The following is a 140,497-nucleotide window of genomic DNA, read 5'->3' as shown; positions in this document are numbered from 1 at the left end:
GTTTCCAATGAGAACAAAAGAAACCGGTCGTCACTGTATCGATCACATTAGATATGTAGAGGAGACTTGGGTAACCAAAGACAAAAGCCAAACGTAGACGTAAGTGCAAACAACTGTACCGACGTCTTTCTCAATCTCAAAATTGCTTGAACGATTTGATTCTTTGATTTGAACCAGTCCATGCAGTGAGTATATCAGTGAGATTTGAACAACCAATCATGCAAGGCGCTCCTCACTTCCGCCCGCTTCGTTCACCATTACACTGTATTACGAGTCATGAACTGGCAACGATCGTACGAATGCATTTTCCCCTTTTTCGCTTTGTGTCAAAATTATTATGAAAAGAATCATCGTTTGTTGTGTGTTGTGTAGACTGTCACTGTGGATCCTGGGAGAGATACCTTTCATTCGCCTTTAGCTTTGGCTGAGGCATTGCGTTCGCTTGTTATTGCTTTACGTGGTGGCCACCACGGCTTATGAGCCCAGTGTTCCGCAATGCAATGATTCACACGTGGCGTTCCATGACAAACCTGCACTGCTAGGATGGGGAAACGCGATAGTCGAGTTGTAAGTAAAGATTGTAACGACTAAGCATGCTGTACTCGGCAATGTATGTCTGTAAATCCAACCTTGTCTGCTACACTCTACTGTACAAGATAGTTTACTGACGAAACAGTAAAACTGCTGTTCGTGTTGGCTATTCTCGTTGTATTGAAATTGTAGACGACACCACTACTCGACAGCTGAGCAACACACTACTACCAAGTACATTCAGATAGCGCTATAGCCATTGCAGGCTACACGCATGGGTATAGGCATGCATGTGTACATCACTACACCCCACCCCCTTCAATGAGAAGAAAAGCGAATCCGAAGAAGAGAAGGAAAAGAAGAAACAATTGAATATGAACACTCGGAGCAACGGCCAACGTTCAGGATTAGGGCCTTGGTGAGCCCTGGTCACCAGGCATTTTCCCGGGAAGTGCCTTGGGATGCTTCTTGGCCAGGGTGTCCCTCGTGTGCTATTCCCATGACTGAGTGATGCAGTGCGTTGAGTATTAGCACACTGGTGCCGGCGACAGCAACACGCCATGTATTGCTGTGAGCTGATTGCTGACGGAATACTGTAAAACCGGGAATTTTCGGTGGTGTATTATTTTCGGTATTTCCCCAAAATCAACGGTTCTGTAGCGCGAAAATTTCGGTAAATCAGTTTTCCAGATCCCGAAATGCGTTTTGCACGCTATGTGGCATAGCATGGTCGAGTTTATTAAGGTCGCGTTTTATTTTAGGTGAAAATTACTTGTACCGAGGTTGGACTCGGATGGAGTCCTTTCTTCTTTACTATAAAAGTATAAATGTACCGAGGTTACCGAAAATAAATTTCCGTCGAAATACTGTAATTTCACAAATTTTCGGTGTACTTTTATTTTCGGTACTTTCGGTGCGTCTGTTTCATACCTAAAATTTCAATACACCCAACAAACACTAACACACATAATCCAATAGGGAACTGCTTCTCTGTACCGAAAATTTCTGTTCACCTAACCTAGCCTGTTGCCCTCATACCGAAAATATTGAGCACCGAAAATTTCTGAAATAAGAGTATTCCGGTTTTACAGTAGTGTATGACTGCCCGAAAACTGGTTGATGAGTTTCGGATTCACTATTGATGATGATGATCCTGAATGGCTTGAGATTTGTAGTTTTTCTGTCCCTGATAATCTCTATTTTCTGATCATTATGCCATTGTGCAGGGATTTATTAATCCCCTGGCTGCAGCTCGCTCCAAGGTGCCAGCGCCGTCCACAAAAACCTCAACGGAGGATTACTTCAAGCGGCCTAGAATCTCATTGTGAGTTCAAGCATGTGCTGGTTGCCAATGTTTTAAATATTGGCGTGGACTCCCATACGTGAATCCCAGCAGGAGATTGCCAGACCCAGCGAGTTCCATTTGTGTCCCTCCAATTCAGCAGGCAGTACACCCAAACGTGAAAAAGTCACAACTTGCAGTGAAGATTTACTGATTCCAGTGGTGAAAGTCCCAGATTGATCGGAGCAACTGTGCTAATTTTGACTAAATCGTTTGACAAGGTGATGTGTCATAAACTCATAAATTGCCCAGATCTGTGACTTCAATGAGATATACTTTGGACTAAGAATTGAATTAGCGGTCTTCTAGCTTTCCACTGTCACCGCATTCACTACTGTTTGATGTAGCAAATTCCAATGCAAAGGGACACTAACATTTGTTTGTACCCAGAACTTCCGATGGCATGGGTTGTCATGTGTGTGTGTGTGTGCATGTGTGTATGTGTGTGTGTGTCTGTCTGTCTCAGTCTGTCTGTCTCATTCAGATCTTGCCCGCTATCGTTGCTATAAGAAAAAATCTGTGGATGCACATCCAGTGCATTGGCAGATTTGCGTGCTTCTCTTGCGACGGGCATATGCATGGTACATACATGGTGTGTGTGTGTGTGTGTGTGCACGCGCGCATGTGACATCATCACTTTGAAGCCCTATGCAGGGTTCTAGCCAGGTCAATATAGTAGGGGGGCGGGCATGGGAAAAAGTTACCCCATGACCCATTTTTTCCATTGTCCAAAATTGTCTTGCCATGCAAAATGTAACATCCTCACAAATGTGCCTTTATGAACCCTCTAGTAGTGACTATCGACTATATTTTCGTTGAATGGCGTGAAAAAACACAAAAATCGGAAAATGAGTAGGGGGGCAGCACTTTTTCACAGGGGGGCGCTGCGCCCCCTACCCCCCTTTGGCTAGAACCCTGCTATGGGTTTTGTGTTTATCATTTGCTTGTTGGTACAGGGACGATGCCATGGACAAGATCAGGTCGGACAAGAACACGTTGGCCCAGTGGGAGGAGAAGATGAACGAGGTAAGCTCATGGACACGTAACCTGGCATATCACAGTGTAGTGGGCGAGTTGCATGGCAACGGCGTGCGTCACCAAAATACCTGGTCAAGCGCTTTTAAAAAGCATTTTGCGACGTGTGTTGGTCACTGTGTGAGTGCACCCTATAGTGTAATCAGCTCAACGCCGACATTGCTTGTGCGAGTATAAACATTCTGCCGCTCTTTTGTTCCGCTGCGGATGCACAGGGGTTCCGCAAGTCACTGGAGAAAGACCGTGGTAAGCGCTTGGCTGACTCTCAAGCCAAGGCGTCGCAGAAGGCAGCGGCACGCGCCAAGGCTGACGTGCTGGAGAAGGCCATGGGCATGCTGAGGCACGGCGACGGTGGCAAGGTTCCTACCGACATGACCAAAGAGAAAACCCTTGGCAAGGATAAGGTAATTAGATCAACTGGGGCTGCTTGGTCGGTCAGTGATCTTTATTTGTATTACATCGTCTCCGGACAGCTAGCTGTTCCACGTTGTTCCTTTAGTTAGGTCTCGTCAGCAGAGCTCAGAGTTACTGGCCCAACCGGTCACAATGACATCTAAACAACAAGTTTTTGAATTTGAATATTGCAATTACTTGTAGTTTGCATTGCATACCTAATCTCTGGTCCTGGATGAATTGGGTGCTTTCAAGAGACGTTTGCCGTAGTATTTTTTTGGTGCTTTGCCGATCTACTTAGAAACAGTGCAGCCACCCATTTCGTTCTACCGGTTTGTACACACTTTGTACACACTTCATCATTGTGTACCCGGTCCATAAAATATATGCAAGGTGTTGTCAGCATGGTAGTAAGGCCGTAGTTAGTTAGCGGGGTACTACGGCCATTGGAGGCTGCCTTGTGCACTTGCACGGTGACTGTGTGCTAAAGCCCATCCCGGCCTGGCTGTATATTGTGTCCTGTGCAGGTGCCCGCTACGACAATCATCAAGACAGTCAAGTCCACCAAGCCCACGGTGCCAGTCGCTCCTGTAATTGAAATGATGTCCAAGGGCAAGCTGCCCACCACGACCATTGTGCAGGCTGTGAAACCGTCCGCCAAGCCTGCTTCGTCCGGCACTAGTCTTGCCAATCTGGACAGTAAGGTTCTCATCCGGCGCTGTCTTGTTAGCTAGCATTAGTAGCCTGTACTGTAGGAACTATCCGTTGTTTTCAGCTGTGCATGCCGCCTCTCCCTCATGACCAGCCTTCACAATAACTACGAAGAACAGCAGGCGGTGTACCTCACTGCAGCCTCAGTCATAGGTACATGCGTGCGCTAAAGCAAGGAAAAGCTGTCGGGCAGTACGGTAACTTTTGACACGTCAAAACAACTCCCGCTCTGCAGACACTCATGGTGCATGTACACCGTTCAATGTTCAGTTGCATTGCTCAAGGGTGCTGTGTAGTTATCTTCTTTGGTGTAGTGTTGGTTGTGGCGGAGCGTTTCGAAATACACTCAGTTCAGATCCAATCTACAGTGTCTATGTTGGCTAACCCCATTTCTCCCATGTGGTACTTTCCAGAGCGTACCCTCAAGAAGGCTTTGAAGAAGGCCACCTCAGCAGTGACATCTGCTGGTCCGACCAATTCTTCTACAGCTGATGCTTTGGCGTCATTCGAGAAAGAGCTGAAGAGGCGGCGGAAGGAAAAGAGGAAAGCTGTGAGTAAAACTCCTGTAGCCTTGTCTTATGGTGCACTATGCTGACAACGTATCACAATCTTACTCCAGCATCCTGGACAGCCAATGTAACAGAGCTGATATTTTATGCAATGATGTCTGTATTGATGTAGGCTGCAATGGTCAAGTTTTCAGTAAGCCATCTGCTCATGAAACGCGCATGCACACACACACACACACACACACACACACACACACACACACACACACACACACACACACACACACATATACATACATACATACATACATACATACATACATACACTTCACCTGCTCATGGAACTCATGTCTTCTTTTCCTCTATTCTCTGCCTGTGCAGCGGAGACACAAAAAGAAGTCCTCCAAGCGCAAGCACAGTTCCCCTGGGGTGAGTACATGTACATGCACATGCATGTGTTGTTTACAGCCTCGAGTAGCCGAGAGTAGGGTCAGGATAAAGTGCCAGGGTAGCTGAGACTACTGTAAAGAAGCGCTGCATATGCATCTACCCAGGCCACTGGGGTATGTGGTAGAATACGGGAATGCATGCTACAAAGCACAATCATGATTATACAGAGGATAGAAACGGACACGAGCTTGGTAGAACATGTAATGTTGAGTCGTGCCGAGGTCGGGCCATCTTCAACAAGGAGGTAAACCCCAGGTTACAAACGTACCCCGTTTGAAGAGTGTGTTCCATCTCCGCTACTATCATGTGTGTGTGTGTAGCTAGCCGTGCAATTGTACTTCAAAGTGTACTTCGTATATAACAAATTGTACTCCCCGGCCTTCCGAACCCCTTTACAGTTTCTCTTCTATTCAGATGTTGACAAGTTTCCCGTTTCTTTTTGTCTGCTGTTGGTCTTGTGTTGTGTGTATATGTGGTCCGGTGTACACTGACCTGTCTTATTCCCGGTCAAGTCTGCCTCCTCGTCGTCGTCTTCTGTCGACACCGATAGTGAGGAAGAGAATGAAGAGGCGGACAGTGACACCAGCGGCAGCAACGACAGCGGCAGTGACGTTAGTATCAACACCAATCTGCTTCTTGTTCTTGTGCTCAACTTGCATGCACCTGATGCTGGTTTAGAACGCTCACACAGCTGGTTTTCTGAACTTTAATGATAGAACGACCAGGAAAAAGCTAAACCGGTTTAACCCCCTATTTTTATGGGTTTAACCATCACCGCAACAGCTTTCTATTTTGCAGAATGACCATGCTATGTTGATGGGAAGTGCAAAATCAACATTCCAAGACGTTGTGACTTGACAGTCAATGCAGAAAAATAGATTGGGATATATTATTTTGTGGGCTTGATAGAACCTGTGCGGACGCATTCACATCTTCTAGTAAGTGTGAACAAACCGAAATGTACAATAAGTGTTGATGATACATTGTAGATGTCATTGGCAGTCTAGATAAATTCGTAGCTTTATACAGAATCTGTGCACTCATTGAACACAGTACAATTTACAGGTATAACTTTTTAATGAAATAAGTTGTGCATCCCTTCACTGAATTAATAGAGAGGAAGATGCACGTTGTTTCCGATGTGACGTGCAATTTCACGTCAAATTTGGCGTTAACTCCAAATTTCGACGTGAGCTGCAGGTCACTCGCGTTGTTTTCGACGCGCGAGCTGAACTTTCGCACCACGTCGGAAATAACGTGCATCTTAACCTCTCTAATAGGCACACTTGTGCCATGAGACTGTTACAGGTGCTGAAAAAGATTTCTACAACAGAGAGAGTTGTACCTGGGCAGTGAGAGCACACATGCCAACGAGCATTGCAAGTCATCACTCACCAATACTATTGTGAAGATGCCACAAGTAACATGTAGTACCACGTCGACTTCGGACCAGAATGGGCAAAGAACGAGTTGTTTGTGGTCGATTAGCAGTCACGGCAGAAGAAGAATGCCAACTTCGCCTGGCATCAGTATCGGGTGACTTGATTGTGATAGTATGTGATCCTGTTAATTAACGCTGTGTGGTGAGCATGAAGAAAGAGTCGGGCGTCTGCTTCCTCGTGATTGCAAGCCAGATCATTGATAGGGAGGGTAGCTGTAGTGGCAGCATCAGACATGATCCTGATACACAAGCTGCCGGAGGTGATGACTAGCTCTCTGTGGCTTGGTATCTTCTTCATCAGGTCAGCCGTTTGCCACTGCTTGAAGAGAAACTCAAGCAACTCTTCCTTGTTGGCGATTCGTTGATGTCGTCCTCTTGTGGATGCGCCATTCTGCCAGCAGAATGTTCGCAGTTTCCTGTCGAGTCGACGTCAGAATCCAGGGAGAGGTCAAAGCACGGCACTCTAAAGGCTTGATTTGGGGTTACTGTTCCGTATTTGTAACTTTGGTTCGGGTAACAATACTCAAATAAAGGCATACTTCATAGCTTTAAAATGTGCATCCGTCAAGGGTGCATGCTGTGGAGGCGAGATGGCTGGGAACGACAGCAGTAAACTAACCAAAAGTTGACGGAAGATCAGTAACCTTCATGGATCTCAGGTCTGCCATGGCATTAAGGATCAGGGCTCCACCAGCATCTGGATTCTGGGATGAGCAATCTGCGTGCATTTGCAGCGTGGTTGGCATACTTCAGAGCAGGCAATAATGCTACATGATGGGTGATGGGTCTCGCTACTGGACACACCTTCAACCGGTTCTACGACCTCGTCGGGTCCATCTGCGGGCTGGTGGCGCCCAATGTATTGCAGCCCCATCCACCTGGTACTTACTGTTGATCAGCAGCTTGGCTAGCTGCCCAACCAGCTCTCTGTGAGGCATGTCGCTGGATGATGCCCTGAAATGGTACAGAGATAGGGAGGATGGAGAGCCAAGGATAAATTTATGGAAAAGAAAAGGGACCAAGGAACTACAAGTTACGCTATAATGTCCACTATGAGCTGATTGTTTAGTAACTGGTGGTGTAAGTGGACATTATAGCGTAGCTTGTAGTTCCTTGGTCCCTTTTCTTTTCTATAGATAGGGAGGAATTCATATTCACTATTCCTAGCATGGTAGCGAGCACTCTAATTTCAGAAATTTTCGGTGCTCAGTATTTTCGGTATGAGGGCAAAAGGCCAGGTAAGGTGGACAGAAATTTTAGGTACAGGGAAGCAGTTCCCTATTGGATTATGTGTGTTAGTGTTTGTTCGGTGTATTTAGATTTTAGGTATGAAACAGATGCACCGAAAGTACCGAAAATTTGTGAAATTACAGTACCCGGTGCCAGCATGTGTGTGTGTGTGTGTGTGTGTGTGTGTGTGTGTGTGTGTGTGTGTGTGTGTGTGTGTGTGTGTGTGTGTGTGTGTGTGTGTGTGTGGCCCAGACAAGCTCAAGTGCGAGACCACCCTTACCTCTAGTGGTTATGAATGTCGATTGCTGGTGCGCCATCGCAGTGCATTTAGACGGCTTGCTGCCAATTGTCGTGGAAACCATTCTTTGAATCCTTTAATATTGCACCATAGCAAGTGATTAGTTATGGTTTACGATGAAAGTTGCCCACTGGAGATCGAGAAGATCCGTGACATGCAGATTTTCAAAAATCTCGCACGACTGATCGATTTAGACAGCTTTCCAATCGGTTACATGTATATACATATTACCTGGTTGTTCTATCATTTTAAAATGCTCTTTGTGATATTGGATACTACATTAGTGAAGAGTCCTAGTTTCCTGGCCCGGTCTGTGTGTTTGCTGCAGAACATCCCATGATTACTTGTACATTAATCCTTTGCAATGCATGCACACACACTATTTTTTTCCCTTTGCCAGACGTAATCCCTGTTTGTGCTCTTTTCTTCATCTGACGGCCTTCTTTTCTTTTCTTTTCGTGTCCCTAATTTCTGCTGTCACAGTCTGGTCGTCGCGGTCGGCGGAAGAGGAAACGCCGCCACCGTTCCCATAGCCCTGATTCTGACGCAGACAGCAGTGACGATTCAGAATCACCAGATGATCGGCACAAAGTGAGTTATAAACTTATAATGTGTTCCATGTGGTATACACATTGTGTTCATTGGTTCTATTCAGACTATTGACCACCAGCTGCAAACATCATGTGGCTGTGTAGTGTGTAGTGCTTCTGGTAGGGCTATGCTAGCACTACAATGTATCTCCTGGTGAAACTCTCACCAGATGCTGGGACATGTATGCTTGGCGTTTGTACCTTTGTGTGGACTTTCTTTGAAACATTTGTGTCTACCAATCTCTCTCTCTCTCTATCTATCTCTCTCCCTCCCTCTCTCTCTCTCTCTCTCTCTCTCTCTCTCTCTCTCTCTCTCTCTCTCTCTCTCTCTCTCTCTCTCTCTCTCTCTCTCTCTCTCTCTCTCTCTGTCTCCCTCTCTCTCTCTCTCTCTCTCTCTCTCTCTCTCTCTCTCTCTCTCTCTCTCTCTCTCTCTCTCTCTCTCTCTCTCTCTCTCTCTCTCTCTCCATACTGTTTGCAGCACAAGCATGCAAAGCGCAAGCGCAAGCACCGCCATCGATCAAGAGCCTCTGACTCGGAGGCATCAGACGACTCAGACTCAGAGGTACGCTCTCCTGCATGTGACCCAGGCTGGACCTTGTGCTGCTGTGACATGCATCATGTGCATTGTATGTACTACACCTGACCTTGTTTGTGAGCTAGGAAAGAGAGCTTATAGGCGCTGGGCTTGTGGGTGATCGGGGACACTCAGTTCGGTCGAGTCACTTCCAGCTGCTTTAGAGTTCATGCACCCTGTTGCTTGTGCCGTAATATTGTCCAACGTTTTTGTTGTTGCTGCTGCTGTTGTTGCTGTAGACACATCGTCATCATCACAAGCGCAAAAAGCACAAGAAGAAGCACCGCAGGCGGGCACCATCCACTGACAGTGACCACTCGTCGGACACCAGTAAAGGGCACGCATCAGATGATAATGATGGTGATGATGATGATAACGCGGAGGAAGTATGGACAGAGATGTCCTCTATCCAGCCGCCAGAGACAGCAGCGGATGGTGATGAGCAGACGGTATCTTCAAAGCACCACCGTAAGCACCGCAGTAAGCGGAAACACAAGCCACGCACTTAGCAACGGCTGTGCTATGGTACCAAGTAGAGAGTGCAGATGGTTGGTAGCCTGTGACTATGCTCTTATCACAGTTGGCGTGTGTGTGTGTCTGTGTGTGTCTGTGTGTGTGTGTGTCTGTGTGTGTCTGTGTCTGTGTGTGCGTGTGTGCGCACGCGCGCGCTATGCGTTGCTGTGGGTTTTTTCTCTTGAGTCCCTTTTGGAGTTTTCATAAAACACATACGTGCATCCAATCAAGACCAGTAAGTTTCATCATGCTTGCCTCCATCAGTGCCTTTAACACTCATACTCTTTATCACAGCACAAGCAGAGAGTGTACGACTGTTTGTAAAGGCATTACCACGGCCACCTCTCCAGCATAAAATGGTATTTCCTTTATGTCTGTACATGTACATGAATGTACTAGTACCAGTACCAGTACCCAGCATAGTACCCAGCATAAGCATGTTCTAAGTTAGTCATTGATTTTGTTGAATGTAAGTGCCAGTAACTGGCCCATATCCCATGCTCATCTCTCCATTCGTTCTGCAGTTATTGTGTTTGCAATGGCAATCATACCAGTTGTTGGCTTCCTAACTGTTAGTTGGCAAGTGCGCTGCTTTAGCGGGCATGCGCCCACTCAGAGCACTGCAGTACTGCCGAGCGCCGAAGAACGGCCAGCCTAGAGTTTCACCAAGCCCAGGCATACCAATGTATACACGCCGTGACTCTACTGTGCATAGACTGTAGTACATGAAAGCAACAACGGTCCAGGCTGACCCCCACCCCGTTCTTCGGTGACCGACAGTACTGTATGACACATAAACAGTGCAGTAACTGTTGATACCTGCTACCAAGAGTAGATAAACAAGAGTGTGCAACTCCGCGATGGGTTGGCCCACGGCGGAATTTTTCGTTGACGTAATCTTTTCGACGACGCACACGCTGCGAGTCGTTTCGGAAAGTTTTCCCTCGTGCTCTTGGCCGGCTTTACACTACAAGGTCGGTGCCCAGCACGTGCGCTCACACTGCTCTGCAGCAAAATGCGCGTTCTTCTGAAAAAGGTGACGTCAACAAAAAATTCCGCCATGGGCGGGGGTATCTGCAGATTATGCAGGAGAGATCCGGAGTTGCACACTTTTGTTTATCTACTCTTGCTGCTACATGTACAGTCAATGCATGTACAGTAAAACCTGTCAAGGCGACCACTCGGATAAGGCGACCACCTGTCCTGGAAGACCACCGAAACCAGGACCAAGGGATGCTATTTCCAGTCTAATGACCCTGGGTAAGGAGACCACCTGGTAACAGAGACCACGTGTTCAAGGTCCCTTGAGTGGCCGGCTTTGACAGGTTTCACTGTAGTTATTGCATGAGTGCATGCATTCACATGCATTTCATCCACCGTGTCCACTGTATACATATAGAACTGAAAAGCAATTTTTTTGCTTTTCTGTTCTACAGTGGACATGGTGGATGAAAGTGAAGTCCGACCTCGTGATCACAACAGCAGCCCCGGAGCAGTACCGCAATACCGTACAGTGGACTTGACTCTGCTTTATTCACGAGGCCGGTTTTCACTTGCCAAAGGGCAACACTGTAGTAAGGGGACGATCCAGGTCACACCTAGCTGCAACGCACATTGTGGATTTTCTGCTGTTAGCTGTGCACTCCCTCCCTCCCTCTCCTAACGTGCCGTAAGCATTTGCAGACATTTCAAGTCTAGAAAAGACAAAACAACTCATCCGGGTCAGGTTGCTTGGGTGCCTGAAGATTGCCCTCGGAATACAAATGCAGCGACCTCATTCTGAGTGTTTTTTTGCGACTTTTGTCTTCCAATCACGGCAAGCGCCCGCCCACTGACCCGAGTCAGGTGTACTCACATAATCAATAAACTTCCTCTCCAAATATGGAAAGTTGTAGGCATGCGGGTTGGTGCCTGCGATTTCGCACAAAACAGGTCAAGTATGTGGAACTATGACGTGTTTACATGTTCAAGAGTCAAGACAGCAGGCAATAATTGCTACAGTGCACGTGCGCTAGTAATGAATACTCGTTCAATCTAATCATTAGGATGTCGGAAAAGTTATCTGGTTTGTTAGCAGTTTCAAATAGCTATTTTGCCGATGACTAGCAAGAACAAACGAACTACAGTGTAGTCTAGTAGTGTAGTACCTGTAAGTACAAATTCGAAGTACAAAGCTGCCTGTGCTGCATCCTGGAACGGTACCTGTGTTGCGGCAGAGCAATATACATGTAGATCTAAAAAAAAGAAAAGACTAAAAGATAACAAAAGTTCCCGGATTCTGTACCAGTGCTAGATGAAGACCAAGAGCAAAGACTTTAGTGTGGCTGGGTTACCATTGTTGCAATGTGCTGGTGTTCTCCGGTGTACGTTTGTGTGTGTGTGTATGTCTGTGTACGTGTGTTTTGCCGTGTGTGTGAGTGTGCCTGTGTCTGTGTGTGTGTACAGTGTGTGAGTGTGTCTGAGTCTGTGTGCGTGTGTGTATGGTGTGTGAGTGTGTCTGTGTGCGTGTGTGTATGGTGTGAGTGTGTGTCTGTCTGTGTGTGTGTGTGTGTGTGTGTGTGTGTGTGTGTGTGTGTGTGTGTGTGTCTGTGTCTGTGTCTGTGTCTGTGTGTGTGTGTCTGTGTGTGCATGTGCGAGTGTGTGTGTGTGTGTGTGTGTGTGTGTGTGTGTGTGTGTGTGTGTGTGTGTGTGTGTGTGTGTGTGTGTGTGTGTGTGTGTGTGTGTGTGATGACATGCCATGTCCAGACTCCACATTAACTTAGAATGAAAACACTGTCCTGCAACAGAGAGCATACCAAGGATGTGCTCATAATGCACAAACTACTCAGTCATCACCATGCATGCAGGCGAGAGTTCCGTTATCAGACAAGACTCTGGTTGCTGTCCTGGCGCTTCTTCATGCCTTTGCTGTTGCTGGTGCCGCGTACCAGGTTGCCAAAGAAGCGGGAAGCACCACTGCCTGATTTGCGACCGGTCAGTGACGAGCTGGAAAGAGAAAGATGCGACGACTGAACTAGGTTGCTGTCGCTAGTGGATGGTGGCTGATGGTCGCGGCTCGGCGACACTGGTGTCGATACGGTCGTCTGGGAATAGGAACACTTCGGGCCGCTGCGATCTCCCGGATCCCGTGCCTTCAGAGCGTTGAATGTGTGCGGTGTATTATGCTGTGTATCGGGTGTATGCACGTCAAGACCCTGTACATGGGGTAGGGGCAGAGAAAGCAGGGGCAGGGGAGGCACCAACAGCATGGTGTCAAAGGAATAACGTCAACTTGCTTGCATTGCAAAACAACAAAGTTATGACAGCGGCCTACACAGGGTATGGAATCATCTGCAGACTGGGATCCCTGGGACAGCAGAAGGCATGGGCAGGTTATCTACATTTTAAGGCTGCACGAAAAGATCCAAAACGGTTGAACGGTGTGCATGTGACTTCACCAATAAACTGGTTGGATTGCTATGTGGCAGAGTGCTTACACAATGTCTGCAAAGAACTGTCTTCACTCGCCAGTACCATAATATTTTGCAAGTTCTCATGTTCAGCCTCCAAAGCACTTCCTCCTGTGTGTATTATGACAAGATCACTGCACTTGCATCATATCACTCACAGCTGCCTGATCGTAAGACATTTGGCGACGGTGCTTCTGGCTGAACATGGTCGGTGTAGTGCTGGCTATGTTAGCACTACCCAATTCGGCAGTGGTGCTGGTGGTGGTGGTGCTTGTGCGATTCGGGTGTAATTGGTGATGTTGCTGGTGGTGGGGTGGTGGTGACGCAGCTGCTGGTGGCCCAGTTGTCGAAGTTTGCGGTGGTTTGGCCAACTCCGGAGGGCTGGTCACTAGACGGCCGCGCAGGAACTGCTCTTCTTGGATGCTGCCGTCGTTGTTCCATGCCTTGGAGCCACGGCGTAGTGGGGACAAATGATCACTGAGCTCCTCACCCGTACCTCCCTGTGCACAGTCAGCATAGTCGATCAAAAACAAACAGTATTGCTGCCGTAGTGTATGCATACGTACATGTACCATGCTGCATTCCACCACTCACAACTAGGATGTTTGGTCAGCCTGCATTCAGTACCATGTACTGCATTTGTATACACAGGATGCAGTGTGCCATGCCCCCAGTGGACCTGCAGGATGCCTGGATCGTATCCAAGCCAGTTGTGGCACGGGCATGGCAATATCAGTAAAAGTTTACTCACTACACTACCACCGTGATGTAGCCTAACTTACATACCTGTCCGGATGCATCGTCCGAGCCACTACGACCATGAGCCATGGCAGACGAACCTACGGAGTTACTTCGTGGCTGGCCATCCGGCCCAAGCACTCCCGACTTGCGGCACAGCTTTTCCTTGCGACCAGTCAGTGGTAGGGAACCTGATCAGAGTTGGACACAAACACACACACACACACACACACACACACACACACACACACACACACACACACACACACACACACACCAGAGCATAGATTGAATTCTTGGCAAATATCAACTTCACCTCTTGGAGTTCAGAAATTTCATAGGACTTACATGTACAGCTGTAGTTGCATAATAATGTAGCTTGCAGCATGCATAATAATGTAGCTTGCAGCATGCGTGGACATTGCTTGTCACACAGTGACAGTGACTTTATTCATGTATTGTGACACTGTTCACTTTCTTTAGTGATTGTCAGCATTTCTCGTTGGCAACACACAACATACCTGCACTGGTCTGCGGGGTGAGGCCTCGGTGGTGAGGGTGGTGGCGCTGCGAGTGCAAGTATTGTCCATCACGGCTGCTGCTGCTGCCCGGTGAGGCATTCGCCGAAGTCTGCCCTTGACCTAGCAATGCCCTTATGTTCAGTGGTGAATAGCCAGGCATTGGTGAGCCGGCGGGGGAAGGCCGATTGCCACGCAAGCTGCTGCCGCCGCTGCTATCCAGGCTACACACAACGGACATGGACACGGAGAGAGCCGCGCCCGTGCGGCGCTGTACTCCGCCGAACGGCCGCTCCATGGCCAGTGGCGACTCTGGCCTCGACGCGCTGCGCAGCTCCACGCACGACGCGGCCCGCGGCGGAAGAGGCGACGAGTTCCTGCTGCCACCCATGGGGGTACTGGTCTGCGGCGAGTTGGACGACGACGCCAGCGATGTGCGGCTCAGCCCCAACTCTTCTTTAACGGCGTCGGACTTCTGGTTGAACATGGCAATCAGGTCATCACCCATCAGTGAGTTGGACTGTAGGTCATTCATGAAGGCTGACTCACCAAAGCTAGAGCTGTACTCTATTGGCCTGTGTAGATTGGAAACAGCCGCACTATGCGCAAGAGGAGTAAGTGACGCCGATGACGACGGTGTCAGGTCCCCCTTACCAATAGTACGCACTGGGCTACCGCCAGTCACACGGGGTGTTGTTGGAGAAGAAACCCGCAGTCTATGGTTACTAGTGGTGGTGGAGCATGGTGGTGACATAGGCGGAGAATCAACCTCTTCTTCACCCGACTCTGCTACTGACTACACACACACACACACACACACACACACACACACACACACACACACACACACACACACACACAACCAGAACAATTACATGCAAACACAATACAATAATTGACTACTGAAACATGACATAAAATCTACGTAAGAATCCAAAGTCAACGTATGCCCTTATGTTAGGTCATCAAAATGTGTCCGAGCTGGACAACAGTGTCTCACCACTGGCCGCAGTGAAACACTTATCAACACGAGCACAACACGAGCACAGTGAGCACAGTTTTACAAAGTAGCCCAATCCATTCTATTCTCCGGTTGAGCCGGGAATTTATAGAGAGCCCCATCCTGCGAGAACATGTGCTTGTGCAGCATCTCAGCATTTGCAGAGAGCATCGCCAATGCTGATGCTTTGTTGTTTGCTATGCTCTCTTGCACACCACCGCCAGCAGCCTTAGGACTATAGAGGTCATACGATTACATCATCAGTTGAGATTCTTTGGCAAAGTCGCCGCACAGCAATCCACTAGCGACTCACTTTATAGCGCCCATACCGGTAAGCGGTTCCGCTGTATAATTAGTGCCCATAAGCGGTTCCGGAACTCCGCTGACTCATCATTGTGACTTCTTTCGCATAACCTCTATTGTCTCGTGATGATCGCCCGACCCCCCCCCCCCCCCTGCATTAGTTTAATAGGACTGACCTGGTCAAGATTTAGCCGCACCGGCGGGGATCCAAAAACGGAATCTACTTCGACAGAACTGCCGGATATCGCCGGTGGAGATAGGCATATTGACTTGTCGTTCTCCTCCCCTGTGTTGCTACCGCCACTGCTTGTGGAAGCCGACAGACTGTCGTTCATGTTTGAACGGTCCACATCCGCATGCAGGTCTGTGTAGGCTCCATCCTCGGGAAAGAACGGCACCGCTTCGGCTCCGCCGGGAGTGGTCATGAAGCAGAGCTGACGCAGGTCCCTCAAGTCCGCGTCCATCTTCTTCAGCCTCCTCAGGAATATCTCGTCTTCTTCCCGCATTGCTTTCTAGACCAGTGCATCAGACGAAGGAAATCATACAAGAGCATGAGAAGAATAGACAAAATAACTAAATATAAGTAAGAATGGGGTGAGATAACTATGGTAACAAACTAACAATAGTAAAGATTGGGGACAGGTACCCATGACAACAATAGTAAGAAAGGGGCAGGTAACAATGGCAGTGTCTTCTTGACATGATTTCGTACCCTTGTACCAACCACTAGTAATCATATACATGTACGGAGGAGGAGGAGGAGGAGGAGGAGGGGCTGGGGTACAAAATTCATCCCGGCAGCCTGAGGAGTGGTTCATCTTGTTCTTCTGATTCAGCTACCGGTAGGCTGCGAAACAGATAACCACCAATAGACCCGCGCCTGGTGGTGAGATGTTGTTGTTGTTTCAAATCTTTATTCTCACGATAGCCAGTGGCCAATAAGAGATAATAGTGTAAGAAAGGAGAAAGAGTGAGGAAGAATTGGGTGGGCAGGGCCTAGGGGTTAATGACTACTTAAGTGTACGGGCAGGGTTGTTGTTTCAAATCTTTATTCTCACGATAGCCAGTGGCCAATAAGAGTTGTTGTTGTTGTTGATGTTGTTGTTGTTGTTGTTGTTGTTGTTGTTGTTGTTGCTGTCGTCGTCGTCGTTGTTGTTGCTGTTGTTTCAAATCTCTATTCTCATGATGGCCTGTGGCCAATAAGAGTTGTTGTTGTTGCCGTTGTTGTTGTTGTTGTTGTTGTTGTTGTTGTTGTTGTTGTTGTTGTTGTTGTTGTTGTTGTTGTTATTGTTGTTGCTGTCAACAGACCTAGACCCTAGAGTATGGTACACACTACTCCTCAGGGTACAGCGGCACAGTCCGGCAGGAATTGAGTTGCTACTCCACCCAGTGTGGACAGATTGTTTACTCTAGTTACTTTATACAGATTCACTGCTGAATGTGTGTGTTTCAGTGAAGTGCAGTCTGGCCCTGCATGCATGAGCCCATCAATTGATCATCTGGCCGCTGAACTGTAAGCTCACTCCTCTCCCATATGATTTAGGCCAACTTTTACAGAACTGACCAGTTCCGCACGGAGCAACTTCAGCTCGAGTGCTGTTCTCTCGTCCACACCGTCATCTTGAATGTGTGCTTGCCGCAAACTACCGCCCTTTCTCACTGAACCTGCAAGTGCAGCAGCGATCATAAGCAGCAACAACCGAGAAATATTACACAACTTCCTCCCGGCCGTACAAACAATTGCAGAATGCATGCGGTATCAGATACAATTCAAAGTACACAGTTGTGTCTAACTGTACCAGTAGACATGTTTTGGCATTTATCAATGCTCGTGACACTGTTTCTGCACCAGAAACATATCGTGGATAGGGATCCTACAACATATCGTGACATTTGGATATTCGAACTCATGGTCGTTGCATCATGTGACCGCGCATTCACTTTGTTTGTCCGTTGACATTATGAAAAAGATAAAGGGGAGCTACGCCTTTCTGCCAGGGTACATTCACCAGCCAAACATTAGTCGGCCAGCGTATAGTGAAACTTAGTGAGATGTGGCCAAGAGAGCAGCTGATCGTCAGGTTGTGCTTTGAATTTTCAAATGACTGCAGTAGGGTTGGGGGAGGGGGGGGGGGGGGGGGGGAGAGACTGCACACCGTGACTCAGTCGTAGGACACCATATAACACTACTAAGTCCTGTTTTGAAGTACTAGTATGTGCTGCTGCTGCTGCAGTCTACAATTGAAGTAGATCTATCATCTACATAGTACTGCATTGATCTATCCATGCACATCATGATGATAATGATAAGTACATAATACTGTTATTACCATGATCACTAGCCAGTGTAAACACAACTGACAAACTGGCCATGGTGCCGCCAGCCAGTGGAGAATATCCCGCGGCCGCACCGCACTAAACTGCGAGCCGGAGTTGTTGAGTTGTTCAGCCGTCTCTAACTCCTGCTGATCTGCTTAGTCGGTTCGCAATTAGCGGAAGGAGGAAGAGTGTAGCCTAGCGACCAGTACTGCTACTTACTAGCGCAGGCTGCAGTATCGAAGTGATGCAGATTTGGCTATACTGAAACTGCACACTGTCATGGTATGCCCCACAAGACTGCCGCACATAGCTGACTCACATAGCTGGCTCACCAATAGTAATACACAGGCATAGCTACTCAATCTCATCCTGGAGCAGCTTCATGCCTGCACCTGCCACTGTTCTCTCACTGTGTCACTTACTGTTCTTTGCTTTTGCTAGGTAACAAACTCGTGAACAACAGACAGTTCTGTGGCTCTTCGTCTTCTTCTTACAACCAGTGGCGGTGCAGTGCAGTCACTGCTCATGAGGGGGCATGGCAGCCCCGCACTACAAAACTCATAAGCCTCACTGGCGTAGACCTCCGCTCCGCGCCTGCTTGCATACAGTGTCAATGTCATGGCTCAGTTTCAGTCAGTGGCCGAGTTTTCAGTTCCGCTGTCATCTGTGAGTGTGAGTCTACGAAGAAGACCCGGAAAGGTTCTGGCAAGTGTGGTACTCCGTGGTAGGTGGCAGCAGCAGCGGGCTTCCGCGCTGTACAGGCTACAGCGCAACACAACATCGTAGTGTAGCCGCAATCGGCATGGACTTCCATTCTTGCCAGCCTCAAAAAAACACGAGAGTGACAGACCTTTTCACTCGAGTACTGTGCGGCCCACGGTAGACGGCCATCACCGAAATAACATACAAGTGACGACCATACAGACGAGCCTGATCTGGCGACATCGCCAACAGCGAGAGAGTCACGGTTTCCATTCACACCATCTCCGGCCTGCAGCTCTTACTCGTCGGTATTTTCAGCCCCGTCATCGGTGTGGTGTGACGGGCATAATTAATGGGGCCGCCTTAGCTCCTGTTCTCCTTCTCTTTCGCTCACGCTTCGCCACCCAGAGGGAAACGCCTAAACAAGCGAGCGTAGATCTACGCTAGCGCTGGACAACCCGCTATGTCCTTTGAAGTCTTGATTAGGAAACAAGACCGGACCGGATTCGAGAAAGTCTCCGATGAGCCTGCCGAAGATGCAGCTAAAATCTCGAAGATACATACTGGTAGTAGCGCCTGCTGCCCGTGTCCACCATGGTCCATGGGCCATATGGGGCAATGTTACTACATGTAACGGGCACACGAGCGAGCTGTTGTGTGCGCAGAGCAGGGCCAGCATATAGCCGTATCTTCTCCAGAGCAAGAATGCACAAAACAGCAACGGCTGCTCGGCGGGGGTGCATTTTACACTCCTGCATCATACTGTAGAAGACCTTCCAGACAGGTCCCGTCTGGGTTTGGTAAACGTTACGGCACTTTCCGTAGCGCCAGCAATCAATTATTTTATGGTACTACAGCATGCAACACATCAAGGTGCAGGAATGGCTGGTTGCAGAGATCACACATGCACACGCTCGCACTGAGACTTGCATAGTATTCACTACGATAATCACGCTATGGTAGAACTAATAAAAGTATAACGACAGGCAGCAAGATTCACCGACCTTTCGTGCGCTGCCCACCATCAGATACGACGGACACGGAGAACGAAGTGGGACGGAATATGGAAGTGGCCATACTGATGAAGCAGCAAAGACTAAGTGCCCCCCTCGCCGAGCGCAAGCACTTGAAACAGACCGGCTTGCAAATCGGCAGCACGCTCTGACGCAAAGTCACACTTCGGTGCTGCTTGTCTGATGTCTGCAAACGTGACGGCAGCAACACACACACACGCACACACACCACGCACACGACTGGACTCAAACTCAAAGTGGGACTGGACTGGAAGTGAAACAGACCACGTCTTCTTCCTGCCCAAAGGCAAAGCTGTGCTGATACCCAAAATGCAAACGCGCAAATCCAGAAAGCCTCCCAAACTGCACAAGACGTCTTCGCAAGATAAGATGCATGCAAGGGTATACAAAACGGGGTTGGTCTTTCTCCTGGCAAGGCAGGCTTGTAGTTGTAGCGAGCGTGATCGCTCGTCATCTGAGCAAGGCTCGGCTATCTAGTATCCTTCTCCCGGCTCACACTCGTTCACTGTTTCCGATTAGATCGTCGAGTTTACTATCCGACGTCGGTGTACTGGGACTGGGCCCATGACAATGTCAAAATAATCTGCTGCAGGCAATGCGCATGTAGATTTACTAGTGCAAGTGATCATGGTGGTGCTGTACCCGTCATACGTAGTCAGTAGTAAGTACTAGTAAGTAGTATGCCTTGTCCTGGCAGTCTGTAGTGTTATTGATACATGTAATGATTATGTTACATGTACATAGTGTAGTGTACGTGTAGACTACTACATGTAGTAGATCTACTAGTACTAGTAGATCTACTAGTAGTACTAGTCGGGATCGGGCCTATCTTTATACTATCTAGTTCAGCGAACTGGTAGACTGGCGATTATTTCCGGTTTTATCGGCTGGGCCATGGGGTCCCCTTCACCGAAGATGATGATGATTCGACGAAGCAGCAGTAGTAATACATGACTAGTACTAGTACTAGTAGTAGTAGTAGTAGTAGTAGTAGGCAGGGAGTCGTGAAAGCCCACGACTACTCATGTACTGACCGTGCGCGCGCATACTTATAAAGCGGGCCGGAAAGCCCCCTTTTTTGCAGTTTGGCTAGAACAGTAGAAGTGTTTCTTTGACTGGCTTCTTCTCCTGCTTTCGGCCTGAGTCATGTAACACAAGTAAAGTAACAGTTACATAATATACACAACAGTAACTGAGTTAGTAGTTTCGGGCCCTAAGTTACTCAGACTGACTCGGTGAGTACTACAGTGCAGACTGCGAGTCATGTACGATACCCATGCATATACCAGTCAATAAATGCACCGGTACAGAGTAATCAGGGAGTCGTAAACTAAATAAAAAGCCCGGATCGGAGTCATAGTCCGACACACATAGTCAATATAGGTACTAGTACAGACTCAGTACAGGGGCACATGTCCATGCAGGTGGAGCAAACACATACCGGCGCTACTAGTCAGTACTAGTAGTAGGCTATAGCGATACCCAGGTCCCTATGCCTAGGCTGTGGTGATAAGCTTTGTAGTACAGGGTAGCCTACTGGCACTGCGATCAGGAACATTCACGAGCCACATGCAAATGCATCACAGCAGACTGTGAGTGACAACAGACAGTTACTTTGTAGAGGAACTGGACAGCATCATGGACCCAAGAGAATGATAGAGCTTACTTAGAGGATCTCACTTTAAATCCAAAGTGGCACTTTAAAAAAAGTCTTTAATCCAACACAGTTCACTTGACCATACCCTAAGGCTAAGACTTTGAAAGGGGCGGCGTCCTCCCCCCCCCCCCCCCCCCCCCACACACACCCATCACGGTAAGAAACCATAACCATTGCTACTGCACACAACACACTTTAAATGAAATGACCCCTTTCTAAAATGTCGGCAATCTTTGAAGGCTAAACACAATACAAGCGGCATGCCCGGCAATGCAAGAAGAAAAAAAAACTCAACACTAATGTTGGCTGAACCTACAGTCCAACTGCTCGCCTAGCATCATTAACTGCAGTACCAGTTGAACCATAATGAAAAGCACGGCAATGTTCAAGGTCACATAACTCAGTCTGAAGATTGAAAGCGAGTGAAGTGCAAAGGCGGCTTAGCACGGCAATGTTCAAGGTAGCATAACTCAGTCTGAAGATTTAACGCCAGTGAAGTGCAAAGGCGGCTTCAGCCCACTTTCGCACAACACATCTCAGATGATTTCGACCTGTCGGAATACACTCCACATGCTCACGAAGATGTAGAATGTGCTGCCACTCATGGTCATTCCGGAAATAGTCCTCCGCTCGTCAGTTCGCTGCACATGCAGCTCCAAACTGCCGGCGTCGTAATCGAGCGTGAAGGTGAGAATGTCGCCGTCCTGCCATGGCTGGGTGCCTGTGTCCCGCCGCCGGCCACCACGCTGGCAGAACGAGCTACCACTACAGTGCCAGCCTGTGCCCGGATCTATAAGACGTCCGCCGGGAACGAGAGCAACCCCGGTGCACATGCCGCCGTCGATCAGCTGCTCTCCGCTCACTTTCAACGACCACGTATGCACGCCTGCCGTGTATCCGACCGTTCCATACACCAAGCCCTTTCCGTCGGCACTGGTTTCACGCGAGACAATGGAGTTGTTGCATCCGGATACGTGCATGTCCGCAGTGCAGTGGCTGAGGTCAAATCGGAGAGCTGCCTGCACTAGGACCGGAAAGGACCTGCTGCGATCGCCGAGTCTCACCTCCAACGTGTGCTCGCCTATCTCCTCGGCCTTCACACGCGCACACAGTATGATGCTCGAGGAATGAGAAGCCGGTGTGCCAATAGTGGACAGGTCAGCAGCGGTCCGTGCACCTGCCGTTGACACAAGCGCTACTTGCATGCAGCGCTGATAGGCACCAGCGAGCACAGCGTTGGTCTTGCACGGCACGGTCAACATCACATCGTGACTGTAACCTAGAGTAATCATGTCGGGTATGCTTACAGTTATCTGGTCCATGTCCACCCCAGGGTCTTCGAAGACTACCATAAAACAGTCCATACGAGCCTCTACGGCTGCCATCACGTCCATCAATATGACTGCCCTGACAGTGGGGCGACGCACAGCTCCGCGCAATTCCGTCTCTTTCTCGATGTCGGACTTGCACGCATCCAACTTCCTTTGAACTATTGGACCTAAGCGCATGACATCTGCATCGCTGCACTGGGGTCCACAAAGATATTGCCCAAGCTCCACCGCCATGCTCTGCTTTTCTTCAATCTGCATCAGATGCCGCGATTTCTCCTCCAATGGCCGTTGCTGCCGCCACCTTGCCGCATCAACGTCATCAAGCACACCTGCCTCAATCTTGCTAATTAGTTTCTTCAGCTTTCCAAACGTGTCCGTAACATGCTGCGAAGCTTCCATGGCTTCATTGTTTACTTTCAGTATTTCGTCCGAGGTGTTAGCCTTCAGGGTGTCTACACGAGCCTTGACAGAGTGGCTGCTTGCTGACATATCTGCCTGCTGCTGTGCTGAGCCATTGCCTGCTGGTCCTGGGTCTCGCCTACCCGCTGGCACATCACTCTGCAGCGCCAGCCTCTGATTGTCTGCCATTTCGGACAGGGAGACCACGCAGTGCTGCTGGTGTCCTTTCACAAGGCACTGCTTGCACACCGGCACATGGCACGTACTGCAGGCGTGCGATAACTCTTGCTTGCCGTGCAGTGGACACCGTCGCACAGCTCTTACCAGCGTAGCAGCAGTGCCACCACCGTCGTCCTGGCTAGTGGTGCGGGCCAAGGCGGACAATGGCTTCACGTCATGATCGCGGAACACTCGTATCTTGCCGTGCTCCGCAGCATGCTCCATGCAGAGGCGAGCACCACTGCAATCAAGGCACGCATGCGTAGCAGGGTTTTGTCTCATGCCACCACCCTCACAGAAGTCACATCCTTCGACTCCTGCACCGCTACTACACCTGTCGAACGGCGGCACAGTGCTACTGCTGCCAGCAGCACCGCTCTCATCACCTCCAGGTAATTCTGCTTGGCTAAGCAACTGACTTGGGACTAGCTGTTTTCGGAGTTCCACCGCTGGAAGTCGCTGCTCAGTCAATTCCGTGCAAACGGAGCATTCAATGCACCCCTCCGGTGTAAGGTTCTCTAACAAGCAACTCACGCAAATAACGTGAAGGCAGTGCAGAAATCGACCATCCTCGGGCTCTCCGATTTCACAGAACACACAACTCTTCGCGCTACGTCGACCGAAGTGCGCATCAGCCATACTAGCGTTCTCTGCTTCCGCCTGTCTGTGTGCGCAATCTAACTGTGGCAAAGGAAACTACTCATAGTAACTGTTGTTTCTGCTACCTCCCTAAATAATTAGGGGGACACGACATGATGCAGATGACAGCGATTACAAAATGAAAATGTTGTTCCTTGGGCCATACAAACTGGCGCGCGATTGTCATCACACGACGTCGACATGTCGACAGCTACAGGAAGGAGGAAGTCTCAATTATTAATTTTATTAATTTTTTGTTACATCATGGTCGCCATGACCACTACTAATACTATACTGCGGCACTTGCACCAAAACTGGCAAAACGCAAAACTACAAAGTACAATGTCATGTACATAAAAAACGGCTGTTACATGTTGCACAGACCTTCATAATTGCAGTGAGTCAACGGATTTTCTAATGGGCGCTAAGTAGGCAGCGTCAGTCGCTGGTGCAAGTGCAGCGCTGTGCCGCGAGTTTCCGACTTCGCCAGAGCATCTCACCTGCGAGCTAAACCAAACGCCCACACGTCCACGTACGGCAAGAGCACGAGAACTGCTAAATGCACGACGGTCACACGGATATGTGGGCATGGTGGTGGAATTGTACACTAGTAACAGAACACGAATTGTGAACTGTATTTGAAGTTTTAAAAAAATAACTTTCTACATGTACACACGTTTTCCCCGCGAGGCAATCTCTGTGTACGTTCCCGGGTTTGGTTTGCAGTTTCATCACCTGTTTTTGTTAGTACTCCCTGGTTTCAATAGCTAAACACACACAAGAACAAGCAACCTGTCACACTGAACACACACCAGTAGAGCACACTAGCAGTAGTGGAGTATTATCTAGCGACATTCCATTCATGTGTCCGGTCTTACACGCACAAGTGCTAAGTATTAAATAGTGACATACCAACGCGTGTTTCAACGCGGTCTGTTGATGTTGGCTGGGGAGAGAAAAGCCGGGGGGGGGGGGGGGGGGGGGAGATCAAATCACATGTGATACTGAAAATAGAATAAGATACGCATACCGGTATGCTGTGCAGCGACTGCATTGTGGACTGTTTCCCATCAGCAAAAGCAGGATGACAACGAGACATTGTGCACAGCTTGGACAAACGTCAACACAATGTGACATGGATACGCATCGGCTGAAGACAAATTGGTCTCTGAGAATGCTGTGCTGAGCGCATTGCGGCCCAGATGAAAGGCATAAAGGAGCAGTACTTCGTCCCACTCCTAGCGTTTAAAAAGTAGGTCTCATCTGATCGAGGTCATCAGCCTTCCATGTAGAGTCATAACAGTGAGTGACACAGAAAAGACAGCATGGTCTATGTGTACGTGTACATGTAGCTCACAACAGGCTGTAACGTGCCATAAGTTAGTTTCCCTTTCAGCAATACACGCTGACACCTGCTCCGCTGTGTTAGGAGAGAACGGTTGGCTGACAGCTGCCTGGTGGCGGGCTCTCAATGACGTCCTTGCTTTGGATCAGACGCAGCTCCAGCTGCGCTGCGCTGGGCTCGCTGCCATGTGATTGCTCTGCGAGGAAAAACATTGAAATGATCACCATCAGCAAAAAAAACAGCAAGTATTGGGAGCAACTGTAGGAGCAGCAAAGAACTAAGAGCTGTTTACATATCAGAAAGGAACATCCCTAGGCTAGTATAGACAATGTATGCCTCTGTTTGGCACAGGTTTCTTTGGTTTAAAAGACAGAAGCTACGGTGCAACACCGGAACTGAGGCATTCTTCTTGCCCAATGCAGCTAAAAAGGTTAGTGAATCGCTAAAATGCATGTTGAACTGGTACGTGATGGTTGGTTTTGAAGCACAATGACAGCATGGGTGACTGCAAATTTAGTATCGACAGTAGGCAGAACAATAGTCTGCTCTCGTTAGATTCTTGACTTGATCCAGAATGTGCGCAAATATGACATCACTGACATGATATGAGTGGCATAACACATGCTCTTCTGATCAGGGAAGTCCACGCCCAAGCAGACTGCCTACACTGTAATGTAGACTGTATGCAGAAATTGGTGAGTACCTGTACTACCTGCAGTACATTGTTGTGGTCATGTCCGGTGCTCCTCCTATGCGACGGGTAGGATTGGTTACTGGTCCACCCCGCACCAATCTCCAGCCCACACTAATGCCCCCCCCCCCCCCTCTTCCCAGCCCATACTCATGCCCCCCCCCCCCCCACACACACAGACACATGCCTATCATGACTTACCACGGGCATGGGCCAGTGTTCGCGACAGGATCGTCTGCATAGTGCTGAGGGTCTTCTGGCATGCTGACGGTAAGGCCTCGCCACGGTGTAGCCATGCCATTGTCAGTGCAGTGAACAAATCACCAGTTCCAACAAACGTAGCTGGTAGTAGGGGAATGGTCATTTCGATTTTATCGCCTGAACACGGAAGGATATATCATATAGAACAATGGGGGGAAACCACCGGTCGATCAGAGAGAAAGGTCACAACGTTTTGCAAAGTACATTCCGCGTCACACTGTGAGCTGCACGGAATTACATGTTGGATGGCATTGTACTGGATGGGTGTCATGCAGCATTATTTTCAAGATACGGGAGTGGAGGCTGAAGACACACGAAAGACAGGTCTTGAAGGATGATGAGCACCAGCTGTTCCAATAGTTAACACCGTTCAATACAGGTATTAGCCTACTATTATGTACTTGCAGGAAATACAATGCACTCCCCGACTGTATGCATGTGACATACCTCCCTTGGTGCTGCCCAGCAAAAGCAGCGAGTCATCTTTGCCGCTCAGATTAGAGCTGGTGATGATGACAACCTTGCAGCCCCGGCTGTGCAGTACGCTGATGGCCCTCAGCGCATCATCCTTAGTGGTGATAGTGACACCAGTCAGGAGTCTGAACATACACACACACACACACACACACACACACACACACACACACACACACACATACACACAGATGTACACATGCATGCACGTGTGTGTTGGTTCACATACGGCAAACAATTAGCACTGGACAGTCACTCTGGCAAGGCAGCCATGAAGTGGTCATGTACGGGGAAGGAACACATCGCAGTGGGAGCAATGTAACTAGGTTAGGCCTGTTTTGGTAATCCACTGAATTAAAAAAAAATAGAGACAAGAACTAGTTCAAAAAGAATCAATGTAGAACAAAATAACACCACTGACCAACACCACTGCCACCATTACCATCAACAACATTAACACTGCACTCACACCTACAACTTACTCTGCTTCAAATTGGTTAGGTGTGATCACATCTGCATACTGGATCAGCTGATCACGATAGATGGGCAGCAGGGTTTCTGGTACGTACTGCAGAAACCAGTCACACGTCATTGCAAAGCCACACACTGTCACAACGTGTGCAGGTGGAGGGTTGAAAGTAGAAATATGGGTAATAAGAAGATACAGCTTCTGCATTGTGTCTCAGGATCGAGCTTGATAAACTCGAACAGGCACAACAAGACTGTATAAGTACAGTAGTGCATGTACGTTCAAGCAGACACGCACGCACACACACACACACCCACACCCACACACACACACACACACACACACACACACACACACACCATACTTGCGCCCATCACGGATGTGTATGTATCTGGCACTGGCTGCAAGCAATGTAGCAATGTAGGCAGCCAAAATGCAAGAAAGCAAATCGTGTTGTATGGAAAAGTTGTACAGACAAAACAAGATAGACACACTTACAAATTTGCCATTATCACCCATCACTGGATCACAAACTGGATAAAAAGAGCACAAAACAGCAGCAACAAGACAGCAAAGGCACAAGAGATTTGCAGACTGAACGAGTAATTACTTTCCAATTCTCTCATCGCCGCACGGCCTTGCATTGAGAAACAGATGATCATTGATCACTGAGCAGCTTACCGAAAGTCAGGTCTGGATTAGACTCCTTGAGTTCCTTCACTGTCCTGCATACACTTTGCAAGAAACTTTCCGATCCCACATACCCTACATACGAACAGGAAAGAGATGTAGAGAAACAAATACTTATATATGGACTTGCACACACCATTTATCAGGAAGTCTAAGTCCCCAACCTCCCAGGACACTATGATCATGGACCAGAAAGCTACAGCAACTCACCAGTGAGAATGTGTGTGTATTCATGTGTCAGTCCATTCGTGGCTAGTCCGTTGACTAGCGTATCGAAGTCGGATGACTGCAGTACTTGACCAGCAAAATGTGCATAGCCTGAACAGTAGAAGAGAGCAACAAGAACCAGCAGGACAACAGAGTGCAACGGTCACGAATGTCTTGCAGCATGTAACAGGGACCAAGAAATTCGACGTGAAGTCGGTTTGGAATTTTGGTGCGCTGATCCATCTTTGGTCAGATCGAGCAGTGCTGCTGATATGTACCATTACTGTTCCTTTCCGGTAGATGGCTACGGCCGAGAGTCTTTTCGGCCCTACCTTGACGCTTTGGCAGCCCAAATAAGGAGCCCTGACTGCATCAAGCAGGTAAATTTTGATCGTATCCGGGGACATTGCGTAGTAACTCTGGATAAGGAAGAGTGTCTCCAAAGGCTGCTGTCGGAGGGCTTGACCGTCAGGAACATTGCTGTGCAGATACGTCCCTTTTATGGTGATGATGTTGTCCGGCTACATGTAATTGGGTGCCCCTTTGTCCTCGAGGATGCCACTTTGGTCACCATGCTAGAACCATTTATGAAAATTGTCCGTGGACCATCACAGCAGAAAGTCCGCCTTGCAGAGGGGGTGGATGTGATGGTTGAGAGCGGGGGACGGTTCATACTCGGTACGCCCCTGAGGTCAATCCCCAGTACGCTAGTTGTACCAGAAATGAAAACAAGGTTGCGCCTTTGGCACGAGGGACAAGAATCGACATGCTGGGAATGTCACCAGCCGGGTCACAAATCCCGTAGCTGCCCACGCCGCCAGACATCCCGTGAGACCACTGTGATACAAAAAGAACTGACCAAAACATCAACAGCACCTGTTGAGGATAACAATGCTACGTCAACAGTTGAACCTATTGAGGATAACAACGCTACGGTAGACTTGAACTCCAGTGAGCTCAAGCCCAGGGCAGGTCAGACAACCCCCGCCGTGCGTGGCAAGTCCAGGGCTGAGCACACGCCTACAGATGATACGGCACAAGAAGATGACGACAGTGATGGCTTCACACCAGCCCGTAGGCCGAAAAAGAAGAGTCAACAAACGGCCGACCAGAGACCAGGTAACCAAGCTGCCAATTGTGAGCTCCTGGATGATGCCTTGAGTAGTGTTCTGCACCGGACAGGATCACATTACGAGGTTCTAGCCGACAACATTATTCAGGGAGCCAGGCAGGGAGCCGCTAACGCCCGCAGGCACAGCCAGGCGGCTAACGACACCTGCAGTCGCTAACAAGCCCCAACCTCGGACGTACGTACACCATTGCTACATAATGTATCCTCATTCAACAAAATAGTCATGTATATTACATTGAAAATGATAGGAAATTTCACACACATTAGTTCTTCCTTTTCTCTACATCACTAAATCCCCTAGCATCATCTTTCATACCAATGAGCAACCGAAATCTGCGATCATGTACCAACCACGACACATCCCACTTGTCCTTAGGGTTCATGAACGTATGCAGTCTCCGCTTCAAGGTCCATGCTCTAACCGAACTGATCCCCAAGTACGACATCCTGTGTATAGCCGAAACATGGCTAAACAGCGCGATCTCTGACGGAGAAGTACAAATCCCAGGTTATAACCTTACCAGATGTGACCGCGAAAACAGGACTGGAGGCGGTGTATGTATCTACAACAAATCATCACTTCCCATCACGCCACAGCCAAATCTCCGCCTAGACGGCGTGGAAGCCGTCTGGATACTGCTGCGATCGAAGTCCCAGAAGCACCTGTTCGGATGTGTATATCGTCCCCCGCAGGAGCCTGTCGCGTACTGGACTCTCCTGGACTCTGCCTTCCATAGAGCGTCTCTGGTGACAACATCAATGACCGTTGTAGGAGACTTCAATGTGGACATGTTCCGAGGCCAGAGAATGGCGCAACGTCATCACCTTGAAGATGTCGCATCTGCTTACAGCCTCACAAACCACGTGCTGTCCCCGACAAGGATTACACCTCTCTGTCCCCAAGGTAACACCATAGAATTAGTCCTTTCTACAGAGAACTCAGTGTCAACGTGCACAGTCGTTCCGTCCACCATAAGTGACCACTTTACCGTCCGTGCTACTATGACCTTTGCTGTACAGACGAAGAAGTGTGTGCGTGCTCCACCAACACGTAAGTTGCACAAAATCGATATTCCGCTATTTCGCGAGGACCTTAAATATTGCTTTGCGCAAGACTTCCCCTCTGATGCCGAGGTCGACACTTACTGGGAGCTCTGGCACGATCGATTTATGACTGTGTTGGACACACATGCTCCGCTTGTACAAGGGGCAATGAAATCTGCAGAACCTGTGCCTTGGTCAAACCGCGACATTTATCAGTTGGACAAGAAGAAGAAAAGGTATCATCGCCTTTGGCTGGCCGACAAAGGAAATGTTCAACTCCACCAGCAGTACTGGAAGGTTCGAACTCAGGCAAAAAACATGTATCGCCGTTGTAGGAATGAGTACCTCGCACGTCAATGCCAAGAACATTCCAGAAACCCACGCCAGATTTGGAAAGTCATCAATACCGTCACCGGACGCGGGAAGCAGAAAACCGAACCAACCTGCAACATCGAAGAGGTAGCCAACGTGTTTCATGACATTGTGACGGATCCAAAGCGCCCATCATGCCTAGCCTCTCCCGTCGGCCCACTTCCATCGGATAGCCTGCACACGTTCCAGCCAGCCTCTTGTTCCGTAATCTACCGTCTACTAAGTCAAGTCAACCCTGCGAAAGCAACGGGCAGCGACGGTGTCCCAGGATTCCTCCTGAAGTCCTGTGCTGAGGTCCTCACACCATCTGTCACCACACACACGGACAGTATGTATAGGCATATAACGAACGGTCTTTTCCTGTTAGCTCTGTTTGTCCAATACATGAGATAAAACATCTTTCTTGTTGTTTTTCCTTCTACATGTAGCTGCTTCCAGCATGGTAAACGACAGAACCATGGCCTTTTCAGATTTTCATTGTACCTATTTGTAGTACCTCCCGGGATCAGTATTTCCACTTGAAATAATATCCACCCCAATGCCTCATTCTTAGCATTCTTTTATTCGCTTCCATGTAATTGGGCTTATTGCCCGTTTGGTATTGCGAATTCAAATAAAAAACAACAACAACAACAACACCATGTACTAGTAACAGACACAAGAAAACACACCCGCTCATTCCGTCTGTCCGTCCCTCATTCTTTCTGTGTTTAAATTACAGTGGTAAGGGTGGCATTGGCAGAGGAATTATGATATCTAACTTTACCAGTAGCAAGACAGAATCTGCCAGGGGAAGCACAGCAATGGAATAGCAAGCTCTTCAAATACACCAGCAATGTACTGGAAATCAGATACGCTTCACATTAACGTTACCTGTGTGATTGCAAAGTTGAACTGAGTTGATGGCATCCACTTCAAAACCTAACACCTGAAAAAGAAAAGAAAAAGAGCATCACATGTTCAGTGTCATTAGTGCACAACACTGAGCATCACATCTACTGCTGTGTGTTGTGCATACCAAGGACCTGCCACACTTTTAAACTATTTCAAAGCGGTCTACTGTAAAAGCCATTATTCTAACGAGGCGCATATATAACGATTTCCCAAAATTGAATAGTTTACGTGTACCAAAGGTAACGATTCTCACTCATTCTCAACACTCAATAGGACAGTAAATGTATCGATTTCTATTTTAACGACAGATTTCTCCTCGTTAACTCGTTGAGTTAGCACTTCGTTATATATATGGCTTTTACAGTATTTGTTTGGCTGCACGCATACTCCAATAATTGAACTGTTGGTTTGCATCGATTACTACTTTGAATGATTGGTCACTCGCAACATTCGAGCTAGACTTTGTCCTGCCAGCTCGAAACTTGCGAGCAACCAACTTCACTATCATTACAGCCAAGTTTGCTACAAGTACAGTTCTGGCCAAAGAAATCCAACCTCCTGAATAAAGTAGCGCCACGTTAGAGTGCACAGACCAGTGTGTGCAGTGCTAGGGATGCGTAGTGCCCGACGCAATGCTACTTTATTCATCAGGTTGGATTTCTTTGGCCAGCACTGCAGTTCAAATACATGCCGGGTATAATCAGTTCACGCCTAGCCTTTGGCCAAGCCGCTGCTGTGACAGCCTAGTACACAAAGGGTTAGTCTAAGGCCACTACTACTGGCATTAGTGAGCAACAAGAGGAACCAGGATTTAGTCCCGCTTTGAAGCGGGAGGATTTTTCCGCCCATGCTGTGACCCATGGTTACTGTAAATTTACAAGTTTCCAATGCATTTTTATTTCAGTGCTTTCCGTGCATCTCTGTCATACCTAAAATTTCAATAGCTGTACATACCAGTATACGGATACACATCTTCCAATAAGGAACTGCTTCTTTGTACCTAACATTTCTGTTCACCTAACCTGGTCTGTTGCCCTCCTGCCTAAAATCTTGAGCGTCTAAAATTTCTGAAACTAGAGTGTTTTGGAATCTGTGGCTTGGCACAAGAGAAATGATGCATTCGCAGATGCCAATTAGGCCCGACGCAGCCGCCTCCCGGTGGCCGGTTCTCTCTCTATTCGCCCCAGCGTGGTCTGGATGGCATACATGTATGCGCACTGCTCGAAGGCTCATCGCCATCTGGGGGGCACTATCATTTTGGCGACCACGCCAGGATCCTAGACCCATAGAGCAGATCGAAGCTAATCTGATCGCGAACGGTCAAGCGTATGGCTACACTGGAGAAAGCCTGCATGAATATGTAGAGGAGCGGATCCAGAAACACGAGGAGAGAGAGAGCGGACGCAGAGAGAGCGCGACGCTCAAGCAGAGGATAGAAAAGAGAGTAGACACAATGCGGAGCTGCGGCAGAGGGTCGCAGAGTTAGAGGAGCGAATCACACAGTCCAGACCCTCTAGAGACGTCAGCAGCATCCTGAATAGTGCCATCGCGAGGAAGCCAGCCATCAAGATGCCTAAGTTCGATGGTAAGCAAACGGTAGAGTCCTACCTTGAGTTATTCGAGGACGTGGCGGCACAGAGCGAGTTTAGTGAAGACGAGTACTTGATCAGATTGCGCGTTGCTGTTGCTGGCAGCAAGTTAGAGAGCGCATGTTACGGATGCAGCACGTTTGCGGACGCCAAGCGTGAGCTGCTAACTGCACATGGAAAGACCGCCGACAAGATCATCTTTGATATTACATGAATTTTTGGGTGCGGTTGCACGTTTCGTGACTCCGCACCTCATCTAGTTTCTATATACATATCACCGAGTGATTGTTGTTCTGTGCTAACCCGTGGACGCCTAGACCAGGTATGAGTGCAGCAGAAGAGGATTTGGCCTTGCTCTCGAACGACGAGCTGAAACAACTGGCGAAGGACCATCAACTGGGTGGTTACTCTGGCAAGTCCCGTCGGCAGCTGGTCACCATGCTTCGGGACAACAGGATCGGCAGAGTCTCAGGTCAGGATAATTCAGTTTTAAAGAATGATGCAGCCTCAGGCCAGGATGCCTCAGCACGTGGGAATGATGAGTTTGTGAATCGGGCTTTAGAAGGTCTTACTTCGGAAATTAAAGCACTGGCAGGCCAATTGTCAATAATTACAAGCCTACAACAGCAGGTAGCTGAGCTGATGGAGGAAGTTCAGAAATTGAAACAGTACGCTCCAACGGGCACAGCAAATCCCGTAGTCAAAGATGCACCAAGCAGTGAAATGAGTACGCTGCAGGAGGGCAGTTTGGATTCTCTCGCCACCTTTAGCCAGCACCACCCAACGCACATCCACATCCATACACCACAACAAAGCAAGCGGCCACTCTTACAACGCACATCCGCTGTACAGCTCTGTGACCCGACACTAACCAGCACATCAAGCCCCACCGGTACAACGACCTCCAGCATCCCACGCTACAACCCCGTACCGAAGTTCGGTTACATCGTACTACCAGCCAGTTCAAAAAAAAAAGGAGAATCTGCGTGGTGTCGCTCGCGTAAAATGCGCTGCACTTCACGTCAGCAATATTGATCTGGGGTGCTCTGCAGAATCAATCGCGAAATGGTGTGCCGCCTGGAAGGTTACCGTGATAAAGTGTTCCGTGGCAGAATCTCGCTACTTTGGCCTCGCGTATGCACACGTTGTCATACCTGATGATAATCTGTCAACCGTTAACGGTGAGGGGTTTTGGCCATCAAACGTACAAGCTAGGAACTGGCGTTTCTCCGCCGACAGCGTAGGACAGTAAACCACAATGCCCTCAACACTCTTACTAGATGTTAATCCTCCAACAGCTCCACGAGCACCGAACGCAGCCTCAACATCCCTGAATCCAGATGCTCCCTCGTTTCCGTACCACGCAGCACCACACAATCACACGGCTAAGCCACTCTCGCTAAATCAAAATTCTAGAGCAATACATATCTTAAACCCTACAGCCCCACACTTCTATCCCACGTGCACCCCCGTCTTCCCCAACAACAACACGCACCCCAATGCCGACACACCACCCTCAAACACACCTAAACCCCAATCCAACACAGCAGGCGACTCAAACCTGTGTATTCTTTCCCTCAGCTGCCGATCAATCGTCAACAAGGTTGCGGAATTGACACTCCAGGCATCAACTTACTCTGCGGACACCATCTGCCTGTGCGAGACGTGGCTCAGTCCCCACCAACTATTGGCTCTAGCCGGATTCACCGTTTTCCGTAGGGATCGACTTGTCAATGCTTCTAGCAGAGGCTATGGTGGCGTTGCTGTCCTCGTCCGTAACGACCGATTCTGCTATGTAAAGCATCGCCTAGACCTTGATCAAGACGGATTTGAGGCCACCTGGGTAGAACTGAGGATGCCCGGCTCGCCAACAGCAGCATCCCTGTTAATCTGCTGCACCTACAGACCCCCATCTCAGACAGTCCCAGCCACCACGTCATTCTGTGAATGCATTGAGGATTGCCTGACCAAAGTCAACTTGTCGTCTACAACGGTCGTTTTAACTGGTGACTTCAACGCACGCAACAGTGATTGGTGTGCCAGTGACACAACAAACACCCCCGACAAGGCTATAGCAAATTTATTGTCCTGCTTCGGACTCGCCCAAGTAGTCAATTTTACAACTCACACGGCCACGTCAGGCTCATCCTCGTGCCTTGACTTGCTCGCTACAAATTATCCCGACCTGGTGACTTCAGTTTCGCCTACTCCACCCCTAGGGGCTTCTGACCACTGCCCAATACTCTGCCGTTTCTGGATCCCGGGGTTCACTTCTGCCAGAGACTCGCCTGACTCCCGCTCCCAGGCCAACACTGTCAACTATGCATTCAAACGTGTCCCCGCCCACATTTAATCAGCAATCAACAATACCTTGATGCCCACTCACTGGGACGGCAAGCTGTCATCGGTCGATGTCGATGACGCAATGGAAGGATTTAGTTCTGTGCTCAGCCGAGTTTTTGCCCAGTACCTTTCTGATTATCAATAGAGCGATCCCTCCGCTGGGTACCCAGGAAAATCCAGCTGTCGATACCCTCCATGGGTTGGTAATGAACTTTGAGCAAAGATCAAACGAAAATTTGACCTGTACAGTGCAAGCATGAAATACCCCTCGAAAATTTGACCTGTACAGCGTGAGCATGAAATACCCCTCCTCAGCAAATATACACGCCTACAAGCGCCAAAGAAATAATGTTAAGTCCCTTACCAGATCAGCCTACAGAAAGTACACCCGCACTATCCAAGCCACACTCACTGATCCCCAACGCTCCACACTCTACAAATTCGTGCGTATGCAGAAATCTACGAAAGTCCCCATACCCCTTCTGTCTGCACCTGATGGGAAGGTGCTGTCTAGTCCTGCCTCCCGAGCTGATTTACTGAACAAGCAATTTGCCTCCGTGGCTGTCCATGATGATCCTACCATCGTGATCCCTCCGCTTACCTGCAACTCGGCACATACGTTATCGACACTTGTCACTACCCCCGCAGCAATCCTTAATTATATCAGAAAACTGAAGAACAATAAGTCATCTGGCCCCGATTGTATACCCAATGAAGTCTTCAAATGTTTGGCCCCGTCTATATCTCTTCCCCTATCCCACATTTTCAATCTTTCCTTCTCGTCAGGTGTCTTCCCATCATCCTGGAAATCTGCCCGTGTTGTCCCCATCTTCAAGAATAAAGGCCACCGCTCTCAACCCGGTAACTATAGGCCCATTTCGCTCCTTCCATCGATCTCGAAACTGTGTGAGCGTATCGTGTACGACCAGCTCTACTGTTTCGTGTCCCCTCAACTTCACCCGGCCCAATCAGATTTTAGACGAGGAGACTCCACTACCTTCCAGCTATCCCGTCTCGTGCAGCAAATATCTTCCCTCCGTGACACCCGCCAGCTGGTCGCCCTCTGTTTCTTTGATCTGGCGAAAGCCTTCGACACAGTGTGGCATCGCGGTCTGCTCGCTAAACTTCAGTAGTTTTGGAATAGAGGGTCAGGCTCTTTCTTGGCTTCAAAGCTACCTCCATAACAGACGGCAACATGTTGTTGTGGAGCGCGTGACATCCGGCTCTCTACCAGTTCACTCTGGAGTACCGCAGGGTTCGATTTTAGGACCACTATTATTTATCATGTACATGAACGATCTACCTGCACAGGTTGAGGGACTGTCGCTGTATGCCGACGACACGACACTGCTAGTCAGCAATGGAACTCGGCAGGATCTCCATTTAAACCTTTCCTGTAGCATCCACGGAGTTCTCAACTGGATGAAACGCTGGAGATTGCAGCCAAACCTAGAAAAAACCAAAATTCTCATGTTCCCTTTTGCTGATAACCTGACCCCCTTCACAAGCCCTCTATTTCCCCAATGCATAGATGTTGTCCGTGACCATAAGCACCTTGGTCTTTTTCTGGACTCGAGCCTCAGCTGGCAGCACCACATCGACTTTATCTGCCATCGCACAAGCCAGGCACTTGGTATGTTTATCGCCCACTGTTACTACTTATCTGTCTTATGCAAAATTCTTTCTTATAATGCATATATTCGTCCCATGTTTGACTACGCTGATATTGTGTGGAGTGGTCTGAATGCTACGTACGCAAACAAGCTTGAAACTCATCACAAAAAGCTACTGAAGATATTATTTAGACAGCCCCGGCATTTCCCTTCAGTAGAATTGTACGAGCTTGCTCACGCCACACCTCTTTCCAAGAGGAGGCACCTCCACCTCTGCACCTTTGCACATATGTTTCGCCTCAATCCCAATCCTCCTCACCTAGACTCCTTTAATTGGTTTTCAAATGCTGCCAGGACCCGCAATGCTATAACCTTACCGAGAGCAAACACCTCTATTTTGCTGCGTTCTCCACTTTTTATCGCAATTTCCGACTGGCTCCGTCTCCCCCAGAGTCTTAAACTTTCATCTTCCATGCGATCGTTCAAAGCACAACTGTCGGTGCTCGCCTAATCTAACTCCTGCTCATGTGTCTGGTCTTCATTTTCCTCTGCTCATGTGTCTGGTCTTCATTTTCTTCTTTCTTTCTTTCTTTTTTTTCCTGTCAACTGCATACTAGTATTTGTTTTTGTTTTTTTTGTTCCTCGCCGTGGTTGGCTATCACCCTCTCCCCTCTGATTGGCTGGTGTTTTTTCAGCTATGGGATGAAGCAGCAATAATAATAATACTAATAATAATTTTTAGAATTGCGATCAACAGAACGAGCTGAACCGACATTTTCACAAAGGCTTTTATTGTATTCCAAAAAAAAACGAGTGGATACGAAGGCAGTGAAGAACATGGAAGAAAGAAAAAAAGTGTTCAGCACCTGAGCGAACGCATCAAGCAACACACTCCTTTACACATTATCCCACGTAGCGCACAACTGGAGCGTCCCACGCGGGGAAGACCCCGTAAACAACCACTACCTCCGCCAACACAGGACCTAGCGTCTCACTCGACAAGTCCACCATTGGCTCCCGTGGCCATGACCAAGTCACTCCCTCCACCAGCGGAGGTGGATGTGGCTTTGGCGACGCCACGTGTGTTGCATGCAGACAAGTTTGCATCAGCATCGCGTGCTGCATCACCGGCAGAGACGACAACAATACCTACCTCAATATCAACGAGACCCAGAAGAACAACTGCTAATTACACCATGACCTATTTCAGTACGGAAGTACCGAGCCAACGGAATACACAACAGGAACGTGAGACGAGGGATGGGAGGAGACGGGACCGGATTGCTCCGAGGCAGGACGTCGTTGAGGAGGATTCGACCAGTGAGTCCAGTGATTCCGGTGAGCGTGAGAGCGAGAATGATTGTGTGAGTAAGAGTGGGTGCGAGCGTGTGTTTTCTAGTAGGAAGTCATCAGTGTATAAGCATCTTGCTTCTCGTCCTGATTGCTGCAAGGTTTATTCTGATTTTTCTTTTTCTGTTTTGTGCCGTGCTCGTCATGGTTATAAGTTGCAGTTGAGTGTGTTAGAAGCTGTTTGTCAACGTATTCATAAGCCTAATCTGTGTGTCCAGAAGGACAGCATTATTCGTTTGAAATTGTTTTAGTAGCAGCTTGTTCTGTCTGTTTGGCTCTGGTTGGCCATGGTGTCATATCTTGTGTCACAGTATACTAGTAGTCCTTACAAGTTCGTTAAGTGCTTTCGCAGTTTTTCCTGTTATTACCTTAGTGCTAGGATTATCATTTTCATAGGTGTTGTTTCTTCTCACTCCATTTCTCTTTATTAGTATCTTTCTGGATTGTTTTTCATTAGTACAACGTAGCTTCCTGAGGAGTGTTGTGCGAAAACTAGTTCGAAGTACAATTTTTTGTTCATCATTTCTTCCATATCACATTTTTTCTTTCTTCCATGTTCTTCACTGCCTTCGTATCCACTCGGTTTTTTTGGAATACAATAAAAGCCTTTGTGAAAATGTCGGTTCAGCTCGTTCTATTGATCGCAATTCTAAAACTATTGTCGCCTCGACGCCTATTTACTAATAATAATAATAATAATAATAATCTGGCGCTGAGATTCGGCGATCAAGGCCTTTTCCAACAGGTTAGAAATTCTCCAGTCAATTTTTCTCAAGTTTGTAATGAGTTTCAGCCGACCAGTTCCGTGGTGAGAGCGTATACATTCAATGTGCATGACATAACATTGGAAATCAATCCGTACAACTAAAATGCAACTACCGCGTGCCCAAAGTCGATCCGCGCGTTGAAGCACATGCAACCATAGTAACATGTACTGTGTAAGCAGAAAATTTCGTCGGTCAATAATTTCGTCCAACTCCAAGGAAAGGGAGTCCGTTCGGTTGTAAATTTCGTCCATGGATCATAAGAGTGTATTGAAAAGCTGGACAAATCAATATTAGTCCGGCATTTAATTTAGTCCAACAGCTCGTTGGACGAAAAAGACGAAATTAAATTCCAGACAAATATAAATTTTCTGCTTGTACAGTATAAGGTATACAGGGGGTACTGCTGAAGTTGTGAGTACGTGGACTCCGTAACCACTGGTGACCCTACGGCAGTCCTCCAGTAATGAGTACAAATGTTGTCACGGCCACGCTTTCAATAACAAATCCGCACTCACTGACTGCCAGGAAGGCATGTGTGAATACACCACAACATGGACGTAGCACACATGATTTCAACCTGAAGACTCTGGTTGGTGGATCCGATCTACTCTCCCCCACCATTTAGAAGCTGCATCTGGCACCTGACCAAGATCATGGGGTCGTGACATCCCACGGAAGCGGAAAAGTAGTTCTTTACCTAGTGCGCGGATCTGCAATATTTTACTTTTCTTATTATTTATTGCCATTTTTCTTGAAAAGAAAAAGGACCAAGAAACTGCAAGTTACGCTGTAATGTCCACTAACACCACCAGTTACTAAATCAGCTCATGCGATAACATTGAATATAAACTTAGAACCTTCCAAGTTGGAAGGCTGTTGGAGTGCGCATCCAAGATGTGCTAGAGCTGATAGCCAGTTAGTTGTAGAACGTCAGTACCGTCGGTCAGTGTCGTGCAATGTTATCGCATGAGCAGATTGTTTAGTATCTGGTGATGTTAGTGGACATTACAGCGTACCTTGTAGTTTCTTGGCCCTTTTCTTTTCTATAAATTTATCCTTGGCTCTCCATCCGAGTCCATTTTTCAAAACTATTTTTTTGAAAAGGTATCAATTTTAGATCTATAGGGGTCTGTTACATGTACCAGGAAGGAAGAGTCTGAAAACCGGAATAAATCAAAATCAAACTTAACCATTGCTGGATCTAGGCTGACACGTGTGAGGATTAACGAGTGGCGGCTACAAGAAGATGTGCGATCACTCATCATTGCACAGACATACATGTATGACAAATCTGTAAAAGTTTATTATTCAACTTACCTGCAATGGGAATGTAGCTGATTTGTTTCCAACGTAGCCACGCACAACGTGGCTCTGAATAGACAGCACTCGCGGAGTAGACATGATGAACCGCTGATTTAGTATACTACAGCGGTGGGTGATATGCCACGCTGATGTTAGGGGCAAGCAACAAAGTGAAAACGTTGAAGTAAGTTTACTCGTAGTCCATCGTGCTGTTATCTAATTCTTGTTTGAATTACCAGATTACTACAGCTACATGTAGTCCAGTCATGTGGTACTACAGTGTAGTATGCAATGATGTAGCCGTGCGTACATCAGAATGCAACTCTACGTCATTTGTACACATACAGTTAGATCTACAAAAATACAGGGAGATCCAAAGTTAGTTGGAACTCCAGCAGTCCAGCAGTTCAGGTTCGAACCCCACTTTTGACAGCCCTTTTCTTTTTTTTCTTTGACACTCCACTGATGATTGGGACAAGAAAACGTTCTGGACATGAAGCTCCTTTGGACAGTTGGTTGCTATGTTTGTGATATGAGTGCGCACTTTAAAAAATTTTAAAATATTATTTATCACCATTACGATTACTGTCTCCACGCCACAGTTTTCACCTATCGAGCCACTTTGCAGACCATGGGCCTGCACCCGTAGTAAATAGCCACTCTCTTCAGTGTCAGTGTATGCACTGACATTTGCACAGTCATATTAGCGACATGCCGTCGAGCCCCTCACCACTGACCAGTGCAGTGTTCAGTGGGGCGTGCCCGAAGAGCTGGAGTGCGGGAAAAGAATTAAAGGGGCGATGGCACTCTGGCAGAGAATCACAACTGATGAGCATGGTTTAGTTCATTTGCACAAGTACACTGCAGTGCGATAATACTGCAGAAGTGTGAGAGACTCATTTTTTTTATGAGGAGCAATCAAATGGTGTTGCGGTAACCAAATATATCAGAGTGGAAGATAATGAGAGTACAAATCAGGATAAACGGAAAATAAATAGAATCAGAAGACACGATACGCCAGCAATTCAATACTTGAAATCCTATCTACAATAGAAAAAATCTAACTATAAAAGCAAAAAAACTACTTCGAAATACTATAAATTTACTACTGCAATTGCACAAAATCAGGTTGCAGAGTGGCTAGTCCTGCAGTCAGAGCATGTGTCTATACGCATACGAAATTCCGTATAGAAGTCCACAGGGCTGTGGAACTTCTCCAAAATCTCAGTCTTCTGCTGATCAGCAATACGCACTGATGCAGCTACTAACGCAGGTAATACTTTCAGGTCTCTATTAGCAGCCGCAGGTGTAGTTCCTGACTGATCCACACCTGGTGGATGCATACATGTACTGCTGCTCGCGGCTGACAATGCAACCTCAGAAGGGCGCGCAGAGAGGCGCGACAGGAATGAGTCATCGTCCTCGCTGTCAGTGTCGACAGCCAAGACAAGATCGCCGGGTGGCGACAGAGAGTTGTCATCAGAGGCCATAGCCACTTCAACTTTGCTGCGACTTGGCACTTTTGCCTCCACATCGTCATCGCAACACCCGTGTCGACTGTGGACAGCTGTTGCAGCAGTACTAACGTTAGTAGTAGCCGTAGGAGGAGCAGGAGGCCGAGGAGCATGTGATGAGCTGTGCTGCTGCCAAGTCAGCTGAAGTAGTTGCCTGCATGATGCCATTTCGCCACCAGCAGTGGCAGCACCAGAAACTACACTGGACACGTCCGAATGTGGCAAGTCATACAGGCGTAGAAGATTGGACAGGTGGTGCTGGTCAAAGTACCTATAGCCGGCCACGCAAACGAAGAAGTGACATACAGCAATTAACATGCCGTCCGGTAATACCAGGGAAAGGCCGCTAGGCTAAGGTTAATAAGCATGTTGAGACACATCAAGCTGCACGTGGATGTTTATGAAAATGCAATTCCATGAAACAGAGGTCAGGACAATCCCGTTTAGCATTCAAGACAGTGAAGTGGGTAGAGCGTGCGACAAGACGTGCACATGTTTCAGAAATTGAGAACAGTTTGCAGCGCGCCTTGAGTATTGCAATTCATGAACGCAGCTCGGACTTGTACAACAGCTTGAGAGTTTGCCAAGCTCAAAGTTTACGCTTGGACACCCCTCGCATAAATCACGAGCATTTCTACGTCGCAAACATTACCAGCTTTACAGCAACACTGTAGTCTACACCGGTAGACGTAGTGGTGCAAGATTCGCTAGCTGAATCTCATGTACTACAAGCCTGGATTCGGGACTTGGCAAGGGCGTCGGAAGCGGTACGACTGGTACGGCTTGAGCCGTACCACTTTTGGCTCCAGGTGGTCCACGCGGAACGTCCAAATTCGGTGTAAAAAAATGGGGGTATCGAGTTTGTACATGATCACGCATGATCGTGAGCCGCGATCCGTCACCGGTGCACCAGTCAGGTCACTGCACCGTGTAACGCGTGACTAGACTGTCGACTACGGAACTGCATGGCATGTATGCGTCATGACTCGTAGATCTACTACCACGTTTTACCATATTTTGAGTGTTTTTTGAAAAAGATTTTCCGGGGGAAGTTTCCCCCGCACCCCCTCTCACTATCGAGCCGTACCACTTTCTACCTCCTTCCGACGCCCCTGCTTGGTGAGAACTTACTGTAGAGGTGCGGCGTGTTGTATGGCACAGAAGATGCCCGTGGACAGCGGAAGCAGTCAAGTCATAGCTCTGAGATTCACGTTGCATGATCTCCAGGTGTCTGGAGCTCAGAGATACGATTTGACGGCGTTTGTCCTGGTGTTTTGCAATTTAATTCTCTGTGCTTACTCATCCTGAGCATTCTCTGAACGGTGGGCAGAAACCTACTCATACCTACTCATGACAGCAAGTCACACTACACGTGCATTCCCAGTTCTGGTATGCTAGCCAAGCAGCACTCACCGGAATGGGCAGCCGCCCGCACCACTTGCACTGCCGCTTTCCTCCTGTCATGTGCACACGGCAAACAAAAGAAGATCAATGCATGGATCTGGAGTGACACAGTCAAGGGCCATAGAGCGGTTATCTTGTCTAGCATCCATGACTTTCTCACATCATCCATTCCTCTGTACAGTACTTGGCCTGTCTCCAAAAAAAGTAACATTTCATTGATTTCAACCACTGGACCAGGGAACAGAATGCACAGGATCATTGTACAGTAGTACACACCACAGCAAAGTACAAATCTCACAATCATATGCTGGCAGGAGAAGCATGAATAGTTGCGGCGGCTGCCCTCCAGACCGTACAGGTGACGGATATTGTACGTGTACCGGCGGCCATCCGTATGCCAGCTGTGTGTGCAGCCTGTTGTCTGGAGAGAGAGAGAGAGAGAGAGAGAGAGAGAGAGAGAGAGAGAGAGAGAGAGAGAGAGAGAGAGAGAGAGAGAGAGAGAGAGAGGGAGAGGGAGAGGGAGAGGGAGAGGGAGAGGGAGAGAGAGAGAGAGAGAGAGAGAGAGAGAGAGAGAGAGAGAGAGAGACAGAGAGAGAGACAGAGAGAGAGAGACAGACAGAGAGACAGAGAGACAGACAGACAGACAGAGAGAGAGAGAGAGAGAGAGAGAGAGAGAGACAGAGAGAGAGAGACAGGCAGACAGACAGACAGACAGACAGAGAGAGAGAGGGGGGGGGGGGGGGGGTTGAATACTAACTACTTCAGAAAGAAGTATACAGGAAACCTCTTGTTAGCTTGACAGCATGAAACAAGGTGGAGGACACTGTTTCATGCTGTCAAACTAACAACATGTGTGAAATCAGACATCGGCATCGTCAGCAAGAAGATACTGGACAGAATCGTATCGGACGTGAAAATGAAGACTGTGGTGAACACGTGGAAAAACTCAGCAGCCGTCATCGACTGGTTATAAGATATCAGCGACAAGAAGAAGCACCGTTTCCTGACATTCGATGTGGTAGAATTTTACCCTTCGATAACCGAGCAACTTATGACCAAGGCTCTGCAGTTCGCGTCGAACCTGACAGAAGTTGACGAAAACGAAATGAAAATAATTATGCATGCCAGAAAGTCACTCCTCTTCAGTGATCACAAGACCTGGATGAAGCGAAACAAGGATATCACATTCGATGTGACCATGGGCTCCTTCGACGGGGCAGAAGTGTGCGAGCTCGTGGGATCATTCCTGCTCAATCAGTTATCCAGCCATTTCGAAAAGGACACGATAGGGCTATACCGAGACGACGGCCTCGCCTTATTGAAAAACGCAACCGGACCAGGTGCAGACAGAGCCTGGAAGGACATCTCTGCGATGTTTAGCACCTATGGCCTCAAGATTACAGCCCAAACGAACCTGTCTACAGTGGACTTTCTGGACGTGACTCTAGACATGCAAAGTGGCAAGTATAAGCCGTACCGCAAACCAGGCGACACACCTTTGTACGTTAACAGCAGCAGCAACAACCACCCGCCCGTCATCCTGAAAAACATATCCCCAGCAGTAGCCTGACGATAGTCAGATATCTCCGCAGACAGCCAAGTATTTACAGAAGCTGCACCGCTTTGCAGGACAGCACTGGCATCCAGCGGCTTACCAGACAACATAGCATACGTTGAAAAGAACACACCCAGAAGGAACAGAAAAAGAAAACGCAAAGTAATATGGTTCAACCCGCCCTTTTCCAGAAATGTGCAGGAGCCGCATTCCTACGACTCGTCAAGCGGCATTTCCCCAGAGGCTCGAGGCTGGCGAAAATCTTCAATTTGAATACCATGAAAATTAGTTATTCGTATGCCCAACGTGTCGGCATTCATCAGCAGCCATAACAAGCATATACTGGAACAGCCGAAGCCTGACCTACCCTGTAACTGCCGTGTCAAGCCGAACTGCCCCCTTGGTGGCAAGTGAAAGGCAACAAAATTTAATTTAATGTCATTTACCAAGCGGAAGTCACCAGAGGAGACAACGACCAAATCAAACACTACATCGGCTCGACGGAGCCAGCATTCAAGAACCGTTTCAACAACCACACATCATCTATGCGCCACCCAAAGTACGAGAATGCCACCGAACTCTCGAAATACACATGGAAAATGAAAGAGAAAGGCCTACAGCAACACCAGCAAGAGATGCAACCTCTGCCTAGAAGAAAAACTGCAGATCATCACCGCGGACAAGATAACGCTACTGAACAAGAGGAGTGAGCTTGTGTCTAAGTGCCGACACGCCAACAAATTCCTACTCAAAAGCCACAGTGCAGCCGTGACATAATCACAGGTGTGCAACCACCCCACACATGTGCACACACACACATACAACCATGTACATGCACATACACACCGGTGTGCACTTGCAAAACAAACATACAGTGTACTGTGACATGATCTGAAGCGAGCACACCCGTTTGAGCCTAGAGCCCTCCGCATCACCAATAACACTTTAACAGTTCTGAAGGATTACCGTCACACCCACCCTGGCTGCTGTTTACAGATTCATACCTTCCATTTCTATATTCACTAGCAATCTATACTTTCTGCCAGGGAGTCGTACAGTATTTTACGACTCCCTGCTTTCTGCGCTAATCGCTCCCTCACCTAAGCGACCATCCACACGGCCATCATGGCAATATTTCCTGTGCTAAATCAGACACCAACCAGCTATCGCTAGGCTATGCTTTATATTGGCCAAGTCCCACTGAACACGTAATAGTCGCCTGATGATTGCATTGAGCAAGAAACTCTGAGTTGCGACAAATCTGTAAACCTCCGTTGTGCCTTTTGTGTGTCAACTATAACAAGGTTTATCTAATACTAGTATTGTACTAGTATTGTACTAGTATTGGGTTATATAATAGGAGACCTCTTGTATCCAAACACTTCCCTCAACTGGGTGCCGGGCAGATTCTTCAAGAAGTAGGTACCAATCTGTAGGTACCAATCTGTAGTCGGATTCAGGAAAGTTCTTCCTTTCGAAAGCCGCGGCTGTCTGCAGTCAGCTAAACTACATCTATTTCACGGCATAGAATGCCATAACCCTCAGCTGCAATTGCATCGGCTTGTGAATGGTATCGATCATGGTTCAGAGAGTCCAGCTGAAGAGAACGATGCATCGCAATTATTAATTGTTGTAGTGCATTTCCAAGCTAGACACGATTCTGAGTTTACGATAGCGCACTGAGTGCGTTCGATTATGCACGCAAATCGATTCACGAATCGATTCATGAATCGATTTGCGCTATTCACATCACCCCATGTGAATAGAGTGAACGGATTCCGCATCGATTCCAGGGCTCAGGACATGAAAATCGAACGACTTGAGTGCATGCGAATGGTTCATGAATCGATTCAAGTGCATAATCGAACGCAGCCACTATGAATTAGCACCGAGTTGGCTAACATGCATGGAGCCTTAATCGGCAGCATTCTCACCTTACACATTGTGTCCCCTCATCAGTTAATCTAACCTACAGTCATGTACATGTACTTGTACTTGTATCGAGAATAATTGTTGCTCTCTTCTTACCTTGCCATGGCAACATGCTGGAGTCTTGCTGTACTCTTCACGCCAGAACTGTAGTGCATCTTCAGCTCCCAGACCAATGCGTTTTAAGTACAGACTATACTGTACCTGGATGTACAGGAAAAGCACACATACATAGGCATACTCACAATGTTCATGTACCACTCAAAATAGCCATCACAAGAGGAGAAGCATGCAAATCCACACGAGGCCAGATTGAACTTACCCTGGCGTGGTGGTCGAGGCGGTGGCGCTTGCGCAACGTACGGTGCATGTGACGCATGCACGGCGGAAAGAACGCGCTCAGACCATCGACCAGGGATGGATGAAGCGGTGCACGCGTCACACCACCCATGGACCCAGCCAGTTCACCGCTCTCGCTGCTGCTGCGGTGGTGCCTGTCGCCGATAAAGCGACGACGGACGGTGTCTTGCAGGTGCAAGAATAGCTGCCGCAGCCTGGGGTCATTCACCGCTGCAGAGACACAGTGCAGGAGCAGTAGAGCATCTTGAAGTACTACGGTAGTGTACACAGCACCAGCACCAAAAGTAAAATCCATCATTTTCTCTGTGTAGCATGGGTACATGGTAGCGCATGAAACAGACAGGGAAATCTTGAAGCTGGTGAATCAATCCGATTGGACAGAACATTTAGCTTGACTACAAAGTGTACCTGGTCCAACTACAGTACATGCTCTGGACAATGAAATTCACCTCCATGAATGAGGCAGCGCTGCGTTCCGATTCACAGCCCAGTATTCGTGGAGCTAGGAGAGTGCAGAGGAAGGGGAGCAATAGGCGGAGGGGGGTGCCGTGGTCACTTACAATACTGGGGCTCCCCGGTGGTACAGTGTGTACTGCACTTGCCTGTGAACCGAGAGGTCGCACGTTCGAGCCCCCCCCCTCCCCGGTCGCACATCTAACTGCAAAATCCCCATCACACAGCTCGCCAGATCAAGGTATGGGTCATCGTCACTCAGTAGAGTCGAGCAAGCTGTACTCCCGGTGCCGAGTGCTAGAGGCGGGCTCACACCGCCTATACATGTAATGCAACTTCTCCATGTCTCACCCCCAAGACGAAGTTTTCAGTCCAGCCATGGCCATACTGGCCGAAATATAAAACAAAACAAAAAATAAAATAATAATAATAATAATCATCGTAGAAAGGAAAAGGACATAATTATGGATACGAGTTAAGAGTACCGTATTTCCCCGATTGTAAGTCGCACCTTTTCACACTAAACTTCAAGGGCAAAGAAGGGGATGCGACTTACAATCGAGTGTGACTTCTTACTTATGTGAATGCATTGAGACAATTCAATTCGGACGTGAGAATGGACTGCGACTTATAATCAAGTGCTACTTATAATCAAGTGCGACTTATAATCGGGGAAATACAGTAACTCTCCATCACTGTAACCAGATACTATATACAGTCAGAAAATGCAACAACTAGGCACAAAACTGACAGAGTACTGAGGCATTCAACGTCCTTTGGTCTCTCCATAACCTTGAACCTTCCGAGTTGGAAGGCTGTTGGTTAGCGCTACGGAGATGTGTTGAAGCTAGGTGTCAGGATGTCGAATGTCTCAGCACTCTGTCAGTTTTGTGCCTAGTTGTTGCACTTTCTGACTGTATATAGTATCTGGTTACAGTGATGGAGAGTTACTCTTAACTCGTATCCATATGTCCTTTTCCTTTCTATATTTATTATTGGCTCAACATCCAAGTTTCAAATAATAATCATGCTCACCTATAGCATATGCACTGTGACAACCAACGCGACTATTCCACACCTCTTCAAAGAAGGCATTCTGCAGCAGTTGGCCAAGGTAGGTACACTTCACGCGTGCCTTGCCATCGCAAATCTCAACTGAACGTGTCGCAACCAACTCTGGAACGGAGAAAAACGGCGCCAGGAAACTCTCGCGGTCATCCTGGTTCGTGTATCTCCAGGAAATCAGAAACATAGCTGCACTATCAACTGGCAACAAAGACAGCGCTGGTATGGCATCACGGTTGTCACGCAGAACGTTGCTGACCTCATCCGTATTCATGGCAGCAAGTCGCTCTGCGAACAAGCTAGCCTCTGCGTACACCCAGGTCTTCCAGCAGGAGTATCTGCCGGACAACGCCAGTCGCAAGGTGAAATGGCCAATGAGGTCATCCTCCAGCAATCTAGGGGTCATCACGGTGGCTCTGTAGTCTGCTTTAGTCCTCAGTGCCTTACCAGTGCCCACCACGTTTGCATGTAGTTCATACTTCAGGGACCCACCACCTTCACCTCCACTGCCATCTTCACCATCATCATCTTCACTCTCATCGCTTTGCTCCTCGCCATTCTGATTATCATCTTGCTCCTGCGAGTTTTCCGTGCCCTGCGCACAGCTACTGGCCGAACTCTTGGTCACCCTGCAGGAGCTGTTGAATGACTTCTGCAGCTTCACAAGTCGTCTGCAGCAGATCTCCTCGAGCTCAGCCAATGCCTTCTCTCCTGCAGGAGCCGTGCGGTAAAACATGCTATGCCCTCACTACATGGGTTCCACCGTGATGCATCAGAGCATGATGCTTCTCTTTGAGAAATTTGGAATGGCTCTGCCTGTGGACTACTTTGTATTTGATCTGGACTGATGGCAGTGACCAATACAAGGCCAAGGGGAAGATTCCGAAGAGGCAACTGACTGCTTTCTCAAACATCACAATCTCATTTTTGAATTATTTCGCACACTTTTCACTTTTTGGTTGCCTCTCGATCTCATTCAGAAGTGAACCGGAGACAGAGCCGCGAAGGCTGCGGTCGAGCCGGTCCAGCCTGTCTGTGACTCTGGCCCAGACCATTTGCACCATATGGCCCACACGGGCCATAGCCAGGCCATACTCCATAGCCGCACTGCGAAGATAAGCCTGAGCCGTGGTGACCAACCAGGCCGAGCTGCTTGGTTTTCCCTACTTGATACACGAAACGAATTATGTACATAATCTTTGTACAATCATGTATCCATAACCGCTGGGGTGGGTTCTTGTTAGTAATTTAAAATTTATAAAAATTATACTAGTACTGTATACAAAGAGAAAGGACCAAGGAACTACAAGTACTGAAGTAAGTTACGCTATACTGTCCACTAACACCACCAGTTACTAAATAATCAGCTCATGCGATAACATTGCACGACACTGACCGACGGTACTGACGTTCTACAACTAACTGGCGTTAGTGGACAGTATAGCGTAACTAAGTTACTTGTAGTTCCTTGACTCCTTTCTCTTTGTATAAACTTGGCTCTCCATCCGAGTCCACTAGTAGTAGTACTGTACCACTATGTATCCCAACACAGCTGCAAGGATGTGTTTAGACCAATTGGCCCTGGGTATTATTCACCCATGATTCTGAGTCTCCGGGTTCGGCAGCACACGTACACATGCGAGAGCCATGGTATGACTCTGTTCGCGCTTCACAATCGGCGTTTCCCACCAATTCCCTCACAACCGGGGAACAGCAAGAAACCGATGGCATTGCACCCACACAATTCAAACCATGCACGTGATGTTGTTTTGCAGTATTTCAAATATTCATACCGGTAAGCCAAGACGTAACCACAGGAACAGACAATCTAGACTGTAGCTGTGAGAAGATGACCAGTGTCACCAGGAAGATTTCAAGTCACGGGTGCATCTTCAGAAGAGAAACAATCGGGAAGGCGGGGGGGGGGGGGGGGGGGGGGGCAATAGAGCTGACTCAGCCGCCTGCGGCAGAAGTATGAACATAGCCAGCAAGTCCAGCTCTCAAAAAATTACGTCATCATGTCCGTCCTCCGCGAACCTCTGACAGTGCTACAATAGTAGCCCGAGAAGGCAATGCAAGCGTACGAGAGCTCAAGCATGTGATCATGGCTATCAGGTGGAAAACTGCGACCAGACTGCCAAATCAACTTGAGAATTGAAATGATTACTTTTCAATTTTCATACAATGATCAGTGGCACCCCTGGCCTGGTGCACATTGGGAGAAATGGCGGGGTCAAGGCTGAGAAGTGGAAATGAACAATGCGAGACAACGGGAATCAAGACTTTAAATTAATTAAAAGTTGTTGTGATGTTGTCAAGCAATCATACGGTATGTTATTACTTGTATGATTGCACGAACATTGCTCTTTTCATTGTTTTCAACTGACGAGGACTGCGGCACTCTTTTCACGGGCCATTACAGAGCACTATGCCACTGATGACGTATTGCACCACTGTCTGCATTGCTGCATGGTAACTGAGGCCGGCCATCTGTCACTGAAGATACAGCCTGGTCAACCACAGCGTCCCGTTTAGGCCGCTGTCCATACCGAGGTGCTAGTGACGATGCTGCAGCCTGCTCTCTAGCTCTGCTATTCTGCCGTGCAGGGTGTGCACTATTGTGCAGAGGTTGTTTACTTTGAGTTTCAACATGTCCACGGTCTGTTCCATGTCTTCACCTTCCCTCGATCTTCGAAGACAAAAGGAAAGAGAAAAAAGAGAGGAAAAGTCAGTCAGCTGAAAGACATTGTGCAGAAATACAATTTTTTATTTCGCAACCTTCTTCCGCAAGAACCGAAATGCAAGTATGAAGGAAACGAGGACATGAAGGATGATGCTAAAATGCGAGAAGCCCACAGCCATCTATGGTTGGATACGCGGCTCCATACAAGACAGACTTGTACTAGAAAACATACCGATCATGTGAACGAAAACAAGCGCAATGTGCATGTGTAGTCAGACAGAGCCCCCCCCCGTGACCAGTCAACACAGAGCACCTTGAATGTTCGGGTAAACACGTATTCTTACTTGGCCTCTTATTACGGATAAGGGGACAAAGGAAAGGTACAGGGTGAAACGACAAGAGTACTAAAAAGGCAGAAACCACGAGAGAGAGAATAATTACGGATCTAGCACGAGGAGCTGCGACGACTACAGCCAAAAACGGAAGACTGGGAAAACGGCGCAGGGCCACGAGTTATCACCAAAAACGGACCCAGGCACGAACCCAGGCACGGACACGTAATCTTAGCAGTATCCCGTATCCAGGCAAACACGTGCCGACAGCATGCAGCTACACTACTCACAACACATGTACCTACAAGATCTAACAGCACAATCCAAACTTTGAACTGCTATCTTCTTCTTTTCTAAATTATTCTCAAGTAGGTTGGCTAACCTGTCCATGTGTTCTTCATCTCTCATCTTAATTGCCTGGTCGTGGTACACCCCTGTTCCTCTGCTAGACTGATGAAGTGGCGAGTTCCGGGTAGAGTGATCGCTATCCGAAGAAAACAGAAGAGATGCTTTAAAACGAATCAGTGGCCATTATTATTATTAGTGGCCATACACAATCAAAATTCCTGCACACTGCTGTACCTGCTTCTTTGGTCTGTCACCTGAGTTTCCTTTAAAGGGGCACTCCGGGGATTTTTTCGGTGGTGTGTTCTCTTCATGGGGGCCTGATATGGCCCCCAAGGAATGGGGAATCGCGAAAACTAGACCCAAAAAGTCGATATAAATTATGAAGCCAGGGAGTAGAGGGCCAAGTTTGTCTCCTCTTTTGATGGTTTTGATGACGTCACGTGTGATTAGTATTCAAATTCTCTGCATTTGAAGATCTTAGTTGTTTGAATTATCTGATGATGAAGAACGATGTTTGGTCAACATTCCCAAGCTTCACAACTGCAACCATACTCTAAGGGACCTGAAGGACCTCCTGAGGTGCCCCTGGTAGAAGCGCAGCCTGGTGAGGGCCAGGAAATTGGAGCGGACGACTTCACTGGTCGACAAGGAAATAACGATTGGTGTTCTTGCCAGAAATGTGGGGTGATGCAGAGGGCAGTCGATTACCTTCGCTGTCGAGAGAGCGCTGCAGCTGTTAGCATTGACAGCCCTTTGACATGCGTTACACATCACCCCGACTTCGCGTCAGCTTGTCTAAACAAAACTGTTCTGACCATATGCCTCACGGCGTATAGAGAATTTCGGGATCCTCGTACTCGGACCAGTGAAGTCGTCCGCTCCAATCTCCTGGCCCTCATCAGGCTGCGCTTCTACCAGGGGCACCTCAGGGGGTCCTTCAGGTTCCTTAGAGTACGTCCGCAGTTGTGAAGCTTGGGAATGTCGACCAAACATCGTTCTTCATCACCAGAAAATTCAAACAACTAAGATCTTCAAATGCAGAGAATTTGAATACTAATCACAAGTGACGTCATCAAAACCATCAAAAGAGGAGACGAACTTGGCCCTCCCTAGATCCCTGGCTTCATATATCGACTTTTTGGGTCTAGTTTTCGCGATTCCCCATTCCTTGGGGGCCATATAGGACCCCCATGAAGAGAACACACCACCGAAAAAATTCCCGGAGTGTCCCTTTAAGTTCCACATACGCAAAATGCCTTCAAAATCTGTAAGCTTTGCCACTTCGAGGCATCCGAAATATTTGGCATGAAATTTTGACTTTACCCTCAAAGATTATATATATACTAACACACTTCCAGCCCAGCAGAAAGGGTAGACACGTGGATATAGCTTGAAATTTCTGTGTGGACTTTGACTTTTACGTAATGACGCAGTGCATCTAAAATAGCTAGGTAAGCAGCGGTGTTTTGAATATAAGGCCATGGTGTAGCACAGACATACAGTAGGAACCAATAATGGTACGTATCGGAAAAAGCTCTAGGCAATGCCTCCACATAGCTGATACATGTACTGCACCCACAGTGACAGTGCACATGTACTTGATATGCAGCGACTATACACAACTATAATTTTCCTGTGCTATGTCTCACACACTGCATCCTGAGACAGAGGGTTTCCTAGTCGCGTGTCCAATCGCCGGGGTGCCAGGATTACATCATGGCCACCGGAAATACTATTCATCGCATCCATAGAAGGCTGGATGTTGAGCGTCTATGTTTTAGAATAATGAGGAGGAGGAGGAGGAGAAGGAGGAGGATGTAGTCGAGAAGGAGGGTCCATACTTAGCTATGTGGAAGGGGGAGGTGAGGTGTAGGTTTATTGCCAGTTTTGTTGGTTTTTCTTCATTTTGTTTTACAGATTATGCTTCCTTATGAGAGACCCCGACCAAGATAAAGGAAGGAGAAAACTGAGTTGCTCTGGCAGACAAAGAAAAGAGGAGAAATGCCTAATACAAAGTACGGCGTTGCGGAATTTGAAGTTTTCACAACCCTTCTAAAATTACAGTAATACAACGTACACGTACTTTCTGTGCTCCATCTTCAGTTCACCGCCCGTTTCTACTACTTGCAATGTAGCGTGCTGGAGATCAGGTTCGTTGTGGTTCCAGGCTTGCTCGCTTTCAGTGACCGTCGATGAACTGTTGGTGACACGGTGGTGGTCAACGAGAGAAGACTCCTCTCCAGCGTGTTCTATTGATACACATCATCCCAAAGCACAGTGCACATCACAAACAAATGTTTCAAGTGACTGTAGCGGGGAACACCTATCCCAGTCCCTCTTGTTAACCAGGACCGTGTACAGTTAGTTGTTGTTGGGTGTTTTTATTTTTTATTTTTACTGAATACCACGGAACCATCCGATGCTGCACAGCGGGGGCGGTGGCATATCGGATGGAAGTTGTAAATAGGTAACTGTTGACGTCATCAGTGTAATACTTTGCGTCGGTTGAGCCACTGGTACCAACATGTGAATGGTACGATGCAGCCCAGAACCGTCCGGAGTGGCGTGCCATTGCCCGTCGACCACCCACGGCACCCTCTGCTGCTGGCTACGGTTGCGCCTGCGGCCGCATGTTCCGTCAAAGCGGCGACCTGAAACGCCATCAGTCATTCTGTCGTGGACTGGAGAAATAACAATGCGCTATCATTGCTACGCAATAGGCAAGGTCAAGGTGTGTGTGTGTGCGCACGCGTGTGCGTATGTATGTGTGTGTGTGTGTGTGTGTGTGTGTGTGTGTGTGTGTGTGTGTGTGTGTGTGTGTGTGTGCGCGTGTGCGTATTGCCGTTACATCAGCAAGAAGTGCTAGATCACAGCTATGCCAAGAACAAGACTTTAGGACACTACATGACTGTGTGAATTGTTACACGATAAAATATTCGGTATGAGTACGTACTTCTCTTCACGCCACTTCCGTTTCTGTAGGGCTTGAACGCCGATCCATGTAACTTGCCCTGTTGTTGTCGGACTCCGTTGTCTAGAGTGGCTTGAGGTGACAGGGCTCTTCCAGCACCAGGTACATCCATGACAAGCCGGGAAGACATGGCTAAGCATACACACACAACACACACACACACACACACACACACGCGCGCGCGCGCGCACACACACACACACACACACACACACACACACACACACACACACACACACACACACATGCACACACACACACACTTAAATCACGCATCAGGACAGGAAAAGTGCACAAAAGCTTGCGCAGGACTTTCAGCTACTAAAAGGCAAACCGCACAGTACGTCATGTACTCAAATTCTGCTCCACTTCAGTCTCATGTGCCGAAACCTGTTCGAAACTCACCACCGGGGGCCTTGCCTTGGGCCAAATCGGCACAAGCAGTCACGCGACAGCAACAGAGTGACTACAGTGGCACTGCACTTTATCCTAAATATATTGATCAGGAGCAGGGGTGCATGTACATGTACATGATTGTACAGTGCTGCTGGCAACTGAAATCCGACCCCTGAGCGTTGCGCTCACATCGCAAAGACCCAACATGTGCACGGGAGGGCAAAACTACGAAATAGAGATCGCCAGAATGTGAACGCATTGTTAGGGGTCGGATTTCAGTTTCCAGCGCTGTAGAACCTCACCTGCAGTGCTTGCAGTCCTGGGCGAGAACGCTGTGCTTGCACTTGCAAACCCAAGTGTTTGCTTGGTGCGACGACCACACGCGCCCTCGAAGATGCGGAAATAGCGATAGTCACGTGCACTTAACCACTGCGGGACATGCTGTGTCTTGGCTAGAAACAACCTGGCGATATCGTTCCTCTTGAGCTCTTGTAGCGATTCACGCATCGTATTTAGAGCGCTGCGGAAGTTGATCTTCCACCTCGACGGCTCGTTTTTGTTGGCACAATACTTCCCTGTGTTGATGGCCCAATCCCTAAACACAGATGCATCGTTCTCCTCAACGTAATCATTACTCTTCATGTGCACCCAGCGGATTCTCATTATATGTTCCTCCTTATCCACCCAGGAGAGACCTGTGGTACTGCCTTCATCAAGCTTCCGGATAAGAAACGGCAAGAACAGTTCTCGTTTCTCGCCTTTCTCCGTTCTCGATTTCATCACCTTCCCTGCAGTACACATAGAGCCATGTGTACACACACACACACACACACACACACACACACACACACACACACACACACACACACACACACACACACACACACACACACACCATGTACCACACACACACACACACACACACGCACACACACACAAACACACACACACACACATTTTCAACATCATAGTATTGCTCTGATTTTTGTTCTTTTACGGCTCAAATCAAAGGCTTTGCCCTAGAATATCATCCTGGCATGAGTAGAAACTACATCTGTAGAAAGGAAGAGAAAGTTATATAGTGAAATGGCCGGGCGTGAACTGCCAATCAGTTTTCAGTATGTCACGTATGATAGGTCGTGGCAGAGATCCACAAAAGCAGGTTTGTGCCCTGCATGCTGGATCTGCCTCCTTTGGTAGCCAAGGAAACCATTTGACATCTACCAAAATGCCCGGCTTCACCTGGTTACTGAGAAGGCTGCGCCCCGTAGCACCATCGACAGCATGCGTGAAACGGGCGAAGGGCCTGATCGACCGTCGGACTGTTGAGCACGCCGATAGCCTGCGCGACTCACCAGTGCCAGCGGACGACACATACACGCGGGTCAGTGCTTGGCGTCACGGGTGTCATTACTTTATATACCAAGAATATTGTAGATGTTGAAGTGCTGCCTAAATCCTGTGCTGTTCCTAGTCATAAGGTAAAGGCTTGCCAGTGGGAAAATAAAACAGGCCGAGTTTGAAATACGGAAAGCTACAGCCATGCCAATCGGTTTGGTAGATGAGGCAGCTGTGAAAGAAGGAGTCAGTTATGCCGTCATCGGGTTTTGGGTATGTTCAAAATGCCTTTTTCTCTTGCTGTAAAACCGGAAAATTTCGGTAGAGATTTATTTTCGGTAACTTCAGTACTAACAGGGGTTTGCTCTCCACATTGGAGCTCGCGCTATTCCGCGAGGTACAGGCGATTTTTAACGAAAATATAACGCGACCTGAAATTCAACCTTGCCATGCAACACAGTGCGCAAAATGAATTTTCGGATCTGGAAAACTGGTTTACCGAAATTTTCGTGCTACCAAACTGTTGATTTTGGGGGAAACCGAAAATCCCCGGTTTTACAGTATTTAATATGGAACTATTTCTAGCACTTTAAGCAGCATACATCTAGAACCCTTGATAGGAGAGAGCCAATGTTTGCATCACTGTTTTCTCCCCCAAGCCTCAAATATAAATTATAATTATAATGATATCGGATTCCTTTCCATTGGAAATATCCGGACCTCACAAAGGTGACCTGTACACCCGCCACATTTCACTAGAAGACCTTCTCATTGCTGTAACTTGCTGAAGAAGTGACCTGCTCTTTGGAGGTGCTACTACTACATGTATGTTGAAAACTTCATTAATATAAAATTATAACGAGAATCGAATCATACCTTTGGCCTATGGAGGTTATGCGAATGATTTTATGGGTGGATGTTCTAATGGGTGCTAAGCATACAGCGGAAGTCAGTGGATTTTGTAATGGGTGTGAAGTATGCAAAAGCGAGTCACTAGTGCAAGTGCAACGCTGTGCCGGGAGTCCGCGACTTCGCCATTCTGTGCACAGCATCTCAACTGATGATTTAATTGCATAAGGGGCCGTCCGTAATTATCGAACGTTTTTCACCAAACGAATTATTTTAGTTTAGACCCAACCCCTCCCTCCCTCCCCCTCAGAACGTAAACAAAGTTTGACATATGCATGCATAATACAACAAAAGTTGCAAGTGTGTAACTGCTCCTATGGGCATGCACATGTATCAATGTTTTCTGAAACGAAATTGGTCAACCCCCTCCCACCCCATAACGAAATTATTTCGTTTTGTGAAAAAAGTTCGATAATTATGGACGACCCCTAACTTCCACAGAGGCCGGCCAAACGTTCATTGCATGTAAACAAGTGCAAACTGAGTAATTATGTCGTTTCACTCCAAGAGCGAGGGAGGGGAGGGGGGATAGCTTGTACCCCAGTGCACATCTGACCACGGATGATTTAATGTCATATCACAGACTGACATTGTATACGAGTAGAATAATAACCTTGCAGTCGGACTGATCATGTCCTGGATTCAATCATGCATGACACTGCCCCCCCCCCCCCCCCCCTTCCCCGGAGGATTTTGAAAGCGCAACAAAGAAATGAAATATTCGGTTTTAAACTCACCAGCTGCCGAGCCGGTAGCAACAGCGCGGTTGGGAGAAACAAGGGACATTTCCGCAACGTCGGCCAATTCGGCCAAGCTCTTGTCATTTTCAGTGTTGGGCAAAGAGGCTGGTGAAAGGTCTGAACACGACGGTGTGAGCGACGGCAATCCCGGATGATTGCCTGGACTGATGCTGCTGCCGCTGCCACTGTCACTGTCAATGTCACTTTGCACTGGATCATCCTGACCAGGTGAGCTGAGGGCAGGAACGCGTTCTGCCATTCAGTTTTCAGATGACGAGCGTACCGCTGTAGTGCGGAAAATAGCGAACGCGATCTGATCCCAGTTTGTGCTACTTGCAGAGCACAAACAACAGCTACTAATAATCTCTTCTGCAGTTAGGAAAGACAGGAAAAGCTCCGACATGCGGTCTGTAATGGAATATCGGACGCAGACCGAAAACAACGGAACAACAAAATTGAAGCGCAGCGACACAAAGTGAAAATGAATGCTTGCATCGGGATCGGACATGTAGCGTGGTCGTCACTTGTCACCTGGTCACTATCAGCACCGTGTCAGGAGCGCTGTGCGCATGCACACGTAGACCTATGTCTATGATCTATGAGTATGAGCGCAGATATCTAGCAGGTCAGCTGATGAAATAATCTGAAGTGAAGAGCGCCGAGGCCGGACTCGCGAGGAGTAGATCTCGAGTGAAGTCTCAGTTGAAAAATGAAAGGCCTTCACCATGTTCACGCAGATCACGGCTCGTGACCCTGATGATGAAGCCGGCATACTCTGTTGCAGTGCTAGTGCTTGGAGTAGTGGTCATCGTGTGTCATGGTGATATCGCCTTCAATTCACAATGTAGAGTAGAACCAAGAGTACATAAGTCATAACCCCCCAGAGTGTGCAACGCCTGATCCAGCTCTGCATAGGGTCTTGGTCGAGCGGAATCGGATCTTTGCGTCATAATACCGTACACATCTGAGGGGAACCCGGGGAGTCGCGGGTACTCTTGGATCAAAAACAATGGTGCCCTGCCTCGAGACCGGCCTTCCGCTGGTGTGAAGTGTACGCATGACATCAGAAGATCCGATTCCGCTCGACCAAGACCCTACACAGAGCTGGATCGGCGTTGCACACTCTGGGGGGTTATGTACTCTTGGTAGAACCCGTCACACCGGATTAGGGATCGGAGCCCGGGGGGGGGGGGGGGGGGAGGCACTTGGCACGTACATGTACATTGTGCGGGTCTGGCTTCGGAGCCCGGGGGGGGGGGGAGGCACTTGGCACGTACATTGTGCGGGCCTGGCTTCGGAGCCCGGGGGGGGGGGGGGGGGGTCACTTGGCATATACATAATATCATTGTGCGGTTGATCCTTATAGTTATAATATTCGCGGGATCCGCGTTAGCATCACTTGAATGTTCAGAAACACACAAGCTAGCCTTCGCTTCCGCAGGCCACCACTATGCCTTTTTCACCTTAGTGCCAATAGTGGCAGATGCAGACCTCGCAAGTGAGTCAGGGGGAGAGGAGGTGAGTCTCTCAACCAATCGGGCGTGTAACGGCCCATGACCCCGTATTGCTGTAAACTGCATCCTTGTTATCCTCACTCCGAGCTGTGAGTACCCATGTTGATCGACCGTGGGTGTCGGCGCAGTTCAACACGCGTAAAAAGTCTTTTTACACGATCCCTGCTACCAGCGCGGGTCTCGAACTCGGAACCTCATCATGATTCGCAGGCGCGCCTGCAAACCAATCGGCCATATATGTTGGGAAATTATAGGTATACCCAAGAGTCCATAACCCAGGGGGGTTATGGACTCTTGGTATACCGGGATTTAATTTCCGGCCCAAGGGGGTCCCCCGTCGGTTTCCGATGAAGCCGTAATTTTTTCGCTCCAAACTATTTTTCCGGGGTCCATCTCCTCACAAAAAGTCGTTTTGCACACCTTTTTGCCCATCCCTAGTACAACTGAGTCCAGCTATGTCGGCGCAGAGTTAGGTGGATCCCAAACCCGGGTTGTACTATAGTATACAACACTAGAAAAGTAGAAGTAGAACACAATCATGTCATGATTGTGTTCTATTCAGGGAGTCGTATCATGGTACTTTACCATGATACTTTTTTTTGATACATGGTACTTTACGTCTCCTGGACCAGTGCCCCGCTGGCACTGATCGGGCCGGATGGTATGGTGATAATAAATAATTATGGATCATGGAGAGATGAAAGCCTAAACTGTAACCATGGTAAACAGGCTAAAGCCTAAAGGAGAGGCTTGCGCATATATCATCTTGCGTCTACACTACATTGACATTTGTAGTGCGGACTTCGTGTCCAAGTACATTGTACGTACAGCGTAGTTTTAGCCTATGAAGTACGTACAGCGTAGAGCCTATGAGTATGAGGCTATTTTGCGGGGAAGAAGGAGAGGACTTTGCGACGATCAACTCCCTCTTTGCTTCTTTACTTGTCCAGGCTGCGATTGTTGCTCTTACCGCCGTACTTTTGCATCTACTATTTAGTGCAATGGTCTACGAAGCACCTAGTAGTTGAGTGTCACACGGGCCATTTCAAGCATGGCTACCGGAATGTGGAATGAATGGAAACAACAGCGGCGACAGCAGCCGCAGAGATGTGCGTATCTTTCATTATCGTACGCATCGTTGCTGGAATGGTTGTTGTTGTTGCTTGCGACTTCGGTTCTGGCCTCAACGAGCTCAGCCAGTCGGACTGTATCGCTTCATTCAAAAGAATCAGATTCCAAGCACGCAATCCCTGGTGTTCATGCAGATCGACCTCAGATAGGCGCGCCAAGCCTGAGAAATATACCTCTGCTTCAGCCACAATTCTTCGAGCAGCGAGTCGACCACTACAACACCAGCGACCTGCGCACCTTCAATCAGAAATTCTTCGTCTACGACGCCTACAAATCGAAATCGGACGGCGCTTCGCTCCTGTTCTACTGCGGGCCGGAGACGACCGAACTGTCTTCGTACACTGCCACCAACCTCAGCCTAGCCTACTTTGCACAGACCCTGGGAGCCGTCGTCGTGTCGGCGGAACACAGATATTTCGGCGTTAGCTTGCCGTTCGGCAATCGGTCGTTCGCACAGCCGTACATTCAGTACCTGGCCATTGAACAGACCCTGGCGGATTACGCGGCAATCATACAGCACGTCAAGGATAGCATTCCGGGACTGGGTGCGAGTAAGGTGATCTCGTTCGGTGGCAGCTACGGAGGTCACTTGTCCATGCTGATGCGAGTGCACCATCCCGACATCGTCACGGGGAGTATAGCCTCGGCCGCGGCAACTTGCACATTCGGCAATATTCCCGACAGCACCTGGTATGACCTGGTTTCAGAGACGTATGAACAGACGGTCGTATCCATTGGCGATGACCGTATAGAGTGTAGCAGAGAGATCCAATACACCTTTGACCATCTGTGGGCTTGTATTTTCAATTCGTCGTGCCGCGGCGCGTTACAGAGCCATCTTAGATTGTGCACGGCAGTGGGTACGATAAGCGACGGGTACATTTTGATGTTCTATGCACGCAATCTCTTCTCCATAGGCGCCCAGTTCGACTACCCTATCGCATGGCCACCGACCCATGTTGCCAATTCCCTGCAGCAGCACCTCTGCATACCAACGGCTGCTGAGGACAAGATCCTTCTTGCCCTGAATCTCATCTACAACTCCACTGGTGGCTTGGCATGCTTCCCGTTCCATGGTCCAGCACCTCTGCATGCAGCTCATATGCATCGTCACAGTAGATCTGCGATGCTGAAAAGCACCCTGCGGCGGCAAACTGGGCCAGCATCACACTCACAGCCGCACACTGAGAGCCCTGTTGGCATACAGGACCAGCCTTTCCAGTACGTGTGCTGTCGAGACTTTCCACAGCCGATCGGAGGAAAGGGAATATTCAGTGTCCCAAGTCCGGTGAACTTCACGCGCACGGTGGAGAACTGCCAGAAGAAGTGGGGCATCGGTCCCAGCTTGGAAAAGTGGCGGTCATTCGTACAGGAGCCACTGCTCTCATCGGGTTCGAATATTGCATTCACCAATGGCGGGTATGACCCGGTGAGGGGGTTTTCCCCTGATCATGATCTCAGCCCAAGTGTTGTAGTTATGGCAGCAGAGATGGGCCATACTTATGATCTGTTTTACCCGTCCATCTACGACCCGCAATCCGTTGTTAGTGTGCGCGACCATCAACTTACCCTCATCAAGCAATGGCTAGCTGGTATCAACCAGCGGCAAGACCTTGGCATCACCGCGAAGGAGTTTGGCGAGACAATTCAAAGCCTGTGTTCTCACCAACATTCACCGGCAATCACTTCTGTGTAGCTAAATGTACTTGTAAGTAGCTGCATGCCAATCCAATACTATTGGCCGGGGGGGGGGGGGGGGGGGGCATGTAACGATCTAAGACAATTTTTTTACCATGGTACAAATACGTCATCAAGAAGAGTTGTTCACTGAACGAGAGTGTCACTTGAAAAACATGAGCTAGAGGGAAGGGGGGGGGGGGGCCCGGGGGGGGGGGGGGGGGGGTAGAAGTGGTGGTAAAACCTGATGCCATGAAAAAGTATGTCTGTAAATGACGTGTCATCAAGCAATAAATAAGTGCCCATCAGTGTACGTAAAGTTCTGCTTTGTATGATTATATAAATGTACAACTCAATTCTCTTGATCCACAAGTCGTGCAAGTTCCTATCCCAACACAGAATTGAGATGCACCCAGATATTCCGTTCATTGCCGGTATGTCAGCCGTTGCACATAGCGTGCTTCAAAAATTAGACACTGGACTCGAGAAGGTTTTCGTTCGGGTGTGAGGACACATCGCCCTGTAGGAATCTGACCCGTGGGCCAGAATCATCGCTGTGATATTTCTGGTGCATCGCACCGAGTTGCTTCTCCCTCTGCTCGGGCGTCGTCGGGGTCCGTAGAATGCCCTTGCTGTCTTGTGCAGAGCTTGGCGAGTTCACTAGCTGCTTGGGAGCGGCGTCCATGTCCTCTTCCCAATCCTTGGGCGGTGATGTATCCAGCCGGGCGGCTTCCAAGGCGGCATTCGCATCCTGGATGTCTTCGTACATGTCGCTCTGGCATTCGCTGATGCAGCGGCGTCGCGTCCATTCCTCGCGCCGGCGATCCACGTCCACGGTGTGCGCGGTCAGGTCCTGGTCGCTGGCCGATCTCGACACGCCTCGCTGCTGCTCGTAAGAAGAGGAGTGCTGTCTGCGGTAGCATGCGCCCGCGCCGGCACTGTGCGCGTGCCCGTTGCCATGGCCCTGCTGCATGTGCCGGAGGCGCAATAGGCGCAGCCGTACCATGTCGAACTGATCAGCCACATTGTTGCGCTTCAGGTTGTGCATTGGCTGTGTGTGTTACGAGACGGACAACAAAAACGAACAGAAGAATGCATGCTTTAAATCGACAAAGCCATAAAAATCGCACTACAACACGAAAACAACCACAGAATAGGAAGGCCAACCAGCAGTAAAGTATGGTATATGCAGCCTATCTGCTAGCTGTTATCATTCCTAGAAACATTACCCCCCCCCCCCCACACACACACACTCACACACACTCCTCTCTGTCATGCCACAGCCAATCAGCGGCGTGTGCATCGTTACGATTTCACATGGTTCGACACAGCAGTCAAGTGGGAATGGCATATACTCCCCACCATGGACCATCTTCTCGCTCACCTCGGTGACACCAATTTGTTCTCAAAGCTGGACGTCAACAGCGGTGGGTTTCACCAAATTCTGTTTGCACCGGAATCATAGCTGCTAACTACACTCTTCACACCAATCGCCAGATTCCGGTAGGCGTGGCTTCCCTTTGGCATTTCCTCGGCACCGGACTGGGTGACCGGAGTGCTCGTACTTTCAAAAGCAAATGTTGGGTCTGCTCAGCAACCTCCCGGGTAATTATGTATTTTGGGCAGCGTTCTTTAGTTTGGCACCACCCTCGAGGAGGAGGCGCACAACCTTTGACCAGCCCTGACCCGCCTTCAATACTCCAGTGTCACGCTCAACAGCAAGAAGTGCCTGTTTCATGCCACCTCGATCAAATTCCTGGGCCACGTGATCGATGGTTTCGGCATCCATCCGAATCCAGACAAAATCCGCACAATTCAGCAGCTCCCCCCCTTGTTCCGATGTCCATGCTGCCTGCCGTATGCTGGGCATGGCCAACCGCCTAGGTGAGTCCATACCGGACTTGGCCTTCCTGATCATGCAACCTCTACGGTCCCTGCTTGAATACAGTAGTACTGTACTGTGATCTCTAAATACAGTCACATGTTACTTTGCACAGCGCACAGATACAGTCAAATGTCCAACTTGGTATCTTCTTGCACAAGATGGCTTACATGAATCTTGGATGGTGCCAGCATGTCGCCAACGGATGCTTTGACGTCATCTGCAAAAAGGACGCAGAAAGACAGCGTGTTTATGAGGCCAACCGTGACATGACAGTTTGTTCTTGAAGTGCATTCCTGTGTGATGGCACCGCCCTACCCGCTACAGTTGCGATCAGAAGACAGGGGTGGCTCTGATAGCGTGACAGGCTGCAAGGGTGAAATTCACCCAGCAGATCCGAATGTTTAGGCACCACTGAGTACTCCCGGCACACATGTTGGTGGTGTAATACTTGTAAGCGCCTGATGTATATGGGTACGTATGGTATATGGGTACGTATGGTGCCTGCCTTTTAAAATACAGTGTGTTGCTGTATATACTACCTAGTACCTAGTATGCGGATGCAATGGTCTTGAAGTCAGGTTCACCGTAGACTAGAGCAACTTTACGAAAACTTGCAAAATCCGCATGCGGCAAAGCGTGGTATTATTACCTTTGTTAAGACTAGCGGACGAGAGAGCTGATGGCAGAGTTGGCATACCCCCTGCAACTGGTCGCTTCTTCGGCGACGTGTGCACGCACACAGTTTCACTTGCAAGCACATCCTGGGACATTCTAGAAGCGTAAAGAAACAAGAAAGAGGTAGACGCTAGGCCTAGTAGATACAGAGGGGAAGCTTTACCATACTGTGCATATTTACATGGCATTGATGCCTATGCATAAAAGGCTATTAAAAGCAGCTCATAATAATGAGACACATGGAAGAGGTGGGGTGAATACATCATGCTTTGCATGGGGCATCAAGCCCGTGAGTGCTTGTGATAGCCACCGTTTATTTATTATTATACAGCCTCCAACCCCATGCACTCTACAAGGTGAAAGCACCGACTGAGAGAGCCTGATACACATCAACGTGCACACTCTAACAGGGACTGGTACAAACATGTGCATACATACATACATACATACATACATACATACATACATACATCCAGGAATGTATATACCGCGGGGTATCTACTATCTATTGATGAAGGGCACAACATTATCATATTCCAAGAGGTTCATCCGAACTGCTTCTGACCGCTACTTTGGAGACATCCACCGCACGGGATGTCCACGCCAACAAGGACAAGCATTCTTGAGGTACAGTCAACTGCAGGCCTTCCCCATGTGTTTGAAGTTGATATCTACAGCAGTACCGTTATGCTAATGGGAAGAGACACCATGCACAGTCAAATCTCTCCAAGACAAACTCCAAGAGACCAATGAGATTACTTCAAGTACATGTAGGTTGCAGACCAGGAGTTTTTCTAATCCGTGTTTACCTTCTGCGCTGACGTATCTCATTCAGATGTCTGTGCGTGGTCTCGCAGTGGTATTTCTTTTCCAGACGCTGCAGAACCGTGTCGACGATTTCAGTGTCGGAGCGAGACAGGATGGGCTGAATGTAGAGCTTGTCGTAGTAAGAGAACCATTCGATGATGACCTGAAAGCGGGACAAACCCAAACGGGCGGAGAATACATATGCAGATACTGTACACATGAACAACTGCTTGCTCCCCACTTTTCCCATGTAATCATCGCCGAAGTCGCTACCACTATCTCAGATACACACACAGCATTAAAAACTCCCAGCCGATCCGAGACCCCACTACCCGCATCCCTGTGTAAAGCCGCTCATTGCACACCGATCAGGGTGCCACGCTGCTGACCTGTTCTCCTTGCTGGCCGATGATCTCTTCCACACCAGCCACAATGTGATCCATCATCTTGGAGTGCAGCTGCTCGTTGATGCTGGGCTTCTTCGGCTGATAGGTCTTGACGTGTAGACGATGCACAAGTGGCTTAACGGTGGTGCCCTGAGACACAAAGGTCAACAGAGGATAGGTGCATGGAAAGTCATGATTTGCTAATAGGCCATTCACACGACGGGCAAACTTACTTTTATCGTACCGTTTCCAAGGATATTTACTCGGATACGATAAACTTGGACACACGCGTGCAACTGATTTTTTATCTTGGCCGAGGCCCTTTTGCTCGCGATTATCTTTGCACGCCAGGAAAAGTGTCGGTTGTTGAAAGTGCGTACTGCAAATGCAGTGCTTGAACAAGGGAAAATTCAAAATTGAACATTTCCCGGCATTTTCAGGAGGTCACTATGGATACATTGACGGTTGCGAATTTTGCCCAGCACCGTGTGAACTGGATCACGGTTTGCCAGTGTTATCTTGGTCACACATGTGCAAGTGTTTACACGTCGTGTGAATGGCCTATAACCTAGAGCAACGTGAACTATTTATTTTAAGCTTACCAAGCTCTTTTTAAGTTTTGTTTAAACCAAAAGCACCGGTGCAAGAAAAGCAATTTTGCCATCAACAGCAGAACCAGTTTTGACTTCCAAACCTACCATACATCAATATACATGTAGTGGTTGTATAGCAAAAAAACTGGATATCAACGCATGAACACATTGGCCGGATTCAAGTCAGTGCTTAGCAACCTAACGATAAGTGGTCTATAGCCAGGCTGCTAGATGCTGTTGCCCATCCTCATAACTCAGTCGGATGCCTGTGCACAACACATTAGGCCAGTTATGACAAACTACAGCCCCCCCCCCCCCCCCCCTCCCTATCCGGGCCACGAGACAGGGGGAGGGAGTATTGAATCGGAGCTCTCCATCTGCCTTTGGCAATCAGCTGCATTCTCCTCATGCAAAGTTGCAACCTGAGTGCTGGCAACTGTACCTGGATGAAGACTGTGAACATGATGAGTGTGAAGAGCGCAGTGAAGATGGCGTTCTTGCCAGGAACCACCTCCTCATCCAGCAAGAGCACCAGGGAAAATGACACGGCACCACGCAGGCCACCGTAGCCCTGCACATACGGGGAATAGTAACAACCAGGGAGTAGCAAAATACCAATATTTTACTACTCCCTGGTAACGACATGTGATCACAAAATGTTACTGTAAGATCACATACTTTAAATGTCAATTATTAAAGTTAGCGATCTCCGTATTCTTGTTGGTTAGCGATCTCCGTATTCTTGTTGGTTAGCGATCTCCGTATTCTTGTTGGTTAGCGATCTCCGTATTCTTGTTGGTTAGCGATCTCCGTATTCTTGTTGGTTAGCGATCTCCGTATTCTTGTTGGTTAGCGATCTCCGTATTCTTGTTGGTTAGCGATCTCCGTATTCTTGTTGGTTAGCGATCTCCGTATTCTTGTTGGTTAGCGATCTCCGTATTCTTGTTGGTTAGCGATCTCCGTATTCTTGTTGGTTAGCGATCTCCGTATTCTTGTTGGTTAGCGATCTCCGTATTCTTGTTGGTTAGCGATCTCCGTATTCTTGTTGGTTAGCGATCTCCGTATTCTTGTTGGTTAGCGATCTCCGTATTCTTGTTGGTTAGCGATCTCCGTATTCTTGTTGGTTAGCGATCTCCGTATTCTTGTTGGTTAGCGATCTCCGTATTCTTGTTGGTTAGCGATCTCCGTATTCTTGTTGGTTAGCGAGCTGACATACTTACGAATTCTGTCCGTCAAAACCGGCAAATGACTGTGTGCGTATATGCAAAATCGTTAGAATTAAATGTAGTGGTCTTACTGTACCACAGAAACGGCGACAGGCCTTCAGCAGGCTGTCCATCGACCACCTGCACAATTCAGCCACCTACCACGGCTTGGCTGGATTTCACAAGCTTGTTTAAAATGCAGATCATACCGGTATGAAGTTGATGGTTGTTTGGAAATAACGATCGCCAACATAAGGAGTGGCTATTTCAACCCTCGGATTTTTTATAATTGATCTCAAACAGGGATTCGGCTGACAAGACAAGTCCATCTGATGCTACGTACCATGACAAACTGATCGACAAAGCTTATCCGCTCCATGCGATGCTTGTTCAGGATCCAGGTCAACACAAACACCCCTACAAAGAAGCAAACAACAAAGACACATGGACATGGAACAAGCCGCATGAAGTCAATATTTTGACCCACGGATAAGGATGAATATTATATGCAGAAGTCAGATTTGGACCACTCGTTGGACTTGTTATGTATTCTAACATGTGTGGGAAAGCTGCAAGATCACACCATCCCAGCAGCTGCGTGAGTCGGCTGGTCTTCTTAGTTCTTACCGACAAACCTGAAGATGAGAGCAAATGCAAGCGTTCCGAGCACCAGTCCTGTGTCCCACTCAAAGTCAGCAGTGACGGACGCAAAGCCCAGAAACATGAAGACGACAGTCTCCGACGCTGAGCTGATCATTTTCAGGCAGTACTTGATGGTGGTGCGGGACTTTGCGCTGACGTTCGGATTCAAGTAGTGTCGCATCACCACTCCGCAAGATATGGCACTGTGGTATTAAACAGAGTATTATGCATGATGTCATTAATTGTCATGCATGATGTCATAACTGATATTTTATGCTAATTATGATTGATATTGTGCCATAGTGATAAGGGCATGGGAAAGTTCATGGGGGGGGGGGGGGGCACCCAAGGTCAGGAGTATATAGGGGAGGTGGTCTGCTAGCTTACCACATGACAGTCACGTTCATTGCTGATCTTTTCGGAATTTTCTTGCATAAAAGCAGTGCCACCTCTTTCCTTACACCTGCAACTTGCCACTCCTCCTGATGCTTGTCGGTGGTGCTGTGTCACTACTTCGAAGTACAGCCATACTACATAGCCTCATAGGACAAAAGTGCCCGTTACGTACACCCAAGCACTCTGTTCTGTGTGTATGCATGTACCCAGGCTGACATGCGCTAGAGGGCAATGGTGGTGATCAGTACGCCTTACAGCTACATGTACAACCCCATCCACATGCATATCCTCATCCCCTGCTACTCCCATCACATTGTAGCCCTGTGTTCTAATACCGTAAGAGTCCGTAAATACGTACCTGCTGGAAATACAAAAAACTTCTTCCTTTTGACTCTGTCTGTTGAAGTCAAGTTCAGCCCGATATACATACTGCCCGAAATATGTCCCGGTATGGTTCGCACACGCAGTGTTTAGCATGTATATCCACATGAAAATGACTTCTCCACTACACACAAGTCAGGTCCGAAAGTTAGTACCAACCCAAAAAATTTGAGTTAGTACGGGTGTGACCACTAAATTCAAAAGAAAGTACGTACTCATTTACGGACGTTTACGGTACTTCATGAAGCTAGGACGGATTACTGAATACGGTACAAACCTGCACCCACATATGCAGCAAAATGACGACTCCTACTTTCATTGTCACAGAATCATGATGTATTGTACTGAACTGATGCAATTGGCAAGCTATTTATGGTACACATCCTAGAGTTACTCATGGCCCGCTAACGTGCGGAACTCACCTCATGATACCAGAGAAGTGAAAAACTTCAGCCGAGAGATACGCCAAGTAGCCGCACACAAACACCAGTAGGGTTTCGATTACTGTACCGAACACACACACACACACACACACACACACACACACACACACACACACACACACACACACACACACACATGTATATTCGCAAATCCAACCAGAATGCACGCTACACAGCGCACAGCCTGAACAAACAAAAACGTTGAAAATGTGCTGCAAAGAGAGAATATCAACTACATTTAGCATAGAATCAACCAATTTCAGAATCAGAGCCATTCAATATTCCCATCGAAAACGGACACCGCACACATTAAATTAAGATAACGTGCACAGCACAATGTACATGCAGCCTAGCACCCACATCTGCCGTGTCACTGGGGAGCTAGCGGATCAGAGAGCATATCAGCTTAGATAACCAGCTGTAATAGAAGGACCCCAATCCTGGCAACAATTGATTGCACTTCTTGTCAGTATCTGTCAGCCCTCGGCAAAACAGATAACAAGTTTCCTATACACTAGATTGAGAGATGTGAATACCGTACAGTACCGTTGATCTCATTATATGTGTTACAGTTGGATGGGACTTTGCTCTGGGCATGGAAATTCTGTCGTTATTCGCGAATTGTCGCTATATCCGCAGTCGTTACTAGCGAAGTTGACTGTACACGCCGAAGTCGCTTCATCGGCAGAAAATCGACAGGGGGCAGAAATTAGAGAGGCGGCGGATCAACGGCACTTTGCGGTAGTTTCTTACTCCTATTAAAGCGGAATTTTGGGGTTTTGAATGCAGACAACTGCCAGCAAATAACTACTGTCAAGTTAATGGTAAACTGACCTCGCACATGATCGGTGAAGCGGGTGATGAAGCTTGCGACCATACCCCAAATGACCCCAATCAGAGTGCCTCCCAGGCTTATGGTGAAGAATGACACAATGGCGAGGACAATCTGTTACACAAGACAGAGAACAAGAGTAAACCATGCCAATGTAGCGATGTGACTTGTTGCAACTTTGTGACATATCCGATCAATGCAGAAACAAGTTCAGTGCTTCAAAAACACACACACGCGCACACGCGCACACGCACACACACACACACACACACACACACACACACGTCTCTCGAGATGCACTCGGGTCACTTGACTTGAGGACTACACGGGCCCTACCTTCTCAGGCCTAAACATTGACCTGCCATTTAGGAGAACGGTGGAAATACCTACATCGCTTGCAATAACATCATTACCGTGAATTGCCTGTGTACAGTGGAACTCCCTTAGCAGACATTTTTCAAGTAAATGGAACTTGAATGTCCATGCACGTTCGCGACACCTCATAACTCAGTACCAACTGTTCCCAATCAAGTCCCAGTACTGCCAATGAGTCTATAATCAGGGCAGTCATCAGCGGCTGGGTCGAGTTGTCGGGGCATCAGCAATGGAGAGAGCCACGGTTCCACGTTTGCCTATAAAATGGTATACTATCTACTTTAACAGTACCACGACAGTGTAATGTATGGGGTGTGATACCCACCTCGGGCGGGCCCATACCTGATCAGCCGTGATTGCCTGCTCATTGTTCTCAAACTTCACAAACGTCTCCGCTGTGCGATACAGGACCACGCTCACAGCATCTGAAAAAGGAGGAGTCGTCAGCAGAAGATCGAGTGCTGCTTAGTACGTGACAGAGAATGCCTCCAGGGAATGCTGGATTTTCAATGCAGCGTGCTGCCCAACACCATCAACTCCATTCAACTCTGGGTAGTACATCTGCTGAGCCGTAAACGGTACTCAGGCATGTGTAAAAGTACTTTCAAAGCATGTGATTGATATGTGAAGGTAGTCAATTTACTTACACAAAGGACAGGCAAACCTTTGAATAGCGATCAGTAGCCCTGTCTTCACAGGAAAAAGGCTGCAATCTGGTACTACAATTAAATGCCAAGTTACACAACTACATGGTGCTGTTCTGGTGCAGTACATACTGACTGCCGGGTGACAAGGCCAAGACAGTACTAAGTACATGTACAGTGGTTACCATTGAGTAGGGACTCCCCAAAGACGAGTATGTACAGCAGCAAGTTGACATGGACTTCATCAAAAATTGCCAGCACCTGCACATCGGAGAGGAACCAAACCAACACAGTCATCTTGATCAGACTTGTGGCAGACTCGTGGCAGATGTAAGTGCACTGAACCAAGGTGTGCTCAGTGCTAAGAGCTGAAGACCCACAACAGGGTAAGCGACCAGGCCAGCACTGGGGTCACAACATGTGCATGACAGAACCTGAAAGTATGAGCAGTGGTTCATCAGAATCATCACACAGCACGGACCGCAGTCATCCTAATAATTATAATACGAGCACACGGACATGGCTACTACTCACTGCAACCGGGTCCACAGCGGCAACCATCGTTCCCATCAGCATACACTCCACAAACGAGAAGCGCGCACTGATGTGTACACCGCCCAGCTCAGAAATCATGTACAGACCAAGAGCTGAGCACAGAAACCATTGGTAAGCACATATGTATGACACAGCTAGATTAAAAAGGACCACAGTTAATACCTGAAGCAAAATCCAGAATTCATCTAAAAAGGAATAGTAAAGAAGAACCTGCTGACCTGTGTATGTTGTGCTTTGACGTGGGCAAGGCAGAGTAAGGAAGAGCGCCATTGATAAGTTGTAGGAACTGACAGCAACACCATCGACTTACCTACACTGAACGTGTTCCAGAGAGTACCCTGAGCAATCGCAGCCAAGCAAAGAAGAACACTGAATGCAATAAGAATAGTACGTGGCTACCGCTTACACGTTGAAGAATTATGATGTGCCCCGTTCAAATCTGGTGTTGCGAGCACGAGGAAATCGATTCTACACAGCAATGGCATTACAACAGTGCTACTCTATCTCCGCATACTAGTAGTCACAGTACAGTACTACATTATAGCCTTTACGACCTGCCAACTGGGCACCTCTTCACAATTCCTAGGCTCGGCTTTAGTCCGTATAACTGTTACTTGCTACATGCCCTCGGATAGGCCCAGACTGATCAGCGGATCATGCAGCAGTTCCTTTCAGAGCATAAATATAATACTAGTAAGTACCTTTTTTTTAAAACAGTAAACTGTAGTAGCATGACTTACCACAACGGCATACATCAAGATTGAGCCAAGATTGCCGAAGAAGTAACGTTTGTGCATCAGATAGCCAGCTTCCAGTACAATACTACACCAAGAAACAGCCACAGGACAGGGGAAATAGGGGCATCTATATTTAGTGGAAGCGAGAAGAGAGGACCAAAGGTTTACAAGTTGTGTCAATTTTAATCCTTGGCTCTCCACCCGAGTCTGATTTGAACACCTGATGAGCCGTCAGAATCTATACGGCGATACATACGTCGTGTGACACCACTTGTTATTGTCGTTTGCTAGTCCACCACAAGTTCCATTCTACATGTAGTATAGTACGAAGAGATAGTGCTGCCCAGTCCCTCTTGCTTGGTGTTCGCGTAACTTCCCCTCTTTGCTTATCTCTGATAACATGAGCCTCCCAAGTTCGGTGGTCGTTGTTTTGCGTTCTTGAAGTGAGCCGTGGCCATCCTGTGCCGTGATATTTTGTCATCATCTTGTCATAGCTAACATTCTTAGTTTGCTGTGATGTTTAGCTTGTTTTCGTCTTGAGTGCGCTCACCTTCCCCTTTCTTACGTTGGTTCCTAACTTTGAACCTTCCAAGTTGGAAGGCTTGTTATCTAAACCTTCCCAGGCACTCAGTCATGCACCCCGTGCACACCGTCACACAAAAGATCATAAGTATTCGAACACCATAGTTCCCTTTCAGGCTGTTGATTTGTGCATTCCGAGACGTGATGCAGCTAACTGCAGCTAAGCATCAGGTCGTTGAATGCCAGTATCTCATCAGGCAGTGTTGTGCTAATCGTTGCACGCTCTAACTCACCAGCATCATGCTGATATTGTTAGTGTTGGACAAAAACGGCGCACAACTTGTAAACCTTTGGTCCTCTCTTCTCAATCTGAGTCTGACATTTAGTGGACCATGCAATAAGGGCCATCCCCTATAAGTTAACAGGTCTGTTCCCCATACCAGGGTACCGGTAAATGCCCATGAGGCCATAACATGGCTGACTGGGCACAAAAAGCGCACCCTCAGCCAAGTTCAGTCCAACATGTTTCTGGTATGCTTTGCATTTTGCCTCCGCGTCCCAGTCTTGAACTTACGGTGGCAGCAGAAAGTGAAAGAAGATGTCTGGCGTGAACTTGAAGTGCTCCTTGGCTGTAGGACTCAAGCTGCAGAAATGCGAGAGACAGACCAGAGAAGCGATTGAAACTGCTGAAGAAGATACACGCAATACATTGTATTTCGTCCAATGGACATACCCAGTGGAATGCCTGTAATGCAGCTGTAACACACCAAGGCTTTTAAAAGTTACAGAAACAACACTGCATGGACGGTGAGTTCAAACACTGCATGGAAGGTGAGTTCAAAGTAATACAAGCTCCTGAGATCTGAGCCGAGATGACCAGGCTCTGACAGCAAATTCGAGGCTGCAGCTAAAATTGGATGCTAGCCGAAAATCCCCTATAGCAGTTGGAGCAATGTCAATTCAAATAGGAAATGTTTCCTTGAAGAGCTTCCTTGTTTCCAAATATACCGTACTTACTTGATTAGAAGCCCCTCTCGAATAAAAGCCCCTCTCGAATAAAAGCCCCTCTTGAATAATAGCCCCTAATAGCCCTCCTACGAGGACTGTTTGAAAAAATGCAAGCCCCTCTCGAATAGAAGCCCGGACTAGTGTGACATAGCATGGGGTGACCAGGTAGTGCCATGGGGTGACCAGGTAGTGCCATGTATGAAGGTCAAGTGTGCAAACTGTGACAACATCTCGTGCATGTTCATATTGGTATATGTCCTGGTCGACGTAGTGTGTGCAAACTAACTCGGGGCCGAGTTGCTGTGAATATGAAAGTTTTAGAGATTCGATTGGAATACTGGTATGGAATGTATGGAATGAAACAATAAAAGCCCCTCTCATATAGAAGCCCCTCTTGAATAGAAGCCTCCTCAAAATTGGTATTGAAAAAATAGAAGCCCCCGGCTTCTAATCGAGTGAGCACGGTATCACTGGTGGTAATATTTCAAACGCAGGTGCATCCATTACTACAGTATGTTGGCTTGCCAATCCCGGTGCCCACCTTATCAAACCGCCAATCACGAATCCAAACGCGATGAGTAAACTGCAGAACAAAGACATAATAATATAGAGTGACACACTGGATGTTGGCACATATTCGAAATAGATTCAATAGAAGAATGCCAATGGGAGCAATAAACGAAAAATCAAAGTGGTTTTTACCGTAAAGAGTACTACTAATTTTCTATACGCTGCTCATACTATTGAATATTGCAAAGATGTACTAGTATTTTGAAGTAAGAAATTGGCAAGCGATCCATGGAGCCAGTCTGTCTTCTTACCATGACTCCGGTATGCGAGATGAGAGCGCCTCCGATGAATGAAAGACTAGAGCAAGCAGCACATGGGTACATCAAAATTTCAAAAGCCACCATGAGAATCAAGGACAATGGGGGGGGGGGGGGGGTCATAACCTGTCACGCATGCACACACTCGCTCGAGCATACCGCATTTCCCCCGATTGTAAGTCGCAACCCCATTTTCAGGTTTGAGCCATATATTCACATAAGCAGTGTGTCAAACTTGATTAGAGTCGCATCCCTTCCGCTGCCCTTGAGGCTTAGTGTAAGAAGGTGCGACTTATATTCGGGGAAATACGCTACACGCATAGTATCGCCTCCATTTGCCTCACTTTGCTCTCGACAAGCAGCAACCGCCACACATCACTGGCAGATCTATGAACTGCTTGTTTGGCGTCTTGTTTGAAGCCTGGTGTGGAACCAAGTCGCCTACACGAGTGCCAATGCAGTATGTGTGCAAATGCAGTTGCTCAAATGTAGCAGAAATCCCCGCTCCACCGGTGCCTATATTTATAAGTGCAACTTCCAACATCACTGCATGTATTGCTTATGCCAAAAAATGGTCTTCATACAGAATTTCTTTACCCATCCTGCACTGCCTAGTTCTATAGTGTAATCACTGGACTGTGGACACGCAGCGCACACTCTAATCAAAATACAGTAATTAAATTCAAGTCCTCTAACTGCAGCAGTAATCGTTATTGAGTGTCAGCAGTTACATAGACTAATTACCGGCACTTTGTAGCCAATACAAAATTTAGGTTGTGGGTAGTAAATCACTGATACATATACATTCGACATACCGGCGGTACATTGACATGACATGACACGCACAGTTTACAGAGTAAACACATGTCTTACTAATGCTTCCTAAAACAGGTTCACATTTCATTGACGGATCATCAGCGTCCAAAAATACATAATACCTGCCATTGAATCTTACTTAGCTTTACGATGGCAGTCACAAACATCACCAGTGCGATAATGTAGGGATCGCGGACTGATTTGAAGTCCCATTTCGCAACGTGCACCGATACGTGGTCGGCGTGCTCGCTATCTGTGTCGTTATGTTGGGTCTCGTTGGAACAATTGTTGCCTATGTTGGCATTCGGATTTCCACGCGATACATTTCCACGAGCACACACCGAGCTTTCTGCGGCAGCGTTGCTGGCCGTACTTGCAGACAGCAAGAGAGATAAGCAAATGAGACTCAGGAAAGCTCTCCTAACAAAAGCAGAGGCCATGGTTCAGTAACATGCACCTCACTACTTGTGACTACATGTAATTACTTCCAATACGAACTTGCTTCATCTGAACTCTTCCTGCTGATCGCGCGTGTGGCTGCTGTAGTGGAAACATTATTCTATCCTCTGGCTCTGGCCGCTGGGGTGGTGTTTTGACTAATGTTTTTTTTTAGTACAATGTTTAGTTGGAAAAGCGGATGCAGTCAACAGCAATGCGAATTTTGTAGCTGTCAGTCACCGTGTTAGTGTCGCACACCTCCGGAGCTCCAACCAGTGAGCATCTGGCAGCATGACCATGATGACACTCGAGTACTCCTCGATATGCACTGCAACTGTGCAAGGCCTGGCAAGGGTGCAAGGCCAAGGCAAGGGTGCATGCCAGGGAGTTGACCTGCTACTGGTAGTACTGCTAGTGCTAGCCTAGCTGCTAGCTGCGATTCAGGACGAAGGCCGCTGAAGTGAAGAGTGAACATGAAAACTAAGTAAGTAATAGTTACTTGAAGTGAAGGGTGCTTGACGTTGACAGATCAACACTTTACTTCCCTTCCATGTTCGTTCCAAGACGTACGCGCGTATACGATGATGCACATGTCAATGAACGCATTAGTTATAATTTATAATAATTATCTCAATACTACAAAAAAAGTAGTAATTCTTTGATGCCATTTTCAATAGCCTGAATAGGTCCGTCAAATAGTAGTACAGCTGTAATAGGTTTTTCATTTGACCCGACGAGACCACACGACGCTTGCAGATCACAGCACGAACAGTTCACCAGCCACACTCCACAAAAGCAAGTAGTAGTACTCCTGACAAGTCTTGTTTCGTTCCATAGAGATATAACGGGGACTCATCAGAGGAGAAGCAGTTGTTGAATGGAGGGGTTAAGCTGAGTAATGCTATTTTATGGAGAAGATACCGGCGCAAGGTGTAAACACTAAACTAACTCACTTATGTGACATATCAACACAAAAGGAATAGTGCAGAATCATCCCGAGGTGTTCTGAACCCTACCAGACACAACCATCACAAGTCACATCATGCTAAATCACTGAATCACATGATGAGAAGGAGAGGTACACAGGAACACAGGAATAGGTTGCGCTAGTTTACATGTCACAAAGAGTACTGAGGTGGTGACAAAGATAGGTGAAAAGTAGACGCCAAGTGAAAGCCAACAAATCATCACAGACGTCTAACGTCACATCTGAAGATTGCTAACTGCACAAGACAAATACTTCATAAACCTCGATAATGGAAATTCAGCCAACGGTAGGTGAAAGGAAGGCTGAAGGCTGCTGGGTGTGACATAGAACTGTGGGCTGCTGAGGCGACGTATCCATCTAGATCTTGACTGCAGGGTTGACGTCTAACCGCGGCTATGTTCCGAGCAGCAGATCAAATCCCTCCTCTGGTCAATGGCACTGAGGTTTCCTGGTCCAGGAGAAGTCATAATTCTTAGATGCCATCTTCAATAGGTCCGTCAAATAGTAGTAATAGGTTTTTCATTTGACCCGACAAGACCACATGACGCTTGCAGATCACAGCATGAACAGCGGACCTATTGAAGATGGCATCAAAGAATAATGACTTCTCCTGGACCAGGAAACCTGCCATTGACCAGAGGACTCTGAGGGATTTGATCTGCTGCTTGGAACATAGCGTTAGACGCCAACCCTGCAGTCAAGATCTAGATGGGTACGTCGCCTCAGCAGCCCACAGTTATGATGTCACACCCAGCAGCCTTCCTTTCACCTACTGTTGGCACACCTCCATTCTGCACTCAGGATTCCTTTTGTGTTGATATGTCAAATATGTGAGTTAGTTGAGTGTTTACACCTTGCGCCGGTATCTTCTCTATAAGTAGCATTATTCAGCTAAACCTCTTCATTCAACAACTGCTTCTCCTCTGATGATGAGTTCCCCGCCACACTATGATCTCTATGGAACGAAACAAGACTTGTCAGGAGTACTACTACTTGCTTTCATGGAGTGTGGCTGGTGAACTGTTCGTGCTGTGATCTGCAAGCGTCATGTGGTTTCGTCGGGTCAAATGAAAAACCTATTACTACTATTTGACGGACCTATTGAAGATGGCATCTAAGAATTATGACTTCTCCTGGACCAGGAAACCTCAGTGTCACTGACCAGAGGAGGGATTTGATCTGCTGCTCGGAACATAGCCGCGGTTAGACGCCAACCCTGCAGTCAAGATCTATATGGATACGTCGCCTCAGCAGCCCACAATTCTATGTCACACCCAGCAGCCTTCAGCCTTCCTTTCACCTACCGTTGCCGGCGCGGGCTGAATTTCAATTATCGAGGTTTATGAAGTATTTGTCTTGTGCAGTAAGCAATCTTCAGATGTGACGTTAGACGTCTGTGATGATTTGTTGGCTTTCACTTGGCGTCTACTTTTCACCTATCTTTGTCACCACCTCAGTACTCTTTGTGACACGTAAACTAGCGCAACCTATTCCTGTGTTCCTGTGTACCTCTCCTTCTCATAATGTGATTCAGTGATTTAGCACTTGTGATAGTTGTGTCTGGCCCGGTAGGGTTCAGAACACTCCATTCTGCACTCAGGATTCCTTTTGTGTTGATATGTCACATATGTGAGTTAGTTTAGTGTTTACACCTTGCGCCGGTATCTCCATAAAATAGCATTATTCAGCTAAACCCCTCCATTCAAAAACTGCTTCTCCTCTGATGAGTTCCCGTTATCATCTCTATGCAACGAAACAAGACTTGTCAGGAGTACTACTACTTGCAGTTCGTGGCCCGTGGCGGGTGAACTGTTTGTGCTGTGATCTGGAAGCGCCGTGTGGTCTCGTCGGGTCAAATGAAAAACCTATTAGTATTACCAAAAAAAGTAGTATTATTTCTTGCGAATAATCTCGAAACCCTTTTATTATACAGTGAAGCAGCGGCTATAGCAAGAGTCCATAAGGTTATGGACTCTCAATATAGTGTGTACAGTCGACCTACCCTTATAACGATAACCTCTATAACGATATTACCCTTATAACGATATTTTTCTGCCAAACCAAATCACTCCATTGACTTGTGTATACAATGCCTTACCTCTATAACAATATTGCTATAAGGCCATGGTAAAAAATATCTTTGATTCTCAAGTACGCGCGCATCGATTTTTGGTGGCGCACCGACGATTTTTTATATTTCTATGCATGCATATGCGTGCATGAAAACGGTCAATGCGAAAGGCATGAATCCGGGAGTAGTAAAATACCGGTATTTTTCTACTCCCTGGCCTGAATAATAAATTATTATAAATTAATTATGAACCTGTGACGTACACATGTGTGACCCTATCTTTGGAAATAAAAAAATTGTGGGAATTAAAATAAAAAATCGCTCGCTCGCACCGATTTTCACAGGCTCATGACCTGAGAATCAAATTTATTTTTTACCATGGCCTAACGATATTACCCCTATAACAATATAAAATGGGCTGACCAATCGACATTTTCCGTTTTATAACAATATCTAGCAGGGGATATGCAGCGCCCACTATCCAGGTAGGGCAAGCTTCACTTGATAAGTCGCTGGGACATGACGAAATGCAATAGGGGCACCAGTGGGCACCTTGCTGTGTACATAATGTGCATGTAAAATGATGTATGTCAGTTTTTTATGCTATGAAGAGTGTAAAAAATGAACAAAATCCATGCATTATGACGTATGTGTATGAAATGAATCAGTTACCCCTATAACAATATTACCCTTATAACAATATTTCTTGGTCTGACGCAAATATCGTTATAAGGGTAGGTCGACTGGCACCCTCCTGAGTGGGAAACCCCGAAGCAGATTCTTAATCGTACTTGTGACTGGTCATCCCTGAAGTGGCGTCGTCAGATTCTGTCCTTGCTGTATTTTCATCATGTCTTTTACCAGTTTCCGTCTTTGCTAATTCGTTTCAAATTCAATGTATCCCTTAGTTGTCGTCACCCGTCCTCTATAGTTTTACCTCGTTCTGGCGCCCATTTCCTTAAATCCCCTCTCTTCAGTTTATCTGTGGAATGGAACAAACTTCCAGAACACATCCGCTGCGTTCAGTCCTCTGTCAATTTTCGCACTGCTCTAAAGGCTCATTACTCTCAGCATAGATATTCTCTGACTGGAATTCCGAACTTTTCCGTTTGAGAAATTTTTTTTCCTTGAAATTAATCCTTGCTGGTTTTTTTCATCTAAATGTCCCGCTATTATCTGCAGAGGTGATTTCTTCCCTCGTCGATTTCTTTCCTGCTTTTATACCTCGATATTTAGGTACTTGTTTCCCTTCTTCCCATGCTTCATCTTCCACTCTCCTCTCCCCATTTCCCCATTTTTCTTGCGATATTTATGTGGGAGACTTCCGTGATAAGCATCCATTTGCTTTTGGAGAATCCTTTTAAATAAATACAATACAATACAATACAAATACTATAGAGTATAGTAGTACTAGTAGTAGCAGGGAGTCGGACAAACCCCGGGCCCCGCCCGGGCTAGGCTTGTTACGACTTCCGCGATCCCGGCCTCTCCCAGGCGTTGACATGGCAGCGAAATATGGCGTCGAGTTGTACGAAAAATCGAAGAGACGCGGTGCAGATCTACCCATCGATCATTTTTGTGCGCCATGCATGCTAGTACCAGTCAAATAATTATTTGCTCAGATCAGGCAGTACGAGCAGGGTCAGTGAAGTGAAGAAGAATGAAGTGACAGCCTGACTAATGACTGACTGTTGCTTGCTACTCGTAGTACTACCAGTAGAAGAAAACTTGTCCACGATGTACGTAGGCTCACGTAGAATCGTTGTCACCTTTCTCGTTCCAGATTATTGGAGATAATGCGAACAGGATCGGACATGAGTGGGATTGGTGCTAAATCAACTCCCATGGACATTGAAGACTCATCAGACGAATCCGATGAAGAGACCTTTCAGGAGCTCGAGTCATCTGCTTACCACAAAGGTCATTTATGCCTGGCGCAGGGTGACGTTGGAACAGCCTACGCTTATTTTCTGCTGCTGTTTAAACTGAACCCAGCAAGGAACGAGGCCATAATTCCATTCACATCTGCTCTACTTTCCTGGTCGCAAAAGCTGTGCAGTATTGGCAGGGTCACTGATGGGCTGCAGTGCTGCACTGGCGCCCTGGCAGTGAAGCGCAACTCGGCGCATCTCTGGTACGCGTATGGCACCTGCCTGATGGCGAACGGCATGCGGCTGGAGGCGCTGGATGCTTTCCGCACCGCCGTGAGATTACGCCCGGCTGGTCTGGCCTGTGCTCGTTGGGCGGCGGATACAGTGATGCACGAACTGCTTGAGAGGTGGCACTACCCGATGCTGAACGACATTGAGCGCAACACAAGATACGCTGTCGGTATTTCTCGTGCCGTGGCCACGATTGGCTCGGCAGCCACCGTACTCGAGATAGGCAGTGGGACCGGTCTACTGAGGTAATGCATGAGCGATAGCGGTGTTTTCCCACTATAACATCTGATGTCGAATAACGTTATCATGGACGTTTTCATTATACTACAGTACTGCTGAATGAAATCCAATCGCGTCACTCAAGTACACGCCGGGCGTTGCACAGCCCTAGACCTGCGAAACGAGGCAAGGTGCACACTTGAGTGACGCTACTGGATTTCATTGAGCAGCACTGTAGTAGCCTGCAGTGTGCCTACTTGACATGTCGATAGCCGTAATCTTTCTATTTCTGCTGACCACCAGCATCCCACCAGTACCTGCAAGATACAACATGCAATTGTTAGATTGACGGCATGAAACAAGGTGGAGGACACTGTGTTCGAAAACAGTGACCTTACTACAACTATTTATCTAATACTGGTTTACCAGTGTTGGGTTATATCATAAGATACAACATGTACATGAAGCAAGTAGAGCTTGTGCAGCTTCACCTGCACTGTGTAGCCAGCTTCACCTGCACGGTGTAGCCAGCTTCTACAGTTGCAGGGCAATAGGCAGCACACACTGGAGCCGTCAATACACTGTCGACGACATCGGACTGCCTTCGGTTGGTTCTGAGTCCAAGAATCCAATTAAAAAGTTAAAATGCTGTCTACTTGTACCAGTGTAGGTAGAATGCAGTGTTCTGTTGCTGATTGATGATTGAGGGAGAGTCCGAACTACTGCCCTGACTGCTGTGCTTGTATTGCCTCTCATGCCTTTGGATGGGTGTGGGTGTGTTTTGTGCGCCGGTGTGTGTGTACTGGCAGCATGCTTGCCATCCGGGCCGGCACCAAGCATGTCCACGCTGCGGAGATGTCGCCACTGATGTGCCGCATCGGCAAAGAAGCCATCGCCGCCAACGGCTGTGCCGACTCCATCACCGTGCACTGCCGCAAGTCCACTGATCTCTGCGTACCAGAGCATGTACCAGCCAGGTGAGGAATGCTATCGCCATTGACATTTGTTACAAGTTGGCCAGTTTCTGTTCTCTAAAAGATTTGTAGAACGGAACTTTAGAAGTACATGTACTGTGAATACTACAGCTACGCTCGGTGAAATCCTGCCCAAAGTGCACCACTGGCGCCCTGGACCAGTTCCGACTGCTAGTACATCACTGTATTTATACACGTCTACATCAAGCCGCATTCGTACATCTAGGTCCGTGCAAGCGGAGGTCGCCAAATAATGCACTTAGGGTCGGAATTTACCGAGCGCAACTGTAGTCTAGGGTACTTCACAGTGTCTGCTCTAGGATTCTAGGACAGCCAGGTACACGTGTACCTGGCGCAACCATTTCAACCGGGTTGGAGCCGGGTACACATGTACCTGGCGCTGTCTCACCAGCCGAGTCACATGCTTTAACTGGTTGGTTGGTTTATTTTAATTCGGACAATAAACGGGAACTAGGCCCAATGATATAAAGGTGAGTGGATAAGCCGCATTTAGAAAAAGACAGGACAGGAATTAGAAAATTACGAAAGAAGAAGAAGTATCTGGCACATACAAGCCATGTAGTTAGTCCTTTCAAAGTTCGAAAGTGTAAAGTACCAACTGAGTCACAGGCGACCCGGTACTATCTTTTCAACCGGGTGCAAGCGCCGCCCAACCGGGTGGATTACCCGGCTCACCCGGCGCTGGAGCAGACACTGCTTCATGTAGCATAATGGTGGCTAGTATAATCCCACCTCATGACGACCTCATCAATACCGGTATAGCACCCCCAGTGTTGAGCTCTACAATGCAAGTGTCGTGGTCGGCCGATCGTCCCTACGTGTGAGTTATCCCAATCCCGTTTGCACAAAGTATATGTGCGCCTCTTGGTCATTCCACTCAGGCGTACCTCAGACCCAACGCACAGAGACATTAGGGTGGCGGAGCACAAAGATCCGATATAGTAAAAGTAGAAATGCAAAGGAAAAGTAAGGAACTGCAAATGCAAAACCCGGCTCAAGCGGACAAGTCCGCTTGAGCGGGAACGGAAACTCTCTAACAAACTCAACTCTACAACTCTACTGCACATAAAACTCTACTTTACCCAACTGCCAGACTCTACCCGAGTCAGCGAACTTATACCAGCTGAAGTCTACAGCAAGCAGCTGCGAAGAGAAGCATCGAGCAGGCAGCAGCAGCAAACAGAGCACGAGCAACGGTCAGCAGGAGCAAGCGTGCACGTTGCTGCAAGGAAAGTACTAGTAACACTATAAACACGCTGAATGGAAACAGGCAGACGGAAAGACAAGACGATCGATAACAGTTCTATGGTAAGGGCGAGTCTAGGCAACACATTGAGAAGCGCCAACAGGACATGACTAATAGTGATGACGAGTAGTAGAACATATCTAACACGTGGCTCGATCTTCTAGAAACGTACCTATAATATTATCACAATGTACCTATGCTACTGTTCTAATTATTATGCATAGTCATGATCGCAGCATTAGGGTACATATCTGTTACATGTAAATGGTTACGAGCACTACTGTGCACGCAGGGTCATCACACAAGCACTGTCCTCTGCAGTGAATGCATGTATCAGCACCTAGTAATGCTAGTGTCGTACGGGCAGTGATAGACATAATGGCGTGCTCTTGTTTGCTGTGGCAGGGCCTCTCTTGTCGTCACGGAAATTATGGATGCCGCTCTGCTTGGGGAGCACATTGTGCCGGCATTGCGGCATGCCTGGCAGAACCTAATCCTGCCTCCACAGCCTCGTTCTTCGCCGCGTTCTCCTGATGTTGTTGGTGATGGTGGCAGTGGGAACATGAGTGCGAGCAATGCAGAAGAAGCATGCGGCGGACGGGTAATACCGCAGTCGGCTTCCCTGCACGCCGTTCTCACAGAGTGTGCTTCTGTGCGCCTGCATAGTCGGTAAGTTCTCCATCATACTTCGAAGTAGTTTGTCACCTACCTTGTGCTGCCCCCCCCCCCCCCCCCTCAGTTGTTTGGTTTTCCTAATACGAGTGCAGAACTTGGTGTGCTTTCTTTCTGTTGTATGCTAGTCCCAGTAATCATGAGTGGAGCGGCGTTGTGCATGATTTTGGCAAGATTGAGATTGGGAGTCAAGGAAGGACGTTTTGTATACCGGAAGTGGTAATAGTCCACTGGCATAGGTGCACATTACTCCACTATCACTGTCACTGCCCTGATTGTTTTGTTTTGCTTTGTGGTGGCTGTTGATGGTGTCCAGCTTGGTACGTAACCAAGTGATGGGTGTTGATGTCAGCCGTGTATCGGTGGTGGGTAGTGATCATGTCGAGGGTGCAACGCCGGACAGTAACCTGACTGGCGCTCGGTCCTCGCTGCTCGCAGGCCGCGACTCTGTGCGTTCGTCTGAGCCGTACAGCACCGAGCACTTCTCATGTGTGCGCGGCGGAGTAGCTGCCCTCCAGCGGCCAGAGAACTATGCACCGGTGTCCAAGCAGCTGCTACAGGTGAACTTCAATCATCCACAGGTAGGAGACAGTTGTTCATTGCTCAGGCAATGCATCAATATTTGGCTTGCGAGTAGGTTCTGTCAATGTTTTTCTTTCTTTTCATTTTTACGGATAATCTATACATGTATTGTCACAGCCCTTTAGCACAATATTGATATTTGTCTGAACACTGGCTATGCTGCTCCACTTCATTCTATTTCTGTGTATCACTCTGCACTGCAGGTGCCTATTCATCTCACGCACAGTTTGAGACTTTCAGTGGACAAATGTGGGGTGTTAGACACAGTTGCTGTATACTTTGAAGCTGTGATCAGCGACGGCAATTCCATATCGACTTGCCCGTTCGATGGCTCGTCTAGTGACCGCTCGGCTTGGCAGCAGGCATCGTTTCCGGTAACGCGGGACAAAGTGCTCAGTGCAGAGTGCTGGGAGCGTCGGCAAACGGATCTGTGTGAGCTGTGTCGCTCCCTGGAGCACTCTACTAACAGTATGCGGGTCTGTGCTGGAGATGTTGTCACCTTGAAGGTTGAGTGCGTGGATAATGACACATGTGTGGCGATTAATGTGGCTGACATCAAGCGACACTGCCACACTGCTGATCAAGGAAGCGGCAACTCCATACCATCTGATCAGGCTAGTGTGCGGCCATCGTCGACTCCTCTCGCCGGCAGTCGTTCAGAGGCACCGCTCGTGTTTTTGGATCGTGCGCACGTCGCTCGTCTCAACGATACGGAGTATTGGCGCTCACTGCAGTCCGCCGTCGCCTCGCTCTCGCCAAGTATGCCAGCCGTCCTGCGTGTGTTGGATCTGTCGCATGGTCTACCACTATCCGGGATCAGTCTTATCAGCCAGGGTCAGGGTACGTACATGTACATGTACATGTAGGTTATTGTTGGTGCACTGTCTGTCTGCTGTCCAGTGGACTGCTGATTTCTTTGATTTGTCTCACCAGGTCAGTATGCAGTATGCATGACTGTACTAAAACTAGTAGTAGGCTGTGTGCCCATGTGTATCATTTGTCCTTACTTAGTTCCGGTTCTCATTTTTTGAGACGACAATTCACATTCAAGTAGAATTGAGAGCAAGAAAAAGGACGATCACTTCGAGAATCAATATGCATATGTGTTCACCTCTCACAGGAAGTGCTGCGGACAGTCGCCTTATCCTTCCTGAAGCCGAAGCCGACATACGCACGGCTGTGAAGCAGCTTACCGATCATCACGGCATTGAGCATCAGATTGAGTTCATGTCTGTCCAGACAGCGTGTAAGTACTCCTCACTGTTTTCATAAGCTTATCAACCAGTCATTTTCAATAAAGTGTTTATGTAGCTGGCTTCTGAGGTTGTATGATCAACGTCCATCGAAGACAGTACTGTTTCGATTGGTGCCATTGCACATGTCATGACTACATGTAATGTATACTCCAGTAGCTCGCTCTGCTTGCCCAGCTATATTCTGCTATCTACCACTTCACGAAGTTCTGTCTCTGATGTGCTGCAAATCGGCAAGGCACAGGAGGCATGCTGTGATTGACTGGCACTAGTAATCATGCTGTCACATGGACTGTTTGCTTCTCTTTATGCAGGTTCCGCGGGCTTTGACATCATTATCGCTGACCTGATTGCCCCGCTGGGATTTCTGTACACAGATGCTTTGCAGCAATATGCCCTGTCAAGGTATGTTCACGTTTGGTCTGGAGTGTGATATGAACATTATCATTGAACACACACACACACACACGCATGCACACACACGCATGCACGTGCGCACACACACACACACACACACACACACACACACACACACATTTGAGCTGGCTCGGCATTGTCTGCTCAGTTGTCTGATATTTTGCCCAGTATTACATTTCAGCATGTGTTTTGGCAGCACGCTTTTCACTTATTCATATCAAGGGGGACAATTACATGTTCAAGCCATATCTCAGTATGGTGTTGGACATGGCCAGTTGTGGTGCTGGTGCTTTGACGACGTGTAAAAGTTAAAACCTACAAAGTACACATTGCATGATTTACCTCACTTTCGGTCAATTTATGGAGTATAAACGGCGTAATAGACGTCGTCTTCGCCTCTCTTTTCCAGTGATTGTGGTAGCCCAGAGGTTGCTTGGAGAGTGTTGTGAGGATGTATGGTTAGGAGGCCATGCAGTGGCATTTCAACCTGTTCATCATTTAGTCACGCGCTATAGAGTGCTGTTGACAAGTTCTAGCCATTCAGTAACTTACTCCACAGCTTTCGCCGATGAGATCTGTTTGATCAAGTAAGTGTATGAAGGAATTTATACCAGTATCTACTGGGTAGAACTATAACTACATGGAGTGGTGTTGCTGGTGCATATGCAGAATTTACCACACTTGTTTTGACGAACACTGGACCCTGTTTGCCGCTTGTTACTGCCCTGCTTTGTTCACAGGCAATACCTGCGTCCTGGTGGCACAGCGCTTCCAAGCCGCCTTGAGCTCTGGGCAATGTGCATTGACAGTGCGGCGTTACGTGCTCAAACCTCTGTGCTTGGACGCCGGCCAACGCTGGGCCTGGATGTGGCGCGCTCCATGAATGCTTACCAGGTGTGTGTGCGTGTGTGCGTGTGTGTGTGTGTGCGTGTGTACACGCGTGGGTGTGTGGGTGTATACATGTGTGTGCGTGCGTAGTTGATTGTGTGTGTTGTACGCACAAACTGTAGCTAATGATGTACACTGTAGGTGTATTTGTTGGGTAAAATACTTGGTCTGAAGTACTGAAGTAACAGTCATTGTGCCCATTTCCAAGATGAGTGGTGATTAATTGTTGCCTTTTGTTACTTTCACTGCCTCCTGCTATAATTTGTATTTTAGTCCATTCCTCATTCGTGCCTGTGATGATGAGTATTGGTTATCTCCCCCGGGCATGTGTTACAGGTCAGGACGTTCATTGGACTAGATGCGGCCACTCTGGAGTTTGTACAGCTGACGGACCCAGTGTGTTTACTGGACGTTGATCTCGACTTCCATCCGAAGGTGAGCCGCTTAGTGCTGTTGATATGCTCTGTATGCTAAACGAGTGCATCCACATCAGGTAGCATGTATACAGTGTTAAATCAGTGAAATTGTTCCCAGCGCAGGGATGAGTTTATCCTGTGTCGCATCGCAGTTTGAACTGCGATGCAAAATTAATCTACTGCTACTCAAAAGTCACCGTGACTTGCAGAAAATTGCGATACATACAGGCTATCCATGCCTAGTCTGCGCTGTCAAGTAACATGCATACTTTGCAGTGTATGTGGTGCAGGTACTCTCAATCTGCGTGCACATGTATGTTTCAGTTGTTTTTCTGGATATGCGCTTTCAGGCATCACTCTCAAGAAGGACAATGTGGTAAACACCCAACCTTCAAAGAAAACTGCTAATCAAAATCAAAGACTGCTCCACAATTGTGATTTCGTATAGCAGAAACTGCTATGCAAAAATATGACAGTGAATTCATCCCTGCAGCGTAATTAGGCCTACGTGTAGTATAGCGCTTGGTGCTGCGCAGTCCTAGTACTACCAACGCTGGACTGTGCACTTGAATGCAGCAGCTCTGCTGTATTCATGGGGAATGGGGTGTACAGTTGCGCTCGGTGAAGTCGACCCAAAGTGCAAAACTGGTGCCCGATAAATTGTATATGATGTCTCAGCTATCAAAACGTCGTCTCCTCTTCGTTCGTGTTAAAGATCGATAATTATGGACGGCCCCTTAGTACTGCTACAAGTTATCCATCATCCGCGTTGTCCCTTTACTGTTGTGCCCGTTTTGTGCAGTATCCGTTCAAAGAGCAAGCTGGCGAGGCGACCGTTGTGACAACAGCAGGTGGTGGAGTGACCGCTGTTGTCTACTGGTTCAAGTCTTACATGGCAGAGAGTGTCGTTGTCGAGAATCACCCGCTTATCTGCCAGTCAGTGGAGGTGAGGTCACTCGCTGGTCTGTGTGTGTGTGTGTGTGCGTGTGTGTACGTGTGTGTGTGTGTGCACAGATGTGCCAGCAAACTTCAGAAAATTGAAGAGCGAAAAAACTCCAAACCGCCCCCCACGAACTCAAGGTGTCATGTGTATTGCAGGTTATCTTTAGACTTTGCGGCCTGCGCCACCACTCCAATCTGCGTGACTAGGCTACACATGTATGGGAAATGGAAAAAGACGGGTGAAAAAGTTTGCCCCCCCCCCCTCCCTATTTTCCTGGCTAGAGCCCTGTGTGCATGTATGTCCTCCTTTTGTTGTCCGTCCCGCACACATGTATCAGTATTGATTGTGCTGCATGACTTGTGTATGTTGGATTGTGCTCAGAGCCATTGGCGGCAGTCAGCCATCATGCTTGCCGAGGATCGACCAGTCGCTGCGGGACAGCATGTACGCTTGGCCACCAGCTTGCAAGATGGTTGCGTCGACATCACAGTGCATGACACATAGCAGCAGTCAGACTCAGAGTGCACTCCACCTTAAATAGTCACACACCTTCGAATTTCACACAAACAATACTCTTCTACATGAATATAAAACCAACTGATAGAAAATTCAGCCTATTATCACAACAAGCTCACTGGATATAGCAGTATTACCATACACCAATACTAAAACGTTTAATAGGTTTTTTATCAAATAACCACACAAACAAGAGCATCACACAACCACACATAAAAAAAGTTCCACAAAGCCTAAACGAATACGATTCCTAAGTTGAGTTGACTATTGTAAAAAATTAAACCTGAAATCTTGAATAAAGTCGGATGTGTTTGCATGTGTGCACAGGGGATTAGAATAATATGGTGAGCGAATGACAGTGGTAGCTTGATCGAATACATGTGCCTGAGAGAGAGAGAGAGAGAGGGGGGGGGGGGGGGGGGGAGAGGAGATGCACCGAAGCAGATGCAAGTTGTGCCTGCACAGCCAAACAATCTGTTCAGTGAGGTCTCCACTCGCCAGGCTCTTGACGTGCCGTTGAAATTTTCACTTGGGTTGGGAACTTGGCGGAGTTGGAATGCACAAACCATCATCACTTGTTTCACCCTCATCATCTGATGGTGGGGTAATGGTAGTCGTGATTGATGGTGCAACCTACAGAAAGTGGACAAGAGAAGAAAACTTCAGGGGAGCGTGCTTACTAACCTTTCAGCGCATTTCTTTCCGACTTAGTTCATTTCTTGTCCATCACTTCCAGAGGTCTTCATCGTTCTGTCCTAAATTCAATAAAGCATTGTTTTAGATTGATCTATGGACAAACAGGAAGCTCCTCTCTGTCTGTGCGTGTGTTTCTAAATTGTTCCTGTCTTTTTCATGACACACATCATGTTCTGACATATTTTACTTTCTACAGTACGCTATCGTTTTCAATCTTCTCGCCACTGGGTATTCGCTCAACTTACTCAATTGTTCAACTGAAAAATACAATATTTTCGCCACCGGGTACTGGCTCAACCTATTCAACTCTTCAACAGAAAAATTCAACAACTTACCCCACTGTCACTGCTATGCTCACTCCCATCATCCGTGCCACAGATAGAGTTCAGTGCTGGCTGACCAGGACAGCGCTTTAGCGCGTACTTGTAGACCAGGAAACCGCTCATGCCGGACGTTGGCCAGACCTTCTCCACCGTATACAGCCCTGAGCAGCATGCAATCAAGGTAGCGACAGAACAGAATCACTGACTGAGTCTCAGGATAGCATGGGAAGAAAAACAATGGGAGCTGGGTGCCTCCCATGGAAGCAACCCTAGGGGCCTCAGCGGCTTGGAAGGTGATCACATCAGGTGTTTGGGATGGAGAAAATATCCATTAATTTCAGCCTACTTTGATGGTTGAAATTGACTTGATCACTGGAGATGATCAAAGGTCCGCCTATTGCGGCAGCTTTGGTTAGATGTGCATGGTTTTACCACCGTAGTAGCAACCCACTTACCATCGTATCGGTAGCCTTTCTCAGGGGCATATCGACTTCTAAGCTTGTACCCACGAATAACACGCACTGGACGGCGGTTGCTGCTGTTCAGACTGAGTGCCAGGTTTACTGCAAACACATGAACACACACACACAAGACACAAATGCTGCTTAAAAAAAGTTTTAAAAGCTTTCAGGAACCATGTGCACAATGTTTTACTGTCAATGATGCCTGAAACAAGAACCCGTTCTGCCATTGACATGCCTTGTTAGGGCACTTGAATACTAGTACAATTGTACTTAGTCTTCAAAGTACTAACGGCGGTATAATTTTAAGATAATAGAGAGGTTCTGCAAAACGAAAATGTGTACGAACTTTCGCTCCACGTCACGAAGTGAGAAACTTCGCACGAACTTTCGCAACTTTGGACGCGAAACTTGCAGGGAACGCGAAATGAACTTTCGTAGGAAGTTTCGTGAGATTGGGTCATGTCGTACGTGCACTTGGCGCGTGCAAACTACGAAAATGTGCAGAACACAAAGTTCGTGCGAAAATTCGTACACACTTTCGCAAGGCCTGTCGCGAAACTTCGTTCGAACTTTCGTTGTGCAGAACCTCTCTAATTCTGGCATGCCACACGTACACGCTGAACGTCTCACCTCTAGTCAGTGTCTGGTCACTGCTTTGTGGCGCTGTACGAAGGTTCTGAAAGACAGACACATTTAAAAGACAGGTTAGCGACTCTGTGACGACTGGCTCTGATCAACCAGGTGGCAAACATTCCTGGCACAAACTCGCTCAAGAATCAGGGCAACACGCACACAAAAGTCCTCCTCACCTTCGGGCTGGCTTTCGTTCCCCTCAAGTCCCTGCCACCTGCATGTAGGCAACAAGAAGATCAAAGTAAGGTCCAACACACCTCGACCGCATACATGCAGCACCACAAACAGCACGGAATATACAAATTAAAGCCGAGGTTGTAGCGGTGGTATGCTACATACACAAGTGGTTACATAAGGAAGGACTCCCACGAGTTACATGTCGTGTAGAAACAGGCCAGGCCCGTACAGAACCCACAAATCAAAATTATAGTCGACTCACCAGAACCGGTGTAGGTGAAACAATCGCCCATGTCAATATCGTCCTCATATCCACCGGACAATGCCAGAGAGTAGCAACCGTCCTTTTCATTTCCATGAATTCCAGCCACGGTCGGTCTACAGCGAGAGGATTGAGAAAGAGAAAACTAGAAATAAAATCACTAACTTCACCTGGACACGGGCTCGCGGCGAGTTGAATCATCCGTGCTTTTTTGTGTGTTTTTAATAGTTCGACTCTCATTGAAAAGGCTTCAGCCAATCTGGATGCAGAAAGGGCCCAGCAGGAAAACATTGTTGAGGCTAACAGATGCCATTGACTAACCTGTGCACCAAATCAGCAGAGCAGTCCAACCGCGTGTACCATGTGCGGCCAACTTCAACTCCTTCCATTCAAACAAACCAACACACACAGTCAAGCGCGCACACCACACGCAAACCACACACACACACACACACACACACACACACACACACACAGAGAGAGTGTGTGTGTGTGTGTGTGTGTGTGTGTGTGTGTGTGTGTGTGTGTGTGTGTGTGTGTGTGTGTGTGTGTGTGTGAGAGAGAGAGAGAGAGAGAGAGAGAGAGAGAGAGAGAGAGAGAGAGAGAGAGAGAGAGAGAGAGAGAGAGAGAGAGAGAGAGAGAGAGAGAGAGAGAGAGAGAGAGGCACAAACACAGAAGCAAGATTATACCAGGTGATGAAGTCGTATAGTGTAATAATATTAATCTCCGCAAATTATCTGCATAATGCATACTGCATAATGCATAATGCATAATGCATACTGCTTGGAGAACCTCATGACTAGTCACATATGCCAACACGAAAAAGAGAAATAAAAGACGCTCACCAGGAATGTGTCCAAATGTGTTCGTCCGGTCTTTGCGAGCTGGCCGATTAGAATATCCTTCCTCGTCGAGGAATTCATCTACCTCTTCCCGTAGTTCCCCAGGTGACGGTGGTGCCTAGCAGAGATAGTTCAATGCATACAGAATGATGGTATACTTATACAACTCTAAACCAAAGGATATACATACGTCGATTATCACGACTGCAAACAATAATTTCCAGTGAAGCAATACCCGGAGGATTCTGAAGCGCCGAGCTTCAGTTCCACACGGAAGGTTTTTAGCTGCACACCCTTGCTTACGGATTCGTGTCAATACCCAAGAGTACGCTATCCCCCCAGTAATGGTAATAGTACATGATTGTACTGTTTTCAGATACCGGTACCTCTGTAGATATGCGGTAGACATTCAATGGTCTGATCCTGTACAAACTAAAGCTACTCGTGCAAGTAACTAAAATTTAGTAGAGACAGCTATTCGTTTGTTTGTTTGTTACCAATATCGGAATTGTATCATACAAATGATGCGCCTGGACAGCATTGCATAAGGAAGTAACATAAGTTGCACACTCTTAGGTGTTATCCACTATTTTCAATACACTATACAATCATAGTGTAATGGTTAGGTCTGAACTTTCTCCTTTAGTAGTTTTACCTTGCCAGCTATACGGCCAGAGCGGCGACTGGGTCTTCTGCAAACTGTCTTGCGGGCACGGGGAGCGTCGTCATCTTCGTCCTCACTGGACGAGTCCCCATCAGAGGCACGGCGCTTTCTTTTTCGAGAGACGGCCTTCGGAACTTTCGGAGGCTCAATTCGAAACTGATAACAACATGGAAAACAGACAAGAGTATTAGTCAGTGAGCCAATGATCTACCTGTAGATCTACCCCGCATCGAAAATTTCGTATTCAAAAGTTCAAAAAATTTGACATTCCTGATCGAGTCGCCTCCAATCCAAATGCCAACCAACTATTACTTACACGATCCAAGCCAAGACTTGCGAGAACTTTCTTGTTTTCCTCGATATTCCGCAGGCGTTTCAATTCATATTCACTGACAGTAGACATTGTTGCTGGCGGTTCAACGAGGGGAAAGTCAGTAATTTAACTAATTATTTAGTAGGGAGACCCACACCAGCCAGCAGGGATTCGAAATCTTCTCTGATGCAGAAGGAGCTTCGTTCACATGGTTCAGCGCACATGGTCTTCTGCTAGCTCAGCTGATCGAGTGATCGATTCGAGTGCCTCACGTGCGCTTGCTATCTTGTGGCGGGAATTCTGTATTTTCGCAAAGAAAAGCAAGAAAACACATGACGTCACTCCTTTTCAATGTTGATCGTTCTTTCTGAGAAAAAAATGCATGCACTGATTTCTTTTCAGACATTTCACGATCACACTGTTTCATGATTCAGTTTGACTTCGTTGCAACGCTGGTTGATCGAATGATCGTTGAGTGATTTGGAATTATTTTCATCCAGCTACATGTAACTGCTGTTGACCTGGAATCCCCACGTTGGTGACCGAATATGTGAGCATTAGTGTTGAAGTCCAAAGTAGCCTCTTCTGTGAATTCTGAGCCAATTTGCCACAATGAACACTTTAGCGGGTTACAACAGCAGTGATGACGAAGGCCCAGTTTCAAATTTCGGCGAGGCCACAGCTTCTGCTGCTACTGCTGCTACTTCCGAACCTGTTGCAATGGCGAGTGCAGCAAGTGCTTCTTTCTCCGCAGCCGCTTCCATGCGTGTAGTTGCTGCGCCAGAAGTTGCAGTCAAGGTAAATTAATAATATCATCTCAGTAAATATTTTGAGTACCATCGCATGCATGATGTGCATGCTATATACAGTGGGAGATATTGCCTTGGTGCTGAACACACACGCGTGCGCGAGCGCGCACACACACACACACACACATGCGCGCGCACACAAACACAAACACACACACACACATACTGTACCACTAACTACTGTTGTGGACATGGAAATCCGGTCGCACGTCTAGCGGCCCCAGGGTGCCGGCCATGCAGCCGTGGATAAGCGGTACACACATGCATTTTATGCGCTGCGCGCTAGTCGCACCGGATCAACATGTGTCCTGCATGCAGCGTTCTGTACTCGCTGAGGTCACCGTCCCCGGTCAATCGACCGGATTTCCACGTCCACGACAGTACTGCTGTAATGCATGACTGCCACTAGGGCCACAGCACTCCATAAAGGAGCCAGATTCGGGCAGGGAGAGTTTCACGGGCACATCCATGCTGAGACATGTCCTGAGCACGTCGGAAACGTCAATTGCAGAGCTGGCAGTCATGTTGGCATTGGAGCCGCTCTACAGCCGAAACACGTTGTCCACGGTGGCAATTGTGGCATGAAATTCCAAATGCAGAACGAAAGCAGCGATGACACATCCGACCTTTGAGGGATTTTGTCTGGTCTGGTTGTCTCTGCTATTGACATTGGGAAGGCTGGGTAGGTCACTGATACACACACACACACACGCACCTTGACCTTGGCCTTGACCTTGCCCATTGCGTAGCAATGATAGCGCATTGTTATTTCTCCAGTCCACGACAGAATGACTGATGGCATTTCAGGTCGCCGCTTCGACAGAACATGCGGCCGCAGGCGCAACTGTAGCTAGTAGCAGAGGGTGCCTTGGGTGGTTGACGGGCAACGGCACGCCACTCCGGACGGCTCTGGGCTGCATCGTAGCATCCACATGCTGGTACCGGTGGCTCAACCGGGATTTTGTCTGGTCTGGTTGTCTCTGCTGTTGACATTGGGAAGGCTGGGTAGGTCACTGATACACACACACACACGCACCTTGACCTTGACCTTGCCCATTGCGTAGCAATGATAGCGCATTGTTATTTCTCCAGTCCACGACAGAATGACTGATGGCATTTCAGGTCGCCGCTTCGACAGAACATGCGGCCGCAGGCGCAACTGTAGCTAGTAGCAGAGGGTGCCTTGGGTGGTTGACGGGCAACGGCACGCCACTCCGGACGGTTCTGGGCTGCATCGTAGCATCCACATGCTGGTACCGGTGGCTCAACCGGGATTTTGTCTGGTCTGGTTGTCTCTGCTGTTGACATTGGGAAGGCTGGGTAGGTCACTGATACACACACACACGCACCTTGACCTTGACCTTGACCTTGCCCATTGCGTAGCAATGATAGCGCATTGTTATTTCTCCAGTCCACGACAGAATGACTGATGGCATTTCAGGTCGCCGCTTCGACAGAACATGCGGCCGCAGGCGCAACTGTAGCTAGTAGCAGAGGGTGCCTTGGGTGGTTGACGGGCAACGGCACGCCACTCCGGACGGTTCTGGGCTGCATCGTAGCATCCACATGCTGGTACCGGTGGCTCAACCGACGCGAAGTCATCCACAATGACGTCCCTCCACCTCTTGCGTGGACCATGTGCCGGGCGCGGGGCAGGCAGTTCACCGAAGAAAACACACTTCGGCAACCGGTGATCCTCCATCCGTGCCACGTGTCCAAGCCAGCGCAAACGCCGTTCCCGTACGATGAGACCAATGTCCTCAGGCACTCCTAGGGTCTTTGCAAGGGCTGAGGATGTTACGCGTGTCTCCCATTGCTGCTGTCGCGACACTCTAACGATAGTTCTTATACACTGGTGGTGGAAGAGGTTGAGATGTCGTAGGTCCGGAGCCTTCGTTGTCCAGGTCTCCGCGCAGTACAGGAGGGTAGAGAGCACCACGGCAACATACACGCGACGGCGACACTGTAGAGTCAATGAACACAGCCAGATGGTTTGTCCTCCCACGACGTGCAGGGCCGCATTGCCAAAGCATCCAAAGCCTTTGGTAGCTTGATATGAAGCACACACACACACACACATACACACACACACACACACACACACACACACACACACAATATCGTACAAACATACACACGCACACAAGACTGTTTTATAAGGGAAGATAATCCAGATATGACTGGTTTAGAGATGTCGCGGACACATGGCCTATCAGAGTGAATAACGGCTTCATGTACATTGTTATGCCTGAGTGCCCTAGAGTGCTTTGTGGCCCGTGGAATTTATTCATTTCTACTTGATCCTCTCCGAACAGCTAGCTGTTTCGATCTTGTTACATCTCGTTAGCGGAGCTCAGAGTTTCTGGTTGAACCGATCCAAGTCTATTGAATGACAAAGCATTTCTAAGCAGTAAACACGACGAGATTTGCACCAGGGCTGATAACTTTCACGCTAACCAGATAGAATGGTCAACCAAGCCGAGGCGAGGGAGCATGATTTTGTACTTGTATATTATCATCCTGTGCTGATGGGTTTTGTTGAATTTGTTTTTGTTTTTGTAGGAGGATGTCGCCACCGGATCCTTTCTGCAGCCGGACACGAAAGAGATTTCGTACAACCCTCGCTATGAAGAGATGTATGGGCCTGAGGTATGGCCAGCCAGTCACATAATGTTGTTTCTTGTCAAGCGGGGTTTCACGAAAGGTGTTTTGTGATGCACAGCACATCTTGCACCGCTCAAGAACATTGCAAACTCGTGAATTACCAATCACACAGACGAACAACTCCTGAGCCTAACGTAGTGGGTGTGATTTGGGGTTTCCCCGGTTTCTCAGTCGTCGCATCACGTATCGCATCGAAAAAATCCACTACTGTGAATTTGGCTTTACTGTTGCCGACTCTGTGCCTGCGTGGAATGCCGTTATCACACAAGATAGGAAGTTCCCATGGCCCTTGCCGAAATGCAGTACAGTGTATGCATGGTCGGTTGTCATGAGACAGTTTGATGCGGCAATAATTGGAGTTTCATTTTATTTGACGCAATTGCAGTTCAGATACCATATTTTTGGACCGAAGTATTTTTTTTACTTGCAAGTAAACAAACGTGAGGCATCTTTCAGAGTTTTCAAGTACTAGTAAACCTAATCAACAGTATGAATAAGTGGCTATCCGAATGTCAACACCCTAAGAAAAATATCCTGGCCACGGTTACCCTGTGGTCGTATTTTCATGCCTTTTTCATGCCAATGTGCTTTTCTTGGGTGCAGGTTGGTCCGGAGAATCCGTTCAAGACCCGCCAGCAGAAGGCGCATAAAAACATGTTGGCTGGTAAGTGCGAGGCCGTTTCCTTTTGGCTGCCAATTTCAATGAAGTGATTTGCGGTTGGAGTGTGCTTCTAAGTGATGTTGCCACCCCGGGGAGGTCCGTGACAGGCTCCGGTGCAACAGTGAATAAATGTAGTCTCGAAGACTGGGCTGGAAACTAACTTACCGGTATAATCCGGAGTGCACTGATGTCCATGTCTTGAGGTACATCCGCCAGGGAAAGTTCCACTGCACCACCACTTGTATTTGATTGTTGGGGTTGATGGGCATTGAATCTTTTTTTCTAAATACTTTTGTTTCATGTCTTCTTCTTTGGCTTTCAGGTTATGTGGAGCCAGCACACGTAAATGCTTTTCAGTTTGAAACGCAGCGTCGTACCTATCACTCTTATGGTTAGTTACGGTAGAATCAAATTCTTCCCTACTCAGTACTGAAGTACATGAATCTTGGTAACCTATCTCTCCCTTCTCTTCCTCCTCCTCTTCCTCCTCCTCCTCCTCTTCCTCTTCCTCCTCCTCCTCCTCCTCCTCCTCCTCCTCCTCCTCCTCCTCCTCCTCCTCTTCTTCTTCTTCTTCTTCTTCCTCCTCCTCCTCCTCCTCCTCCTCTCTCTCTCTCTCCCTCTCTCTCTCCCTCTCTCTCTCCCTCTCTCTCTCCCTCTCTCTCTCCCTCCCTCCCTCCCTCCCCCCCCCCCACACACGCATGCACATGCAGGCACACATACACGGCAAGTTAATGGATTTCCCGAATACACTTTTCCTGTCTTCCTCATGTAATGTACATGTACATTGTGTCTACATGGGTGTGTTCACTAGGTTATGCTGTGGATCCAACTGTTGACAACGCTGCTGGTGTTCCTGGATCGACGTAAGTTCACCTGCCGTGCCGTGGCTTCAGCACGTTTATTTTTGCTAGGTAATGTCGCATAGCTTGCACATACACGACTGTACAGTCAAGCAGTGGACTGAACGGCTCTGTGCTTGTAACTCAGAGTTTCATGCACAGCCGTGCAGTCCTGTGCAATCCCTCGTACATGTACATGTATGTAGTTTTGGCTATCTAGGCATGCCACCATCGCGTGCAGGTACAGTGTGTCCTTCTTTTTAACTTACTAAAATTTTAAGTATTGTAAAGTAAGTTTGAAATAGAATGTGTGTGTCTTGTCAACTGACTACCACACCGCTCAGTTGCTATTCACTCATTCACAATTTGCGCTGAGATCCGTGAAACGTACCACTGTTGATTTTTGAATACAAAGTTGTCGTTTCAGGCCAGTCACTGGTAGATTCCGTTGTGGAATACTGAGTCAGACTTTGTGCATATCTTGCTTCCGTTGTCCAGGTTTATTGGTGAGGTCGAGGCGGCTGCTGCCAGCAAAGGTAAGAACTAAGAACACCGTTCACCTCGTTCGGACTGGTAGAGCCGTGGAATATGAACTGAAAAATGCCGGCTTCATTTGGTTACTATAGCCTATAGCTCACCATTCAGTCACATCATGGTTATGTAGCCTGAAGACAGAAAACCAATGACAGTGTCCACGCTGACACTGGCCTGTGACCAGTCATGTCGCTTGAACAGGTTTTGTACAAACCGATACTAATCCCGTCACTCGCCTGTATAGTAACTATCCCAGCGCTTAGTCTGAGCATTCTTAGCACTGGTAGAATGAACAGCTATCTGCTTGTAGCAATGAGAATATGGACTGAATTCATTCATAGTAGTTTACCATAGAGCCGGCACAAGCTGCTCTGCCCACCTTAACCGTTCTCTGCAGGATTGACTGTCTTCGAAAGCAGCAAAGCGAGGCCAGGTGACAAGCGAAAGCGTTCAGATCGTGGTGATCCGTCCAAGATCGATGGCTATCACGGTGAGTCTGTCTGCCTGTGCGTGTCTGCCTTGTACGCACAAACACTACGTGTACATGTATTGTATGCGAGTCGAGACTGATCTACTGTAAAACATCCATCTTCTCTCCTACTAGTATGCGTGTAGGTGGCTCCTATGGGAGGAATGGGCAGTAGTATAGCATGGGTGAATAAGATGATGATAGAAAGGCAGCGACGAACACGGTTCAGTGTATTTTATATGCCGGTATGCATTTTGGGAGCACTGGCGGCGTGACAAATTTGTATTCTTGCAGTATGCATGGCTGCCACTGTGGGCTGGATTGTGCTGAACAATTTTAATTGTGACTCGTAATCGTTCATGGAGATTCTGATCTGTCAGCCTTGTTTCATTCTCATTCACAGGACCCTGGGCAGGCTACGTGGATGACGTGACAGTCTCTCGTCCATCAGAGGTTAGTCGCCACTACAAAACTGCGTGTGTTGTTGCCCTGATCAGATCGATTGGCTGTTTGTGACTTTGGGCCAATGTGCTCGACTTGTGCATGCTTGCTTGCCAGCCGTATCCAACCATACATCTCTCTCTCTCTCTCTCTCTCTCTTTCTCCCTTTCTTTCTTTCTCTTTGTGCACCCGCAATCCACAGGAGCAACAGGTTGTACTCGACAAGTATAACGACGCCAAAGTGGCTCAAAGTCGTCAGAAAGACGACAAGACCATTGATGAGAAGACACAGCTGCATAGTAAGTTGGGCTAGGGTTCACATGCATCATCGCTCATTATTGTTTTGTTTTCATCTCTCTTTTGTCATATGGACTTGATGTTTTCACTCTCTGCTGCGTTTCGTGTAGCAAATCGTGGACTTCCCGGTTCCTGTTGTCTCATGCCTACTTGTAATGAGTATTTTCAATGTCTCCAGTAATGTTGCTTCATGCGCTTTTGTGGTAACGTTATTGCCGTTTTCCGTATTCTGCTTCTTGCCGTGCAGTCGACGATCCTCTTGACTACCAGGGCAGATCGTTTCTGCATGCACCTCGTGACCTGGATGTTGACCTTCACTCTGAGGATGGTCCCGACAAGTGCTTCCTGCCCAAGCGCTGCATACACACATGGTATGTACCATTCGTCGCACAGATTGTAATTCGAAACATGAGATGTGTAATGGAACCGGAATATTATGATAATAAAGTGCAAGTTGTCTGCTAAAAAGGAGCGGTTGGCTTCCTTGCTCGTGTGATGGCGCGGGCTGCTTCTTACTGCTCCACTGTGTATGCTAGATGTGTGTGTCTCTGGCTTGGAGACTGTGCACTCAGCTGAAGTTATGTACTCTTCTGGTCGTCAATATGCGTGTGCATGTGTGTGTGTGTGTGTGTGTGTGTGTGTGTGTGTGTGTGTGTGTGTGTGTGTGTGTGTGTGTGTGTGTGTGTGTGTGTGTGTGTGTGTGTGTGTCTTCCAGGACTGGCCACACGAAAGGTGTATCGGCAATTCGACTATTTCCCAACTCCGGCCACTTACTCCTCTCAGCCAGTATGGACTGTAAAGTCAAGGTATGTTGCAATGCATGCCTGTCCAGTGTCAACTGTGCATGGACCAAAGTGTGCAGCTCCGTGTATGGGTTCAGGACAGTGCAATTCATCGTGTACGCTATTCCAAGGTCAAGATACAGTACTAATTGGTGTCACGGATCATACTGATTCCGCGCTACAGTGCAGGCATGATTCATGACTTCCACAACTCCTCATCAAAATTACGGAAAACGGGTGTGATCGTGGATTTGAGTGCATGGCTGCAGGGCGTGATGCAGACAAATTAGTAATTACTGACGGCAGTGCGCCACTCACTGGTCCATAGTCACAGCTACATGTACAGTACATAGTGTTCATAGTTTGACAGCAGCATGAAACCAGACGTAAACAAAAACAAGGTGTATCTACTCGTCTACCATGTGCAGTACAGTCAGACCTCGCTTATCCGGTCCTCGTTTATCCGGATCCCTCGCCATCCGGAAGAAAATCGCTGGTTACCAATGTGCAGCATATGTTACGCATACAACATAACCGGACCTCGCGATCCGCATACCGGTGCATGATTTTGTGTACAAACTGGTTAAAATGTGTACAAAAAGCTTCGTCGTATCCGGTTGCATGTGGCTTCCAGAAGCTAGAATCAGGGAGTTGTACAGGCAAATGAGGTCCTTGACCTGCTGGGCCTGGGTGCATGTGGATAGTTGCATGCACTTGTCATTTTTCTCACTTGTTTTACATACTGTGCACGATAGTTGTACCGCATAGGACCCGTCTACATGTATGTACGATGTCACTGCTTATGACATGCCACATGCATATACAGTATGTGTGTTCAGTTATCCGGTTCCCTCGCCTATCCGGATATTTTTGTGGAAAACATATGTGTGCGGTTAAGCGAGGTCTGACTGTACATGTATAATTATACTCTTGGTCACAGACTCATGGTTATGGTGAGTGTGTCAAGCCTTTGTGTTTGAGCACTCCTTGTCTGAGTTAGTTGTATACTGTTGTATTGTGCACGGTGGAGTGCAAGTAGTGTGGTCTGTAATGGCAATATGTACAGACCACCGTGACAGCATGCATGCTGGCTGGCACAGCTTGTCCTTTACCTTAGCACAGTGTAATGACGGATAGAAAGACGATAGCTGAAACAGTACTCTCTTGCCAAGTAGCATCACTACTTGGTGTGTCAAGCTGTATATTCTACTCCCAGTGATTGGATGGTAATGGGGGCTATACTATTTTCAGGTTTTCAGGTCCGTATTCTCTCCGCAATCATTGAATTGCGGTTTTTATTCTCCCTACCTGCACTCTCTTCTTGCATTCTGTAATGTACAGCTTTGGGAAGTATACAACGATCGTCGGCTGGTACGTACATACACAGGTCACAGCAAGGCTGTACGTGACATCTCATTCAACAACGATGGAACGCGGTTCCTCACTGCATCCTATGACCGCTATGTGAAGATGTTTGACACAGAAACCGGTGAGTGTGCTTGCTTTGCCCGCCCACATTTCTGCGTTGCTTTTACAACCAGTAACATACATGTGTGTGTGTGTGTGTGTGTGTGTGTGTGTGTGTGTGTGTGTGTGTGTGTGTGTGTGTGTGTGTGTGTGTGTGTGTGTGTGTGTGTGTGTGTGTGTGTGTGTGTGTGTGTGTGTGTGTGTGTGTGTGTGTGTGTGTGTGTGTGTGTGTGTATAGTAGGGGTCTGTGTGACTGTGTGTGTGTGTATGGTAGGGGTCTGTGTGACTGTGTGTGTGTGTGTATAGTAGGGGTCTGTGTGACTGTGTGTGTATGTGTGTGTATATAGTAGGGGTCTGTGTGACTGTACTGCTGTGTGTGTGTGTGTGTGTGTGTGTGTGTGTGTGTGTGTGTGTGTGTGTGTGTGTGTGTGTGTGTGTGTGTGTGTGTGTGTGTGTGTGTGTGTGTGTGTGTGTGTGTGTGTGTGTGTGTGTATAGTAGGGGTCTGTGTGACTGTGTGTGTGTATAGTAGGGGTCTGTGTGACTGTGTGTGTGTATAGTAGGGGTCTGTGTGACTGTGTGTGTGTGTGTGTGTGTGTGTGTGTGTAGTAGGGGTCTGTGTGACTGTGTGTGTGTATAGTAGGGGTCTGTGTGACTGTGTGTGTGTGTGTGTGTGTAGTAGTAGGGGTCTGTGTGACTGTGTGTGGGTGTGGGTGTGGGTGTGGGTGTGTATAGTAGGGGTCTGTGTGACTGTGTGTGTGTATCTGTATCTCTGTGTCTCTGTGCGGATATCATGGATGTGGGTTTTTGTTTAGGACATTTTCACCGTAAACTGTATTGTCCATGTCCTCCCTGTTGTACCCAGGCCAGTGCATAGGTCGCTACACAACAAAGAAAATCCCGTACTGCGTCAAGTTCAACCCCGATGAGGTACGTAGTGTACCATGCACGTGAAATGCACTGCATGGTGCAGTGCTCTCCGAGCCAAAACATCGCTAGGGATACCAACTAACAGTGACACGACGTTTCCAGGGCCACAAACACCTGTCAAATGTCAGTCGGCAAGAAGCATGAGCTCCAACGTTAGGAGTAGCTACCTTCTACTATTACTGCTGAAGTCACAACATCTCAGGATCATTGAGTTCACTTTTCGATTATTGTCATGTAGTTGTGGGTTTCGTCGCTTCCATGGTTTGTCCTGTAAAGCGAGGTCCATGAGTTCAGCTGACTCTTGTTGCATTCAGTCCATTGCACATTTATGACTGCAGGTAGTATTCCTATATTCACGTTCTTGATTTGGCTATGAATGTAATGCAATCTTTTATGATCTGTGTGTGTGTGTCTGTGTATGTGTATGTGTGTGTGTCTATGTGTGTCTCTATGTGTTCTTCTGCTCCAGGACAAGCAACACATCTTCTTGTGTGGAACTTCAGATAAGAAGATAGTCCAGTGGGACACAACAAGTGGTGACATTATGCAGGAGTATGACCGGCATTTGGGTGCCGTCAACACCATCTCGTTTATTGATGACAACAAACGAATTGTCTCAACATCCGATGACAAGAGTCTGCGAGTTTGGGAATGGTAAAGCCCGTCATTCTTCCTCCTGTTTATGCCTCTCTCTCTCTCTCTCTCTCTCTCTCTCTCTCTCTCTCTCTCCTCTCTCCTTGTCTGGTTGTATTTTTGGGAAAGATTCGCTTCCCGCTCACCATTGTAATTTTTCTGCTGATCACGAAAACGCAGTATTGTGCGTTTAGACTTTACAGTCCATTTCAAAACTATAGACGCGTACCTAGGCAAAAACCGTTATGCCAGCATCTATACCACATAAAATCTGTGATCACTTTGTGCATAAAAAATTTCCAAATTGGGCGTCTGTTATTAAACCAATCGTTTAGAAACTATATGAGAGTAATTGTGGAGCGGACCTGAGCAATATTCCGAAAACTATTCTCAAAAAGGTCCAGCCAAATTTGAAATATTTCAAAAACCCTACGCGTCTATAGTTTTGAAATGGACTATAGAGTCCGTGTCTTTCTTTGCTACCATTACCCTTTATCACTATAGATAATGTCAACATGATGTCCTGGTGTGCAAACAGCAAACAGCACATCACTTCAACCTCGTACCGTTGTGTTGCTGTTCATTGTTGTTTCACGTGTAGGGAAATCCCCGTGGACAGCAAGTACATAGCTGAGCCGTCGATGCATGCAGTATCAAGTGTGGGCATGTCGCGCAACAACCGATGGATGGTCTGCCAGAGCTCCGACAATCAGATCCGCGTCTACGATGCAGCACACAAGATGCGCCTCAACAAAAAGAAGACCTTCAAGGGACACATGGTAGATTGCTATCTAGTTGCTGCTCATTGTCCCTTTGCAATACTTGCAACTGAATGCTTTAGAGAGAAAGATGGCTGACAACCGCTTTGTTTAGTTGCTTCTCAATCTCAGTGAATTCGCTGACTTTCTTGAAAAATAATTAATTGATGTTGTAAAATTATGACTTGACATAAGATGTGGATATGTGAGTGGATACGTTCTGTTGAAGAACTGCATGAGCATAGGTAATTGGCTGTCTGTCTGTATTAATTGTGTTGCCTTGACGATGCAAGTTTTTTCTTGTCTGGTTGATGCATCACCACCACCAATCACCATGATATATAGTTCCATTTTCCTGTGCTACTCGTGTGCATGTACGTGTGTGTGTGTGTGTGTGTGGATGTGTTTGTGTGTGCATGTGTGTGCATACTACAGGTTGCAGGTTATGCGTGCCAAACGGGCTTCTCTCCCGATGGCCGGTACGTGATCTCCGGTGATGGTGATGGTAACCTGTGCGTGTGGGACTGGAAGAGCTGTAAACTGTACAGGTAAGTCAGGACCTGATTCTCAGCCTGTGTTTACACGAGAGTTTTCAATCCGGCCTGAACCACAGTACATGTTCAGTTTGAAGAAAATAGTGGGTATTTTGTGTTTACAAGGAAGGAGTTGGCCCTGGAAGATTTCTAATTTCAAAGTAATTTGCCGACAAAAGTTCATTAATTTTGGTCACGTGACTTGAATACAGTCAGACCTCGCTTAACCGCACACATCTGTTTTCCGCTAAAATATCTGGATAGGGGAGGGAACCGGATAACCGAACACCGGTTATGTTGGATGCACTGTGTATGCTGCAATTCTATAACCAGCTATTTTCTTCCGGATGACGAGGGATCCGGATAAGCGAGGTCTGACTGTATATGATTTGGTGGGGAATTTTTGAATGTGCAATGCTTTCCAATCCTGGCGCCAAGTATGCACGTCAAGTACACTTCATGTCAACCTGAAATGCCGATGGGCCATGTTAACACAGCCTATTTAGTCCATAGACCGCTGGCTGTGTAAGATAAAGGTATGTTTGTCCTGTGTATATCCCCCTTTCTGTCTGTTTTCTGTTGTCCCTCATACAACGTTTGCTTCCCTTTCCTCTCCATTTGTTTCCCTTGGCAGCAAAATGAAAGCGCACGATGAAGTGTGTATTGGCTGCGAGTGGCTTCCGCACGAGACCTCCAAGGTCGTGACGTGCGGCTGGGATGGCCTCATCAAGCTCTGGGACTAGTTCTCCGTGGCGACATATGTGTGTGTGTGTGTGTGTGTGTGTGTGTGTGTGTGTGTGTGTGTGTGTGTGTGTGTGTGTGCGTGTGTTCATATGTGTGAGTCTGTGCGTGCGTGTGAGAGTCTGTATGTGTGCTGCATACTTGATAATAAAAAAATCTTTCTTTTCCTTCATCTTCTGACCCAACCTCTGGGCTCTCATTCCTACCACCAAGCTGGTAAATTTCAGAAGACCTTTGTACTTGAAACAAAAAATGCTTCACCATAACTTCATGAAACTCTAATATTGTTTGTAATCACCACAGCCATGAAACTCCCATGTCATCTAATTTCCTGTGTTAATGCTCAGTCACGTTTATACTCGCACACACACAAGTTTTTTTCATTTTACGTTTTGAATAGCAGGATTTCGGTCACATGTCCACGTTGATTTTGTGCCTGTAGGTTTAGTGTTGCTTGGTTAGCTTCACCTCCATATGCAGTCTGTGACCTTGGACCGAAATATTATTGTACTCATGATGATCATGATAGAAATTTGGTAAAGTTCAGGTCTAGTAATGGCCAATCCAGTGACCAACATCTCATCTAGTGTACTACTCACTGTGTAGTATTGTAACTGTGGAGTGTTCACTGTCAACACAGAAAGTAGGTGGTGGCGGTGATGGTGTATACCGTAGTGTCTTGTATTAACGGCTTAAAGCCTACAGTAGAGTCGTGCGCCCAAGAACGTTGTTTCCAAGGGGTTAGCCTGGGGCGTTCTTATTTTTCAGCAATCTGGCTGCGTTCTTATAGCACGTTCTTATAAACAATCTGTACTGGATCATAGTATCCCACAAGCTGCCAGAAAACCAACACCGCCGTTCTTAGCTTTACTTTAGGCTGTGGCGTTCTTAGAATTTCAGGCTGGATGTTCTTGGGCTCCACGTTCTTCAGCGCGACTCTACTGTATCTCATATAGAAGACTGTTTGGAATAGAAGCCTGTTTGGAATAGAAGCCTGTTTGAAATAGAAGCCTGTTAGGAATAGAAGACTGTTTGGCATAGAAGCCTGTTTGGAATAACGTTAGAAGCCTGTATGGAATAGAAGCCTGATTTTCAAGACACAATGTCGGCACATATTGCATTAGCCTGGTTTTAGTGTTGACACACATAGAAATACCTGGTTTGAATAGAAGCCTAGCCCTTACATCGGCTTCTACAGGAATAAGCCCGGCTTTGATACGCGACATCATGGTATGTGTGTGTCTGTCTGTTCCTTTCAAAAAGAGATTTTCAATTTCACAGCTGTGCCAGTGCTCGTATACCGGAACTCTCGCTAGACACTATCCTGTGGAGTGTGCTGCATACAGTGCTCAACCAACCTGCTCTATGTCTGTCGGCCCTTCGTAAGAGGGGACATGTGACCGTTTTACGGCAATGTTCAGCACAGGATAGGTGTTTCTGGTAGTGATACCCAGTGGTACCCAGTGATACCCAGCGGTACCCAGTGGTACCCATCCATCTTAGCCACAAATCCTAAGCCTGGCATAGTCTTGCCACACAATCACGTCAACTGTAGCCAACACAGATTTGCAGGTTGCTGTACCGTAAGAACTTTGAATAGAAAATACTCTGCGAGGCCAGGAAACCAGGAAAGCGAGAAGGCGCTTAACTGTTCCAGGTGCTCTGAAGAATCTGAGAAGGTCAGAATAGAAATAATATGCTAGACGGGTGGTGGCCTAATGAAATACGTAATTCTCTACATCAACGGCATGAAATCGTGATGAGTTGGCTGCTGATCAAGTTCCAGATAAATAATGATACTGCTCAGTGTGGGAGTTTGCCGATAGACTACCTCAGCTACCCGGGCTAGAGCAGTAGAACTGCTGTCAAAGATGATTCCGTGATTGTTGAGTAACGTCCTTGTGAACCACTGCCAGAGGGGATGAATGGCGAAGAGTGTGTTGCAAGCACTTACAGGGGGCTGCTGCTGCTCGGTACGAGTGCCCACGCTTCCACGAGGTCGCAGCAGCCGCATTGTTGTACAATGTCGCTGGAATCGCACCGCTGAGGAGTAGTAGTGAATAGATGAGTCGCATGGCCTAGCAAAGCTGCATGGTCGTCCATTGCAGTTATAGTTAGCAGGGCTGATCTCTTGCTGTCCTGAACTGTAGGGTATAGAGCGCAAAAACATGATTGCTGGAGTGAGAGCCAAGCAAGTCACCGCCTGGTGCAGTGTAGGCAGGCTAAGCCCTGATCAACATGAGAACATCTTGTGTGCAGCGATACGGGGACACTTAGACTGTGAATGTCAGCATCATTGCGAACTCTGTGAGGACTGCCGCTGCTGCACGTGTTGCTCTTCTTGCGGCTGCTTGGGAAGGATACGGACATGGTTGATCGGTAAAAGTCCATACTTCACATAGAGAAATCCGCATACACGTGCACGCACACACACACACACACACCAACAGCAGCAGCAGCAGCAACAACAACAACGACAACACACACACACACCCACGCCGATCAAACACGGACAACACCATACATCACCAAAATCAGTTGTCAGTGCTCTACCCGCCATATGACTACTAGTGCAGCCAGACCTCGCATAACCGCACACATCCGTTTTCGACAAAAATATCCGGATAGGCGAGGGAACCGGATAATCGAACACACATGCTGTATGTATGCATGGCATATGCTGTCAATCGGTGACCAGCGATTTTCTTCCGGATGGCAAGGGATCCGGATAAAAGAGGACCGGATAGGCGAGGTCTGACTGTATCATCATTGGACAAGCATTGCATGCACATTGCACATGGGCACGCAATCTACCAATATTGTACATGTACACACTTTTGAAACGGTTCATTCAATTCATCCAAGTTTCTTTGTATTCACCCATGCTAATGGTGCTAGCAAGGATGAAAATGCCAGGGTCCGTAGAGTTTGGAGCGCTGAGTCGAATGGTGTTAGTCCCACGTGTCTCCGACAAAGCTTTCTTGAGATATTTCCGTTCGAAAAAGTTTCGCGGCTGCACCTTTCAATTCAAGACTCACAACACTAGGGGATCTGAAAGTTCTAGGTCCGGGAGCTGTTCGCTGTTTCGTCACTCGTCACGGTTGTGGACTCATCGTAGCGTAAATGAAGCTGGACCATTCCATGCGGAAACTAAAATATTTCTTTCTCAAAGCACAACCACACAGAGGCCAGAGGACGTGAAAAGTCTAACTCAGAAACGGCTGAAAGACCGCATAACCTCAAGATTTTGCCGACATGGTCTTGGTCCGAAGAAGCTGTGACAAACGGTTCTCCAATCGAACATGTTCCGAACAATGGCCCACCTGATGCTCATGAACAATGGCCCATCTGATGCTCATGAACAATGGCCCACCTGATGCTCATGAACAATGGCCCACCTGATGCTCATTTCTCGCATGTGCACATCGACATAGTTGGACCACACCCGCCATCCAGTGACCATAGTGCTCCTTCCTACTCGCTATGGTCGACCGTTTCACACAATGGCCTAAACTGAAGCCGTCCCACTGTCTGACGTCACTGCTGAAGGCGTCGTCGCTCACCAGTTTGTCTGCACCTGGGTTTCTCGCTTCGGTGTGCCGGGCACCATCACCATTGATGGTGGATGGCAGTTTGAGTCGTCCCTATTCTCTGCCTTCACCGATCTGCATGGTTCCAAACGCACTACTGCCTATCACCTACCAGCCAACGGCATGGTTGAATGATTTCTACGCCAACTTAAAAAAAGCTGCACTGTGTGCCTCTACCAATCCTCAGCGATGGATTGAACACCTTCCGCTCGTCCTGCTCGGCATTCACTGCTCCGTCAAGTCCGACTTCAATAGTAGTGCTGCAGAGATGGTCTACGGCTCCATTCTTCTTCTTTTTTCGTTGACCTTTGTTATAACTTATAATTATACTTCCCTGCATAGCAATGCATGTATTTTATGCATAGCAGGCAGTTAACAATACGCGGCTCTATTGGCCAAATCAGTACACATTCACTGCGGAGGGACCTCCAGTATTGGGAACACAGTTCCATGAGTCCCTTGTTACTCATACTAACGCATCACTAGTGTGTTTGGTGCATGGAACATGGCTAGTACATGTAGGCAATTAGCATGTGGGATTCTTGCAGAGTTGCACCGGTTATGCTCACCTTCTTTGTTCTGAAGTTCTTCCCTCTTGCCCAGCCATCCTCATGGATGTCTGTGATCACCAAGTAGTCGCCTTTGCACAGGTCAATCTCATCAGCCATGGCCGCCTTGCGGTCGAATAGCGCATGCGCCTCCCTCCTCTGCTTGTCAGGCGTTCCTGGCAAACACAGGAGTTTTGAATGAAGCATGAGTCCAGAGTAGACCCAGCCAATGGAATACGGGGGATGCATATCGGTCATGGCATGAACATATTGGAAAGAAATTGCCCCATGATTCACGTACAGGGTAGGTCCTACTAGACTTTCTGTTTCTGTGGGTTGCTAACACTCTTTTTTTTACTCCAAAACAGCTACGCAAAGCATCATGGGATCATGTAATTGCAGTTCATGGACCCATGCATGTGACGCCATTCCATGGTTGTGTTAAGATACAGCAGCAATGATCAAGGTGCGGAGTGTATGCTGTCACTACTGACATTAGAGAGTGTAAAAGAACTCATGAATTCACCCTTGACTTGTCAGGTGGCTTAGAGAGAACTTCTCTTTTACAGCTTGTCTCCTGACGAATGCGGCCACAAAGCCTCACTTGATTCGTCAGTAGTGAGTAGTAATATGACGTACAGACTAACAGTTACAGAGTATACTCTCTATTATCGCCCGTGGGCCGGCACCAGAAAAACTGCTTGTGCAGCTTTACGGTTGGAAGTTGTATGCCGGGACATGATTATTGAGGCTGGACTAAAAATCAGCCGTCTGTGCACATAGCCGCTAGATTCTACTTGTAATGTATGCACAAGTCCTTGACATCAGCTAACAGCTAGCACTGTGCCTCTGGCAGTGTCCTTTGTCACTGAGGCTCCATGGTGTCATCAGAACCTTGGTGAACCCAGCACCCACATCACTCTCTCTCTCTACCTTAGCTGGACCATGCCGGCTCAAAATGTGTGTGGTTGCCAATAGCAACACATAGTAAAGAAAAATAACAGCCCTCTGCCTCGGCTACATTATAGTACATTAATTAACCATCCACAATCGGGGCAGAGCAAACATGTGCCTGGTGCGCAAGAGGCCACTCAATGAGGTTTACAGTCATGAATAGGCTGGCCCGTGGCAGTGATTGCACAAGTCCAGCATAATACAGCATGATCCTGCTGGCCCTTCAAGTCTCCACTATGACTCAAGAGTGGAGTGACCATTGTACCATGCATCATACCAAGGTCACAGATGCTGGCACTGCAATTTTACTGACCTGTGCTCAGCACCACTATGGCCAGTATGGGCAACTTGAATGTACTATGTGTAGTAGAACTAGTCAGGACTCAGTGTAGATTGTAAGGATTGCAAGACAACCCTGCCGCTCGATAATGAATGCTAAGCCCGGCACTTCAGGCCAAAATATAGGACTGCCCCATGTGCTGCTCTCCGTGACCTCACTGGAAAACTCAGAATGAATGCTACCTGATCCAATCAAGAGGTCAGCGTGCAAAAGAAAACCTCAAAGAAAACCTCGCAACGGCCAAACCCACAGCGGAAACGTGCCAGCAGTGACTAAGTTCTCTTGATAAACAATACACCCAACACGTTCCCTAGAGATAAATCAAGTACATGACATTGTAGCACTCCCAGCTAGCCCATGCACCCTTACTGGAGTCCCATGGCTAGTCACAAGTTGCAGGCGTGACATGGTGGCATTAAAATCTAACTTACTGAACAGAAACAGTGACTCACCAAGAAAGGAAATCTGCTGGCCACCTGTACTGCCATAGTCTTCGTTCACACACACGAGAACGTTGCCATCGGCATGCTTGACGAAAGGAGTCTGCGTGATCTCCTCAATCCTGTAGTGATGGCAGCCAACCAAGCAAAGGAACCCAGCAGCATACACAGCTGATATAAATACTAAGTGAAACCTCGCTAAGAAGAACACTGATAACACAAACTTTCGCTTTAGAAGAACTACTTGTAGTATTCACAACTCTCTAGGATGAATTACTGTGTATTCACTGGGTATAAAAATATAGATAAAGAGAACTCCCGTTATTGCGAACAAATACCCCCGATGATCGGTCCCGGCTTGGTGTTCGCCCCCAAAAGATGTTTGACTGTAGTACCGTACTGGCAATATATGTTGCCGCGTAACGCGTAACGCAGGGGGGGGGGGGGGGGGGTGCGGCGTAACGCGCGACCAGGCTAGTGCGACAAATTTTCGTGCGTTCGTAACGCGCATCCGGCGGGGTGCGGCGATCTTTTCATTGCAGTTTGCACTGCAAAAAAAAGCTGAAAACTGTGAAAGCACATGTACCGCGTGGTGAAAAGTTCAAAACTGGACGCAGCAGGAAGTCCTGACACTCGAAGGCGCATCATTCAGTGGTTGGCGATCTCAATGGTTTCTTCTTTCCCGAGGTCGTTTTGTGAAGAAGAGCGATGTGTTTACCAGTTTCCTTGTGACAATGCGGCAATATAGAAACCTGTGTAACGGCTCCTGTGCGACTTTGCATGTAACGCCCTGCGTGCGGTAAACATGTGCCAATGTAACGCTTCATGGCCTCACTGCGACCATATATATTGCCAGTACGGTATAGTACACTGCATAGAATATGCCATAGAAAGGTTCGGTGCGGCGCATGGCATGAGCCATCACTTCTCGCACATCACACTCCTCATCAAGCCTTCCATTGGCAGCTGACTACATTTACAAAGAAACTGAAGCAGAATGGTTTTCACCGAAAGATGGGGTCAGGAGACATAGTGGCAATGATACGCAATAGATAAGATCGTGCGTCTTGTAAGCAGATGTTAATCCTCACCCAGAACATGAATTGCATATTAATAGTATTCTACATACAAACAGTTGTCAGTGGACAAGTACGCCTGTACAACTGTATTGCATAGTCCAAGACAGTAGACAAAGTCCCATTGGTCATGATCTTGGTCATTGCCCATGGCAATGCAAGGACAAAATCATCTTGTGCAGTCTCAATCTCTGTCTCACCTCTCCAGCATATTACAAACAACCAGCATGTCACTACTAAACTGCGGCTGTCTGGAGTCCAATCTGTTCGTCAAAAATGCTTGAGAGGCATTTTGCACAGTTGGAGGTGTTACGTTTCTCCTGTGATCAAGTATTTGCAGCTAGTGTGGAGACTAATAAGGACTCGCATGATTCTGCCAGCAGCACTACAACAGAACGTCAAACTTCTGTTACGCAAATGTTGATAATGATACTACTGAGTAACCTAGCAATGCTGTCACATTGTAGCACTACCTTATACATGTATGTCTGACTAGAGAGAGGGGGGGGGGGGGGGGGGGCAGTACGAAAATAATTGACATAAGTACCGTAAAGTCGCGGATAAAAGCCGGGTTTGCATACAAGCACATCGCGGATAGAAGCCTGAAAATCAAACGGGTCAAATGCATATAAGCCTGTCGTGCGTAGAAGCCTGCCTTCTATGCAACTGAGCGAGGATCGGGTAGGTCAAGAATGCATGCGCTATGTACAGTGCATAGTAAAACTGCCGCCATACCGGTAGTCAGTGGTAGATCTACGCATGTTGCGCGTAGAAGCCTGACATACAAGCCTGGCAAAAATATCAGTGGTGCACTATGATAAGCATGGTTTGAACTTACTTTGCGCACAAGCCTGGTTTGCATTAAAGCGGCTTACATGCTTATAAGCCCGGCTTTTATCCGCGAGTTTACGGTAAGTTAGCACTAAACACAAGTTGTGATTGTGTGCCCTGATCTACCCATGTCTGTATGTGGATGATGCTTTGTCATGCGTCCATGTCGTATGTAACATTGCTCCAGTTTAGAGGCAACTGCCACCGGTCATGGCCATGAAGACCCTGTCAGCTGTCCAACACAATCATGCAATAATAGGACTGTGCAATACTCAATAGGCTGGTGTCAAACTACATGCGTGCAATTAAAATGTACTGTTTCTGCTCGCCCAATCTATTTCTGTGCACCCTACCCAGTGGGCCATGGGACGTCCTTACCCCCCCCCCCCCCCCACACACACACACACACTGTGACATAGGCACACGGACAAGGGGTCATACTCGTACAGTGAACAGCTTGATTTAACCACAAATCTAGTCCTACCATTATACATGTTCAATAGGGCATGCCTTCGCATACATGTTCAATAGGGCATGTCAAAGCATACATCATCAATCACGGTGATACCTCAACTATCCCCTTGCATAATCCATCTGGTCCATGCACCACTAGACGGAGTTGCTGGTGGTATCCTACCCAATCCCTCCCGTACCACTCCCTGACCAAACCATGGAACCCAGTTGAACACCCCTCTCAAGATCTCTCCCGTGCGGCACAACCAGTCTAGACCTGATCATGATTTTTATTGTGCTTCTGACACATTCCATAGCCACAACTTAGTTACTCTCCAAGGGATAACCCCTGCATGCACCCTTGCAATCATCTTATCCTTCCCATACCCTACACTTACACTACACTACACACTACACACTACACTGCCTTACCAGTGGTCCACAACACTAAGTCCAGGAAGGGGTTCTAAAAGAAGTTACTCAGATTACTGTTTTCCTTTTTACTTGAAGTAAACGTTATCGGGTTTTTTTTACAGTTTGGCGTAAGCGTAAGGGGGGGGGGGGGACTAACATGACAACACTCAACCGAAATACGGCCTTTTTTAAATTAAACAGGTACTAGGTGCGCCACACTACAACACTGTCAATTATTTGTATTCACATCATATCCCACACTGCTGACCTGTGCCTTGGCTGTGCCTGTGGCTTGGTGGATATCAGTGGGATCTTGCCTGCTATCATGGTTTATGGCTAGATCATCTGATTGCAGGCATAGTATTGGCAACGATTGACACAAGCAACTAGCTGTGGTCACTAGTCAATGCCACCGCTAGGGTCACACCTTGTCTCTCTCAGACACGCTTTCAGCGTGACACAAAGCCACCCAAGGAGTGAGTTTATCACAATGGTGATAACAATCATCACCTTGTCCGAGCCAGCTGGGAGTTCACGGCAATCGAACAGCAGTAGTAGCTTACACTTTTTACGTTTACAGGCACACTCATGCATTGGCCGTTGACTGCTAGGATAGGACATTAGCGACAAAAGTCATAAAATTAATCGAATCGCTGGTTTCCTATCCTACCAATCGGCCGGACACTGGGACACTTCTTTCGTAAACGGAAGGGGACGTATAAGTTACTATAACGACGTTACGTCGACTGGCTCAGCGGTCGTAAGTAAAGTTCGTAACTACAAGCTTCCATTCTTCTAAGTGTTCTCCCTCCGTACACAAGTAATTTCCTGAACATCTTTTATTAATTCGAGGCAATGAAAACTTGAGCGATGTAGATCTACTACGTGCCACTAAAGTCTACACATCAAGCACTTCTTCCCGCTGACCCACTTGACAAAGAATGTACATTCCCCATACGAAGCAACACACTCGATTTCCGTGAACGGTTATCATGGTTATATGCGGATACCGACTTAGACACTAGTAATGTCTTGCAATTATGTACATCGGTAAGGGGAGTATATCGATCATCACACACGACACACGAGCTATGCGCAGTGGAAGAATACTCACAGCGTCCGACTGCCATTCTGGTCGGCTGCTGGCATGGGCTGCACACTCTCCATTGGAAACAGCTTGGACTTGGACTTGCAGACCGCTGTTGCAACACCAAAAATCTCAGCTACACACCAGAGACTATGAGATTGAGCAGAGCACAACTACTTCTCGACTGCTGCATTCGTCAAACAATCGTGATGTCCTCCTTCCCGCCGTCGTTGAGCCTGCCCTCACCCTACCACAAGTAACCGTTGAAGAACGGGTCTCGCAACGCGACGTCGACGCAGCATACAGCCAATACACGTTTTCATCCAAGTATCGAAAGTGGAAACACTGCTTGTCCGTCCCCAGCTTGCTCTCCGCTCTGACGCACCTCACTGCTTTTCACTGTCTTTTAGTTTTACTGTCTCTGCCTCTGGAATCTCTCGACGGCCAGGTAGATCTATCTACCTACAGCCAAACAAAATTTTTTAATAGTTCACAACCAGCGGCGCGGCCTGTCGATCTTCGACACTTCTTGTCGGCATAGCCGGTCGACCAGGGCACTGTACTGGCGCTGCAGTGCAGAGCTTGTTTGATCGCGTGTCGACCAGCATGCACATCACTCACCATAACCAGCGCAGCGCGCGTAGCGCGTTCCAAGGACTGACTGCATGCACGCGTAGTAGCGACTAGCGCAGATATCCTGGCCGGCCGCGGCACTACACTGCGGCTAGGCGCTAGGCTGCATGCACCGGCTGAAGTATGCAAAAACCAGATAAAATCATGATCAAGCACTCTTTGAAGTCTTTGCGCGGCATATGCCGGCATGAGCATGAGACACAGTAATACTTATACTAGTTATACTCGTCCAGTACATGACTACCAGTAGGCATTGCCATCAGCGGTTAGTGAGGTTTTGCATTCCGAAATTCGGCAAAAAGATTCGGCACGCGGGAGCGAGGTCGAAAATGCACACGAAGATTCGGCGTGTTTGTTCGGAAAAAGCTCACTTTGCCGAAAATATTTTTCGGATGCATTTTCTTGTAGAAGAGCGCTAGCGCGTGATTTATTCAAGGAGGTTTCTTATCTCGGCATCGCTTGGCAGGCGTCTTTGGCGACATAGCATCGTCAGCTACCTCTGATTGCTGCTGTCCACTGCCTCTCTACTCTCTTTCGCCTGGAGTGTCCTCACCGTCATCTGTGTGGCTGAAAAGACTATGGCGACACGCATAAAATTTGACTTGGCCATGGAGTTGGTTTTTCTGAGGCGACTGAGGAGGCAGGTTTGGCCCTCGACTCTTTGGGCGATCAAAGTTCGTTGGAATCAGCAAGAAAAGGAGCACGGGACAGGACGTTGCTGATGCTGGGGCTCACGAAATGAAAACACATCATTTTCGACTTGCAAAACAAACGTTGGTGCGAAAATTCGACATTTTGATTTTCGACAAATGACCGAAGAACGCTGTACCGAAATTCGGAATGCAAAACCTCACTATTGAATGCTCGAAAAGGTGGCAGATTCTGCTCGAAAAGCAGTGAAATTGGCAGAACCATACAAACCTTATGGCGGGCAATTCCTCGAATTCTTCTCCATTTCTTTATCCACATAGTGACATACCAAACATGCATGAAACTTACTAGAAAAAGTACCGAATTCTGCCAATTTTTCTGCCGGCATTATCCACATATGCCCACACAGTATCAACCTACCATGGTTACGTTACGAGGAGTTTGGGACGTTCAGGCCCCGCCCCCTCTCGTACAAAGGGTAGGAACGGGGCTTGATACCATGCCGTAGTCTAGACGAGTGGTATACAATCATGATACAGACAGGTAGTATTGGAGGTGTCCTTGATGACCTCTATCCATAATGTGGTCAAGAACATAAAGCTACACAAGAAATCGCCTAAGCCATGGATCACTTCATAACTACGTTTTCTATTGGCACGTCGACAGTACCTCCACCGCCGAGCATGTAAGAAAGCGAGTGACCCAGCAGCGGCTTTAGAAGAATATCGTCGAGTTCGGCGCGAGGGAACTTTAATCAGAACAGGCGTCTCCGCTAGTCCCAGTACTATCAACACCAATTCATGTCCGTCCGTAAACAGCCCAGGGGCCAATGGCAGTTACTCAATGGCCTGCTTCACAGACATACCAAGGACACGTTAGGAGGGACTGATCACATTGGTATCTCCCGCACCTCAGGTTGCACAAACTGTTTCAGACCCCATCCGGACACACCTTCACCGTGCCCATCTGGTCCCCATCGCCAGACTTCTATGTTGGCTATCTCGCAGCCTACGGTCACCGACGTTATTAATAATCTCAATGCACATAAGGCTCCCGGAGCAGACGGGTTGCCTCCGATCCTTTTCAAGAAGTGTCATGAAGTGATGGCAGGTTCCCTGTACTGTGTGCTCTTCTCAGGGCATCAGAGAGCAAGTAACTAGTTAGTTTCCTGCGCTTTTCAAGCATGCATCCACGTAAGGAGTTTTTGGTCGGTTGTCATGATGATCCGTATACGGGGTGAAAACGGGAGCAGATCAGAGGAAACGGGAGACGTAGACGTGGTATGGAGAGCTTGGCTAGGCTGTCATCACACCAAGGTACAAAGCGCTGCGTCTACGTCCACGTAGTAAGGATTTGGTCGGTTGTCATGATGATTCGTATACGAGGTGAAAACGGGAGCAGAGGAAACGGGAGACGTAGACGTGGTATGGAGAGGGGGGTATACGACTTTTTGTATGAACGTGCGTATCTCTCCCAGCCTTTTTCCGAGCGACCCTGTACATGTACTTCGATGTAGATCTACGTGGGTTCAAATTTCTCCAAAAACCTGACGGATTATGCTAATATTCTCGTGAAATTATGCTTTTCGCATTGCTGAAAAAATGGCAGAATTATGCTATTTTTATGCTAAAAGTTATCATATTATGCCGCATCATGCTCACATATGCTGCTAATGTATATGATGGTTCTGTGCAAAATAACAGGGGAATTTTTTGTAGAGGGCGTTGTACGATTCGTACTTTAGTAGCAAAAGTTCAGCGGGGTCAACGCACCGTCCGACCTAGCTACGACCGTCACTGATTGTAGTGGACTGGACATGTTATCAAGGGAGTCGTAAACCTACGACTTCCTGGTGCATCTACTTGTACTTGTAGAACATGTACAACTGTATGGAATTTGATGCGAACAGTCGGATTATTCCAATTTATGCGATACGTATGCAATTTGCCTTGAATTATGCGCTTATTCGATTTTGGTAGGAATTATGCGAAAAGTTATGCTAGCATAATCCGTCAAGGCCTAGCGTGTACGCGTCAAGAACTGTGCGCCTGTCTGATGACACGACCAACCGTTTTTTTTTGAGTGTCCAACAGCCTCTTTTACGGGCAAGATTAAAATTAAAAGCAACACAATGATGAGAAAACTTGACAAGAGGGGTAAACACAATAACTTTATCAAAGCTGTTGACTCACGCATACACACATACACACACACACAGAATAATGATACTCAGTACCTAGACTGCAGGAGTTGCAAAGAAAGTAACAGTTAAATCAATGCAGCCTCCGCGTTTGCGAGGACAGCAGACTGATCATTGACGCGGCGCATCCGCCGGGCACCGCGAAGGCAGGCAACACTGGCACGCAGGAGACCAAAACCAAGACGACAACGCAGCAACGCTATCACCATTGCGTATGGCTCTCCGGATTTCTCTGCAGACAGAGCTGCAATTCGCTTGAGAAGCTGAGCGGAAGCAGCTCGACCGGCTCCACCTGTGGCTGAGAACAAGAGTCCATAACCCAAGAGTATGCAACTGTGATCTCTTTTCTATGGGCCAACCGCGCGGCGCGCTGCCTTCATTACATCATTCAGCTGCAGTCCGCGCACTGCGGAAAATCAAACACCGCACTTTCCCTCTAGTTTGAAACGAACTTTCGTACGGAACTGGAGTTCACGCGCCAGAATTCAGAGATTGTGTAGGTACTGGAACGAATCGAGCAAAAACGGATGGGCTCGTGCGAGAAATTGAGAGTTTGAATGCATGCTTTCAGAGTGTGATGAAGGCAAGTTACGTAATGAAGGCAGCGCGCCACGCATGCCCCCATAATCACAGTTGCATACTCTTGGGTTACGGACTCTTGCTGAGAATACGACAGGCACGAAGGAGGCTCGCTCAACTTCTTGCACCCTCTCAGACCATGCCTGCGACGCTTCTCGCGCTCATGGCTCTGGTAGCGAGCAGCGAGAGAAGAGGAACGGTTTGAAGGAGCGAAAGGGTTAAACACCCGTACATCAAGATAAACGCGTTCAAACCGTCCTTCCCACACGCCACTCGCCGCCACATCCAGACGGGCCTGATCCTCGGTGGACGCCGTCCGGTAGCGGAAAAGCTCGCCGGTGAGGGGTTGGAGATGAGGCTCTACTTCTACGCTGTGTGCCACCTTCTTCAGTTGGCCAGCGAAGATGTCCCGTACCTCATTGTGGCGAAGCGTCGGGAAACCACCAGTGGGGCAAGAGAGAGCATGCTCAACAGAGAAGGTGGCACCACAGACACAAGTAGAAGGAAAACTTAGAAGGAAAACACGACCACCCGTTTGGTTTTTTAACCATAGACGTAGACGTAAACGGGAGTCGGAGAACGTAGTTACTAATGCAAAGCTTAGCTTGCAGCGAAGCCATGCCATCGTCACTGAGTACGGCTCCTTCAGCTTGTCAGACAGCATGCTGGCAAGACGCTTGAACAGGGCCGATGCACACTTGCTAGTGCCACCAGTGGCTGACAGCGGAGCCTCTCCTTTCGCTCCCACATTCGACAGGTTGCAGTCCGTGGTCACCAACGTCTTGGCTTCATGAGGAAGGCCCTGCCCATTCTCGACAGCAAGGCCAAGTATGCAGTGTATCGCGGCTTCGTCCGCCCAGTACTTGAGTACTGCCCGCTTTCATGGTTGGGTGCGTCCCAGTCTACCCTGAACCAGCTGGACCGGGTACAGCACCGAGCCCTAAAGCTCATCGGCCCAGGGTCATACCTCCCAAGCCTCACTGTTCGGCGTCAAGTCGCAGCACTCACATTCCTGTACAAGCTGCATTGGATCGACGGTCCCCCAATCCTGACCACCATGACACCACCGAGGGCAGTTGCAAACCAGCACCGGCGCTCCACTCGCCACCAGCAAAAGAACCAGCACCAGCACCAACTAGCACCGACACTGCCCGCCGGAGCCCGTAATAGTGCTCTCCGATCATTCCCCCATGCCGCGATCCAAGACTGGAATCGTCTCCCATCTGCCCTGCTACGCAACCTTCCCACGCAGAAGGGAATGCAGGCATTCAAGGAAGGCGCCTACAAGTCGCTCCGCAGCCGAGACTGGCGTTCAGCCACAGATGCCCTCTGAACACTCCCTGAACACCCTCTCTGCTTGCACCCTGGCTCCCCCTTTTTTATTTTTTTTATTTTTTATTATTATTATTATTTATTTTTTTCTTCCTCTATCACATGTATCATCTTTCCGTTTTTCCTTCCTCTATATAAATGTACCCCCCCCCCTCCCCTCCCCCTGTGCCTACTCCTCCCCAGTTTTTGGTGCTCTGAAGTGTCGCTGAAGCCGAGACCTCAGGTCGGCGGAGATGCTCCAGTTTTCACCACCACAGTTGCGTCTGCAACCGGTTAACCACCTCTACCATGCAGTATTCTGTTCTCGAGGTTCGTGGTTTCTCGTAAAAAAATAAAAATAAAAAATAAATAAAAAATAAATAAAAAAAGCACTACTGGTACGAACGTGGCGCGGTCAACCTCAAGCAGACGCTGCTCATACCTCCGGCGTTTCTCCTTTTCATGACGTGCATACACTGAGGAAACTGAGGCAGCGCGATTTGAGGCAGCATAGGGGTTGAAAACCCTTATATCAAGAAAGGTGCGCTCAAATCGGCCACCCCAGATTCCGTTGGCGGCAACATCAAGACGATCCTGATCAGCGGTCGTTGTGGACAAAAGCCGGAATTTCTCTCCGGTGACTGGCTGCAGCATCGGTTCTGTGCATACACCATGCGTGACCTGACGCAGAACATCAGCCGTGAGGTCTCGAATTTCATTGTGGGGAATCCCCCAGTACTGCAGGACAAGGCATGGGTGACGTCAAAGTTACCATGGCCACATACGCATCCTGATGGCAGGCATGCTGGTGTCCACCCGTACCGGAGACAGAGGGCATCGCGAAACTCCGCCTTGGACAAACGAAATCCATGGATGACTAGAGGGCGGCAAGTCAGCCAGCTAGAGGCCCCCTTCTCCGAAGCTAGGGTCAACTGCAGCTCAAGCTCTGCTCCAGCACCATCCTTGAAAGACTTCACAGCTGCCAGGAGGTTGGTTCGCAAAGTCGTACGTACCTCTGCCTTCATGCGGAGAACTTGCGCCGCGGTGCCATCTAGGGAGGAATCTTAGGCGATTAGTTTCTCCCACAGGGATGTCGTGATCTTGCGTGAATTGCGGTAGTTGCCGCCCATAGATGTTGGGTCGGTGATGCCAAGACCACCATGGCGACATGGGAAGGCCAGCAGTGCACGCTCCTGAGCAGACGGTGGCGCGTGGCCTGTCAGAGCTGGGATCAGGATGTCCCGAATCACGTCTTCAAGACGACCAAACAGTGCAGGGGCATCCTGGGTTCTTGAGAGAAAGGACCACCGCGGCTGTAGTCCCTGAATGAAGGCACTGTAGGCTGCCTGAGGTTGAGTCGATGCAAAATCAGCCAGACGACGAATCTGCTGGACCCAGTCGGTGACCTTATTAGCAACGTACTCTTCCACAAAGGACGGCGTGCCAAGGGCTGCTCCTAGATGACGACAACCATCCTTCTCGATACGCACACCAGTACCAGCAAAAATCACAGTGGCTTCCTCGTACGCCTCGGGTTTCACGAGCGGGATCGACTTTGTTGCATTCAGGAAGTACCCATAATCCGACCCTTTTGCATTCAGGTCATCCCACCATCGCCGTAGCGGGCGTAGGCGGCCGCCAGCTGAAGAATCATCCGCGTACCATTCCTGTACCACGTCGGCAGAAGCAACATCAGCGATAAGCGGGGTGACACCCAAGGCATACATAGGCATGGCAATGGGGTCACCCTGGGTGGTGCCTTCACACGATAGAATACTTTCGCCGTCGACATAGAGACGAGCGGGGGATCGGTACGTATTAATGACCACTGGGGCCAGTGCCGGGCAGAGATGGCGGATGTTCAGGAGGCAGGCTTTGCGGTTCAACCGGTTGAAGGCGTTGGAGGCGTCCGCAAGGAGCACTCCATCCACGTCCGGATTGTGAAAGGTGTCGTTCATGGCGTGTATAGCGGCTTAGATCCCACTCGGTTGGCCAGCACAGAGCTGAAGAGAGCCTGCGGCAGACTGCACAAGGTCCCCAGTCACTGCAAGGATCGCCTTGCCCAGTATTCTGCGGATCGTCTCTCCCATACCTATGGGCCTAACGCCATGCTTCTTGTCCAGCGGGATCAGCCTGGCAGCTGTAAATGCCTCTAGGGCTTCTGGATGGACGTAAGCCGTGGCAATGCGGCGGGCACAGTTAGCCAAGCTATCACACAGCTCATCCGAGGCACCGGAAAACGCAGTTGTCATTCTTCGCCACCCATCAGCGCAGCACTGGGTGGGGTTGTGGTGGTGGATCGCCAGTAATGACAGCGTCGTCATGCAAAGACTCTGCCACGGGGTGCTTGTCTCGGAGCAAATCCAGAACGGAGTTGTCCCCAATGCGATCCTCGAGCTAGCGAGGTGCAGGACCCCTCCCGAGGAATCTTCGCGACTCCCTGGTTTCGACTTTCAAGGCAAAACTCCAGACAGGTGTACTGGCATGACTGTGCATAGAGAATCATGCGCCGTGATGTGAGGTCACTGACTGCGCTGCGCCGATCTGTTTGGTGGGCAGGTGTTGGTCGACATCAATCGTTTGATGAACTCCTGCACCATCGCATGTGCGTACCATGTGAGTCTTGTCAGTGTACTAGTACACAGTGCAGTAGCTCTCTGCTAGAATTTCATTTCCTTGAACATGTACATGTGAAGTAATAGCTGAACTACAAAATTAAAAATTTATTTACTTGCCTTCCTTGACTCCTATGTCTATGAAATGCCGGAGTACATCTTCATTGCACTTCACTACAGAGTACAGTCTTGACTCTGCTGGCTCGTAGTCCACAGTTGAAATTTTCGGAATCACACATTTAGGCGTGCAAAAGGAACTGGCTAGGCTGCAGGCTGAACATGAACGTAGCCCTGGCGTAGAGTTAGTTGAAGCAGGTCAGCCTGACTGAACCATTCAGAGCCAAATGGAGGGATTGTGAAGGTGTCCACCGTAGATATACTATTACTACCTGTTTCATTGATTGGTCCACTTCCAAAATGGTCACTGCCAGTCAAACGCATGTAAGTCATGATATCAAGCTTCTGAGCAAACGGGCATTCTAGTATGGTACATGTATGTGTACTTGTATGTTACACGCGCGTACGTATGAACACACACGCGCACGATACTTTGCACGTGCGTATCTATGTATGAACAGCTAAACATGCATGAGTACCGTTGCGTGGTCGTTTGCTCGTTCATGAGTATGTGCACGCGTGTGTGTGTGCATGGTGTGTGCATGCGTAGTGTGTGTGTGTGTGTGTGTGCATACATGTGCGTGCATGGTATACATGCATGTGTGTGTGTGCGTGTGTGTGCACATACGCACACACGCGCACACACACACATTGTGCACATGCACACACATGCACACACACACACACACCACACACGTGCACACACACATACACTTGCTTGATGTCAGCGTGTCCGGCGATTCTTGCTTTCTTCTTGTATTTCTGCAGGAGCATGTGTCACTGCTCAGTAACCGGGAGGTAAAGTTGTCATTCGGTCGGAAAATTGCCTTTGCAATCGGTGGCGCCACGTCAGCCCTAACCTCCACAGTCCTTGCCTTCTTCTTGGCTATTTACCTACTGGAAGTGGCTGAGGTAATATCCTTGGTGTTCCTTGCAGGAGTATCTCGTAGGTTACTTTCATTTTACAGGGTCACCGAGGAGTCATATTTTATGGACTCACATACCAGTGACACCATGCTCGACCTAGCGATCTGTGACGCGGGATACAGAAATCATCGTGTTATACAATCATGTACTGTACTTGGATCAGTGGTGGTGCAAAATGAATGCATATTTCCGTGGACTTGTGTTGGTTGGTGCCGTTGGCCGTATATGGAAGTAGTGGGCGAAAGATGCACAATTGGCCTAATGTGTTGCTGCAAGGTGAATAATGTACTGTGCAAGATATCACATGCAGTGCAACTATAAGGAAGATGAGATGTACTGGGAAACCAGGAACTGCATGGCTGTGTTCACAACTAGCGCAAGAGGAAATACCGTAAAAGTTCGTAAATAAGCACCTGCCCGAAAGAAATACCCCCTTCATTCTTTTTACTCTGTCTGTTGAAGTCAGGTCAAGCCCGATAAACATACTGCCCGAAATAAGTACCGGTCGTACGGTACAGTGCGCACATGCAGCACATAGCATGCACATGGAAATGACTTCTCCAATACACACAAGTCACACAAGTCAGGTCCGAAAGTTAGTTCGTGCCCGAAAGTCAGTGCCCCGCCCGAAGTTAGTACGGGTGTGACCACTAAATTTGAAAGTAAGTACGTACTTATTTACAGACTTTTACGGTACCCTAGAAATGTATATTAGTACGTTCGGTGCAGTTCAATTCCTGTGAATTTGTATTCACGACAACGCTGGCCAGTGGTGGACACTGGACGCCATACTAGTAGTCGACAATACCGCCAAAAGTGTATTGCCTACTGAACCGCCATTCTCTCCATTTGCTTGACGTTGCTTTGTGCAGGTTGAGCCTCTCTACGTGTCCGTCATAGTGTTCTCCGGCCGTGCTTGGGATGCCATCACTGATCCGCTTATAGGGTACCTGTGCAGTCGAACACACAGCAAGAGGTTTGGCCAGCTGAGACCATGGTAAGCACTACAAAGCCATGTACTTGTTTTCAAGTAAATACTAGCAACAGTACTAGTGAGCCAAGTCTTCTGTTATGAGCTGCACTGGCCAGGCACTGTGGCAAGTTTCACGCTGCATGACGAGTCAATTCCTGCAAGCCTGGTACAAGTTCATGAAATAGTGCAGGTAAATGCCAGTGACGCCACCCACACAGCATTGATGTACTTGTACAGTTATTCGGCGAGGCGTGCTGCTATGCAACATGCTCTTGATGCGATACGACTCCGATGAAGTTTTTTTTTATTGATTATCTTGGCCTGCAGCGATGTGTGATAGGGAGCTGAAGTGAACTGTATGGTGGTTCTGCCCATGTGCCTATGTGCATCAGTGACACTGTACACTGGCTGCATGGGAAATCGTTCAGCATGCGCTCCCTGCTCCTCGACTCGGCTATGTTCTGCATGTGCCCTTTTAGCTTTGTGCATTGGCAACATGTGCTTCATACTTGTTTAGTATATAAGCATTTAAAAGTACTGTACACCAAACATACGCACCCAACTTCTTCACCAGTGTGCTCACACCTACACCATACCAACACTGGAATGATTAGAGAATTTTTTAAGTTTACTCTTCTCTTTCTCAAATACCGGTATTATGAGAAGGAGGAAAATATGCCAGAAGTAGGCAACGTTAGACAAGTAAGGGAAAAAATAGCACCGCAACAGTAATGGTTCTTTTCTGGTTGTCTCTGCAGGCTTCTTTTCTCCATTGTACCAATGGCGGCGTTCTACATAGGCATTTGGATTGTACCCAGCTTTCCCAACACTGGAACAAAAGTCCTCTACTATTTGGTGATGTATTGCGGCTTCCAGACAGCTCTGTCCGTAAGTTGTTGTTGTGTCATGCTGATTCTTGAGCAGTTCTTTCACAGTAGAATACTGTGTGTTTAGTCTAGTGTTGTCGAAAGTCTCCTGGCAAGTTCTGGGTTGGCAACATCGCGGATGTCAGATGGCTGTTTATTAAACGGGCAACGAGAGACAGGTTGACAGGAAAATCAGTGTGTCTCATGGTTCGTGCTGTGGGCTCAGGGAACGCACAGGGTAGACGAAGCTGGTACAGTGTGGCAGTGTTGCAGTTGGACTTAGTAAGAAGATATGGAAAACAGAAGACTGTCGACTATGCCGCGTATCCTCCTATCCACCTAGACACGGTTAGATGAAGACAGTCTGGGGAATGTCATGTCACAAGGAGCAACAGTAGGTAGTTTTACAACACCTCCGGTTGTCATGTACATGTGTTCTGATCTGCAATTGTAATTAGCCATTCGTACCTGCAGGAAAGCAAGATGTCGTTCTCACTCGTCGTGCTGCCTTTGTTCTATTCTGTGTGTGTGTGTGTGTATGTGTGTGTGTGTGTGTGTGTGTGTGTGTGTGTGTGTGTGTGTGTGTGTGTGTGTGTGTGTGTGTGTGTGTATGTGCACTGTCATTTTCCTACCAGGCATACCATGTGCCGTACACAGCTCTGACCATGCATCTCAGCACTAAGAATGAAGAACGTGACTCCGCAACAGCATATCGTAGGTGCTACGCTGACTCCCTGCTGTGTTTCCATTCCCAATATTATACATATTCTACCGTACTGGCAATATATATTATGGTCGCAGTGAGGCCATGAAGCGTTACATTGGCACATGTTTACCGCACGCAGGGCGTTACATGCAAAGTCGCACAGGAGCCATTACACAGGTTTCTATATTGCCGCAGTCCTTTTTTTGCTATTGCAGGACTTCCTGCTGCGTCCAGTTTTGAACTTTTCACCACGCGGTACACGTGCTTTCACAGTTTTCAGCCTTTTTTGCAATGAAAAGATCGCCGCACCCCGCCGGACGCGCATTACGAACGCAACGAAAATTTGTCGCACTAGCCTGGTCGCGCGTTACGCCGCACCCCCCTGCGTTACGCGTTACGCGGCAACATATATTGCCAGTACGGTAGTAGATAGCGTTGCCCTACTTTCATGAAGACTACTCCCGGTGCCGCTAGTAGCCTCGAGCTGTGCGATGATTGCATGCTGCATGTAGGAGCCAAGTGCAAGTGTCCCAAGGGCTACCCTGCTTACAATATGATGGCTTGCTGCCTATGGAATAGTGTATTGTTACTGTGCTCTACGGTTGTTTTTGTGCTTCTTTTAAAGTGCCCTGATCAGTGTCTTTCTATCAATTGCTGTCCCTTTTGTTGTGCTTAGGTATGGCAGTAGAGCTGGCCTCCACACTGATAGCTGCTATTGTCCAAGGCCTCATCCTGTCAGCAAAGGTTACCAAGCCAGAGTGCACGGCGGGTCAGGTGGACAAGCCGTGGCTGACCGACGAGGTCAGTGACGGAGCATACATTGTACATGTATATGCACAGAGGGGTGACAAGTGGTAACACTGCTACTGTATACGTGTAAGAGTTGACTCTCCAGCGGGGTACAATAGCGTTTTTGTTTCGAGAAAAAAATCATTTTTAAATGCATCGCGTATGGTAACTTTATACTTTTAAAAACGTTACTAGTGTGACATTCCTTCTCTCTTCTGTACTAAAGAAACAGAAGACGGGTGTGTGATGGCAACAGTATAACTTATATAATATTAATTTTATAAGATAGAACTGTGGGTTTTCTTAACCGTGTAGTACTTCAGGAGCACTCCAACTACTGTACAGGCAGAAAATTTCGTCGGTCAAAAATTTCGTCGAACTCCAAAGAAAGGGAGTTCGTCCGGCTGTAAATTTCGTCCATGGATCATAAGAGTGTATTGAAAAGCTGGACGAATCGACATTTGTCCGGCATTTAATTTAGTCCAAAAGCTCCTTGGACGAAAAAGACGAAATTAAATTCCAGACGAATATTTCTGCTTATACAGTACTCTACTGTACAGGCAGAAAATTTCGTCGGTCAAAAATTTCGTCCAACTCCAAAGAAAGGGAGTGCGTCCAGTTGTAAATTTCGTCCATGGATCATAAGAGTGTATCAAAAAGCTGGACAAATCGACATTCGTCCGGCATTTAATTTAGTCCAAAAGCTCCTTGGACGAAAAAGACGAAATTAAATTCCAGACGAATATTTCTGCTTATACAGTACTCTACTGTACAGGCAGAAAATTTCGTCGGTCAAAAATTTCGTCGAACTCCAAAGAAAAGGAGTTCGTCCGGCTGTAAATTTCGTCCATGGATCATAAGAGTGTATTGAAAAGCTGGACGAATCGACATTTGTCCGGCATTTAATTTAGTCCAAAAGCTCCTTGGACGAAAAAGACGAAATTAAATTCCAGACGACTAGTTCTGCTTAAACAGTAACTGAACTCCTCCGTCACGTTGTTCTTTCTGTAGCGCATATGGGAACAGGCCCCCTATTCAAGTGTGCTGGAATGGAATTTCCATCATGACATTTTCATTTTTCATTGCTTGCACGTACTTGCCTGTGCACATGCCAATCACTTTGACTAGCCTGTGCACATGCCAATCACTTTGACTAGCAAGGTAAACAAAATGAGTACTCGTTTTGAATACGACTAGAGCTGGTGTGTTTGGTGAAATCTTGAACACGCGTTTGGGCATGCCTGAACCGCAAACGTTGTGCGTATTCTCTTCTTCTTGCGAGGCATGTAAATGTTCCAGTGTTTCACGTGGCAAAATCAGCCAAAATCATCCACTAGCCCTAGATAGCATAGTCATGCTTGGCAGGTCACAAGCAATGGAAACAGCAGGCGTACGAGCGACACCAGCATGATGTGCCGTATTTTTCACAGTGTGTTGCTGGAACTGTTGGCCCTGCTACCGTTGAGGTATCCGGATAATCTTGGATTTTTCAATAAAGTTCTTTGGGTGCTCGTACCGTTGAAGAATCCAAGGATATCATTGACATACATGTATTGTTTGCCATGCAGAAAGACGCCTATATGATCGCTGCATTCACTGTAGCAGCCATCGCCACAATATGCGCACTCGTGGCATTCCTTGGCATTCGTGAGCAAAAAGGTGAGAGTTGATTGTGGGATTGTGCTGTCCCAGAACAAGAGTGAACAGCTAGAACATCTGGAACAGCATTGACGCAGGGGAAAACCCAACTAAGTTACTTCCTTGATTATTTGTATTTTTTGTGCTACTTGATCATTTACCGTATCAGCATACTGTAAAAGCAGAAATTTTCGGTGGTGTTTTATTTTCGGTAATTTCGGTGCCGAAATTTTTACCGAAACTAAAACGCACCGAAAATGTCGGTATAGTACTAGTACACTTACATGTACCTGGAACGCGGGTTTACCGAAAATTTCCCTCTGCCGAACCGCCGATTGTGGAGAATACCAAAAATATTACACCACCGAAAATTTCTGCTTTTACAGTACACAGTACATATGCTTGACCATGGTGCTTGCTTAATTAAGCATGGCCTGGTCAGCCAACCCCGGTGACTTGTCGGAATTTTTTTGACATTGACTGTACATCTTGCCATGTACTGTATACATGCTCACAGTCATTCACACACTTGGATTTCATTGCAGTAAAAATGCTTCCAAAAAGAATATGTGTGTAGATGCATGATTGCATAGAATGACTGCGCAGTTTATTTTTATTCATTGCAATTTAAAAAACGTGTCTCCTCGTCGACTCTCCGAAAAGGATGTGGGGTGCATTTATGAACATTTTCGTTTACGTATATGTCAGTAAACTGCAGAACATTGCAGTTCATTTACAGAGTCTAGGGCCGTGGTCCCGAGGCAAGCAGTGCTGCAGAGCACAGTAAACAGTTACATGCACTTGTTGTGCTAACTCTAATCAAGAATCTTGCTTGTGTGTGTGTGTGTGTGCGTGTGTGTGTGTGTGTGGGTTTGTGGTCTGTCTGCCTGTCTGTCCGTCCGCCCATGTCTGTCTGTCTGCCTGTCTGTCCGTCCGCCCATGTCTGTCTGTCTGCCTGTCTGTCTATTTGGTCGGTCAATGTCTCTGCTGCCAGGCATACTTCTCCCGAAGCCACTAAGCTTGTGGAAAGGGCTGAAGTTTGTGCTGCACCATCGGCCTTACGTCTATCTCACAATGTTCTATCTATTCTCTTGGCTGGGGACGCAGGTACGTATGTTGTCTGTGCCTGTTCTGCTCAGCACTGAGCAGAGCATTGTGTTCCCAGTATGATAGGCACTTCTTGATTGCAAATGTGTGTGTGCGTGTGTGCATGTGGGGGGGGGGGGGGGGGATAGAGAGAGAGGGGGAAAGAGGTTCTTTTAAACTGGGCAGAAAATCAGATGTTTTAAATTTGCCCAAAAATCAGATCTCCTGTCTTATCGGGATTTTGGCACCTCTGCATTCAGCTTTCCCGAACGTTTGACTGCTTCACCAACTTTGAAACCCACTGATTGGAAAATATCTTGAAATTCGGAATGAGGCACTGAGCTGGTGAATAAAGTGGTTTCACATCTTTATCATGTGACTACATTTGTGTAGAAAGTGATCATGGCATGTGGACAGTGGAACCAACATGGCCGAGATCATGTGACCCATAGATGCAACGGTTGACTGGAGTTGGAATCAACATGGCCATCCCGTATGGTCATGTGACAGGTGTGAAACCACACTATACATGTCGTAGAGTGCACTCCGTACTTTCCTCTGGGTTGTTCTTTTGCTCGTACTCCACGAGCGTCTGCACACACACGCACGCACAAACATACAAGTACACATTCACACTACTACTTACTACTACTATTGCCGTGGACATTGAAATCCGATGGGATGACAGGGACCGGCGCCCTTGCTGCCTTAGCGAAAATTTCTGAAATTAGAGTAGTTTTACGCAACCACTACTTCAAGTATAAACATGTAGCAGTCCTTGCGGCTGCAAGTCTTCATGTCTCTCTGGACAACATCTTTTCAGCGCCGCCGTGGGCCACAAGGAGGGCGACGGCCACTCAACTGTCCAAACAAAATATGGACGGAAGCACAGTCTGCAGGCATGCGCGCGACATGCCCGAGCCATTCCAACCGCCGACGCCGAGCAAGGTCTGATACTGGTGTAGTGTCACCCCAGCGCGTACGGAGCGCTGATCTTCTCCTCCCATTGCTGACACCGAGATACACATAGGATGGAGCGAATGCACCGGTGGTGAAAGTTATCGAGCAGATCCAAGTTGTGACGAAGCCGAACCCATGACTCAGCACCGTAGAGTAACACAGACAGAACACAGGCTGTGTACAGATGTCGCTTGGTTGCCACTGTCAAGCTTGCATCCTGGAACACTGGTAAGAGGCAGCCAAATGCCTTTGCCGCATTGGCAACCCGTCGCTGGATGTCAAGTGAGAATCGGGTGTCTGGCGTGATGAGGGAGCCCAAGCACAAAGACGATTCAACATAAGAAATGCTGTCGCCACCCATGTCCATCGGCATCCTATCCTCCGGCGAAATGCCAACACCAACTACCATGAATTGGGTTTTAGACAAATTGACGGACAAACCAAACGAGGATGCGATACGGTGAAAAGCCTGAAGCGACTGCTCAGCCTCAGCCCGGCTCATTGCTAACAAAACAGAATCGTCAGCAGGGCGTGGCAAGGAATCATAAGCTTTTCATAGATCTGCGAACACGAGGTATCCCTTCTGACGGTGCTCATAGAACTTCTCTACCAGTTGGTGTATACAAAAGTTCCATACGTGCAGGATCGTCCACGGCGGAAACCGCATTGCGATTCCGGCAGCACCTTCTCAGCAAGCTTCTGAAGACGGGATTGGAGGACACGCTCTACCAGTTTTCCTACACCATCCAGCAGCACACACACACACGCGCACACACACACACACACACACACACACACACACACACACACACACACACATGCACACACACACACACACACACACACACACACACACACACACACACACACACACACACACACACACACACATGCACACACACACACACACACACACACACACACACACACACACACACACAACTGCACAGTCTGTGTAACTGTAGCCACATTGCCAGAGAAAGGAAAGAATGGTATTAACGGCTAACTTAAAGGGGAAGTTAAGGCAAAAATTAAAATTTCACCAGTTGTAGTCTTCGGGGTGCTGAGTCGAATGGTCTTGGTCCGAGAAAGCTGAGACGCTCCCTTCCTACTTGAATCCCAATCGAACTCGCGCACTTCCACCGAAACTGGGTGACTGCGCCCTACGAGATGGGGATTTGTATGCAAAATGTCACTAAAAGCGCCGTTTCGTTCTTATAAAAGCACGGATGACCGCGATTGGCCCATATGTTGTAGTCTTTTGGACGCTGAGTCGACTGGTTTTGGTCCGAAAAGGCTGCGATGCAGCGTTCCTCCTTTATTCCCAATCGAACATGGTTGAAGAAGCGGTCACGTGCTCCTGGGTGCCCAAATCACCTGGTCACCACGCCAGCAGGCGACAACTTTCACACCAAGGTTCAACTCGAGTGACAGGACTGCACCCAAAAAAGGTCAAAACAGGCTGTAAGTTGTACCCTGCAGGCACGGTGACCAGGTGACTGGTGTACGCAGGAGCACGTGACCGCTTGTTCAACCATGTTCGATTGGGAATTAGGGGCGAACGCTGCATCGCAGCCTTTTCGGACCAAAACCAGTCGACTCAGCATCCAAAAGACTACAACATATGGGCCAATCGCGGTCATCCGTGCTTTTATAAGAACGAAATGGCGCTTTTAGTGACATTTTGCATACAAATCCCCATCTCGTAGGGCGCAGTCACCCAGTTTCGGTGGAAGTGCGCAAGTTCGATTGGGATTCAAGTAGGAAGGGAGCGTCTCAGCTTTCTCGGACCAAGACCATTCGACTCAGCACCCCGAAGACTACAACTGGTGAAATTTTAATTTTTGCCTTAACTTCCCCTTTAAAGCACGCCTTGCAAGCACAATAATTAAGGGGTTTGTGGCAGTATCTTTTGCAGAATCTGCTACGTCATTTGTAGCAGGCCAAGTAGCTTTTGCTCTATTTCTGTATTAGCCAACATGAGACACATGACCCAATGCATCCTGAGTACAACTTGTCTTTTTTTATATATGCTCGTGCCATAGACTGTGTGTGTGTACAACCATCCGTGGCCGTGGGTGTGCGTGTACGCGCGTGTATGTGTTCCATTGTATATAGGTGGTTGCTGGCAACTTCTCCCTGTTCATTGAGTATGTCATGAACCTACGTGGCAAGTTCCAGAATTTCATCATCGTTCTCCTGGTCAGTAATGATTGCAATGTTACCGTATGGTACTACATGTACATGCATCTGAATTACTGGGTGCATTCTACATAATATATTTTGTACATGACTATACTTTCAAGTACGATGCAATAAGCCTTATGCACGTTGTACAGATGCATGAAATCCCGTAGAATCTCGTAGAATCCCGCAGACCCGGTTGGGTGTTGAATGTGCAGGACCCTATTGTGTTTACTGCTATTTCCGCTAAGAAATGGTGCCTGAACACATTTCGCACGAAAACAATTCCAACATAGATCTACTAGTCATTGGTTCTGTCCAAAGTGACGAAGCTGGAAAAGCGATTGTTTGCCATTGGTACTGCGGCTAAATTGGTCAAATGTGCATCATGTATAGCACACAATGAGCGCCCAGCCTGGTATGTACACACCTACGGTCCTTGTACAGAACTTCGTACTTCTGTACAACGTGCATAAGGACCATACCCGTGCAGCTCTAAGAAATTCAGGCTCGGGGTTTTGCTAAGGAGCAGAATGAGAATGCTTGATGCCCACCTCATTCTGTTTGTGCTTTGGGACCTGCGTGATCAAGCCCTTTTGTGGGGAGAAGGTTTCCCAAGCAAGGGCTTCAGGTGTCGTGACCCGACCTCGAGGGTCAATCAAAAGCCTGTGAGAGAGGGGAAGAGGAAGCCAACATGGATAGCGTGTGAGAGGAGGTTAGAGGGGGCATACGAAATACTATTCAAAGCAATTTTTTGGTGCATGACTTGTAAACCGATGCATAAGAGGGGAGGATAGACCGGATAGACCGGAGGACCGAACGAGATAGCAGTAATCAAACAGAGGGAGAACTTAGAAGTGATAAATTTTGTACTCGACAACCTACCGGAGTTGGAGTTCCAGCATTCTTTGCAAATATTGTCACTGTACCTGCTCGTCGTTCTCTTGTCTTTCAGGTCAGTGCCTGCGTTGCCATGCCTGGCTGGCAGTTGGCATCCATCAAGATTGGGAAAACAGCCACGTTTGTCATTGGCGTACTGGTATGTATGAATGCTGCTGCTGCTGCTGCTGCTGCTGAGAAGGAATGTTGTTACGGTAGTGTTGCTAGCTGTGCAGATGTCTTACCTCACAATGCTAATGCCGATGCCACGTACTTTCCACTCGACTTCAAAGTAGGCCTTGGTTTATGTGTGACACTCTAATGTTACAAGTACATACTTTTACAGGCGAGAAGCAAGCACTCCTCGCCCCTCGTTTGCAAATGCAGTCTCTCCTTTGCCAGTGTTGGTGTTCTTATCATGAAACATCACAACAACAGGGGCGTAGGAAGCGGTTTAATATTGGTGCGGCAAAATTGTGAGAGGGGTCCGGGGGTCCTCCCCGGGATTTTTTTTGAAAATTGGGCCTAAAAGGCCATATTTAATGCTACAGAATAATATGAGAAATAAGAATATGCATGCTGATGATACACCGCATTGTCGATGTAAAACATGGTACCTGTACAAGAGTCGACAAGCCAAAAAAAATTAAAAAAATTAAAATTCGAAAATTATTGGTCCGGCGACCGCCGGGCCTGCCGGACCGGTTCCTACGCCCATGAACAACATGCTGCTGCTGCTGCACGTCTACATGACAAACTGTATGTGACTATACACGATTGTACTCTATTGCATGCCTGGATTTGTCAGATGCCGGTCAGAAATTGATTTGATGTGTGTTTCGCTTCTTTCTGGCTGTGCTGGTGTGTGTGCGTGTCTTTTCTTGTCCAGTTCTCTTTCCCCGGCCTCATCTCTTTACTGTACATCACGCCAAACCTTGTGTCACTCATGTATGCACTGGCTGCTCTTGCTGGCCTGGGCACGGCTGTGTCTTACCTTATACCATGGTTAGTTCATGCAGCAGCAGCAGCAGTTCATGTTTGCTCACGAGGGTGATGGTGTTTGGAAAACATGTTTTTCACTCAGTCCAGTATGGTTTGATGGTCTTGTTGTTTTAGTGTACTGCACAATGTTTTCTCATAGTAAGGCCTGCTTTTCTCATAACCACAAAACACCACCGTCACTACCCCAGTCTAATTTACTCCGATTTAACTCCGGAACCGCATGTCCAAATTTTCGCCCTTGGGTCGTCATCAGTAAGAGTCATGTTATGTAGAAGTAGTACAGATGCCTTCATTGAGTTTTGCATTGCACATGGCTGTATGTTGTAGCTGGCAATACAGGTACAGTGCAGGATTTTGAGCAATGTTTCCGGATCTGGAATGCCTCGTTAATTTGCTGGAGCAGGGATGGAGAGGTCATTTGTTTTAGCCTGCTGTCAGGATCGACTGCTGGCTACATGACAAGAATCAAGTACTTATTTCAAAAGTTATTTGTGCAGGAATCAAGTACTTATTTGTGCACTGTACTCTCTCCTTGTGTAGGTCCATGCTTCCCGATGTGATTGACGACGCCGAGCTGGAGTTTGGCGAGCGTCGTGAGTCGCTCTTCTACGCCTTCTTCGTCTTCTTTCAGAAATTCGCCGTTGGTGTGTCCCTTGGCTTGTCTACAGTGGCACTGCAAGTGTAAGTCTTGCTCTGAGTGGAAGTACTGTTTGCGGACATTGAAATCCATTGAGAAAGCGGCCACTGGGTGCTGGTCGTGCAGCCGTGAGCACTGCAGGTCCATCCACGTTTGCAGCGTTTCAATGCGTGTACGAGCTAAGCAAGCATGGGCGCCGACCCCGGTCATTCCACCTGACTTCTATGTCTACAACAGTACTACTACGGTACTGTAGTAGAGTTGATTAGAAGTCCACCAGCAGTGTGTGTGTATTTGCTTTTGAATGCCCTGATGTTGTCGTGTGGCTCGTTTTTCCATTGTGCGAATTCTCAAACTCAGTGAATTTGGCGATGGTCATGGTGACTATTTTCTTTCACTGTTGTAGTCCCAACTTGCAAACGGTGATGCTGGCTGCCGGTATGGCGTTGCCTTCTGTTCTACAGGTTTGGTGGCTATGAGACAGGGGCTTGCGAGCAGCCTGAATCGGTCTCGGAGACGCTGCGTGTCCTGCTGGCAGCACCGCCCGTCGTGCTCAACGTCATCAGCTTCTGGTTTGTCTGGAAGTACCCCATCAACAAAGCGCGGGCGTTTGCGACGAGGAAGACCCTGCTGGAGTCGGGGTGAGCACCTGCCTTACTTGTTATGCTTTGCATTCCTCCGCTGATCAGCTGTGTCGTGGTGCATACCCTTCTGTCTTGTATAAGCCTGTCCCATCTAGAAGCCTGTTTTGAATGCAAGTCTGATTTCCAAGATGAACAGTTGGCACAAAGTCTTGGTTTTGTGCTGACATACGTCAACATACATGTACAAGTACAAGTACTAGATTTGAATACAAGCCTTCTCCTCACGTTGGTTTCCACAGGAATGAGCCCGGCTTTTATACGCCACTTTGCGACACAGGCGAAACCTGCTTCGAGCGACCCCGCATGGGCTTGATCTGCGCCATCTTTCGATGTAGGCGGTCTCGGTAACCAACTGATGATGATGACCATAGCACATTCCACAAAGTCGGTGCTGGAGATTGGTGGTCCTACGGGCCAAGTGGTTGCTTACACCAGGTCGCACTTTACGTCACACACATTGTTCACTCCGGTGTGTGCAGCAGAGGCCATTGAAATGTGTGACGTGTGCTGCAAAATAGAAGATGTTTTAATTTTGCACCGTGGTTTACATTCGGTTGACGCAATGAAACGAAACGCCTGTTTTCAGGTGTTCAGTGTCAGTTGTGGGCACAGCTTTAGAAAGGTCACTACAAAACAGAACTGAGCAATAGCTCGTGCTTCGACCAGCTTTCTAAAGCCGGCGATCAGCATCTTCAGTGCCATCTGACTGCATGACATTGTACATGTAGATTGCTGAGGAGTGAGAACTAAAGTGACAATAAAGAGTCATTAATTATAGGTTGTGCATGGCAGGGAGGGCCTTATGGCTTGCTAGTGCCGGACATATTAGCCTGAGGGCCGTAAGCCCGAGGGCTAACCTGAAGGGCACAAACAAGCCATAAGGCTCTCCCTGCATGTCTCCTGGACAACGAGACAGACCTCGTTGTAAAGACACTGTGTACTTCCAACTTCCAAGTAAGAGCGTTGCCTGTTGCTGCTGCTGTTTTCCCAGGGGTACCGCCGTGGACACTTAAGCAACGGCGGAGCATTCCAGATCCACGCGTGCCGTCGTTAGTTTAGTTCTGTTTCCCTCCAGTGTGGTTCACCAGTCTTCTTTGCCGAGCAACGATTTCCGACAGATCCTGGTTAATTTCATGTTCTAGCAAACCAACACCTCATTCATGATCATAATAATCCCCCTTTTCTGTTCTGACCAGAAAGGCCACTTTTGCAATTATTTATACCTTTTGAAAAATAAGTCCTTCTCACAAAATATGTTGAGCACACATCCATTAGCGGCTGCGCGCTGTCATAACATGCTATCAAGAGTACATAACCATACGCACTCTTGATGCTCTGCGTAAGACAATAGAAGCACGAGCACTAGCAGCGTTCTATTATGGTAGAGTGAGCTGGCCCCACGTGGTCACGGTCTACTATTGACAGCCTTGTTGACAAGGTGTTACCACTGTGCGTTCAGTACTATTCATTCTCTGCTTTCCGGTAGATCCTAGGAGGCATAGTCCTAATTTCTTATCACAGATTATTTTATTGTGTTTACAACGCCACTCCATGCATATTGGTCTGGGTTTTTTAACAGTATTTTTTTGCTTGAATTTTCATTTTATATGTTTATACTACCTGCCTAGCTTCTACACTGTACTTCGATAAAGGAACGTTTGCACATTGCTGCTCAATGAACTCCGATCGTGTGAGTCAAGTACACGCCGGGTGCTGTGCAGCCCTAGAGTCAAGACCTGCCACCGCTCCATAGGATGTGAGCTGATGCAGATTGCAGGGTGCAAACTCCGAGTCTCGCACGGTCGGACTTCACACTGAGCAGCACTGTACACATGGTCTCAGAGTTTGTGTAACATGCTATCGAGAGTAAATAAAGCTCGTGGGAGCTTACACAGTATACTCTTGAATCTTGATGCTATCAAGAGTACATTATGTACTGTTGATAGCATGCTTCCATCCAGGGAGTACTATACTGAAAAACAGTGTTTTAGTACTCCCTGGCCTGCTTCAACTATGCACTGTGTAGGAGAAGGAAACGTCTCAACTTTTCTCCAGTACAAGTATTGCCTGCGAGAAAACGCTAACACGCACCATAGACGAGGGGGTTCACAATGA

The 140,497-nt window shown here is 47.8% G+C and overlaps 13 protein-coding genes across 18 annotated transcripts in view; 5 read left to right on the top strand and 8 right to left on the bottom strand.

The window, feature by feature from the left end:
- Window positions 1-227, bottom strand: part of LOC135805161 (palmitoyltransferase ZDHHC3-like) — a 9,020-nt gene extending 8,793 nt beyond the window's left edge. Inside the window, exon 1 of the mRNA XM_065319165.1 lies at window positions 1-227. This exon is cut by the window's left edge and continues 497 nt beyond it. The gene's annotated coding sequence lies outside the window, so the exon portion shown is untranslated.
- Window positions 228-326: 99 nt separating this feature from the next.
- Window positions 327-10,129, top strand: LOC135805159 (protein FAM133-like). Its single transcript, XM_065319162.1, has 11 exons — window positions 327-567; window positions 1,758-1,855; window positions 2,830-2,899; window positions 3,124-3,312; window positions 3,829-4,000; window positions 4,426-4,562; window positions 4,903-4,950; window positions 5,484-5,582; window positions 8,424-8,531; window positions 9,009-9,092; window positions 9,344-10,129. The coding sequence occupies exons 1-11, from the start codon at window positions 544-546 to the stop codon at window positions 9,611-9,613; spliced, it is 1,299 nt and encodes a 432-aa protein (XP_065175234.1). The 5' UTR covers window positions 327-543; the 3' UTR covers window positions 9,614-10,129.
- A 1,430-nt stretch (window positions 10,130-11,559) lies between these two features.
- On the bottom strand, window positions 11,560-20,199 carry LOC135805156 (uncharacterized). 2 transcript variants are annotated; one of them, XM_065319159.1, is made up of 7 exons: window positions 19,651-20,199; window positions 17,190-17,290; window positions 15,802-16,137; window positions 14,326-15,118; window positions 13,853-13,995; window positions 13,225-13,566; window positions 11,560-12,811 (listed from the first exon to the last, which is right to left on the bottom strand). In XM_065319159.1, the coding sequence occupies exons 1-7, from the start codon at window positions 20,132-20,134 to the stop codon at window positions 12,479-12,481; spliced, it is 2,532 nt and encodes an 843-aa protein (XP_065175231.1). In that variant the 5' UTR covers window positions 20,135-20,199; the 3' UTR covers window positions 11,560-12,478. The 2 variants fall into 2 exon arrangements, with proteins under 2 accessions (XP_065175231.1, XP_065175232.1); XM_065319160.1 differs by lacking the exon at window positions 19,651-20,199 and adding an exon at window positions 17,956-19,583.
- Window positions 20,200-24,756: 4,557 nt separating this feature from the next.
- LOC135805158 (pyridoxal kinase-like) lies at window positions 24,757-40,707 on the bottom strand. Its single transcript, XM_065319161.1, has 9 exons — window positions 40,484-40,707; window positions 31,484-31,538; window positions 28,066-28,173; window positions 27,847-27,930; window positions 27,664-27,698; window positions 27,179-27,264; window positions 26,670-26,821; window positions 26,163-26,339; window positions 24,757-25,466 (listed from the first exon to the last, which is right to left on the bottom strand). The coding sequence occupies exons 1-9, from the start codon at window positions 40,565-40,567 to the stop codon at window positions 25,351-25,353; spliced, it is 897 nt and encodes a 298-aa protein (XP_065175233.1). The 5' UTR covers window positions 40,568-40,707; the 3' UTR covers window positions 24,757-25,350.
- Window positions 40,708-41,294: 587 nt separating this feature from the next.
- Window positions 41,295-49,680, bottom strand: LOC135805155 (uncharacterized). The gene is made up of 6 exons (XM_065319158.1): window positions 48,719-49,680; window positions 47,193-47,440; window positions 46,970-47,074; window positions 43,685-43,807; window positions 43,396-43,439; window positions 41,295-42,253 (listed from the first exon to the last, which is right to left on the bottom strand). The coding sequence occupies exons 1-6, from the start codon at window positions 49,482-49,484 to the stop codon at window positions 41,593-41,595; spliced, it is 1,947 nt and encodes a 648-aa protein (XP_065175230.1). The 5' UTR covers window positions 49,485-49,680; the 3' UTR covers window positions 41,295-41,592.
- An 832-nt stretch (window positions 49,681-50,512) lies between these two features.
- On the bottom strand, window positions 50,513-59,298 carry LOC135805154 (interferon regulatory factor 8-like). Of its 4 annotated transcripts, none has more exons than XM_065319154.1 (6): window positions 58,463-59,298; window positions 55,781-56,266; window positions 55,065-55,214; window positions 54,189-54,360; window positions 52,146-52,247; window positions 50,513-51,437 (listed from the first exon to the last, which is right to left on the bottom strand). In XM_065319154.1, exons 1-6 carry the CDS (start codon window positions 58,722-58,724, stop codon window positions 51,305-51,307), a joined length of 1,305 nt encoding a protein of 434 aa, XP_065175226.1. In that variant the 5' UTR covers window positions 58,725-59,298; the 3' UTR covers window positions 50,513-51,304. The 4 variants fall into 4 exon arrangements, with proteins under 4 accessions (XP_065175226.1, XP_065175227.1, XP_065175228.1 ...); XM_065319155.1 differs by having other exon boundaries at window positions 54,195-54,360; XM_065319156.1 differs by lacking the exon at window positions 52,146-52,247.
- Window positions 59,299-60,775: 1,477 nt separating this feature from the next.
- LOC135805152 (dipeptidyl peptidase 2-like) lies at window positions 60,776-62,806 on the top strand. Its single transcript, XM_065319151.1, has one exon. The coding sequence runs from the start codon at window positions 61,031-61,033 to the stop codon at window positions 62,804-62,806; it is 1,776 nt and encodes a 591-aa protein (XP_065175223.1). The 5' UTR covers window positions 60,776-61,030.
- Window positions 62,770-77,101, bottom strand: LOC135805151 (Na(+)/H(+) exchanger beta-like). The gene is made up of 19 exons (XM_065319150.1): window positions 76,656-77,101; window positions 75,695-75,740; window positions 75,415-75,456; window positions 74,440-74,508; window positions 73,347-73,428; window positions 72,917-72,944; window positions 72,586-72,698; window positions 72,237-72,312; window positions 71,750-71,832; window positions 71,035-71,146; window positions 70,180-70,261; window positions 68,966-69,183; window positions 68,682-68,755; window positions 67,576-67,704; window positions 66,544-66,690; window positions 66,157-66,317; window positions 65,322-65,443; window positions 64,840-64,889; window positions 62,770-63,838 (listed from the first exon to the last, which is right to left on the bottom strand). The coding sequence occupies exons 1-19, from the start codon at window positions 76,954-76,956 to the stop codon at window positions 63,257-63,259; spliced, it is 2,517 nt and encodes an 838-aa protein (XP_065175222.1). The 5' UTR covers window positions 76,957-77,101; the 3' UTR covers window positions 62,770-63,256.
- Window positions 77,102-77,188: 87 nt separating this feature from the next.
- Window positions 77,189-90,331, top strand: LOC135805150 (protein arginine N-methyltransferase 9-like). Of its 2 annotated transcripts, XM_065319148.1 has the most exons (12): window positions 77,189-77,438; window positions 81,797-82,420; window positions 83,204-83,371; window positions 85,041-85,304; window positions 85,624-85,888; window positions 86,093-86,729; window positions 87,010-87,135; window positions 87,457-87,547; window positions 88,300-88,453; window positions 88,784-88,882; window positions 89,666-89,809; window positions 90,188-90,331. In XM_065319148.1, exons 1-12 carry the CDS (start codon window positions 77,428-77,430, stop codon window positions 90,308-90,310), a joined length of 2,706 nt encoding a protein of 901 aa, XP_065175220.1. In that variant the 5' UTR covers window positions 77,189-77,427; the 3' UTR covers window positions 90,311-90,331. The 2 variants fall into 2 exon arrangements, with proteins under 2 accessions (XP_065175220.1, XP_065175221.1); XM_065319149.1 differs by lacking the exon at window positions 81,797-82,420.
- An 8-nt stretch (window positions 90,332-90,339) lies between these two features.
- On the bottom strand, window positions 90,340-94,896 carry LOC135805153 (uncharacterized). Its single transcript, XM_065319153.1, has 10 exons — window positions 94,700-94,896; window positions 94,375-94,539; window positions 93,723-93,837; window positions 93,199-93,259; window positions 92,878-92,993; window positions 92,615-92,652; window positions 92,436-92,481; window positions 91,797-91,904; window positions 91,354-91,502; window positions 90,340-90,955 (listed from the first exon to the last, which is right to left on the bottom strand). The coding sequence occupies exons 1-10, from the start codon at window positions 94,784-94,786 to the stop codon at window positions 90,848-90,850; spliced, it is 993 nt and encodes a 330-aa protein (XP_065175225.1). The 5' UTR covers window positions 94,787-94,896; the 3' UTR covers window positions 90,340-90,847.
- Window positions 94,897-95,106: 210 nt separating this feature from the next.
- LOC135805147 (pre-mRNA-processing factor 17-like) lies at window positions 95,107-107,823 on the top strand. Its single transcript, XM_065319146.1, has 17 exons — window positions 95,107-95,494; window positions 98,068-98,154; window positions 98,773-98,833; window positions 99,153-99,221; window positions 99,642-99,693; window positions 100,168-100,205; window positions 100,601-100,693; window positions 101,076-101,125; window positions 101,316-101,412; window positions 101,658-101,781; window positions 102,126-102,216; window positions 103,534-103,681; window positions 104,523-104,587; window positions 105,057-105,241; window positions 105,822-105,999; window positions 106,414-106,526; window positions 107,146-107,823. The coding sequence occupies exons 1-17, from the start codon at window positions 95,309-95,311 to the stop codon at window positions 107,252-107,254; spliced, it is 1,746 nt and encodes a 581-aa protein (XP_065175218.1). The 5' UTR covers window positions 95,107-95,308; the 3' UTR covers window positions 107,255-107,823.
- Window positions 107,824-108,797: 974 nt separating this feature from the next.
- On the bottom strand, window positions 108,798-117,595 carry LOC135805148 (uncharacterized). Its single transcript, XM_065319147.1, has 4 exons — window positions 117,013-117,595; window positions 113,137-113,246; window positions 111,412-111,566; window positions 108,798-109,644 (listed from the first exon to the last, which is right to left on the bottom strand). The coding sequence occupies exons 1-4, from the start codon at window positions 117,063-117,065 to the stop codon at window positions 109,546-109,548; spliced, it is 417 nt and encodes a 138-aa protein (XP_065175219.1). The 5' UTR covers window positions 117,066-117,595; the 3' UTR covers window positions 108,798-109,545.
- Window positions 117,596-125,046: 7,451 nt separating this feature from the next.
- LOC135805138 (sodium-dependent lysophosphatidylcholine symporter 1-like) lies at window positions 125,047-140,062 on the top strand. Its single transcript, XM_065319137.1, has 14 exons — window positions 125,047-125,415; window positions 125,860-126,003; window positions 126,891-127,015; window positions 127,750-127,879; window positions 128,493-128,571; window positions 129,240-129,364; window positions 130,921-131,011; window positions 131,985-132,097; window positions 135,155-135,238; window positions 136,176-136,259; window positions 136,989-137,104; window positions 137,642-137,782; window positions 138,203-138,379; window positions 139,374-140,062. Exons 1-14 carry the CDS (start codon window positions 125,392-125,394, stop codon window positions 139,393-139,395), a joined length of 1,455 nt encoding a protein of 484 aa, XP_065175209.1. The 5' UTR covers window positions 125,047-125,391; the 3' UTR covers window positions 139,396-140,062.
- The last annotated feature ends 435 nt before the right edge of the window (window positions 140,063-140,497 follow it).

Source organism: Sycon ciliatum, chromosome 1 (genome assembly GCF_964019385.1).
Source record: "Sycon ciliatum chromosome 1, ocSycCili1.1, whole genome shotgun sequence".
Lineage (NCBI taxonomy): Eukaryota > Metazoa > Porifera > Calcarea > Leucosolenida > Sycettidae > Sycon > Sycon ciliatum.
This window is presented reverse-complemented; position numbering and strand designations above follow the sequence as displayed.

Coding starts and splice junctions, on each gene's coding strand:
- LOC135805159 (XM_065319162.1), top strand. CDS start 544: ATGGGGAAACGCGATAGTCGAGTT. Junction 4,001..4,425: donor TAGTCTTGCCAATCTGGACA/GTAAGGTTCTCA, acceptor GGTACTTTCCAG/AGCGTACCCTCAAGAAGGCT. Junction 5,583..8,423: donor GCAACGACAGCGGCAGTGAC/GTTAGTATCAAC, acceptor CTGCTGTCACAG/TCTGGTCGTCGCGGTCGGCG.
- LOC135805156 (XM_065319159.1), bottom strand. CDS start 20,134: ATGACGAGCGATCACGCTCGCTACAACTACAAGCCTGCCTTGCCAGGA. Junction 13,996..14,325: donor CACCCCGCAGACCAGTGCAG/GTATGTTGTGTG, acceptor AACTCTGATCAG/GTTCCCTACCACTGACTGGT. Junction 13,567..13,852: donor CGGACGATGCATCCGGACAG/GTATGTAAGTTA, acceptor GACTGTGCACAG/GGAGGTACGGGTGAGGAGCT.
- LOC135805158 (XM_065319161.1), bottom strand. CDS start 40,567: ATGTCTACTCCGCGAGTGCTGTCTATTCAGAGCCACGTTGTGCGTGGC. Junction 27,699..27,846: donor TAATCCAGACCTGACTTTCG/GTAAGCTGCTCA, acceptor CTTTTTATCCAG/TTTGTGATCCAGTGATGGGT. Junction 25,467..26,162: donor AACACTGGCCCATGCCCGTG/GTAAGTCATGAT, acceptor TTTTCCTCGCAG/AGCAATCACATGGCAGCGAG.
- LOC135805155 (XM_065319158.1), bottom strand. CDS start 49,484: ATGTTTTACCGCACGGCTCCTGCAGGAGAGAAGGCATTGGCTGAGCTC. Junction 47,075..47,192: donor GCCTCGACCACCACGCCAGG/GTAAGTTCAATC, acceptor CTGTACATCCAG/GTACAGTATAGTCTGTACTT. Junction 43,808..46,969: donor CAGCATGTTGCCATGGCAAG/GTAAGAAGAGAG, acceptor CTCTCTCTCCAG/ACAACAGGCTGCACACACAG.
- LOC135805154 (XM_065319154.1), bottom strand. CDS start 58,724: ATGGCAGAACGCGTTCCTGCCCTCAGCTCACCTGGTCAGGATGATCCA. Junction 55,215..55,780: donor CAGGACTGCAAGCACTGCAG/GTGAGGTTCTAC, acceptor GTGTATGCTTAG/CCATGTCTTCCCGGCTTGTC. Junction 54,361..55,064: donor CGGAAGTGGCGTGAAGAGAA/GTACGTACTCAT, acceptor GTGTATCAATAG/AACACGCTGGAGAGGAGTCT.
- LOC135805152 (XM_065319151.1), top strand. CDS start 61,031: ATGGCTACCGGAATGTGGAATGAATGGAAACAACAGCGGCGACAGCAG.
- LOC135805151 (XM_065319150.1), bottom strand. CDS start 76,956: ATGGCCTCTGCTTTTGTTAGGAGAGCTTTCCTGAGTCTCATTTGCTTA. Junction 71,147..71,749: donor AGGCAATCACGGCTGATCAG/GTATGGGCCCGC, acceptor CTTGTGTAACAG/ATTGTCCTCGCCATTGTGTC. Junction 64,890..65,321: donor GTCCGCTAGTCTTAACAAAG/GTAATAATACCA, acceptor TCCTTTTTGCAG/ATGACGTCAAAGCATCCGTT.
- LOC135805150 (XM_065319148.1), top strand. Junction 82,421..83,203: donor AGTGGGACCGGTCTACTGAG/GTAATGCATGAG, acceptor GTGTACTGGCAG/CATGCTTGCCATCCGGGCCG. Junction 83,372..85,040: donor CCAGAGCATGTACCAGCCAG/GTGAGGAATGCT, acceptor TTGCTGTGGCAG/GGCCTCTCTTGTCGTCACGG.
- LOC135805153 (XM_065319153.1), bottom strand. CDS start 94,786: ATGTCTACTGTCAGTGAATATGAATTGAAACGCCTGCGGAATATCGAG. Junction 92,994..93,198: donor TCTGCTGATTTGGTGCACAG/GTTAGTCAATGG, acceptor CTCTCGCTGTAG/ACCGACCGTGGCTGGAATTC. Junction 92,482..92,614: donor GAACGAAAGCCAGCCCGAAG/GTGAGGAGGACT, acceptor TCTGTCTTTCAG/AACCTTCGTACAGCGCCACA.
- LOC135805147 (XM_065319146.1), top strand. CDS start 95,309: ATGAACACTTTAGCGGGTTACAACAGCAGTGATGACGAAGGCCCAGTT. Junction 95,495..98,067: donor CGCCAGAAGTTGCAGTCAAG/GTAAATTAATAA, acceptor TTGTTTTTGTAG/GAGGATGTCGCCACCGGATC. Junction 101,126..101,315: donor CAGTCTCTCGTCCATCAGAG/GTTAGTCGCCAC, acceptor CGCAATCCACAG/GAGCAACAGGTTGTACTCGA.
- LOC135805148 (XM_065319147.1), bottom strand. CDS start 117,065: ATGGAGAGTGTGCAGCCCATGCCAGCAGCCGACCAGAATGGCAGTCGG. Junction 111,567..113,136: donor CCAGCAGATTTCCTTTCTTG/GTGAGTCACTGT, acceptor TGTGTTTGCCAG/GAACGCCTGACAAGCAGAGG. Junction 109,645..111,411: donor AGAACTTCAGAACAAAGAAG/GTGAGCATAACC, acceptor CTCTATGTGAAG/TATGGACTTTTACCGATCAA.
- LOC135805138 (XM_065319137.1), top strand. CDS start 125,392: ATGGTCACTGCCAGTCAAACGCAT. Junction 128,572..129,239: donor TGACTCCGCAACAGCATATC/GTAGGTGCTACG, acceptor TGTTGTGCTTAG/GTATGGCAGTAGAGCTGGCC. Junction 137,105..137,641: donor GTGTCTTACCTTATACCATG/GTTAGTTCATGC, acceptor CTCCTTGTGTAG/GTCCATGCTTCCCGATGTGA.